The sequence below is a fragment of the Crinia signifera genome, chromosome 19 (assembly GCF_055691185.1).
Source record: "Crinia signifera chromosome 19, ASM5569118v1, whole genome shotgun sequence".
In the NCBI taxonomy this organism is placed as follows: Eukaryota; Metazoa; Chordata; class Amphibia; order Anura; family Myobatrachidae; genus Crinia; species Crinia signifera.
Window position 1 is genome coordinate 123,713,826 of NC_139226.1, and position 144,179 is coordinate 123,858,004.

General features: G+C 46.5%; 1 protein-coding gene and 1 long non-coding RNA gene across 6 annotated transcripts; both read left to right on the forward strand.

The window, feature by feature from the left end:
* Positions 1–20,006: 20,006 nt before the first annotated feature.
* Positions 20,007–106,486, forward strand: C19H1orf159 (chromosome 19 C1orf159 homolog). Of its 5 annotated transcripts, none has more exons than XM_083163258.1 (10): positions 20,007–20,151; positions 31,338–31,462; positions 32,286–32,358; positions 36,709–36,778; positions 43,456–43,557; positions 46,186–46,251; positions 47,668–47,802; positions 49,162–49,187; positions 49,752–49,782; positions 106,007–106,486. In XM_083163258.1, exons 3-10 carry the CDS (start codon positions 32,287–32,289, stop codon positions 106,024–106,026), a joined length of 522 nt encoding a protein of 173 aa, XP_083019384.1. In that variant the 5' UTR covers positions 20,007–20,151; positions 31,338–31,462; position 32,286; the 3' UTR covers positions 106,027–106,486. The 5 variants fall into 5 exon arrangements, with proteins under 5 accessions (XP_083019384.1, XP_083019385.1, XP_083019381.1 ...); XM_083163259.1 differs by lacking the exon at positions 106,007–106,486 and adding an exon at positions 52,303–52,435; XM_083163255.1 differs by lacking the exon at positions 106,007–106,486 and adding an exon at positions 52,331–52,939 and having other exon boundaries at positions 20,008–20,151.
* LOC146042129 (uncharacterized) lies at positions 80,971–82,546 on the forward strand. The gene is made up of 4 exons (XR_014463753.1): positions 80,971–81,333; positions 81,502–81,873; positions 81,972–82,036; positions 82,472–82,546. It is a non-coding gene; the product is annotated as an uncharacterized LOC146042129 (long non-coding RNA).
* Positions 106,487–144,179: the final 37,693 nt, after the last annotated feature.

Genomic DNA, 144,179 nt, shown 5'->3' on the forward strand with positions numbered 1-144,179 from the left:
GGCACAATTAATTATTATTAATTGTTTTAATGTAGTGGGCTGTGATGTTGTTGCTGGGGGGGGTATATTAGTGAATGAGTACAGGGCAACAAATTGCTTAGGGCTGGCTCTGTGCATCTTATTTAATAAAGTGGTGGTGCTGGGGGGCACAAACAAAAAGCTTGCCTCCGGGCGCCTGGGACAAACTTACGCCACTGCAGGGCTGCACATACTGACCAGCACCTAAGCGAAAATCATTGGTGACTCTGAGGACCTGAAAAAGTATCATTCCTTACCATCACATATATGCAATGCTAAGGAATGATTTTAGGGGCAATTTATGTAAATAAACTTTGCAGGGACATTGGTTCCAAACGTTCACAGTGAAGAGGCTGGCAGCAGAGTAATACTGTAGCTATTCTATCATTTCACTGTTGGCATTCACCTAAAAAATGCAAGGTGCCTGGATGTTGCCGGGGAAAGATCAGAAGATACGTCTTTGGAAATGATCTCCTCATAGACATGGAGGGACAGAATATCGCTGATGTCTGAGGGCAGCGTGGAAAACTCCCAGTAGATTGCTGGTCGGGCAACAGTACAAGGAGACACTGATGAAGCTGCAGATGGAACCGGCAACGTGGTTTATTTCCACGGCAACGGGAGACATATTCCGATATTGGTAGACTTCTTCTTCCGCCATTACCAATATTATTTGCAAGTACCCCCAACCGGTCTGCAGCATACCCCAGGGGTACAAGTACCTCAGGTTGGGAACCACTGTGTCTGCATGGTTTACCCTTGATAAATAAACCCCATTGTATGTTATTGAAGGGTATTTGTTGTTGATGAAAAAGACTGGTGGCAATTTAGTTTATGTATTAAGTGTGCGGAACGTGTTCATTTTAGTGGCCCAGTTTGTTATTTTAGGACATATTTTACACACACACACACACACACACACACACACACACACACATATATATATGTCTGCAAATGGTGATGGAAATGGGAAACGCTAAGCAATACAGATATATATCATATACTGTAGTAATGCGTTTTGCTCAGAACATTTCTGCTTAAGGCCACTTTGTTCCATTTCTGAAATAAATGCAGCAATTATTACAAGCACCAATTAATTCTAGATTTGCTTGGATCAATGACAGTACCTTGTATGACTTGGGCCATGTAATTATTGTCAAATATCTGATGCAGAGGATTATTTACTAGTCCTAAAATCATACGGTATGTGCACACTGTGGTTATGCAGAATGCAGGTATGCTTCATGTCATATTACTCAGATTAGGCTGTTATATAACTGGTACGGTGATGACAGAGCAGCCGCTTCTCCACATGTCATCAGGAAGACATTATATTTTATACAGCTCTTCATTCATTAAACAAGGGCCCTAGGGTTATCCAACTTGGTGATAATATTTTTACCCACTGTGGCACTGTTTAGGGAATGCCTATGCCCTATGGCCAATGTTGGATTAGACATTAACCTGTTGAGTGGTGTTTTTCTGGGGCAGGACATACTTACCAGGGCAGGTTTTTTCTGCCCCAGAAATATACCACACACATGGCAGATCACCCAAACCTCCCGATCTATCCTGTCTCCCCCCCCCCCCCCCCGACCCACCCCTCCGCTCCGGTGATTGTATGCCAGAGTTCCCCTGCCACCACCATTCACGGCAGTGACCAGGCTTGGGAATGTTTGGGACAGCTCTGGGGGACTCGGGTACCCGAGCAGAGCCTGCCACCAGTGCATGCTCAATGCAGCGAATAGCGGCAGGGGCAGTGGCAGGGGAGGTCCGGCGTACGATCGCCGGGGCAGAGGGGCGGAGAGGAGCAACAGGAGGGGAGAAGCGACAGGAGGGGAGGGGGGAGCAACCACTGGTGGGGGGGGGGGCCTAGAGGTGATACACCAGTGGTGCACAGCTGCAGGCACCACTAGCACACACCTACAAATCGGTAGTATGCCTGGAAATTTTCCGGGACAGCCCACTGCCTCAGCGCAGCTGAGCTTGGAAAAGTTCCAGGCATTCCACTCAAAAGGTTAAGGGAATGTAGTGGTAGGGCTCCATGTTTAGGGCTGTGGCCAGTCACCAGAGAGGGTGTGGCCATCGACAACAAAGATATGTCTGTTAAGGTCCCCATACATTGTTCGATGAACAAGTCAGACCTAATTTCCACGGCAGCTCCCCGGGAGGGCTCTGACATGATTTGGCACTTGATGTGCCAAGTTTTGGTTGCTCCACCCTCCCCTCCTGTTGCTCCTCCCCTCATGTTGCTCCCCTCCGCCCCTCCCAGGAGCCAGATGTCGGAGGGGAGCCGGGCAGGGGGACGCTGGGAGCCGGCAGGGGGATGAAGCGTGGCAGGCGGGGGACTCCCAGAAGCGGTCAGTGGACGAGGGCAGGGAGAGCCAGACAGTGGTGTTCTCAAAGAGCCAGGCAGGGGAGCCGGGAGATAAGCTGCAGAAAAAAAATACCCATACAAATGAATGGGAATTTGTAATTGTTCCGGGCTGCACATAAGATTTATCTCCGAACTCCCGACTCCGATCCAATGCGCAACGGACCTCGCATCGGATCGGACGGTATGTCAAAGCATGAGATTTGGTCTGATTTATCGGCCCAATTAATCGGAATTGGGTCAAATGGGACCAAATCTCACTAGTGTATGGGGGCCTTTAGAGAGTGCATGGTCTGTGCCCCTTGATAATTATACTGTTTATAGTAAATACTACTAGCACATGCAGGATAATGTACCATTAATAACAGAAATGCACTGTAGAATATTTACCAGAGTCCTGTGCAGTATAAGGTAAAATATGTATAATGTATAATTCATGTGCACTGTCTGGAACCTGATCCCTACAATAGGAAGTGGGCCGCCAGGTGGCTCCTGTACCCCTGTGGGCCAGTACAACCCTACATTCGTCAGGTAAATAGTCAATATGTAGACTTATGTTGACTGCACTTTCCCAGCACCGGTATGCTGACATGGTTTAAATGCTACTTCCTTCATTTTAATAATGTATTTGATAGTGTAATTATTGTACACATGCTTATACTTGTAACACTGTTAAAATGCAGAACGTGGCATTTAAACCTAGTCAGCGATCTCGTGCCCATAAAGTGCAACATAAGCAGTGTCATCATAATGACTGTGGACCGAAGGACTTCTTACCCTGTAACAGTGATTGGCACTACAAGAGGACAGGGCACGTTCCTTAATATCAGAATACAGTAGGTGGCCTATTTCATTGAGAACATAATTTGCAAACATATTGCCCAGCAGGGATCTTCCCACATGTGCAATATATATAACAGCAGGGATCTTCCCACATGTGTGAAATGTTCTGTAGCCAATTGGGTGGGAGTTTCTGTTTTTTTTACTCAGTGAATTCAATTCACACACTATAGCACTACACTGCCACTCACCCTGTACCCCCTCCTCACACACTATAGCACTACACTGCCACTCACCCTGTACCCCCTCCTCACACACTATAGCACTACACTGCCACTCACCCTGTACCCCCTCCTCACACACTATTGCACTACACTGCCACTCACCCTGTACCCCCTCCTCACACACTATAGCACTACACTGCCACTCACCCTGTACCCCCTCCTCACACACTATAGCACTACACTGCCACTCACCCTGTACCCCCTCCTCACACACTATAGCACTACACTGCCACTCACCCTGTACCCCCTCCTCGCACACTATAGCACTACACTGCCACTCACCCTGTACCCCCTCCTCACACACTATAGCACTACACTGCCACTCACCCTGTACCCCCTCCTCGCATTCTATAGCACTGCACTGCCACTCACCCTGTACCCCCTCCTTGCACTCTGTAGCACTACACTGCCACTCACCCTGTACCCCCTCCTCGCACACTATAGCACTACACTGCCACATACCCTGTACCCCTTCCTTGCACTCTGTAGCACTACACTGCCACTCACCCTGTAACCCCTCCTCACACACTATAGCACTACACTGCCACTCACCCTGTAACCCCTCCTCACACACTATAGCACTACACTGCACTCCCCCTGTACCCCCTCCCTGTGCACTATAGCACTACACTGCTGCTCACCCTGTACCCCCTCCTTGTGCACTATAGTACTACACTGCCAGTCACCCTATACCCCCTCCTCACACACTATAGCACTACACTGCCACTCCCCCTGTACCCCCTCCCTGTGCACTATAGCACTACACTGCCACTCACCCTGTACCCCCTCCTCACACACTATAGCACTACACTGCCACTCACCCTGGACCCCCTCCTCACACACTATAGCACTACACTGTCACTCACCCTGTACCCCCTCCTAACACACTATAACACTACACTGTCACTCACGCTGTAACCCCTCCTCACACACTATAGCACTACACTGCCACTCACCCTGTACCCCCTCCTCACACACTATAGCACTACACTGCCACTCACCCTGTTCCCACTCCCTGTGCACTATAGCACTACACTGGCGCTCACCATGTACCCCCTCCTTGTGCACTATAGCACTACACTGCCACTCACCCTGTACCTCCTCCTTGCACACTGTAGCACTACACTGCCACTCACCCTGTACCCCCTCCTCACACACTATAGCACTACACTGCCACTCACCCTGGACCCCCTCCTCACACACTATAGCACTACACTGCCACTCACCCTGTTCCCACTCCCTGTGCACTATAGCACTACACTGCTGCTCACCATGTACCCCCTCCTTGTGCACTATAGTACTACACTGCCACTCACCCTATACCCCCTCCTTGTGCACTACAGCACTACACTGCCACTCACCCTGTACCCCCTCCTCACACAATATATCCCTACACTGCCACTCACCCTGTACCCAGGGGCGGATTTAGGGATGAGGGCGCCCCTAGGCACAACAATAATGTTTACTAAGTAGGACAGTTTATAGGGGCAGTATCTGCATGTCCTATCCATTTACACTCTATTTAAGATGGAATATAGTACAGTACAGTGGATATTTTGCAGTTATTGGTACATTTTGGGCTGACAGTACTATCACAGGCATCCAAGTGCCGCCCCCAAACATGTGCCGCCCCTAGGCACGTGCCTCACGTGCCTAATGGGAAATTCGGCTCTGCTGTACCCCGTCCTTACACACTAAAGCACTACATTGTCACTCACCCTGTACCCCCTCCACACACACTATAGCACTACACTGCTGCTCACCATGTACCCCCTTCTCACACACTATAGCACTACACTGCCACTCACCCTGTAATCCCTCCTCACACACTATAGCACTACACTGCCACTCACCCTGTAACCCCTCCTCACACACTATAGCACTACACTGCCACTCACCCTGTACCCCCTCCTCACACACTATAGCACTACACTGCTGCTCACCCTGTACCCCCTCCTTGTGCACTATAGTACTACACTGCCAGTCACCCTATACCCCCTCCTCACACACTATAGCACTACACTGCCACTCCCCCTGTACCCCCTCCCTGTGCACTATAGCACTACACTGCCACTCACCCTGTACCCCCTCCTCACACACTATAGCACTACACTGCCACTCACCCTGGACCCCCTCCTCACACACTATAGCACTACACTGTCACTCACCCTGTACCCCCTCCTAACACACTATAACACTACACTGTCACTCACGCTGTAACCCCTCCTCACACACTATAGCACTACACTGCCACTCACCCTGTACCCCCTCCTCACACACTATAGCACTACACTGCCACTCACCCTGTTCCCACTCCCTGTGCACTATAGCACTACACTGGCGCTCACCATGTACCCCCTCCTTGTGCACTATAGCACTACACTGCCACTCACCCTGTACCTCCTCCTTGCACACTGTAGCACTACACTGCCACTCACCCTGTACCCCCTCCTCACACACTATAGCACTACACTGCCACTCACCCTGGACCCCCTCCTCACACACTATAGCACTACACTGCCACTCACCCTGTTCCCACTCCCTGTGCACTATAGCACTACACTGCTGCTCACCATGTACCCCCTCCTTGTGCACTATAGTACTACACTGCCACTCACCCTATACCCCCTCCTTGTGCACTATAGCACTACACTGCCACTCACCCTGTACCCCCTCCTCACACAATATATCCCTACACTGCCACTCACCCTGTACCCAGGGGCGGATTTAGGGATGAGGGCGCCCCTAGGCACAACAATAATGTTTACTAAGTAGGACAGTTTATAGGGGCAGTATCTGCATGTCCTATCCATTTACACTCTATTTAAGATGGAATATAGTACAGTACAGTGGATATTTTGCAGTTATTGGTACATTTTGGGCTGACAGTACTATCACAGGCATCCAAGTGCCGCCCCCAAACATGTGCCGCCCCTAGGCACGTGCCTCACGTGCCTAATGGGAAATTCGGCTCTGCTGTACCCCGTCCTTACACACTAAAGCACTACACTGTCACTCACCCTGTACCCCCTCCACACACACTATAGCACTACACTGCTGCTCACCATGTACCCCCTTCTCACACACTATAGCACTACACTGCCACTCACCCTGTAATCCCTCCTCACACACTATAGCACTACACTGCCACTCACCCTGTAACCCCTCCTCACACACTATAGCACTACACTGCCACTCACCCTGTACCCCCTCCTCACACACTATAGCACTACACTGCCACTCACCCTGTACCCCCTCCTCACACACTATAGCACTACACTGCCACTCACCCTGTACCCCCTCCCTGTGCACTATAGCACTACACTGCCACTCACCCTGTACCCCCTCCCTGTGCACTATAGCACTACACTGCCACTCACCCTGTACCCCCTCCTCACACACTATAGCACTACACTGCCACTCACCCTGGACCCCCTCCTCACACACTATAGCACTACACTGTCACTCACCCTGTACCCCCTCCTAACACACTATAACACTACACTGTCACTCACGCTGTAACCCCTCCTCACACACTATAGCACTACACTGCCACTCACCCTGTACCCCCTCCTTGCACACTGTAGCACTACTCTGCCACTCACCCTATACCCCCTCCTCACACACTATAGCACTACACTGCCACTCACCCTGGACCCCCTCCTCACACACTATAGCACTACACTGTCACTCACCCTGTACCCCCTCCTCACACACTATAGCACTACACTGCCACTCACCCTGTACCCCCTCCTCACACACTATAGCACTACACTGTCACTCACCCTGTACCCCCTCCTAACACACTATAACACTACACTGTCACTCACGCTGTAACCCCTCCTCACACACTATAGCACTACACTGCCACTCACCCTGTACCCCCTCCTTGCACACTGTAGCACTACTCTGCCACTCACCCTATACCCCCTCCTCACACACTATAGCACTACACTGCCACTCACCCTGGACCCCCTCCTCACACACTATAGCACTACACTGTCACTCACCCTGTACCCCCTCCTCACACACTATAGCACTACACTGCCACTCACCCTGTACCCCCTCCTCACACACTATAGCACTACACTGCCACTCACCCTGTACCCCCTCCTCACACACTATAGCACTACACTGCCACTCACCCTGTTCCCACTTCCTGTGCACTATAGCACTACACTGGCGCTCACCATGTACCCCCTCCTTCTGCACTATAGCACTACACTGCCACTCACCCTGTAACCCCTCCTCACACACTATAGCACTACACTGCCACTCACCCTGTACCTCCTCCTTGCACACTGTAGCACTACACTGCCACTCACCCTGTACCCCCTCCTCACACACTATAGCACTACACTGCCACTCACCCTGGACCCCCTCCTCACACACTATAGCACTACACTGCCACTCACCCTGTTCCCACTCCCTGTGCACTATAGCACTACACTGCTGCTCACCATGTACCCCCTCCTTGTGCACTATAGCACTACACTGCCACTCACCCTGTACCCCCTACTCACACACTATAGCCCTACACTGCCACTCACCCTGTACCCCCTCCTCGCATACTATAACACTACACTGTCACTCACCCTGTACCCCCTCCTCACACACTATAGCACTACACTGCCACTCACCCTGTACCCCCTCCTCACACACTATAGCACTACACTGCCACTCACCCTGTACCCCCTCCTCACACACTATAGCACTACACTGCCACTCACCCTGGACCCCCTCCTCACACACTATAGCACTACACTGCCACTCACCCTGTTCCCACTCCCTGTGCACTATAGCACTACACTGCTGCTCACCATGTACCCCCTCCTTGTGCACTATAGCACTACACTGCCACTCACCCTGTACCCCCTCCTCACACAATATATCCCTACACTGCCACTCACCCTGTACCCAGGGGCGGATTTAGGGATGAAGGCGCCCCTAGGCACAACAATAATGTTTACTAAGTAGGACAGTTTATAGGGGCAGTATCTGCATGTCCTATCCATTTACACTCTATTTAAGATGGAATATAGTACAGTACAGTGGATATTTTGCAGTTATTGGTACATTTTGGGCTGACAGTACTATCACAGGCATCCAAGTGCCGCCCCCAAACATGTGCCGCCCCTAGGCACGTGCCTCACGTGCCTAATGGGAAATTCGGCTCTGCTGTACCCCGTCCTTACACACTAAAGCACTACACTGTCACTCACCCTGTACCCCCTTCTCACACACTATAGCACTACACTGCCACTCACCCTGTAACCCCTCCTCACACACTATAGCACTACACTGCCACTCACCCTGTAACCCCTCCTCACACACTATAGCACTACACTGCCACTCACCCTGTACCCCCTCCTCGCACACTGTAGCACTACACTGCCACACACCCTGTACCCCCTCCTCGCATACTATAGCACTGCACTGCCACTCACCCTGTACCCCCTCCTCACACACTATAGCACTACACTGCCACTCACCCTGTACCCCCTCCTCACACACTATAGCACTACACTGCCACTCACCCTGTAATCCCTCCTCACACACTATAGCACTACACTGCCACTCACCCTGTACCCCCTCCTCACACACTATAGCACTACACTGCCACTCACCCTGTAATCCCTCCTCACACACTATAGCACTACACTGCCACTCACCCTGTATCCCCTCCTCACACACTATAGCACTACACTGCCACTCACCCTGTAATCCCTCCTCACACACTATAGCACTACACTGCCACTCACCCTGTAACCCCTCCTCACACACTATAGCACTACACTGCCACTCACCCTGTACCCCCTCCTCACACACTATAGCACTACACTGCCATTCACCCTGTACCCCCTCCTCACACACTATAGCACTACACTGCCACTCACCCTGTACCCCCTCCCTGTGCACTATAGCACTACACTGCCACTCACCCTGTACCCCCTCCCTGTGCACTATAGCACTACACTGCCACTCACCCTGTACCCCCTACTCACACACTATAGCACTGCACTGCCACTCACCCTGTACCCCCTCCCTGGTCACTATACCACTACACTGCCACTCACCCTGTACCCCCTCCCTGTGCACTATAGCACTACACTGCCACTCACCCTGTACCCCCTCCTCACACACTATAGCACTACACTGCCACTCACCCTGTACCCCCTCCTCACACACTATAGCACTACACTGCCACTCACCCTGTAACCCCTCCTCACACACTATAGCACTACACTGCCACTCACCCTGTACCCCCTCCTCACACACTATAGCACTACACTGCCATTCACCCTGTACCCCCTCCTCACACACTATAGCACTACACTGCCACTCACCCTGTACCCCCTCCCTGTGCACTATAGCACTACACTGCCACTCACCCTGTACCCCCTCCCTGTGCACTATAGCACTACACTGCCACTCACCCTGTACCCCCTACTCACACACTATAGCACTGCACTGCCACTCACCCTGTACCCCCTCCCTGGTCACTATACCACTACACTGCCACTCACCCTGTACCCCCTCCCTGTGCACTATAGCACTACACTGCCACTCACCCTGTACCCCCTCCTCACACACTATAGCACTACACTGCCACTCACCCTGTACCCCCTCCTCACACACTATAGCACTACACTGCCACTCACCCTGTACCCCCTCCTCGCATACTATAGCACTGCACTGCCACTCACCCTGTACCCCCTCCCTGTGCACTATAGCACTACACTGCCACTCACCCTGTTCCCCCTCCCTGTGCACTATAGCACTACACTGCTACTCATCCTGTACCCCCTCCCTGTGCACTATAGCACTACACTGCCACTCACCCTGTTCCCCCTCCCTGTGCACTATAGCACTACACTGCCACTCACCCTGTACCCCCTCCTCGCATACTATAGCACTACACTGCCACTCACCCTATACCCCCTCCTCGCATACTATAGCACTGCACTGCCACTCACCCTGTACCCCCTCCTCGCATACTATAGCACTGCACTGCCACTCACCCTGTACCCCCTCCTCGCATACTATAGCACTGCACTGCCACTCACCCTGTACCCCCTCCCTGTGCACTATAGCACTACACTGCCACTCACCCTGTTCCCCCTCCCTGTGCACTATAGCACTACACTGCCACCCACCCTGTACCCCCTCCTCACACACTATAGCACTACACTGCCACTCACCCTGTACCCCCTCCTCACACACTATAGCACTACACTGCCACTCACCCTGTACCCCGTCCTTACACACTATAGCACTACACTGCCACTCACCCTGTACCCCCTCCCTGTGCACTATAGCACTACACTGCCACTCACCCTGTTCCCCCTCCCTGTGCACTATAGCACTACACTGCCACCCACCCTGTACCCCCTCCTCACACACTATAGCACTACACTGCCACTCACCCTGTACCCCCTCCTCACACACTATAGCACTACACTGCCACTCACCCTGTACCCCGTCCTTACACACTATAGCACTACACTGCCACTCACCCTGTACCCCCTCCCTGTGCACTATAGCACTACACTGCCACTCACCCTGTTCCCCCTCCCTGTGCACTATAGCACTACACTGCCACCCACCCTGTACCCCCTCCCTGCTCACTCATGCGTGTGGATTTAATGCAGCCCGCATCTCGTACAGCCTCCCGCCGCCATTCGCTCACCGAATTTGCCCGCACAGCTGCGAATAGATGTCTTGCATAAACATTCATTCTCAGCCTTGGGTGCGGGGACCAAATGGTCCCTTGCATGGTTGCTGACCACTGAATGATATGGAGCGCATATGCAAACATAAGACACTATCAGTTGTTTTGCGTTTCCCTGTACGAGAACAGGGCGGGCAGCTGACAGCCAGTGATGTTAGCTGCCCGCCCCCGGCTGCTGCGTCCCTGCTTCATTTCCATGGGAACGTCCAGCGTTTTAATGGGAACACCATGAAATGCTGGGCGTTCCCATGGGCACGTCCACTCACCGCTGCCCCACACCCGCACTGTTGGGTGCGAATGGGATGGCGAACTCGCAGTTTGCCGTGCCCGTTCGCAGCTGGCATCTGCACATGCACAGAAATGCGCAGACGCCAAACATCGTTCACCAGTGCGAACGCGCAGGGGGACCAAGCGGACCAGAATAAGGTCCTTGGTGCAGCGAGTGAAGCTCAGCAAGGTATAAAATAGAGAATAAGTGCTGGAGGTGATGGACCACAAAGCAGAGTCATGGGACAGTGGGTCAAGAAGCAAGTAGGAGTTTGGGGCCGGAGTGAACTTTCTGAAGGTGGCAGAGGATCCACTTGTTACGCCTCTGCCCATCAGACGGTATGTAGCACCCATGGCAGTGCCACAATGAAATATTCCCAATTGAATGGATACGGCAAAGAATTTATGACAGAACTCCACAATCCAGACTTCATTGTATTTGTATATGGTTACAGATTTGTCATTTGCATTAACAGTTCATGCTGGGATGTGTAGTTCAACAACAGCTGGAGTGTCAAGGTTAGCCATCACTGATATAGACCATTATCTAATGGGAAAAATAGACAAAGACTTAGGGGCAGATTTATCAACTCGGTGAAGTGATAAAGTGTCTGGTTTTTATCACCGGCCAATCAGCAATTCACTGTGAAGTTACAGGCTTGGATTGCAGTATGACAGGTACTGTAGAAGCTGATTGGCCGGTGATAAAAACCAGGCACTTTATCACTTCTCCGAGCTTAATAAATCTACCCCTGAATTTTTGGAGGGTGTCCAAAGTTAACAGGTTACAGAGCCTTTTTGCCATTCCAGCTTCTTTTACACATACGAGGTGGTAATTGCAATTAGGTCATTAGGTTTAATGAGATGTCTTTTAATCCATCCAAATACGTTTCTCATGGAAAATCATTAATACACTCAAAGCACCTTAATTAAAATATAATCTAATGTGAAACTCACTTGAAGAACTGCCTCGTTGTCTTCTTACATTTACGCATTGTATCGGGGGAATGTCTTAAACCTTCTAAAGAGCATAGACGTTTATACCAGCCAATCAGATTTTAGCTATCATTTATCAAGTGCATTCTAGAAAATGATAGGCAGAAGCTGATATTTACAACTTCTCAACTATATAGAAGGTGTCATAGATTTCCCCAAATACAAGAATCAGCACCAGAAAATAAATGTTTTAGGAGTATGGTGCAAATTGGGTGGCCAAATGTTATAGCAGACAATACATTTAAATAGGTTTCCTGGAAAATAAACATTTCTGTGACAGATAATTAAAAATGGCTGAACCCAATGCCAATGTTGGACACAGTAGAACTATTCTTTCTAATCTGCATGTTTCTAATGCTGGGTAGACACTAGGCCCTTGATGGCTAACCTTGCCACTCCAGATGTTTTTAAACTACACATCCCAGCATGCTCTGCATCAGATTTAGCATGGCCAAAATAGCAAAACTGAAGCAGAGCATGCTGGGTAGTGTAGTTTTAAAACATCTGGAGTGTCAAAGTTAGCCATCAAGGTACTAGGCCGACGGATCTGTATATTGCCTCACTTCGCAACTGGGTGGGCATTTACATTTACACACCCAGCTGTTCACAGACATATCAGTTGTACAGGATTCAGTATTGAATCCCGGCGGTCGGGATCCCGGCGTTCAGAATCCCGACGCCGGAATCCCGACAAGGGGGGGACGTGGATCGCCCCCCCTTGCGGGCTCGCCACGCAGCGGGCCCGGTGCCTCGCTACGCTCGGCACACTAATTTATTCTCCCTCCAGGGGTGTCGTGGACACCCCAGGAGGGAGAATGTGTCGGCATTTCGGCGGTCGGGATTCCGGCGTCGGGATTCTGAACGCCGGGATCCCGACCGCTGGGATTTTAACTGCATCCCGTTGTACACACCTGCCGACAAACTCATAATACATTGGCCATTCAATTATGTCACCCAGTGTGTACCCAGCTTAAGTCGCACGGCACATACCTCCAGAGTCCATATGCCAGTGGTTCCCAAACTGTGCGCCGTGGCACCCTGGGGTGCCTCAGGACACATGCAGGGGTGCCTCAGGATGGTGGTCCAGAAACAATTCAAATTATTTATGGTCAATGTAAGAGACAAAGCCAGTGCTGGTGTCTGCCAATCATAAAATATGTGTATAAACAGAAACAAATCTCATCCATCACCATATAAGTTACTTATGCTGCTTTCCCACTGCAGACCAGTTTAAAGTACTGGTAATCTTAAATGGTATTTAAAACGGTATTAGCATTCCCACTGCAGCAGATTACCGTTTTAAATACCATTTTAGTACCATTCCCATTGCAGTGAACCGTGCAAAATGTAGAGTGCCTAACCACCCCCCCCCCCCCCAGTGTAAAGAGTGCCTAATCCCTCCCCCCCCCCCCCCCCAAGTGTAAAGAGTGCCTAACCCCCCGTACCTGCCCTGTGCCCCCACCTCCCCTCCCCTTGTACTTACCTGCAGGGATGCAGGGCAGTGGGGAGGCAGCGGGGGTCCATGCAGGGTCCATGCAGGGTCCAGGCACTCCCAGTGCCTGATGAGAACTAGTAGTTCGCACTTTGCGCATATGTAATGAGTGCACGTGCATACTAATGAGCCGTTCATTACATATGCGCATATGTAATGAGCGGCTCTTTATTATGCATGTGCACTCATTACACATGCACAAAGTGAGAACTACTAGGTCTCATCAGGCACTGGGACTGCCTGGAGGCTAAATAACATTTAAGAGGCATTCCCACTGCCTCTTAAACGTTATTTTATTGTGTAGGACTCTGCTTTAAAAACGGGTTGAAATACCATTTAGCTTTAAACGGTATTTCAACTCTGGCACTTTCCCACTGCAGCCTTAAAACGGTAAATTGCGCTGAAAATCGTCAATTTATCGTTTTTTTAGCTGCAGTGGGAAAGGGGCATTCATTTAATATTTGTTTCAGAATTTTTCTATAAGAAATGTTTGACTAGGGGTGCCTTGACAAAATTTTGATGCTCTAGGGCAGTGGCTCTCAACCTTCGTCCTCAAGGATCCCCAACAGTGCACGGTTTCCAGGTCACTCAGCAGGTGCGCAGGTGCCCTCATTAGTCACTGACACATTTTAAAAGATCACAGGTGGAGCTAATTACTTCACCTGTGAATCTGTGTGGAGACCTGGAAAAAGTGCACTGTTGGGGGTCCTTGAGAGTACCACTGCTCTAGGGTGCCGCGATTCAAATAAGATTGGGAACCACTGCCATATGCAAAGGGTCACAGCCAGTAGCAGCTATTACCTCTGTTGACGAGGGGGCTGCCGCAAAGCCGCGCCCTCCGCTGCTGGTCTGCGCCGGACCCCACTGCCGCAGCCACCTGCTGGTCCCCACTGCCTGTCCCGACCCCCATTGCGGGATCGCCGCATGCACAGTAGCTTCTTCAGTACTGCACATGTGCTGGCACCCACCCGTGGGCTGCTTCGGGAGCAGACCATAGAAGAATATTCACGGTTCTGGGTACGGCGCATGCGTAGAACCCATTTTTATGGGCTGCCCCCTCAACAGCCCAAAGGCATCCTGGAGGGAACACCTCCCAATGGGACTGCCTTGGGTGACAGGCAGGTAGGACTTCCAATAGGAAGTCACTGCCAGTCACAGTGAAGTCAGTGCAGTCTCACAAAGTGCATCTGGCTTCACACAGTGGCGGATTTTACCTGAGGGGTCTGCACCACTGGTCACAGCTGTAACTGACATTCACGGCACAGAAATGGCTTGACAAGAGTTTTGATAAGAACCACTTGGTCCAGGGGCCTGTTTCAGACCTGTTAGCAAGACTGCAATTTTTGCAGATGTACAATACCATGCTGCACCGCAGGAGGGGCAAAGGTAGTTACATGCAGTAGAGTTAGAGAGTTAGATTTGGGTGAGTTATTTTGTTTCTGTGCAGGGTAAATATTAATTGCTTTATTCTTATGCTGCAATTTAGAGTTCAGTTTGAACACACCTCATCATAATCTAACTTTCTATGCACGTTACACCTGCAGTGCAGCATGGTTTTGTCGATCTGTAAATCAGGACTCTAGATGAATTATTGTAAAGAAGAGTCAATTTACAGTACCCTAATAGTATACTTTTTGGATTGTGGGAGGAAACTCTAGTACTCGGAGGAAACCCACACAACCACGGGGAGAATATCCAAATTCCAAACTGGGTGTTATTCAGTCCTGATCGCTGATGGGCGATTTAGCAGAGCCCTGCGATAGGATAGGTTGCCGTTGCCAGTGTTTAAATTCCACAACAACGTCAATTTTCGCACCCTTACCCCACAAATAAATCCCTCCCCACATATTTGACCTTTTTTTTTTTAAACCCATCTTAATTGTAATATAGTTACTTTTTAGCAAATACATTTATGGGGAGCTGCACAACTTGCCTATATTATACAATACAATAATATACAATATTTAAAAATTGTTTTCTGCCCTTTGTATATTTACATACACTATCATAAAGGAGTGGTTCCTATTTCAAACATAAAATCAATATTTATATGAGCTAGTATGTGGATCTGATTGTGTATTACACTGTATGTATTTAAGATGCAAAACTGGCCAGGACAGATAGTGGAATTTTCCATGGCCAGCTCAGAGCACAGGATTTCTTCCCAAGATCAGCATAACATATATATATATACTAAAGGGTGTCCCTATATATATATATATATATATATATATATATATATATATATATATACACACATATAGCTTGTGTACTGTCTCGAAATGATGCATTATAACATGATAATACAGATGGAGCCGGCTCCATCCTTGCAGGAGATGGCGATTCTATCGCCATCCCCCGCCAGCGGCCGGCTACCGCCAGGGGCGCATGTGCCCCGTGGCAGCAGAGCTTGGCAGGGGTCCCCGCTGCCTCCCCCGTCGTCGCCACCGGTCTCCCTCGCCGCCCCGACCCCCCCGAACTGGGTAGCATCTCCCTGAAGCGGGGGCGGGCAGGGAGACACTGCCCAGCCGCCATGACACTGGGACGCGCGTGCGCGTGAGACGCGTGCTCGTCCCAGTGTCTATCACCGGCGCACGCCAGAGAGGAGTCTCTGGTGAGCGCCAGGCAAAGATAAAGCCGGCTCCATCTGTACCTCCGCAGCACTCCCACAGTGCAGTAATAAGCTTTATCATGTTGTGTTCCGAGTGCAGCAAGGCACAGTGCCCAAAGCATGGCAAGAGCAGCGAGCAACGAGCTATAGGAGGAGACGTGGCACACTTATACTACTGTGGGCACTATGTGTGTGAGTAGCACTACAATGGCACTATGTATAAGGGGCACTACCGCTGTAGGCATTAAGTATAAGGGGCGTTACTACTGTGGACATTATGTGTAAGTGACGCTGCTACTGTAGGAATTATGGGCCTATGTCACACCTGATCGCTGATCTGCAGATTTGCAGAGGACAGCGAGTAGATAGCCGCCACCCACACAGAGTGAAAACCCGCCCTATGTAAATCTGTGAGTGAATTACGAATAGATCGCTGATCTCATTCTATCTCTCAATCTAACTCACTCTCCATCACATTATGGGGCAGATGTATGAAGGGTCGTTATGGGGGAGAAGGGGTATCAGCGCACGTTCAGGGCCGGCGCCACCACTAGGCAGCTCTAGGCATTTGCCTAGGGCGCCGGCACCTGGAGGGTGGCAGTTCGCCCCTCACCCCCAGCAAACTGTGTAAAAAAATTGCTGCCCCGGCGTCCCTGCAGTGCTGGGGCGGTCAGGGGTGTCCGTGCCGTAGGGGTACCTGCGGCGCAGTCATGTGTATAAAGCTGGCTGCGGCCGGCGGGGTCCCTGTAGTAAATAGCAAATAACTAGCGCTATGCGCGCGTCGGCGCCGGAAACGCTAGTTATTTGCTATTCACTACAGGGACCCCGCCGGCCGCAGCCAGCTTTATACACATGACGGCGCCGCAGGTACCCCTACGGCACGGACACCCCTGACCGCCCCAGCACTGCAGGGACGCCGGGGCAGCAATTTTTTATACAGGTACCACCCCCCCCCCCGCCCCCTCCCTCCCCCCGGCACCGGGGCGCCCCCGACTCGCCTGGGGCGCTCCGGTGCCTTGCACCGGCCCTGCGCACGTTATGTGCACTGTTCATGGTGACGCCTATAAAATGCTGCTGCCCTCTCTCCCGGCAGCGGAGCAGTTTGCTGTCGGGGTTTGCATTGACCATTAGAAATGTTTACTATGCGCTCTATAGAGGTCAGCAATGTTAACTTTGAATGAGTTCCCAGCTTACCTCCCAACTTTTGGTATACGGCAGTCAGGACCCTCGTGCAAGCTGAAGGCTTGCAGACTAAATTTGCAAATCTAGCAGACAGGAGTGTGGCTTACAAATCACATCAATCCCATGAGATCACACCCCCATTTCCACCACTGTAAGTTGCTGGCCATGCCCCTAGCCCCTCTGTCTTCATCCCTTTATAGATGCTGTGCGCATGCAGAGCAGCACCGGGCACAGGAACTCCTAACTCTTCTCTCCCTCTCCCCCCGTCCCACACCACCCAACCACTGGCGTAATTATACCTCCACCGTCCCCGTGGTGGCTTGGAGGTGCTAGGCAAATTTGGGCACCACAGGGTCTGCAGAAACTTTTGTTATGGTCGCCGCCAAATCTGTTGATGCAGTCCCAGCACTCCACCTGTTAGAATGTCACATGCAAAATGGCCGCCCCCCTCACAGCAGACAGTTATTAAGGATGCTAGTGGAGGCGGCGACCTTCTCTTGCATCCTAAATAATGGTCTGCTGTAAGGCGGCGGCCATTTTGCAAGTGACATTCTAACAGGAGGAGCACCTGGATTGTGGACAGGAGGATCTGCTGGTCCTGGCAGGCCAGGAACAGAGGGAGCAGCAACGGCAGCAATGTACTGGGCGGCGGCTGCAAATACAGCAGTGAGCAGCAGATACAGCGACTAAAATACAAATTTTAGTGGCAGGGGGTGCACATAGTGTAGTTATGCCACACTGCCGCCACTGGGTGGTACGTGTTACCATCCTGAAAAAAAATTTGGTACAGGTAGGTATGTTTCCAGTTCTTCTTCACCAGCTCTTCTAAATCCTAAGGGCCCATACACCATATTCATAGGCGTGCGCAAGGGGGGTGCCGGGGGTGCACAGGCACCTCCTAATCATAGCTGAGGGCTGGGGCTTTCCAACGAGCCCAGCCCCGTGTCTCTAGCCCCCTGGGAACCGGAGATACTGCCAGGCAAAGCTGGAACGTTTTCCCTATAAGATAACATGGAACCCGCTAATTCCGACCCCCACCCAGTTCAATGGCTGCCAGTTCCCCCTTCGGCATCACTGAAGCTCGAGGTTGATTTCAGTCGAACCCAAATCGCTGGGCCTTCAATCTGATACCAGGCGGATCCATATGGATTATTTGATTCCAGGGATATTGAGGTTAAACCGTTTTTTTTTTTTTTTTTTGTATGTGTGTGTGTGTGTGTATACTATGTGTGCGGGCGGGCATTTGCCCCTGGGCACTTGGGGTACAAGTGTCCCGTGCCCGCCACAGCCTCCTTCCCTTTTGAGCGGCTGAACAGATGCTGCCTGCCGCTGACAGGTAAAGTAGCTTCAGTGTGCGGCGTGCAGCATCCGGCCAGCGGCTCAAAAGGGAAGGAGGCTGCGGCTCCGGTGGGCATCTTATAAGAAGAGTGCACAGCGCTACCCGGAAGTGCGGATTCACGGGAGCGCTGGTGTGCAATGCGCACCCCCAGCAATGAGCATGAAACTCCCCTTGTCAACGAGCATTTAACCACCCCCTTCCCAGGGAGCATGTGACTCCTGGCAAAGAACATTTCACATCCCCCCCCCATGGCATAATCTGTAATGGCCATCACAGTCTGCGTGTAATGGGCATTATGGAATGTGGTATACTATGTAATGGCTGTGTGATGTGTAATATGCATGTAAGTATGTGTTAATTTTTGGCGCGCGCCTTCGACGTGCACAGTCCCTATTGTCCCTGTTTTAATAATATTTTTTTAAGCCCTAACATAATGTGTAATGGGCATTACGGTGTGTGGCATGTGTGATGGGCATTATTGTGCGTGACATTATGTCTAGTGTGTTTCATTATGTGTAATAATAGGAGATGATGAACACGCCCAGTAGATAGTGATGGACACGCCCCCTCCAATGGTGCACCCCCTAATAAAACGTGCTGCGCACGCCTATGACCATATTCATGGAATAGATAGCTACATTAATGTAGTGAGCGAGCTTGTAGGCTAACAACACAATCTCTGATGTAAATGTTGTTTTATTTGTGCAGCTGCCATGCACAGACAGCAGCAGTGTCCTCATGCACCTGCTGCTGCAGCCCTGATAAAAAATCTAAGCAGCAGCAGCAGCAGCAGCACGTCTCTCTCTCCCTGCAGATAAAAGCGTCGCGGTATCCTAGTAACGGCAGCTGCGGGCGGCGACCACAGCGCGCAGTCAATTGTCTTTTCCTCTCCTCTGCGCGGTGCGCTCTGGGAGTGTGAGTTCTCCACTCACTCAGCAACCCGCCTCTATCTGGGCTGCCGACTACATTTCCCGTGAGCACTCCGGCTCCAGCATGTTCGACCGTTCTCTTTCAAGGCGGAGGGAGAAGGGATCGAAACGAAAGCGGCTTTGTTACCTGAGCGGTGACAGGCACAGGTAGGCGAGGGCGCCGCGGGTGATCATGGGAAGCGTAGTCTGAATGAAAGGCTTGTGGATTTGCAGGTGGACAAGGTCAGGGGCTGGGGAGACTACATGTCCCATGAGGGAGACGCTATAAATCTGGGAGTGAGCCTGCGGGGCTGAAAATGTGCGTTGTGTGTGCGGAGGTAAGGGGGTGAGCCCTCACACTGAGCTCTTATCGTCTCTTCAGGTTGAAGGAATGTGAGTTTATGTCATCATGCCATTGGTATATAGTGCTCATTAGTAATGCTGCTCATTGCCATGGAAGACAACTTTTTAGGTGGGGGTCCTGCTGTACTCCCTCAGTCCAGCTATGTGCCAGGCTGATGTCTACCTTTCAGATGCCCCAATGTATGCGGGACAGTCCTGATTTGGGGGTACTGCCCCATGGTACCCCTTGGTACTAGCTGGCCAGACAAGTGACAGATAGTTGCTAGTGCTTTAAAAGCACAGGACCTGCCCTTAGCATAGTCCCTCACCCTGCCCTGGGTCATGGATCCTGGATCCTTGCATCTTGGGAGCTGTACAGCCCCACCCCCACATGTGCCTCATGGGCCAACAGTAGTTTATAAGAATACATTTGAAAGGGTTGAATAATAGGATTTATAGATGTACTTAACATAATGAAGGGCAAAGTGTTAAAGAGGAAGGTGTTGGCAGAAACAGGAATGATTGTCGCCCTGTGGCATCCGGTTAGCAGATAAAAAATAGATGACAAACCATTTTAAATGGGGAATACCAGAATACTCATGCAGTCTGATGTCATACAGTCCGCTCCAGAATTCCTATTTGGTCCCAAGTCCTGTATGATCGCTCAGTATTGTTTGTCTGACCTCTTGAGAAGTCATCAGAAAAACATAGGTTTTGCTTAAGAAAAGATCGTTTGACCTTTGTGCCCTTACATGTATGTCCAAGCTATGGCCATGCATAGTTTGGACATGCTATATCCGTCAGCATTGGTGAAACCGAGATCACGTCCACCGACCAAACTCACTCGGTGTCATCATTGACTCCTCCCTCTTTCACCCCCCACATTCGTGCTCTCACAGTCTTGCCGCTTTCACCTCCGCAACATCTCGCGCATCAGACCATTCCTATCCACTGACGCGACCAAAATTCTCATTCACTCTCTTGTCATCTCCCGACTTGACTACTGCAACATCCTTCTCTCCGGGCTACCTCTCGCCCCTCTCCAATCCTTTCTTAACGCTGCTGCTAGGCTCATCTTCCTCTCCCGCCGCTCTACCTCCACCTCCCCCCTCTGTCTATCTCTTCACTGGCTCCCCATTCCTTTCCGGGTTCTCTTTAAACTCCTCAACACCTGCACCTACAAGGCTCTCTCCTCCTCCACCGCTCCTTACCTCTCTTCACTGATCTCTATCCACACTCCCTCCCATCCTCTTCGCTCCACCGACTGAGCTCTCACCTAATCACCTCCTCCCACTCCCGTGTCCAAGACTTCTCTCGCGCTGCCCCCCTGCACTGGAACAACCTCCCGCCACCCATCAGGCTTTCTGATTCCCTTTCCTCCTTCAAGCGCTCCCTCAAAACCCACTTCTTCCAACTAGCCTATCCCTCCTCCTCCTAACCTCTCACTCCTCCTATCCTGCCTACCCTACCCCTCCATCGGTTCCCATCCGTTCCTACTTATCCTATTGTTTTTCTTTTGTTCGTCCACCCACCTCCATTTAGTCTGTTAACTCTTATGAGTAGGGTCCTCCTTCCTCATGTACTCACCCTTCCTCTTTACCTCACCTGTGCTCCTATCCTGTTCTTCCCTTCCTCTACTTCATCTTCAGTCTCCTCGTCAATTTCGACATCTACTTCAGAACTGATGCTGATTTTAGTTCTACCGGCTATACCCCTATTTATGCTGTATTTTATCAACACACCCTGTACGTTACCTTGTAATTAGTTTTTGTTTGCTATGTACGGCTCTGTGGACACTTTGTGGCGCCTTATAAATAAACAAACTACTACTATGGCCCTCCAGCTGTTGTGAAACTACAAGTCCAATTGTGCATGCTGGGATGTGTAGTCTCATAACAGCTGGAGGGCCATAGTTTGGACATGACTGGTGTAAACTGTACAACGTGGCTGTATTGCCGCCCATACACGCTGCGATCCCGGCGGTGCGATGCATGCTTTGAGGTGTGCGCTCCCGCGGCATCTCATCGCACAGTACAAAAAGTATGTGCTGCACATACTTTTTGTACTTGCTTTTCATCACATCGCATTGCATGCACAAGGCATGCAATGCGATGTGATGGATGCTATTGTAGCCCAGAACGCACGCCGGGATCGCAGCGTGTATGGGCAGCTTAAGTGTGATGCATACTTCCCAACATGACCTTCTCCAGGAGGGACACAGGGCTTTATTCTAGTTCACTCTTTCTGACAAAATCCTTCTTAGATGGACAAAACCATGTGCACTGCAGGTGGTGCAGATGTAACATGTGCAGAGAGTTAGATTTGGGTGAGTTATTTTGTTTCTGTGCAGGGAAAATACTGACTGCATTATTTTTACACTGCAATATAGATCTAACTTTGAAGTAAAACCCCACTGTATCAGTGCGCCACATCCCCTCACATGGCTCACTGCACTCGCCATGCTTTCGGCACGGTGGGCTTGGCACAATATTCTATTCACCCTCCACACCCTAGTAGATAGTAGGGCAGGTTGACTGTCGACCTAGTTGTTGTAGACCTAATGACCGTATCCCCACTGGACTAGGCTCTGCCTAATGAGGGGGGTTGGTGGTTGGTGTTAGGGGAAAGGAGTCCACCACACCTCCAGGACCATTTTAAGCCCTGGCCAGATCTATTTGGCATTTACACAAGTGTTTACTCCAAGTATTAAATTCATATTATTGGTGATGATGCTGAATATTCCAGCAATAATTTATTTATTTATTTATTTATTAGCAGTTTCCTATATAGCGCACACATATTCCGCAGCGCTGTACAGAGAATATTTGAACATTCACATCAGTCCCTGTCCCAGTGGAGCTTACACTCTATATTCCCTACCACATGTTACACGCACACAGACATTCTAGGGTTAATTTTATTGGAAGCCAATTAACCTACTAGTTTGTTTTTGGATTGTGGGAGGAAACCGGAGTACCCAGAGGAAACCCACTCAAGCATGGGCAGAATATACAAACTCCACACAGTTAGAGCCATGGTGGGAATCGAACCCGTGACCTCAGTGCTGCCAATAATGAAAGCAGACAACGTTTTCACCTCCTATACAAAGGCATTTACACTGTGAGGCACAATGCAATTCTGCGGAAGTCTTCTATAATACACTATGCTGCTTTGAGAACATGGTACTAATCCTCAGTGAAATTGGAGTACTAAATACAAGGGTTTGTATATACTTCTCATTAAGCGAAACTGCAGTATATGAGCCCTTAATGTGTCACCACATCTGTTGATTACATAAGCCACTGGTTTTGGGTGTTTCCCGAAATATGCATGATCATTTTTCTGGTGAAATAGTGATAAACTCTGTCCAGTAGGAAGAAATCCTGAAACATACATATAAATATTATCTTTCCTTCTATACTCAAAGCATTCACAGGTAATCTGTTTTATATGTGATTGTACATATTTTATTCCTCTACTAGGAAGAGCTAAACAATCAGTTAAGGTTCTATAAAGCCATACTTGCCTACCTGACCCTCTCCATGAGGGAGAAAATGCTCTGCTGCTGGCCTTCCCTGGTAATGTATGATTGCCAGCACCTGTGGTGAAACACCTTTACCTAGCTCCCCACAGGTGATGGCAATCATACATTACCAGGGAAGTCCAGGAGCAGAGCATTTTCTCCCTCATGGAGAGGGTCAGGTAGGCAAGTATGTATAAAGCCATCATCCCATATTGATCAGAATACTGTGAAATAGCCCTAGCAGAGAGTGGATGAGAAGGCTGCTCATCAATTTGGGATGTTGTTTTCATCATCGGAGAGACTACTCTATTGTGTATTAAAAAAAAAAACATTGGGCGTACCCATTATTTTATATCGACCTCTATCCGATAGATCTTCTTAGACTATTTGAAATAACATACATCGCTAAGAGCATGTTCTGATGATTGGGAAATATATATGTAGGTGGGTGTATCGGGTTGGCACTCTTGGCTTAAGATAGGTAAAAGATCCGGTGCCAGGAACATAATAGAACTATAAGAGACACTTACCCCCTCTAGGAAAGGATGGAACCGGCACACGGCTGTTTAAGTGAAGAAAACGTGGTTTATTTAAGAGTGCAACATTGCACTAGGTGACAGCTGCTGACCTGACAGCCGTTTCAACTGCTGGGTGCAGTTTTCATCAGAGGTGAGGCACAGTAATGCAGAGCAGGTTAATATAGCCAAACATTGCGGCAAAAAAAAAAAAATATATATATATATATGTACGCCCAGTGTTTTCATGGGAACGCCCATGAAACGCGGGGTGTAAACATATGGTAATGAGCCCAAACAGCCCTTCACGCCCCTCTCCACCCCCTGTTCGTAGTGTACACATTTCATGCGGAATTTGGACGTGCGTCCCGTTCGCACATGCGCAGACACAAAACATCGGCGGACCGACCGCACGCGGGCATTACCGCACCAACCAGAATAAGGGCCAATATGTTAATATGCTTAAGGCCCCCAATACACTTATGCGATTTGGGCCGATGTCAACCAATTTCTATCGGACCAAATCGCATACGCCTTACATTCCATCTGATGCAACGCACGGTCCCATGGGCATCAATTTGGAGTTGGAGGTTGGACCTGCCTGCAAGCATGGGTATGAAGCATTGAATAGACAGCAACTAGGTTGACATGGGGAATGTCGGCAAGGGGTTTTTCAGTTGTTGGTTTTTGTTTTGTTTTTTGTGCCGACATGGACACTGAAACGTATCACCGCGGTTCCTCGCTACGCTCGGCACACTATTTTATTCTCCCACCATGCCCTAGTGGATGGTAGGGCATGTAATACCGCCTGTCGGCACATGTCAGCTCCGAAAAAAGGGAAAAGCCCCATGTCGACCTAATGCTTGTAGATTTAGTAACCGTATGATCCCCGAATCAGACCCCCCTCCCAGTGGCAGCAAATGGGGTTGCATGCAATACGACCACATGGAAAAGTCCCGGAGCTGCTCAAGGGATATCAGATGACCATACACTGTTACGACTTCTCGCAGTAGTGTATATAGCCACCTTTACAGATGCCCACTGCTGTCATCATTTTCATCCGATGTTGTACAAATGCAGAAACATCGATACCGTATTTGCATATCTGGTCCAGTAGTAAGCAGCATCACAACTGCTTATTTATGCATGCCCATGACACGCCTACATTTATTTGACCACTCCCCAGTACCACCCCAAAAGGCTGTCTACCAGTCACCTGCGTTGCGACCAATCCCTCATTACAATTCAGTTGCTGTGTGCTGCAGCTCAGACGCATGCGCAGTAAGAAAACATCAACCCAATGGCGCACAATGGCTACTTTTGTAATCGCATCTGAATTGGGCCCATTTTGTTTGACAGCATAGAAGTATTTCGGGGGAATTTTTTTCTTTTCTTGTAGAAAAGCATCCTGGTCTCATGCATTGTGTGGCCAGCAACCGCATGAAATGGTTCCAGACCTGGTCGCTACAGACAGCAGCACTGAGTTTGGAGCCGGGCCTATTTCATGGGTGGGTCTGATAGAAATGAAGACATGGTATGATGTCTTTAGGGAAATGATTTAGTATGAAAGCACGAGAGGCCTGCACATAGTCTCCTATCTGCTTGTAAGAGAGAAACGGAATATCTGTGATTCGAATTTCCAGTAAGTGGCTGCTATTCAGAAAAGAATGGTTGTGAGTTACAATGCTTTCACATATGTAAAGAAAGGCTAAACCCATTTGGGATAGCTGGAGCTTCATCTGTACAGGACATTATTTTAGATCTCTGATCTTATGGAACAGAGCATATGAACTATTGCTGTATGCATAGTCTGGGCCAGGGATGGGGAACCTTTTTTGTGCCAAGGGCCGTTTTGTATGGGGAAAAAATTCTTCGGGGGCCATATGTAAAAATTTCTCTTACAAATTGTCCTGCTGCAGCCGTCCCACGCTCCGGCGGCTGCCGCTGAATAGGACTGACCGTCTCTGGCTGCTGCTGACTAAGAGGAATCTCGCAAGAACTACCAACCTATCACGAGAATTCCCCTGTACTTGACTCCCGGCAAAGCCGCCAGGCGGTTGGGCCACTCAGACCGGCTACGGGGGACGCATACGGCCCCCGGGCCTGAGGTTCCCCACCCCTGGTCTAGGATCACACAGCTTCCTTTCCTCTGTATTTATGTAATCTGCAATTATGGAATTAAGTGTGTGTATATATATATATATATATATATATATATATATATATATATATATATATATATATATATATATATATATATATATATGTATATGTTCTTGTCTATACCATTTTGTGATTATGCCCTTTCCTGTATGTTTTACCACTACATATGGCACTGCTGAACATTTGGAGCACCATATACTCAAGGTCTCTTTTTCAGATCTGATCGCAGTACAAATTTCTTCTCAAAATGGGCAAAACCATGTGCACTGCAGGTGGGGCAGATGTAACATTTATAGAGAGAGTTAGATTTGTGTGAGTTATTTTGTTTCTGTGCATAGTAAATACTGGCTGCATTATTTTTACACTGCAATTTAGATTTCAGTTCCATAGTTAATTACATCAGGCAGTGTGTGCCTCCAATCTTGCATTGTCCAGGATGAGGGAGTTCGTCCCGACAATCGTCCAGTTTGCCAGTTGTGTACCTGGCATTAGTGAGGCGGTAGCGTTCATTTTGGATGAGGTGTACTGTAACTAAAGGCCTTATTCTAGTTCACTCTTTCTGAAAAAGTCCTTCTTAGATGGGCAAAACCATGTGCACTGCATGTGGGGCAGATGTTACTTGTGCAGAGAGTATTAGATTTAGGTGGGGTTTTACTTCAAAGTGAGATCTATATTGCAGTGTAAAAATACAGCAGTCAGTATTTACCCTGGACAGAAACAAAATAACTCACCCAAATCTAATTCTCTCTGCACCTGTTACATCTGCCCCACCTGCAGTGAACATGGTTTTGTCCATCTAAGAAGGAATTTGTCAGAGTGAACTTGAATAAGGCCCTAAGTGAGACTCTGCGACTTGCATGTCACATTTGTGGCAGAATAAAGAAGCCAGGAACTCTGGGATTGATTTCAGTTATTGTAGCAGACTTTAAGTGCAAACAAATGGAACATACACCCCCCCCCCCCCCCCCCCCCCAAAAAAAAATAACACCATAAAATTATAAACAAACCAGCGCTTGTTTTACATTAAAAAGGTGAATGGTATGTTTAAAGTATTTACATTTATTACAGAAAAATAAGTCCTGTATATCAATTTACTCCCAATCCTGGGCTCGGACCTCATTTCAAATCTCCATCTATATCTATATATGACTTTTACCAGAAGGTGATTTAAGGCTCTGCCAGTAAATGCCGGCAGATATGAACAGATAGCTGAAAAGGCGGCAGGCAGGATCCAATGGAATCAACCGTATGTTCCATAGAATCCAGGTAGTAGTAAGGCAGTCCCAGTGACCAAGTTCTACACAGCTTCCTCAGGAGAAAGATTGACATGTGGGAAATTTGAAGGCCAAAACAACACTCTGAACTCTTGGTCATGTTCCTCAAACCATTCCTGAACAAGATTTGCAGTGTGTCCGGGTGCATGATCCTGCTGACACACTGAATGCTTTCTAAAAATAGAGACAAAGATAAAGGAGTTTGCTTTACCACTTTTTTGAAAAATGTATCTTTATCGTTCATACGCTGAACAATGTTAATTATATCATTGTGCGTATCGTCTGCTATTATGTTCTAGCCCCAACATTGATTGTTGCATAGTAGACTACTCTTTTTCAAAAGTTACGGTCAGCCTATTAGACAATGTAGGGGTCCTATAATAATTAATTAATGGTCAGGAGCTGATTGGCCGGTGAAAAAGTACCAGGCACTTTATCACTTCTCCTCCCTTATCACTTCTTCATACATCTACTCCTTAGTTTTATGTGTATGGTGTCTATATTGACTTTAATAAACATCATGTGCTTGAAACTTAAGGGTGATCATGTGAAAAGTAGTTTAAAAAAAAAATGACATTCAATTGAAAAAGTGACGGCCCACATCCATAATGGAATGGATTCCTTTTATTTGATCTTGGACACCTGCCCGATCTGTGAATGAACAGGATTCGTTTCTGGCTTGTATGTTGACCTATTTAAGTCTGGCCTGGTAGTTGTACTTCGTCGTGTTGCCATCGCTGTTCTAATCAGGTTGGGCTTGAAATTGCTCAGCCACAGAGCTGCCTTCAACCTTTTATGAAAAGAAAATACTTCTGAGATGCGTTTAGATTGACTGACTGGTTTTCCACTTCCTGTTTATAAAAGTGCAGAAGAACATCACCTGGTGCTGCTACGGGAAGGAAGTACACTGTGCGCTGCTCCGTGCTCCTCCACAGATGCTTCACTACCTGATGTTTCTTACAGACTCCCCCCTGTAGAAAACTGTGGTAGCACAAAGAGTGGTGCCAGGAAAGAAGTTACGCTGTTTGAGTGCACACTATTTGATTTTGTTTTTTACTGTATTGTAATCATGAGTACAGGGTAAAATTTAACTTTTAATAAACTTACTTTTAAAAAGATTTCCTCTTTGTTTTTATTCCTTTATATTCATAGGAACAAAAGAGGATTGGATTTTCTAGGTGAAATATAGAATTAAAATCATATACATTTAGACATGGTGCTCATACAAGAAAATGAAATGAGAGGGTGTAGAAGAATAGAATACACCCTCTCATTTCATTTTCTTGTATGAGCACCATGTCTAAATGTATATGATTTTAATTCTATATTTCATCTAGAAAATCCAATCCTCTTTTGTTCCTATGAATATAAAGGAATAAAAACAAAGAGGAAATCTTGGTACTTATGTAGTATCTGGGCTGCCGATTTTTTGATTGTATGCCTTAAGTTAAGGCATACAATCAGATGCGATGCGATGCGATGACCCGATTTTTCCATAGGATTCAATGTTAAAATGGACTGAGTCCATTTTAACATGAAATTCAATGGGAAAAAGGGGTCCTTTTCATACCCCTACTATCCAAGTGGGCATGGAGTTGGATATAAACCTGTGGCGAGCGTAGCGAGCCACCGAGCCCGAAGCGTGGCGAGCGAAGCGAGCCCCGCGAGGGGACGGTATTCTGTGTCCCCTCGCGGGGCTCGCTACGCTCGCCACGCTTCGGGCTCGGTGGCTCGCTACGCTCGCCACAGGTTTATATCCAACTCCATGCCCACTTGGATAGTAGGGGTATGAAAAGGACCCCTTTTTCCCATTGAATTCCATGTTAAAATGGACTCAGTCCATTTTAACATTGAATCCTATGGAAAAATCGGGTCCATCGCATCGCATCGCATGCGATTTGGTCGGGTGCGATGCGATGCGATGGACCCGATTTCAAAATCGGCAGCCCAGTTACTACATAAGTACCGAAATCTTTTTAAAAGTAAGTTTATTAAAAGTTAAATTTTACCCTGTACTCATGATTACAATACAGTAAAAAACAAAATCAAATAGTGTGCACTCAAACAGCGTAACTTCTTTCCTGGCACCACTCTTTGTGCTACCACAGTTTTCTGTATACTCCAAGTTACCCTGAGTGGCACCCGCGCAAGTGAACTAAAAAATAGCGGGCAACACGGGTCTAAAAATAAAAAGATTGACGACCCATCAAGAGTGTGCAGACAAATTCCCTACCCGTCCTCTCCCCATCATTTACTAGACTCCCCCCTGTAACCTGTTCATTTTGCTATTGTACAGCACATTTGTGCAGTCTTAAATGTATTATGTAACCAAAGTAACTGTTTAAACATCTATAGAATATTTTCACGTTCGACATTGGCAAGGTTTTAGCATGTGAACAAAGGTTCAATCTGGGTTTTTTTTTTTTTTTTTTTAAATGTACTGTCTAGATGGGGGTTCCTTTACTATGATGGGAGTTCAATTGAATTTGGGACGTTGCCCATAGCAACCAATCAAATTCTATCTATTATCTTCTAGAAGGTGCAAAATAAACAAGTAGAATCTGTTTGCTAATGTGCAATATCCCACCTGAAATAGAATTCCCATCTTTGTAACTTTACCCCATATGGTGGTGGCCAGCGGCGTCAAGCTCCGTTGTAAGGGGATACGCGCGTGTCCCCTTCCTGCGGTTGGCGATCCGACCTCCAGACCCCCCCCCCCTGTAGATGGAGGGTGCACCATCTGTATATATATCGCTTGGTTAAAAATCTCCAGTGCATCTAGTCCAAAATTGCTTAGTCAAAAATGTAGCCAATATCTCACTGTGTACACGGCTTAAAGGTGCCCACACACAGCTAGATATTGGATCCGATGTCTATCCCATTTCCCTTGATAACAGAACTCCACTGATTATGCCCACATGCAGAACACTTGAGTAACGGCCCATCTAACCCTGCAAATCCTCGTTCTTATACGTACAGATGGAGCACCTCTCATGCAGCACCGGGAATCGGCATAATGCCCCCGCTGGCAATCGCCGGTGGGGAGGCGGCCCATTTATGCGGGGAGCGGAAACCCTACCCGTCTCCGCTTCAGGGAGGAAACCGGGTTGAGGAAGGTTTTGCATTTGTGATGAACTCTGAATAGACCCTTAGTCCTGCGTAGTAAGCATTCCTATATATGCAGAAACCTCGCGCTGATTTGCATTCACAGGCAAAGACCTGGGGTTTAGCTGCATGTGTGAAAGGGGTATAAGCGATACCAGACCATTCACCCTTCAATGGCGCTGCGATTTGCATACTTACACAGAATAGGAAGACAGGTGGTCCATTCTGTATTTCTGTCACCGGCTATGGTTTAGTCTGTGTATGATTGGTATGTGTGCCCTTTATGTCTGCCGGCACTCCTTACACGGCATAAGGGACTTGGCATCCCCTGACCCATCTCCCTGTCACTCGCAGACGGCATGCCCTGGAGATTCATACTCTTGTTACCAGATGTTCATCTGAACTTCATTGATTTTTTTCTTTTAATGGCAGCTCCTTGTGTGTGTGACCGTCACCCAGAAGCTTACTGATAACCTCCCTGACTACATAGCAACCAGTCCAGAAAAAACTAATTTGGCACTAAAATGCACGGGTAAAGATTCTGGCTGATCTCCCAGGTACGTGGTGTTTTAGCTCTTGTACTGTGATATTGTGCAAAAGTAAAATATACAATGGCCTGAAAGATCATGGGTATCCCTACTGCCCTGACCTCCTTCTTAAGGCCCCCATACACTAGCCGATTTTGGTCGGATCTGGCCGAAATCGGACCAAAATCGGCTAGTTTTGATGTCCCCTCAGATCCGATGCGCCGTCCCGTGCGCATCGGATCTGCGTCGGGTGGTCGGACCTGCTGCACGTCCGACCACCCGACTTGGGACCTAGTGGGGCGGCGCGGCGGTGGAGGGAGCAGGGGGGGCTGGGGACGCTGCGGGGGACACAGGCAGCATAGAGCCGGGCAGGGGGAGCCGGGAGCTGTCAGTACTGAATAAAAAAAAAAAGCCCATACAATGAATGAGCGGCCTGTGATTGGCTGAGCGCTCTCTCAGTCAGTCAGCAATTGGCTGTGAGAGCGCTCAGCCAATCACAGGCCGCCCATTCATTGTTTAGGCTTTTTTTTCTAGCACTGACAGCTCCCGGCTCTATGCCGCCTGTGTCCCCCGCAGCGTCCCCAGCCCCCCCTGCTCCCACCAGCAGCCCTGCTATGTAGCCCCCCCCCCCCCTGCTCCCCGGTTTTTTTTTACATGTGATAAATCGAGACGATTTATCACATGTAAAAAATGGCACATCAAGTGCCAATCTAATCAAGCTCCCCCGGGGAGCAGCCGGGGAAGCTCGGGGGGAAGTCGGGGGCGACTTGTCCTAAGGACAAGTCGCCCTAGTGTATGGGGGCCTTAATGTCTGATATCCATATCTGTGCTTGACACCGCTTTCCTTGTTTAGGATGGCTGTACCTTGTATCATCCTCGTGGGCAAGTTTATCACGGATGCCATGGGAGAACTGGTGAACTCCCTGGTACGTATAATTCCATTCCACATATTGGTGTATGTGCATTGAGCTTTACTTCTCATACTGTAGGAAGACAGGACAAACTGGTGTGTTGTGGCTGCGTTAGTGACCGTTCCTCCATCGCCCAACAGAAATGTATTCATTACTAGAGACAGGATAATATGCAACATTAAAAGCTTGAAATATGCATGAAAAGTGTTAAAATATGCTACATTAAATAATAAAATAAAAAAGTAATTTTTAACTTATTTACACATCAACATATAGTAAGCAGTAGAATAACCTTGATAATGAACAATTGTATAGCATTTTTTACTCTTGGAAACGTAAACAATCAGGTACTGTTCCAAATGTTCGGTAGTAAGATTGTGTCAACTTCACGGACCCTCATCTCCAGCGCCGATGTATCAAATGTCAGCATAGCATCTGAGGGTGGCACAGTGGAAGGCTTCCTCCCTGTGCCACATACTCACTGTGACCCGGCGTTTACTCCGCATGATGTCACAACCCTTCCGCCCACCTCCTCTGCTGCAGAAGTCTCTCTCTTGGCACAAAGTCCCAGGCCAGGGGCAGGCAAAGGCTCAGGAGCTTCGGGACGGCATCCGCCCAACTTTTATTTAGATGGATCTGCAGCCTAGAGCAGTGTCCGATGTAGCATACATCCAAGGTCCCCCACACTGCGCACATATTGGCCCAACCTGCACACTCTAATACTACCTGACCAGCAGCAGCAGGGCAAAGCAGTGCCGTGATTCATGGATGGAAAGGGGCCAGGGCCTAATACATGAATTGCCCCCCTTTGGAAAAATATGCACCATCACTAGATTTTAGGTAAAATATATTAGTCCATGCTGACGTCAGAATGTTGACGTTGGTGTTAGGCTGTGGGACAGGAGGGTTAGGTTTAGGCAGTAGAGGGAGGTTTAGAAAAGCATACGTACCAAAATGCCAGAGGTTCAGAGGTCTGAGCAGAAGTGACGGTCACAAGACCAATGTGACACGGAAGCTGCGGTATATGGTCGATCACGGGAAGATGGCAAATGCTAAGGTCAACACCACTTCACAGGCACGTATAAGGTCAACGCCTATTTTAGGTTGACATGACTAAGATTGACAATGTGTATAGGTAGACAGACGAATGATCAACAACAGCATCACATTGACCCACCAGTAGATCAACAGCAATTAGGTCGAATGTGGAAGGATCGGCCACTAATAGGTTGACCTCTCATTGAATTTTTTTTTTTTTTAAGGTCGACCATCAATAGATCGGGTGCTGGACAAGGTCCCGACAGTCATTTCACCGACAATTCTCTGGCGCCTGGCCTCGTACATGCACGCCATGTTCCATAAGTGTTCGCAGTGGTTAGATTATCGGGCGCCATGCAAATTCGCAGCCCAGCAATCTGTTTTGAATAACCCTTGAGATCCCTTCCTGACACGTTTCATTTAATAGTAATTTTTTTTTTTTTTTTTTAAAGCTAGAGTTGTTATATAAGCACATGATTAACTCAGCAGCTGCGTCTACATAATATGGCACTGCATCTATGCAGTGCAGTCGACTGCCCATGGCCTTGGCGGAGGAGGTGTAGCAGCTCCCTTTTTATAGTTGCTTCCACTGACTGCTGCAAACCAAGCGCAGCCAACCGTGCAGGAGGAGGCGTGTCCCTTCATGTTCTGCGGATTCCACAGCAGGGACCTCCTCACGGCATTGCTCTTTGTTGTGCTGTTGACCTAATGACTGTTCTAACCTAGACCTTGTCTGTGAGCTATAATACACCCATCCCAGGCAGACTTAATGATGAGATCAGGGCTCTCCGTACTCCTTAATCTTCTTTAAGATGAAAATTAGTTCTTAATGGCTGTATGTTTGAGGTTGTTCTGTTGCAAAATAATTTTGGAGCCAATCAGATGCCTCCCTGGTGGTATTATCAACGGTACTTGTGGAGTATCACGGCTCCCACGACCTTGATCGTATGAGAAAAAAATCGCATTGCATACGATCAAATCGCATGCGATGCGATCGCACCCGATTTTGCACTGAAATGCATCAAAATGCATTGAAATGTGTAGTAAACATGTGAAATGCCCCCAAATGCCATTTTTCATAGTGTACCACCCCCACTATCAACGTCAACCCGAAGCGTGGCGAGCGCAGTGGTACGCGTCCTACGACCTTTTCATACCCCCACTATCCACGTCGGCGTGGAGTTGAGCATAGAAAGTGTGGCGAGCCACCGAGCCCGAAGCATGGTGAGCGGACGCGGATACCTTCACAGCTATACGCGTCCCCTCGCGGGCTTCACAGGTATTCGCGTCCCCTCGCGGGGCTCGCTGCGCTCGCCACGCTTCGGGCTCGCTGCGCTCGCCACACTTTCTATTCTCAACTCCACGCCGACGTGGATAGTGGGGGTATGAAAAGGTCGTAGGACGCGTACCGCCGCCCCTCGCGGGCTCGCTGCGCTCATCACGCTTCGGGTTGGCGTTGATATTGGGAGTGGTACACAGTGAAAAATGACAGTTGGGGGGCCAATTAACATGTTTCATACTAATTTTAATGCATTTGGATGCATTTAAGATCAAAAACGTATGCCATCGCATGCCATCGTATGGCATCCGATGTGATCGCATACGATTTTTGACCAAAAATGCTGAAAAATCGGTAAAAATCGCATCGTATGCCATACGATGGGAGCCGTGATACTCCACAAGTACCTTATCAACACCATTAATCCTGACCAAATCCCCAACAGTTTGCTAAAATATAAACTCCAACTTGCAAGGAACCATCACCATGCTTCATTGTTGCTTGCAGGGACCCATTATTGTAACGCTCTCCTGTACTTCGGGGAGCAATCTGCCTTCTGTTACAGGCAAATATTTAACATTTTGACTCCTCGGTCCAGGGCACCTACTGCCATTTTTCTGCACCTCAGTTCCTATGTTTTCGTGCGTAGTCGAGTCATTTTTGGCCGCAATTCTCCCATGAAGCCCACTTCTGGCCAGACTTCTCCGATATATGATGGACAGCGTTTCTAAATGCATTTAGATTTCATGACCATTTACTAAATATATGTAATTCTAGCAATACTTTAGTCACATTTGTAGAGCATGTTCTGTCCGTTGTAACGGCACAATATAATATAAACAGTAGCAATTCGAATCGTATAACAAAATGGTGCAAAAGGCTGACAAAATGCAGGCTTTGCCAAAAGCTTGTCCAATTTTAAATTTCATATTAACCCCAAAATATCTACCCATATATCAATGTAGAACCTACTTAATATACCCAGGTAATACATAACACTTTACATGCGTTGAAGACTGCTATATCTCCCTCTAGCTGGAACATAGCATCTGGCTCTTGGACACATGAGAGGTATCTGTCACTCACCGACAGCCAGGCTCCACCACCCGAGCCTGCCGCTACCTGCGCCTGCCTATCAACTCTGACCGTCCACTAACATCGGTATTCCTGCACGGTTTAGTTTCACTTCAAGTGTGCCTGGCCTGGCTACAGGTCCTGCTCTTGCAGTTCAGGGCTGTCCGGCTTGGCAAAACAAGCTTCTGTTCTGTGCATTCTCATTGTGCTACTGTACTAAAAACTGGTTTCTATTTAATTTGTAAAGTTTATAATGTTATCTAGATAAACTGTTATATTTTCACATAACTGATTATTTTTTTTTTTATTTTTTTTTATACTGATTTTATTTTTACCTACAACAAATGTAAATTAACGAACAACTATAATTCTAATTTACAGTCCTCATCCTGTAGCGAAGCATGGGTATTCAGCTAGTATATCATACCTCCCAACATTAGATGAGTGGAAAGCGGGACACTCAAATTTTGGGGCGTGGCCTATACTCGCGAGGCCACACACCCTATTTTTGACACACTGGGGGCATGGCCAGCGGCTCTTAGCTGCCCTCAGCTCCTCTGGCTGCAGGAATAGACAGGTGCGCACAGCAGCTATTCACGGGTGACTGGGACTCCCAACTGCACCACCTCCCTGCCGCAGGACTTTATTTTAACTAATTAAATCTCCTGGGGTAGTTCTAATGGCCAGCTTGCCAAGACAGCAGTTCACCACAGCCCTATTAAGATAGTAATGGTCTTTTCTTTACTTTTTTTTATTTTCTTTCTCCATTTAACACGCTGGGGTTAAATACAATGGACATAAATTCCTGACCTCAAATGCCATTTCACTGCTTTTATAAAAAAAAGATATATATGATATTGTGTGTTTATGTGTATTTTAATAGCTGTGCATATGTATATATTATAGGCATTTTATAGAAGACATTCTTCTCTTTACCTTGTATTTTATATTAACAATTATTTTGTTTCTATTAGGTATCTGACTGCTGCAGTGCAAGGTTTGCCTTAAATGACTCCTGTCCCATAAGTGAAAGATGTAGCCCAGGTAATTATGAACAGGCTGGATTTTAATAAATGACACAAGCAACATGGTGACAGTTAATTACGGAAAGACTGTCATTGTGGTTTTTTTAATGAAAGACTGTTGCGTAAGTATACAAGCTGTGTAATGGCCATATTGATTATATAATGGCTAATAAATCTGCATGTCATTAAGAGTAGTTGTATAAATATGTATTTAATTAACCGAAAAGACGACTACTACAAATCATGCTGCATAAAGAGTTTCTAGGTATTTCGCTTGTGGGATAATTGCAGTATGGAAACCACTTCTGTCAGATTTTCTTAGTAAATTACATTCTTCTTGCATTCATGTAAAGGCTAGCTACACGTATCGGGTAATAGCCATTTTATATCTGTATGTTTGTATTTTTGAGTGGGTTTGATTAGAATGGGTCTTTAACTTCCTTGAACTTCAAATACATTGAGACATTCTATTTGATTGCCAGTACTTATCTATAAGGGGGTATTCAATGTGAGGGTCACGGCAGTTGAGCTTGCTCGATCGAGGACATGCAGGCAGGATTCAATGTCCCGCCTGCCGGGGAGCGAGAAGGGGGCGTGGCCACGAGTTGTGGCCAGGAAGAGGCCAGCTGCAACCGGCAGCTTGTGATGTCGGGCTCGTTCTGCTGAATGCTGTCGGGGCAGATGCTCGCCGGTGATTGAATATCCGCCTAAATGTGAACAGGAACCTCTTGCGTATGTGGGCCATACATCAGACCTGCACAGGGTTAAAGGGGAGGGGGGGGGGGGGGGTGATCAGTTTAACCTCCATTTTGGTCCATCACAAGAAAAACAGGAAGGGGGAGGGGCTGGTTCTGCCTGATGTGGGGGAGGCAGGGTAATTGGGTGGTAGAGGAAAACTATTTCCGCCACCTCTCCAAGATCACTTTAACCCCTGGCACTGCAGTTACGCCAAAAATCCAACACCAAACCGCAGGCCTGCATTTTTAATAATCAGTCGCATTTTATTACAGTGGTTTCTCTCAGTTGTGAAGTGTGGAGTACGATAGCTCTACGTAAATACAATTTAATCATGTTCACTATAGGGTTGTTCAGTAATAGAAACCCTCGTTTGTTGTGTTTTTAAGATCGTACAGACTTGTGATTACTTCTAACTCACAGATAGCAGAGCTCATACTTAATGTTGCACATAATGATTTCTTGCTTGACAGACAATAATGTCACTTAAATATATAATAATAATGAAATAACTCTACCCCCACAAGTATAAGGTGCTTAACCCTTTGAGTGCAAACAGCTCTGTGAGAGATGTGCAAAATATCGGCTAAAAATGCCGGCGTCCCTCACATTTGTTATATACATTTAAAAAAAAAATAAAAAAAAATGTTGTGTAAAAATGATATTTCATATATTAGGTAAACCTTACTGGTCATTATGATGAATACAAATGTTTGTTTGCCAATTTTATCACCAATTTTGACCAATTCACAAAGGGTCAGACAAATGTATCAACGTTTCAAGCTTAACTGCTCATCTTCAGTGTGAAGAGGAACCGTTGCTACATTTGTCTGACCCTTGTGTCCACTTCTTTCATGAACCAAGTCCCACGAGTGCCTCCTCATCCATGCTATATTACCTGGACCGCTGTCCCTGTTGTGCGGTGCACCTGGGCCACTACCTTTTACATCCTAGCATCGTGCCCGTCTATCTGCTGATAGATATCTCTATCTCCTGATGAAGAGATCCTAGAGACTTTGAAATGTTATGATTTTAATAAATCACATTTATAAATCTGGAGTGCCGCCAGTGTTTTTTTTTTTTTTTTTTTTTTTACGCCAGTGTATTCGGGGAGAGTCTAGGTACTGCTAATAAACTTTCCTCACAGTATTCAAGCAAAACGCAGGGATCAGAAGCTGCTTCAGTCACCTTGGGCTCCGGTTATGTGGAGCTTAGAATTTCAATAAACCAATCCTGAAATAAATTTCTCGATTTTTACATCAATTGAGTGAAAGCTGGTCGATGGAAATGGGTGGCTACATTGGTAGGCTCGGACAGTTGCCACTGATTTGTGCTGTGGATATTCCATCCCAAATGGAGTATGCTTTGGGGGTTATTAATTGTCAATGCGAATTTTCCTCATGGCAAAAAAGGGGGGTAAAATAGCTCTATAGTACAATCAGGTTATCCAGTTGTGCTCCGTTTTCACCATGCGGCAAATTACCCTTTTTTGGGCTATAAGGTAACCGTTCCATAACCCCTAAGTTTTCGCACCAAAATAGGTCTCTGAGTGATTCTGCGTAATTCCCCGATAAGTGCTGGCAGTCAGAGCCTAATTGGCTAGCACAGGCGGAATCCATTAACAGCTGTAAATTAACACCGTTCATTGCCTATCCCTTGCAAACTCCTTGAATCTTGACTGGGAGATTATATTCACTGTATGAGGTGAGCTGGCCTATTGCCATGGTCTCATTTGACAATTACTTTGGGTGATTGTGGATTGACATTCTTCAATATAACCGATTTATTTTTATTTTTTTATTTTTTTTTTTACATTCGGAAGCTTATTGGGGTAATTCTGTGTTCTGCTGATGCCTGGGTTAGAGATATAGTGAAATACTTTGATTTGCCAATTTCTGCCAGACAATTCGGGTTGGCAAGTCAAGTGCATACATACATCCTGTCTTTTAAAGTCATCGATGGTCTACATTTTTTGGATGATCAAATCTTTGTTGGCTGAACAGAGAATCTGCCTGTATGAGCCCCGTAAGCCTGCTCGTACAATACTACGCAACAATGTTGCAATAATTTGCAACTGGAGCAACAGTTACAGATTTATGTAGGTTTGGCAGTTTAATCCCAGTGCTCATACAGTACCTCCGATCTGGCTTCACAGCTCCCTCTCAATATTCAGCAAGTTTGAAACCGATCATTTTGTTTTCACTTTCTGTCGAGGAGTAATTTGGTACATCAGATCAATCTGCGAATTCAACTTTATGAATTGTTCTTCATTTGTGGAGCTTTATAGGAATTTATATATACAAGATCATAGCGCATCAATACATGTAACCCCTAGAATTAAGGGAATGGCCCCCTTTTAACTATTTTCCATATACATTTGTTCTAATAAGTAAAATAATGGTAAATATTAGTATGGAAGATAATCGAACTATCTTGAATGCATTAAATTGCATGACCGCTGAAGTGACTCGTAGCTTTTTCTTTTGATCACATGAAATTTGTTTCCTTCTCTGCTTGTCTATTGATTTTTTTTTTTTTTTTTTTTAAATATAAAAAAAAAAATTAATAGTTCTGTTTTTTTTTTTTTAAAGACCGCGCGCACCTTAAGACCTTCCTTTTTGTTTGTGTGAATAAGACCCAAGGGAAATTTTAATTCTGGGCAGAACTTATTTTTGCACCTTAGGAAAGTTGTATTCTTTTAATAGCATTTGTTCTGCCTGTTTGACTCACACCCATAATCCAAAATTAGTTCACAGATGATTAAATGAAACCATCTCTGGAACCTAGCTAAATAAAGCTGGCCATACACTTTAGGATTGGCTGTCCAACCATCCCACTAGTCAGCTGGTTGGAACAGATTTCTACAAATGTATGGGGGTAAAGGACAATTGCCTATTCTCTCCAAAACACCAGAGAGTATATTCACGCAAATTGATTTTTTTTTTTTTTTTCCGTCCCTGTGGAGGGGGCAGAGAGTCCGGGAGGTTGAAAACTAGCCCTGATCTTTACCTACGGAGCTTTTGAAATTGCTCCATCAACTTCCGATATTCACTCCACCGGAGCAGGCTGCGGCGCCTGTTGATGACGCCAGGGAAAACCTTACCGATCAATGTGCAGTTGTAACCACCGGGTCTTCTTGTGCTACACTCTAACTCATTTCAAATGAGTTTACCTTTTTCCCTCCCAACCCTCTCCCCTTGTTACCCTGTACACCACACACTTTCAGCGCTCAGAGATACCTGGGGCGAAATGTAATAGGGTGCGATTTTTAGACATGTGCGATTTTTGGTCAAAAAACGGCCGAAATCGCACATTTTCCGAAAATCGCACATTTAATAGGTTAAAAATCGCGGTAAAAAATCACACTTTTTACCGCGAAATCGCACTTTTAGAAGTGCGATTTTTAGTCAAATTTCAATTCGCATCCAGATGTTTTCCCATTATAAAGTATACAACTCGCAAATGTAATAGGGTGCGATTTTTGGTAAATGTTACCAAAAATCGCAAAAAAAATAGACCAGGTTCTGACAGGCGAATTTGACAGAACCATGCACAGATCATTGAGATCTGTGCATGGTTCTGTTAATAAAAATGTGTAAAAGTGTTTTTATAAAAAAAAAACGGCGTGGGGTCCCCCCTCCTAAGCATAACCAGCCCCGGGCTCATTGAGCCGGACCTGGTTCCAAAAATACGGGGGGACAAAAAGCATAGGGGTCCCCCGTATTTCTGAAACCAGCCCCGGACTCTTGGACCGGTCCTGGTTCCAAAAATACGGGGGACAAAAAATCTGGGGGTCCCCCGTATTTTGAAACCAGCACCGGGCTCCAACAGCCCGCGGTGTCATGCCACAGCCGGGGGACACTTTTTTATACAAGGTCCCCCGGCCGAAACATGAGCACCGTGGCTGGTCAGCCTTGGACGGGGTACCTGGAGGAGTGGGGACCCCCCCAATAAAGGGGTCCCCCCCCCCAGGCTTCACCCGTCCAGGGCTGAAGCCCGGGGCTGTCACCGGCGTCCGTGGCCAGTGGACGCCGGCCTGATAGGGTTAAATCCATCATACATATCATTACATTGCTTTTTACCGGCGAACTACAAGTGCCAGCAGACCTCCCCCGCATGCTGGGACTTGGAGAACCACAAGTCCCAGCATGCGGGGCATTAATGGGCCCGCTGGGACTTGTAGTCCACCTGTAAAAAGAATGTTTATAAAAAACACACACACAGAGAAGTAAAAGTTTATTACACACACACACCTCACTTTTACACCAGCGTTACTTACCATTCCTGGATCCAGCGCTGGTCTGGCTGCTTTACAGCCGGCTCCCCCCGAACTGACAGGCAGCGGGGAGAACCGGCTTTCTCCGTTGCTTCTAACAGCTTCTGTAGTGCTACAGAGGCTGAGAGCGTGATTGGCTGAGCTACAGTATGCCAATCAGGACTGAGCTATGCGTCTCCATGGAGACGCATACTGTAGCTCAGCCAATCGCGCTCTCAGCCTCTGTAGCACTCGGACAGCGCTACAGAAGCTGTTAGAAGCAACGGAGAAAGCCGGTTCTCCCCGCTGCCTGTCAGTTCGGGGGGAGCCGGCTGTAAAGCAGCCAGACCAGCGCTGGATCCAGGAATGGTAAGTAACGCTGGTGTAAAAGTGAGGTGTGTGTGTGTGTAATAAACTTTTACTTCTCTGTGTGTGTGTTTTTTATAAACATTCTTTTTACAGGTGGACTACAAGTCCCAGCGGGCCCATTAATGCCCCGCATGCTGGGACTTGTGGTTCTCCAAGTCCCAGCATGCGGGGGAGGTCTGCTGGCACTTGTAGTTCGCCGGTAAAAAGCAATGTAATGATATGTATGATGGATTTAACCCTATCAGGCCGGCGTCCACTGGCCACGGACGCCGGTGACAGCCCCGGGCTTCAGCCCTGGACGGGTGAAGCCTGGGGGGGACCCCTTTATTGGGGGGGTCCCCACTCCTCCAGGTACCCCGTCCAAGGCTGACCAGCCACGGTGCTCATGTTTCGGCCGGGGGACCTTGTATAAAAAGTGTCCCCCGGCTGTGGCATGACACCGCGGGCTGTTGGAGCCCGGTGCTGGTTTCAAAATACGGGGGACCCCCAGATTTTTTGTCCCCCGTATTTTTGGAACCAGGACCGGTCCAAGAGTCCGGGGCTGGTTTCAGAAATACGGGGGACCCCTATGCTTTTTGTCCCCCCGTATTTTTGGAACCAGGTCCGGCTCAATGAGCCCGGGGCTGGTTATGCTTAGGAGGGGGGACCCCACGCCGTTTTTTTTTAAACTTTTTTTTTTTTGCACAAAATCGCATTAATGAAAATGCGCACATTTTCATGACTGAAAATGCGCACATTTTCATGACTAAAAATCGCGGCAAATCGCATTTTTTGCCGCTAATTCGCATCTCATTACATATGCGAATTCGCGGCAAAAAACGCGATTTTTAAAGGTGCGATTTCTGGCGAGTTTGGAACTCGTCCAAAAATCGCACCCTATTACATTTCGCCCCTGGTCTTTACATGTAAACTCTTTCCCACTGAGCCGCTCAAATTTACAAGCACAGCAACAGATTCCCAAATTCTAATTGCCACTGGCTCCCATGCATTACCAGATTACACGAGTCCATCTGGGAAACCCTTTGAACCCTCCCTTGGTAGGGGGGGGGTGCTCTGTGAGGGTCTAGGAGTGTCTATTTTCTCTTGTCTGCACCCCTATCCTCCTGGGGTTTTGAGAACTTGAAATGGCTTTAAGAGGTGACACTTTATACTTTAAAATTTAAATTATTAAGACTCAATGTAGACATTAATTTGGAATATAGCAAGTTTTCATCAGTGCCTTTTTTTTAAAAAAAAAATTTCTTCCTTTTTTTTTTTTTTTTTTTTTTTTAGGTGTTTTTATCTAGCAATCTTTTATATATAACGAAATGACCTCCTGTAACTGTTCTTTCTACTAGGATGTTATCGGGTCTGGTCTAGTGACGGAAGTACTTCCTGCATTAAGTGTGCTAACGAGACCAGCATGGAAATCTCGCAGAATCTGACAGAGTGCAGAAATAGTAAGTTATTCTAAAGCCAGGTTACATTTCTTAGTGTATTACTTCTCCAACCCTGAAAACCAGTTGGAACTAGATGTTTGCGTTCTGTCCCCTCCCTATCCTTTCTCACTGTATTGCTCTCATCACTTGTGTACTTGTATTACATGTGCTGCTAAATCCAGTTTGACCAGAGCAGTGACGCCATACTGCTGCTACCTGCATAGGCAGACCTGTCAATCAACCTGACAGTGTATTGTACGCCTAGTTTGTTTGTGTGCAGAAATGGGTATATGTTCTGTCTATATGTCATTTATTTTCTGTACTTTATTGCTACCAGATCATACATTATAATTGTGTGATTTATTCTGTAGCAGTCCTGCCTGTCATTGCAGCATGCTGGGAACCACAGGATAGATGATACATAATAGATCATTACCAATATAAACAGATCAAATACTGTACAGCACTTTTATCCTATAAAATGACTCTGCAATAAGTTGACTTGTACCCATACATATTACAGAATATAGTAATATATCGCTTAGAAAGGTCCTTCTGAGCAATGTCTTCTACATTATCCTCTAGTGTGTACACTCAATATTGTTAACAATGCGCACTCCCGTGCATCGTTAAGGAACCCTGTTGTCTTCTGAACATGCAGGTCAATATAGCAAACCAGACGCACGCTCAGCGGGTCCCAGTGACGTCACTGAACGATATTGTTTACCGAGATAAATTCGGTTGTATGCCCAATATCGTTTGCCCGAGAGTTTAGAGAAAACACTGACTATATAAAACCTGTTCATATTGTCTAGTGTGTATGGGCCTTAAGCCATTGATAGATCTCCAATAATATTTAAAAGGGAAGGTGATGAGATGCTAAGATGTGCATATGTAGTAGATAGCTGTTGGCTTTAAACCCTATATAGACCATGCAGTAGAATATACACTTTATATCAGCCATGTCCAAACTATGGCCCTCCAGCTGTTGTGAAACTACAAGTCCCATCATGCCTTGCCACAGTTTTGCTATTGGGGAATGGTAAATCTTTGGCAAGGCATGCTGGGATGTGTAGTTTCAAAACAGCTGGAGGGCCAATGTTTGGGCATGCCTGCTGTATATGGTGTGTGCATCCATTGTAGCTAATGAGCATCGGCTTACTTAACTAAATCTAATTTGGTGTAATAGGTCACTACTGGATGGTAAACCAGTAAATTCTACAGTCCCGTGTTCCTGACCCATGTATTTAAGATCCCTGAGGATTATTCCCCCATTTTGAAGGATATCCTATCTGCAACGGTGCTTCAACGCTGCTAATAGCTTTTCCAGGGGCTATACTATTAACCCAAGATGCCGGCGTCCCTTAGCCCTGACACCTGCTGTTACTGGGTATTATGCTTTGTGTGTCTGAGGCATGCAAAGCCTAATCCCTGATGAGCAGCCACCAGGACTCGTGATAACACATGAGATCGAGGAATTGAAAACAATATCCAGCCATTTTTATAATCTGAAACCGCTTAAGGGCTAACAGTTTAGCGCCATGTGTCTTGATTTGAACCGGGAAGATCAGAAACAGACCCTAAGATGGCAGAATCCAGGAATGAACACAGTGACATAACTATAAATGTTGCTTCCCCCCCCCCCCCCTCCCCAGCCAAAGTATTTTGGCGCCCCCCGCACCTATCAGGAAGCGTTGGTGTCCCGGCGCGGCGACTTGTCTGTGTGCCGTGCGGTGTCTGCCACTCACCTGGTCCTGCAGCTGCTCCTGGGCAGCCCCATCCCCAGACATTCCCCTGCATTTCTGACATCTGGGGGGGGGGGGGGGATGGAAGCGCAGGTTGCACAAGTCCGGCATCTGGGGCGGAGAGGGCAGTGCACAGGGTGCGTATTTCCGGTGTCTTGGCAGGGGTGAGAGGGCAGCGCAGGGTGCGCATTTCTGGGGGGGGGGGGAATGAGAGGGCTGTCCAGGGCACACATTTACAGTGTTCTTCTTTGTGCTGCTGCGCCCCTGTAGCACCGGCTCCCCACCACCACCGCTAGGGCTGCGAAGCCCTAGTTACACCACTGTGAACACAGTGTAACCAAGAGTACACAGACCGCACACTAGAAACCACCTGGATGAACCTATACTCTGGAACAAGAAGAAGCCCAAAGACTTCCTTTTTATAGGGCAGAGTTCAAATAAGGTGCCAATGTGACCTCATGCCTGGCCTTTTAAATTCTATGGGAGCCTTGGACTCCTGACACAGAGGGTGGAATCAGTGGTAGGATGGGGGAAGGAAAGGGGAAGCCACGCAACCATAACCCCACAGCAGGTATCTGGAACTACTACTCCTAGACCTTCTGCAGTCCCAGAGGCTACTGACCCTAAATCTGGTAAGCCAATGCAGGACTCTGGCATGTTGTGACCTTTTGTTACATTACATGGATTTATTTACACAAAGTAGAGATGACCATTATGAACATAAAGCTGATCAATTTAATATTCAATTTTCAAAATGGTGACATGATGTATGTACAAGTTATGTATGTGCATGCAGCAATGCAATCAATGGTTCTAATAATAATAACAACTTATTTTTGATGCCGTCCATATGGAAATGTGAAGTGTGTGTTCTGGTGCATTCATTTTATATTTTAATTGTTAGTTACCGCTGATGCATTGGAAATCCACACGAATATCAGCATAACTCCATCTGTTCCTCATCACTTAAGTAAGTATAAACGTTCTATATTCTATTGGTTTTCTTGCTAAATTACCAGAGATAACATGGGCCCTGAGCGATGTGAGGACTGGCTCCCCCGGAGAGATGTGCTTTATGCACAGGATCAGTGCTGCCCATGTGCAGGTCCTCCTGCCTGATTCACCCAGTAGTGAGATCTGAGCATGCACAGCATCAGCACTGCCCATGTGCAGGTCACCCACTTGCAAAATGGCTTACAGATTTTCAAAACTGGTGCCAGTCACTCCTGTATTGAAAGAGTGGCAAGGCAAGGGTCTGCTTTTTCCAAATCCTACTTTTTAGCCCTGGCAGAGGAGTTTTTATTGGCCAGTCTGATTAAGCTAAGGCTTTCGCAGATGGTCCGCTGCTGCTCTCGGGTCTGCAGTGCTGGCAAGAGGTTTTCTTGTCTTACTGAGATACCTCCTGCAGGTTTTGCATTGCCGCAATAATGCTCACAGCATCAAACTTGCCATTACCCCCTTAGTATGTATTGGAGCCAGGGTTCTGCATATTACATTTTTCAACCTATAAAACAGGATCTGGCTTTGCATCTGGAATAAGGGTTTCTGTATTGTGGCTTCCTCTTAACAAATGATAAATCTGGGAAGCCATAAAGTCCTGTTCTCCGTTGTATCTTGTGGTCAGGTTGCTGGTGGCTGCTGCTGTGGCCTTAGCTTACCTGTGCAGCCCAATGCACTTTATCATAGTGATAAGCTAATCACACACATGAACAGTGAAAGTGTGTGGAGAAAGTAATGTGTGTTGTACACGTTGTGTACTTGTAAAGGTGAGAGCCCGGTGTATTATCACTGCTGTGTTGTATTTGGCTTCATTTGGAGATGTTAGATATTCTCTGAGCTTAACAAGACTTTAATGTGGTGGTTCTCCTGTCCTTGCACATATGAGCATACAACACTTTGGAAGCAAATCCTAGTTACATCTTCTAGACTGTTTTGTTCATGCCCATTTTGTGTGGTGCGTCTTAGTTCATTCAGTGGGACAGATGTATTAAGCTTTAACAATAGATAAATCCAAGGGTGATAAGGAGAGCTAAACGTCCAGCCAATCACCTGCTAACTGCCATGTTACAGGCTGTGTTTGAAAAAAGTCAGTAAGGAGCTGATTGGCTGGAGGTTTCTCTCCTCATCACCCTTGCATTTATCTCTTGTTAAGGCTTAATACATCTGCCCCAGTGGCAACAGTCAGTGTAGTTTGTAAGACTGGGAACACTACATTCTGAGGTCCACCATCTTCACCAGGTAGGAGTTTCTCATGTATGGAATGAGACCGATACACTGGAGCAGATTTTATAGTCTCTTGATCTCATCCAAAATGAGAATAACTAAATGTTTTTGGTTTATTGTGGGCTGTAGGTACCATTATGCAGTGTTAATGGCTATTTTACAGGCAATCCTGGGATAGCTGCATCACTCCTGCTCGGAACTCTATTCATTGGTCTGTTCCTCGTCCTTTCTGTGGCCTTGTTTTTTTACCTTAAGCGCTCGCACATGCTACCAGAAATCTTCTACCGGCGGAATGCAGGTACTCTTCATATATCATTACAGTGCTTGATATATGCTACTAGGCCGCACATGTGTTTTTTATATACAGTAGGTCAGAGCTCTTCGTGGTATCCTTTCAATGTACAGCATGGGAATGTTTAACGGCAGGATCCAGGTGCGGTTTTATTAAGATTGATGAAGTGATAAAGTTGTTGATACTTATTGCCGGCCAATCCGTTCCTGTAATTTTTCAAACCCAGCCTCTAACTTGACGATTAAGAGCCGATTGGTCGCTGATAGAGTACCAGCCACTTTATCACTTCAATCAGCTCTTAATCGTCAAGTTACAGGCTGCATTTGAAAAATTACAGGAACTGATTGTCCAGCGATAAGTATCAGCCACTTTATCACTTCACCGGGTTTGATAAAACTGCCCCCAGTTATAAGAATAAACCTTCCACTATGTGGGACTCTGGTATTTGGGAGTTGGTTCCGGTTGATAGGCCTACAGTGTCTAGATAGTCAGTGGGTGGACATGAGTTTTTCATGATTTATTTTTAAACTGGCATGTTTGTACTGTACTCACCATCCATGTCGGAATAGAGGGAGAATATAATACTGTGCCAAGCACAGCGAGGCACCGTGCCCGAGGCATGGCGAGCGCCTGCGTTACAGTAATTGGGGGTCATTGACACCCGAAAAAATATGAAAAACTCATGTCTACCTTTTTTTCATGTTGACATTTAGAGACCCTGTCGACCTTTTGGGGTACACCTAGACTCTCTCTATCTAATAATCTGCAACCTTTGGCAGTTGAGGTGCTCAGTCACTCGGTGTTCGGGCGCATTCAGATACTTGGATATTTGGGCACTTGGGTGTGTTTACACCAGGCATGTCCAAACTGTGGCCCTCCAGCTGTTGTGAAACTACACATCCCAACATGCCTTGCCATAGTTTTAGCATTCCCTAATAGCAAAACTGTGGCAAGGCATGATGGGACTTGTAGTTTCACTACAGCTGGACGGCCATAGTTTGGACATGCCTGGTTTACACAGTTGGGTATTTGGGAGTAGGTGCACTAGGGATGTTAAGGCGCTTTCATGCACACGGGTGTTTGGGTGGGTTCATGTTCTCCAGTTCTCCAGTTCTCTGGTGTAAATCTAAATGTACTCTTTGCACAAAATATGTTGTCCAGGACTGATGGGCAGATCAGGGGAAGTCTTAAGATGTCAGATCTTTCTAGTGTGTGGGCACCATTTATATATATATATATATATATATATATATATATATATATATATATTATATTATATTATATTATATTATATTAATTTGTAGACTATACATCAGTATTTACTAACCGGATCTATATAAATGTATTTATTTATATATCTTTCAGCATCAATCTTTGAGCCCAGTGAAATGGTGAGACTACCCGCTTATTTGTATCACCTGCTGCAGATTAACATAAGTCTGGTCTTAGTAAATCTAGCCCAAGTGGATATCCAAATTAGACGGTTGACAGTCAGCAGGTTGCCCCCATGGTTCTTTTCCCTTTTTAAAGTTGTTAATTCTTTACTGTCCACCTGGACTCTGATTGGGATCAGTAACCTGTGCTCAGTACAGCAGTGGCGAGATCGTCTCCTTGCCCAAAACACGGGAAGCGACTCAAGCCCATGAGGGTACATGTTAAATTTGGCTTTTAAATTGTTCAACATAAAAAAATGACACCCACAATAAAATAAAAAAATAAAAAACTGTTGACTTTCCACTATCTACCTTGTCGACCAATTGGCCATGTGCATGTCCACCATATGGGATCAACCAAGTGACTGGCGACCTAAATCAGCTAGTCTGTTACCTTCTGTCTTGTGCGTGTGTGAGAAAGAGATGTCGTTTCACTCTCTGCCAGCAGATGGCAGTGTTTCGGAGACTCACGGACGATAGACCTAGATTGATAAATCCTTTTTTTTTTTTTTTTTTTTCTAGGCATCAATGATTCCTGACCAGAGCTCCACAGGTAACTCCGCCTCCAGCTCGTGTAAATAAAGTTATCATTAATGTTCATAGCTCAGCAGAGAATCACAAGTTATTCCCCATCCCATAAGTTTACTCCCTGGATTCCACTATAGCCTAAAGTTGGTGTCTCCGTGCACCCGCTACTGTGCTGGCTCCTGCACAAACCCTCAGGTAGTAGTTCACAGGCGTGTCTTCACTCCTGTTAACCCAGTCTGTGCATCAGCATCTCAATTACTCCAAGAGCTAGGAGATTGGCATGAGTGTGCAGGACGTCTAACCTGTGGCTGGTCCTGAACTCCAGTCCCTTGTTACATTTCATCCAAAACGGTTTCACTTTCAGAGGCAGAAACCTTATGTTCTACTGTAGGTCAATGCAGCAGTGTTTAATACTAGCGGTGTATAGAGCATTTCTATAGTAGCACCAATTGCACATGTTTTGTGTGATAGCTTTAAATCAGCAGATTTCAAACTGTGGGTCCTGACCCCCCACAGTGGATCATGAACATCTGAGCATGGGACTGTGACTCAGTCAGTGATTGAAGCAACAGACAATTCAACTGACTTATTTCTGAGTCCTTGAATCATTGGCTTAGAGATCTGAGGAGTTACCAGGAAGCTCCGCCCCTCCGCAGTGCTCTGCCTCTCTTGTCCCACCCAGAACCAGCTGTTGCAACCAACAGGCTGTACTCCTGGATCCCTCCTTCTAAATGCAAATGTCCATAGGGGGGCTCACAGCTGGCATTAGCAGTCACTTCTGCTTTGTGCCTCTGTAATGCTGACCACACGTGTGGTGGCAGTTCTGGGGAAACTTGTTGAGGTCCTGTCATTTTTATTGTCTGATGGGGTTCCAGAGCAAAATAGTTTGAAAACCCCTACACGAGATCATTTGGCAGTTTCTCATGTGTTATAATTAAATTAGACGGTACTTGTTTTTTTTAGCAGGGTGCCCAGATTTCTTACGTACGCAAACGTAGTGGCATCGCATGGTACGTTTTTACCGTGCGATGCGATATTTCATTGTACAAGCACCCATGCCATGAGATGTGATGGGTGCTTACAATGAGATGTGATGCTATGTAATGTGATGTGTGCATAGAATGTGATGTGATGGGTGCTTACAATTGGAAGTACCTGCACCTACGCCATTGTTTAGCATCAACCACAGTATCCACACCACCCCGAAGCGTAGCGAGCCCCGCGAGGATTACTTTACATGTATTCCGTGTCTCCTCGCTGCGCCCGCCACACTATCTAATATCAACTCCACGCCGACATGGATAGTGGGGGTATGAAAAGGTCGGAGGATGCGTTCCGATGCCCCTCGCGGGACTCGCCACGCTTCAGGGTGGTGTGGATACTGGGGTTTATGCTAAACAATGGCGTAGGTGCAGGTACTTCCAATTGTAAGCACCCATCACATCACATTCTATGCACACATCACATAACATCACATCTCATTGTAAGCACCCATCATATCTCATGGCATGGGTGCTCGTACAATGAAGCATCGCATTTGGTGCCATGCAATCCTCTGCGATATTTCATTATATAAGCACTCCTGTGCAGTTAACATGTCATCGCATCGCACAGCACTATAGACGGTAAGCGATGCGATTTTCCTACGCAGAATAGCCCACTAAGCTATTTGCTTAGTGGGCGCCCTGCTAGGAAAGAAGTACCTATTAGACTACCACCAGGCAGACTGAAGATACATTGAGCTCCTGCAAGCTGCTCATTCCCATGGTCCCTAACAAACTTACCAATGACAGAACCACCATTTGTGCTGCTAGATCTGGTTGTAGAGCTTTGCAAAACGATCTCTTATCTGGGGATGCGGTCATCTATTAGAATGAACTTAGGTCTACAGTCATTAGGTCGACCCCACTAGGTCGACTGGCAGGAAGGTCGACCTGACTTAAGGTCGACATGGGCCAAGGTCGAATTTGCATAAAGGTCGACATGAGGAAGGTCGACTGGTCATAAGGTCGACATGTGTTTTTCACTGTTTTTTGAGCCGACATGTGCCGACAGGCGGTATTTCATGCCCTACCATCCACTAGGGCGTGGTGGGAGAATAAAATAGTGTGCCGAGCGCAGCGAGGCACCGTGCCCGAAGCATAGCGAGCGATGCGAGGGTCCGATTCTCATTGCCAACTGTGTCGACATTCGGATAAAAAAACAGTCAAAAACCCATGTCGACCTTATGACCAGTCGACCTTCCTCATGTCGACCTTTATGCAAATTCAACCTTAAGTCATGTCGACCTTGGCCCATGTCGACTTTAAGTCAGGTCGACCTTCCTGCCAGTCGACCTAGTGGGGTCGACCTAATGACTGTAGACCTAAGTTCATTCTGACAGATGTCCATGTCCCGTTTCCTCTTATCTGGTAGGCAAATCTGTTTTAGTTCAGGTATTTTTTTATTTATTTTTTTTACTTTGTAGCGGATGCATTAAGCAGCAGTCACGTCCCACAGTGTGGTTGCTCACTTTTGTTTTTGTTTCACCTGTATATTACATCAGCGCTTCTAGCCTAATCTTGTGCTTTCAGTCCGGAAGCAGAGGTATGTCAGACGCGAACGAACACACAAGGCACCTGCCCCAGTGCTGCCAGATGCATCATCAAATACCAAAGTGAGCAACATTTAATCCTCTAAGCAGCACAAAGTGAACTGATCTCATTGTGCTGTGACATCCAGAAGCTGGACACTGGACCAGGAAGGGGCACTTGAAGCATAGGTTGCTTTTCTAAAGGTTTGGATTGGCTGGCGGCGTCTCCCTCCAGGCATCAAGTGATTGGGGGCAGTTTAAGCCTCGGACTCCTTTTCAGTTTAACTGCAATTTTGTGAAGTGGTCTGGAATAAAGACCAGAATTCTTCTCTCTTCATTGACGAAGAATCTGAGAAATATGTATTTTTGGAAAATATTGCTGGGGAACCATTTTGGTTTTCAACGAATTTCTATGTAAAATAGGCAATTTTTAAAATGAAGGACTTTTTTTTTTTTTTCCTTTAGATTTCAATTGCTTTAATAAATTAAGGAAAGTATTTTTTAAAGAATAAACTGCAGGGTGCATGTGTGTACCGTTACTTACAGGTAAATATGTACAGGTGTGCTTGTGATATGGGTAATGATATTAGGATCCCTTTAGTTAAAAAAGTTGCTCTATTAATGGTTTGTGTGTGTGTGTGTGTGTGTGTGTGTGTGTGTGTGTGTGTGTGTGTGTGTGTTCAGCTTTTTATTGTACGTGATATTGGATATTTTCCTTGGCTGAACTTTTAAATGACTACATGCAGATTTTATTTACAGTTCTGAGGTTTTGTTTAATTTGCAGCCTTGTCTTGATCAATTGAAACTCAACCCAATCAGATTAGTAACGAGGGCCTCCCACTCTTCATAATGTAGACAAGCAATTATTTTTCTCTTTAGTATGTTGTGTTATAATGTTTGGAACATAGTTTATTGTTTACTGAAAACCACATTTTATTTTTATTTAGTTTTTTGTGTGGTGTGTTTTTTTTTATTATTATTATTATTATTATTATTATTATTATTATTATTATTTTTTAACTTATGGGGGAAGGTTACTTTTTGCAGCATTTGCTCTTGGCAAATCTAGCCTGACCTGAATTAGAATGCATGAGAAATGAACATGTCTCCAAAAAACGACCCCAACATCTCCACACCCATTTTGTAGCTTTATTGCCCTAATTAAATTGTTCAGTAGCTGTAGATATATATTTTGAGATTCTTTTATTTTTTTTTTTGTACTTCTGGATCACCAATTTCCAGGTAATTGATGTAACAAGACGTTCCCTGCTTCTCCTAATCATTCATCCCATATTACAGGATTTATTTTAGGATATTCTCCTTCTCTGTAATCCTTATCCACCACCAACTAATGTGGTTCCTAAGGTGCAACCTTGTAGTTCAATAGCCTCTAACTCTTGCAGTGATGGGACATCCATAAGGCTGGGAGGTATGCAAATAGGACTCCTCGGTGTGGCTTCACCGTGCACATCTTAAAAAGGGATGCGGCCTTTGAACGCGTCCTCCGACCTTTTCATACCCCCACTATCCTCGTCGGCGTGGATCTGATTATATAAAGTGTGGCGAGGGCACACTGAATACATGTAAAGTACTCCGCGTCCCCTCGCGGGGCTCGCCACGCTTCGGGCTTGGTGGCTTGCTGCGCTCGCCACACTATAAAGTCAACTCCACGCCGATGTGGATATTGGGGGTATGAAAAGGTTGGAGGACGCGTACCGCCGCACTCACCACGCTTCTGGTTGGCGTTGATAATGGGGGTGGCGTTAACAATGGGGGTACATTTAACATAGTAATCACCCATCAGGGTGCCTGTACAATTAAAAATTGGGTCGCATGCGATGCGATCGATACAATGGCATAAGATTAAAATCGTGGGCGCTGTGCTAGGAAACAAGTACCAAAATAAAACACAGCACTTTGCACAGAGTCATTAATTCTCTGCCCTAATGGATTCTGAAATCTATGGGGTCTACTTCATAAGCCATGGAGAGAACTAAAGGAGCAGATTTATCAATGAGCGAGATTATCACTCATGAACCAATAATGATCAGTTCCTGTCAGGATACAGACTGTCACATGGCAGGTTGGAGTGGAGTTGATTGGCTGGTAATTCATCTCTCTCCACTTTATCTCACTCTAAAGCATAGTAGTTCTGTGTTTAACTAGTGTAGCGTAATGAGACGCACGGACAGCAGCTGATGCGCTATGTAACAAAACTGTAAATAAATCGCTCCATAGATGTGGGCTCCCATGAAGCCCTGGCTGTGACCCGGTAGCCATCTTGCTAACCAGAGTTTGGCCTACAGTATTTGCCCATACTGTATACTCGCTCACTTATCCCAATAGCCCATTATGAATTGTGTAATGAGACGCACCTCTATGCAATAGTATTTTCTGAGTACGCTGTTTATGTAACATATTGTACAGTAAAGTAGTACTTGCGATATAGTGCATTTCAATGGAGACTTCGCATGTGCAATGCAAATTTTTTTGCTATAGCATTGCATTAGACATCTGAGGCATGCGCGGTGGTGATTTTAAAAAGCGACATCTGGTGGATGATCACTGGTATTGCACACACCGGTAACGCCATACGCCATGCTGTGAGACTTATTGCACCACCTTGCGATTAGGCGTGCTGTAATGAGTTGTCAGGACAAGCGCCATAGGCAGCATTGATGAAGTTGGCTCCAGATTTCGTTGTTGAAGAGTACCCCGTTGACTGGTCTGTTCTGGAGGGAGACATTCTAAGAACTATCTTTTCTAGGATGACCAAAATAATTACATTTTCTCAATAAGTTTTAATAAAATAGCATGTGGCATACTATGTTGAAAAGTGTCTGGTCACAATGCTATACTATACATTAAGGAGTTAATTACAGTAGGTGAGAGCTCTCCTCGTTGTGTATTTACAGTCGGTCTCCACACCTTATCCAAGAATAACACAAGCACAGGGCAGTGAAATTAATAATTAGGAAGTGAAGCCTGAGTTGACAAGTACTGTACTAGAACATCTGGCTCCACCCATAAACTGGCACAGGATTGGTTCATTCCAGAACATTAGCCATATTATCACACAATGTATGTCAAGGCTCGTGGTACATAAATGCTGATTTATAACATTACATTGCCACCAATGCTGCTTCCTCCATTACCTTTCTCTTCTCTTCCCATCAAAAATGACTGGGGCCTCCTACTGTGTCCAAGCTTTAGAGATTACAATGTAGGTAGACAATCAAAAGGTCGAAATTAGTTTTTCGTGATTTTTTTTCTTTTCTTTATTTTTAATGGCTTTATCATATATTAGGGCAGTGGTGCATATCTACAGTATATGCATGCCTGGTTGTGTCTGGGCAGTGCAACCATCTTTTACCTCCAGGAATTTCATTTCAATGCATATAGAACCTATATATAGATTCTGTATGCATACAGTACTGTAGTGTACAAGGACCTGATGCAGTGCAGTTCGTTAGGCCCTTGTATATAACACGCTTCCCTGCGCGATGCCCCGCCTCTAAGTCCGCCCGCTCCTTCAGTAGAGTCGAGTAGTTGCTGCACCATCTTGCAGTTTCTTTGCCTGGTTATAGGCTCCTGTTATGGTACACCCATCTCTAGTCTAGGGAAAAACATTTGCACAGACTGTCACTATATCATCTTGTAATACTGACACTAATAGTTGCCTGGACGTCACATTATCAATGACTATACCACACACAGCCTGGCAGCCATTGATGATGATGATTACCATGTATGGCTGTGTGTGGTACAAATTTTGTACCACACACAGCCATACATGGTAATCATCATCATCAATGGCTGCCAGGCTGTGTACCGTACTAGCAGGATGTATCCTCAATTTCTGGGGGTACAGTGTGTATTACAATGATATGAATTCCTTCATTTCAAATCAAGGGGGTAACGTCGGCTTATATAAATATATTTTGGGGTAAAAGGTAAAGTTCCCTGACCCCTGTATTAGGGCATAGAGTTAGATTAACTAATAGCATGCCAAGTGCAGCGAGGCACCGTGCCCGAAGCATGGCGAGCCATGCTACACTTATACGGTGTCCATGACAACCTATGTTGACAAGGACACAAAAAAAAAAAAACACTTCGACATTTTCAATGTCAACCTTTTGATTTGAAGACCTGAATACTGTACATTTAAAAGTCCAAAACCCCTCCTCTCCATATCAACAAAATAGTGGGGTAACGGAGGCTCTTTACAAGTGACCCAAAGCAAGAAGGAAAATAATGTCTTTAATTAAAGTTATCTGTTGTGTAATTTTGTTTTATTGGCCTGGTTATTCCAATTTTGGTTATACTCCGTTTAAAAAAAAAAAAAAACGTTTAAAATGCCACCTCATGTGTATCTCCAGTAATCTTAATAGTGCGGGAGTGTTGAAGACCTCAAATTCAGGTAAATAGTCTTTTATGACCTGATATAACTTTGCAGTCAGCCTGCTGAACATTTAAGTCTCTTTAAACAATGACAATTGTCTAGAGATAAGCTGTATGACTAGTGTATAATTTTACAACTAGCTGAAATTGAGAAATATTGATGTAAAACGAGGAAGCAGCATTCATAAATGATAAGCTTTGACTAAATACCAATCATATTTACTTTAGACTTAAAACAAAAGCCGTCGGTAAGAATACCTGACGAAGAGACGCAGACGTTTGCAAAACCGGTTCTAGACTGCGGCTGATGACATTCTCCTCTTTCTGCCTTTCTTTGTGCGGCAACCTTTGAAAACAGAAACTATAATGTCATAACACAGGTCTGCAATAGAACAATTTTTCTCATTTTTCCACAGACGTTTGGATGCGGATTTTATTAAATTTTCGGTACTTGTGTATTTTAGCGGCGCCCATCGCATCGCATACCATAACGCATACGATGGTATGTGATGCGATATCGTACGATAGTGTACGATGGCATACAATTTTCAAATTGTATGCCATTGTACATGGCATACAATGCCATACGATGCGATGCAATGCGATTTAACATTGTATAAGCACCCTAATGGGTGCTTATACAATGTTAAGCACCCTAATGGGTGCTTACAATGTTAAATGCACCCCCACGCCACCCCCCCACTATAAACGTGAACCCGAAGCGTGGCGAGCGGCGGCGGTACGCGTCCTACGACCTTTTCATACCCCCACTATCCACGTCGGCGTGGAGTTGAGAATAGAATAGTGTGGCGAGCGCACGCGGATACCTGTGAAGCCCGCGAAGGGACGCGTTTACCTGTGAAGGTATCCGCGTCCCCGCTGCGCTCACCACGCTTCGGCCTCGGTGGCTCGCTGCGCTCGCCACACTATTCTATTCTCAACTCCACGCCGACGTGGATAGTGGGGGTATGAAAAGGTCGTAGGACGCGTGCCGCTCGCCACGCTTCGGGTTCACGTTTATAGTGGGGGGGTGGCGTGGGGGTGCATTTAACATTGTAAGCACCTATTAGGGTGCTCAAAAGCACCCTTTAGGGTGCTTATACGATTTTTTATCGTATAGGGGGTCAAAATCGCGTCGCATCGCATGCCATGCGATCCTTTCATCGTACGATGGACATCGGGGGCGCCGCTATAATACACAAGTACCAAATTTTCAATAACAAAAAAAAAAATCTAGCCTTTACCATATTTCTACGTGAAAAACTTAACTTGCCTATTGCGTTTAAATTAATTCTATTCATTGGAATCCCATTTTTGTTTACAGGGTTTTCAGCAGGGGCAGATTGGTGATAGAAGACACAGAGAAGATCCCCAGTGCCTGAGAGGCTGGCTGGGAGAGGGTGACAGACTGGGGGTTTGGGTGTGTTGGGGCTTAGTGGGTGGCATGCTGTATTCAAGGGTAGGAGGTGGCAGGCTGGTCATGTGACTGTGTACAAGGGCCACTTTTTGGAAGGGTTTCTAAGACCTTTTTACATTCACAATCTGCACCTGACACCAGGGAAGGACATTGTAGTGGAATTAGTGTAAAGTTACAGACAAAACTTCAGAAAAAGACACCAAGTACGGATGCGACTGTGTCCAACTCAGAATACGTCGAGGAGTAATCCAGCCCCTTCAGCAGACCCCATCTCTATGAAGGCTGCTTCCAGAAATTTCATGGGCCGGTTTTTGATTCCAATCCACTTCTGGCTTTTAGTTACTAAACTGAAAGAAGGCAGAGAATAATCTTAACCAGTGGTTCCCAATCCCTGTCCTCAAGAAACCCTAACAGCTCAGGTTTTCCAAATCACCCAGCTGGTGCACTGTGTATCACCAACTGCCACATTTTAAAAATCCTGGAAAACATGGACTGTTGGGGGATACTTGAGGACTCAGGTTGGGAACCACTGGCAGGGTGGGGGGGGGGTAGTGCTGCGCTAAAAGTGTGCAGTGTGTTTTAGTAATAACAATTTATTACAGCATTAGAAAAGAAAAAAGGATATAAATAAAAATGACATTAAGGGGGGGTATTCAATCTAGGATCATGGCTGTCGATCCCTGCCAACAGCCGTGATCCTGACCCGTTTGCGGTCAGCCCGACAGTTGAACAACAGGCGGGATTCAATTTCTCTCCTGCAAATCGGCGCAAAGGGGTGTGGCCGCAAAAATGGCTGTGGATTGTCGATCTGCGGCCGGGATTGCGACAATCCATGCCCGTTATCGGCAGAATGGGCCCGACAGCTTCTAAAGTCGGGCCCATTCTGCCGTGATCCCACTTCAATGCAGTCGCTAAAGACCCCCGTCGGAAATAGCGGCGGCACATTGACTAGCCCCTAGAACTGCATTAATGTGTGCATAGGCCCTTGTATATAGTCACCCTTTAACCACAGCAGGTGGATGGAGGTAATGTCCATTCCAGAGTGACCCTATGCGTGATGGTGGGTTTTTAGCAGTTCCACTTGGAAAGATGGGGTATCTGAATTATTTTCTGGCTTTTAGAGCGGTGGCGTTCCTCCCAGAAAATGTCAGATTTATCCGGATAAGGTCCCTTGGATCAAAGGTGATTGAGTGGGATATTCTCCATCAATAAAGGAACATTTCCTGGTTTGGTCACCAAGTTGGTAACTTCCTAGTTAGGGACTGGTGCAACACTTGAAGTTACAGATGCGTTTCGCTGGTCCTCATCTTTATCAAGGTGATGTGTGTTAGTCAGCATTCAGGGTTTAAATAACCTCCGTGATTTAAAAAAAAACCACTGCACAGCTGTTCTAGAACTAATGGGGAACCACTGATCTAAACTATCAAAAACTCCTAAAAGAGTTTGGAATGAAACCACTTTCTGTGAATTTCAAAGATTCCCAACTCCAAGCAAATACTGGAAGACTTTTTGAAGCGTAAGGTTGTTAGATGGGATTGAACGCGCACTTTTTGAATGATCACGTAAAATGCTTTCCTGAAAACATTGGAGCTTTTAATGAGGAGCAAGGAAAATATTCCACCAAGACATTAAGGACATAGAACAATAAAAACTAGAGACTACTGTTGAATGCTACACAGAATAGTGTACAGATGTGTCCTCATCCACTTAGGCTCATTATGCCATGCTATGTGCTTTACTTGTATTCAGATACAACTTTATGACACTGCAGTGATTCTTTTGATTTGATATATATATATATATATATATATATATCTCAAGAGAGAGAGAGAGACCTGTGCTTTGGGGTTTTCTAGCGATTTTTGCCGAGTGGTCTCATTGGCAGTGGATGACAAACTGGTGCTCCATACACCTCACAGAAGGCATTTGGAAAAAATTACCTCCTGTCCGCCTGCCGAATTTTCTGGTCTTAAACTATTTTACCAAAACGGATGCTGTGCATCTGCACATATCATCAGGATCCATAGAAGATCCCATATTTGTCGCCATACATTGGACACTATTACACGCAATGCGTGCATCCAGTGTCTCAACTAAAGATTGAATTTGTTACCCCTGAGGAAGTCACTTCTTGACGAAACGCGTTGGGTGTTTTCTGTCTTGTAAAAGGACGATACTTTGGTTAAACGAAATCGACAAATCCCAAGAATGTTTTAAATTATTGTTTTTACATGTGATTTTGTATTAAATTGTCAAAACTGTACAACGAGTCTGTAATAATTACAGTAATCTTTGGTGGTGCTGATTTGTAATAGTGGCGCACTCTATTTCCATTCTTTCCATTTCCATTCCTTTCCTCCACTAACAGGGGGGACTAATTGAGTTGCTGCCTATAACTTAGTATTGTAGCACATTGAAGGGGTAAGCCATTGTTCTATATATATATATATATACATATATACAGATGGGGCAGATCCCATCCTGGCTGGCGGATCGCCAGAACATCTGCGCTGGCGACCCGCCAGCAGCCGCGCCAGCGAATACACTGAGACGCGCGTGCGTCTCACGCGCACGCGCGTCTCCGTCGCCAGCGCGACGGAATCCCTGTCCGTCTCCGCCTCAGGGAGACGGACAGGGTTAGGGGGGAATGCGGGCAGGCGGCGGGGACCCCGGGTTACCGCCGGCAAGCCGGCGGGGACCCGGGGGACCGGATGGAAGCGCCGTCGGAAGGGGACGCGCACGCCTCTCGTGTGCGCGCGTCCCCTTCTCACCATCGCCATGGCGCTGGCGGGGGATGGCGGCTGGCGACGCCAGCGCCATCCCCTGCCAAGATGGGACCTTCCCCATCTGTATATATATATATATATAACGGAATAAGAAGCAGGCGGCACTCGGAGGTCTTTTCAAATGGTGTATTTGGATAAGATAGCTTGACGTTTCGGAGCAGCGCTCCGTCTTCAAAAGCTAATGGTGTATATATATATATATATATAGCAAGAGAGAGAGTTCTGTGCTTTGGGCTTTTCTAGCGATTTTTGCCCAGTGGTCCCATTGGACAATCAAATTGTAGCCCTTTTTAGTTATCCAAAACACATAGGTCCGCAGGTCTTTTGCAGATGTATGTGTATTCGCAGCGGTGATTATAGAAAATATTCATACTTCTAAGGGATTTGGTTTTGCCTGCCTAGGATAGGAGAAGCGATATCCCCAATAAGTGCCTCCAAAAGGGCTTCTAGGATAGCCCCAGGCAAGTTTATTGGCTGCAGCAAATAAGATACTGCCCTCGGCCTCTGTCACAGACAGATATTCCAGTGTCGCATATCATAGTAATCAGTGCGGTTTTGTTACTTTTAGTGCAACTGATGCCGGGGTACACGCTAGACGAATGTGTACTCGGCCCACATCACGTGTGATGGGAACTTGCATCGGCAAGTGCATGCACACTTGCTGAAACGGGGGTGACTGGATACCATGAAGCATGGCATCACTAGTAATGTCTTCTGATTGACCTTTGCATGCAGGGCCCGACCAGAAAACCGTAGACATAATATTGTCCTTTACAATGGAACTACAGGTTCCAGCAAGCCTGCACCACTTGCATGTATGTAGAGAACCATAATTCCCCCCTCAAAAAGACTTCAATCCAGCGGACTAGCAAGTGGCTGTGTATGTATGTATGTATGTATGTATGTATACTGCACAAATAGTTGCTTGCTCGAGAGAATCCTATTCAGTTACTCCTGTCAGTTACTCCTGTCAGCGAGTCAGCACATAACATAGGTTATGTGCTGATTGGCTGACAGGAGTAACTGCATGTAGCCAATCAGCGCATTAGAGTTTGCTGTATCTTTGTTTATCAGTCCGAGCTTGATGAACAGAGAAGGGAAGACAAGTGAACTGTTCACATTTTTCCTGTTACCTAGATCACAACCTTTGTAAACGTGCAATAACCTTTAGATCCCCACAGACATTCCATATTGAAACTTTTCTAAAATGAACTTCATATTGTTGTAGGACTCTTTCATGTTTGCTGTATGTGCAAGTAGTACAGGAGACTTATTCCAAGACCGCTAGTAATCTGATTTGTTGAGGAGCCCAAGAACAAGGGCCATTACTCCACATCGTGCTAATGTCCATGACCCCGGAACTGAATTAACATCTTATCCTGACAGCATTATCAGTTCTGTTTAATATTAAAAACCAAACAATAAAAATAATCTTATCCCATGATTATTGTACATAACAATAAACATGGCACAACAAGATGACTAAGCCTGATAGGAAACCTCTAATAAAAGTATACTTGGTAACCCAACACTCACATCTACATTTATTTTAATAGGTATCAGGTCGGTTGTTGTTAATCCTATGAACCTTGCTAGGTCATGATGTATCAATGGGGTTTATTCTAGTTCATTCTTTCTGACAAAATCCTTCTTAGATGGACAAAACCATGTGCACTGTAGGGGGGCAGATGCAACATGTGCAGAGAGATTTAGATTTGGGTGAGTTTTTTTGTTTCTGTGCAGGGAAAATACTGACTGCATGATTTTACACTGCAATATAGATCTCACTTTGAAGAAAAACCCCACCCAAATCTAATTCTCTCGGCACAAGTTACATCTGCCCCAGTGCACATGGTTTTGTCCATCTAAGAAGGATTTTGTCAGAAAGAATGAACTAGAATAACCCCCAATGTGTGGAGATCTTCATTTAGCTCAAAAGCGGTCCTCAAGGTTTCTTGTTTTAGGTATAGTCATGTTTGACCACAGGTAACTTAATTAGTACCTCAGTGGTCAACAATCCACGCAAGCCATGGGTATGCTTAAGTTCTATTGAAGATGGAATGTTGCTGTGGACAACCAATCAGATGGTATATACTGTAGTCTTCTAGAAGGTGTTAAATTAATATGAAGTAGGTTCTGATTTTTTGCTTCTGTATGGTCATCGTCCCCTTTCAATAGAAGTTTGTATGTACATAAACTTGGTTATACTTCATGACATGACACTAGGGATGCCAATGCCGGGGCATTTTTTTTAAACCCAGGAATCAGGATTGAAAAATGCTCAATCCCGGGATTGGCATCCCTTAAAGAAAACTGTCCCTGTCCCCTTTACTTTAGTGGAGCCTTACTGCGGTGGAGCGGGGCAGGCGGCAGCGGAATGGAGGCAGGCGGTGGCTGTGATGGTGGATGGAGATGATTGCTGTGTGCGGCCGGGAGAGGTTGGCCCATAGGTCATGCTGTGCAGGCCGCAGTGCTGCACCTCTGGCGCTGGAACCCAATCGCCGCCCGACCTATCCAGTGTCACAAAAGTCACAGAGGCTGGAACAGTGAGTGACAGAGGCCGGCCGCACGCCCGGTCGGGAACAGCCAGGCAGCGTCTGAGCGGGTGCTCAGCTGCTGCCAGCAATAGACCACAATCCCAAAATCCCAGTATTGGATAGTCCAATCCTGGTACTGAAATCCTGGACATTTTGGGGCCAAATCCCAGGATCCCTACGATCCCGGGATTGGCCACCCTACATGACATGAAGGAGTCAGGTGCTTCAGATAAAAACACTAATGCTGTGTTGGTCTTTTTGGTTAAATCTGTTTGGGTTGGGGGTTTACTACCCTTATTTCCTTATTTATTTTAGTCATGAGATTTGCTGCTCATTTTTATTTCCGTGTAGGTCGAACATTGGGGATCGGCTTTACAGACCTGCTTTTATTGTTTAAAGATAACGCTATCATGATCGGGAAAATACTATTGTGATATTTCATTGGAACTTAGAAATAAATGCAGAATCATGGCTTAAATATTAGACATGGTTAGTGCCAGAAGTTGCCTCAATGACCAGATTTATTTACACAACTGGGGAATCTTACATGATTAGAAGGACTACAGTTTTACATGTCTCTTTTTTTTTTTTTTTTTTTTTATAGTTTTCAGATCAGATAAGTACAGTATCTTCTAGAACAGTTCTTCCAAACCCTGGTCCTCAAGTACTCCCAACAGTGCACGTTTTCCAGGTCTCCACACAGAATCACAAGTGACATAATTAGCTCCACTTGTGATCTTTTAAAATGTGTCTGAATAATGAGTGCACCTGCTGGGTGACCTGGAAAACGTGCACTGTTGGGGGTACTTGAGGATCAGGGTTGGGAACCAGTGTTCTAGAAGTATATAGGAATTAGAGATGTGCACCGGCCACTTTTCGGGTTTTGGGTTCTGATTACCTTGAGGTTTTGGGTTCTAATGGGTTTTGCCAAAACACCTCCTAAGTGTTTTGTGTTTGCATTTTTTTGGGTTTTGGGTTCTGATTTCTTTGTTAAAAAAGCATAAAAACTGCTCCTACGCTATATTATACCTCAATAACATTCATTGTCACTCATTTCCAGTCTATTCTGAACACCTCATACCTCACAATATTGTTTTTAGGGCAAAAGTTTGCACCGAGGTAGCTGGATAACTTTGCTAAGCCACACAAGTGTGCGGCACAAACACGTGGCTCATGTAAGAGTAGCACTGCAGCGGCAGTTTAAAAAATAGGCCCAAAAAAGATCCCTATCTGGCTTGATCATGCACGGTTTACCATGTGCAGCCAAGGAGCGGTGGGCATTTTGTGCAGCACAGAGTTTGTCTGCAAGTGTGTAACTGTTTTGATCACTTTAACATCCAACAAGACCCCTATATGGCTTGATTGTGTGATTATGATTAATTAATGTAATCTGATTGTTTAATTTTGTGATTATTATTCATTTATTACCAGTCGTCTCTTAAATCATTGCCTAATGGGTGTAGGGGAGGGGGCTAATCAATTTTAAGGTGGCAGATGGAAGATGTAATGTAATGTGTAAACCATCACTAGCATTGGTTGCAGCAGTGGCAGTAACTGATGGACCCGGCTGTGCAGATAAGGAATGCTGACAGCGATGATGTCACAAGGAGAGCCAGCGAACTGTTGCTCCATGCAGCGCTGGAAAACTTCGCTGCCCGTGGTGATGCCATAGGGCATGCGTAACCATCACTAGCATTGGTTGCAGCAGTGGCAGTAACTGATGGACCCGGCTGTGCAGATAAGGAATGCTGACAGCGATGATGTCACAGGGAGAGCCAGCGAACTGTTGCTCCATGCAGCGCTGGAAAACTTCGCTGCCCGTGGTGATGCCATCACTAGCATTGGTTGCAGCAGTGGCAGTAACTGATGGACCCGGCTGGGCATATAAGGAATGCTGACAGCGATTAAATCACAGGGAGAGCCAGCGAACTGTTGCTCCATGCAGCGCTGGAAAACTTTGCTGCCCGTGGTGATGCCATAGGGCATGCGTAGGAAGACGTAGCACCCAATAGGGGTCATGAAGGCAGTAAGCAAGGAAGAGGCTCTGTCCAGAGGGATCTGCCAAAACCCACACTTGGCATTCAGGGTGCTAAAGACCGTTGCACCTGGCATGTCAGCGATCACCTGCTCGATGGTGCAGAGTGTGTATCTGTTTTGGTCAGTTTAATATTTCATAAGACCCCTATCTGTCTTGATTGTGATTATGATTATTTATAATTAATTTCATCTGATTTTTAATTTGGTGATTAGTAATTATTAATTTATTATTTATTATTACCATTCGTCTCGTCAATCATTGCCTAATGGGTGGAGGGGAGGGGGCTAATCAATGACTAGGTGGCAGCTGGAAGAGTTCTATCTGGCTGTGACTTCTGTAACTCTATTGATCGCTAGGGTGGATTCAGGTGATCTGGCTCACTAGGCGGGTGTTCCCTTTGCTCACTGCGTCACTCGTGAAGCTGCGCACTCTGTCGAGGAGGATGTCCTTTGCCGGTAGAGAAGTACTGATCTTCTCTCAAGGTGTTACGACTCGTAGCTGCACTCCCCTGCTACAACCTCAAAACAAGCACCAAGACCCCTATCTGGCTTGATTGTGCACTGTTTACACAGTGCAGCCGAGGAGCAGTGGGTGATTGGTGCAGCAATCAGTGGAATGCAAACCATTGTATGCATTTCAAAGACAAGTCTCTCATACGAATGACATTAGTATATAGTCAGTGAATCTTAGTTTACATTTTAGTCTCAAAATAAAACTGTCACCAATGTTTCCTCTTAGTCAAAACTATTGTTGACAAAATAAAGTTTAGCCGCCCAAAAAGAAGTGTAATTGCAGCCGCCCCCAAAGAAGTGTAATTGCAGCCGCCCAAAAAGAAGTGTAATTGCAGCGGCCCCTAAAGAAGTGTAATTGCAGCCTTCCTGCCCCAGCCCTGACTCCCCCAGGTCAGGGAGATCACATTCTCACCCATGAAGGTGCAGCAATCAAGTGGAATGCAAACAGTTGTATGCATTGAAAAGACAAGTCCCACATATGAATGACTCTCAGCAGTAGGAATAATGAATGGTGATGCAAGATGGAATTGTCTTTGGGCCCTCCCACCCACCCTTATGTTGCGAAAATAGGACATGCACACTTTAACAAACCAAACATTTCAGCGACAGGGCCTACAAAACTGTGGCTAAAATGATTGGTTTGTTTGGGCCCCCACACCAAAAAAACAATTCATAATATCTCCCTGTATAAACTGGCTCTACAGCAACAAGATGTCATTGTCACTCATCATCATCATCCTCCTCCTCCTCCTTGATTCCTCGCCCCCTTCAGTGTGTACTTCCTCATTCTCAGAGATTATCAATTCGTCCCCGCTGGACTCCACAATTACAGGTCCAGTTATAATCTCTGGAGGCAATTCCTGGTCTTCATTGAATAAGTGATAATTCATTTTTATAAACATCATTTTCTCAACATTTTTCGGAAGCAGCCTCCTTTGCCGCTCACTGACCAGGTTCCCCGCTGCACTGAATACTCTTTCGGAGTACACACTGGAGGGGGGACAACTCAGGTAAAATAGAGCCAGTTTGTACAGGGGTTTCCAAACTGCCTTTTATTCCTGCCAGTACAGGTAAGGACTGTCTGACTTGTCTACTTGGTTGCTGTCACCAAAGTAATCATCCACTATTTTTTTCAATGTTGACAGCATCCAATGCACCGACAGTAGACATGTCAGCAATCGTTGGCAGGTCCTTGAGTCCGGACCAAATGTCCAAACTCCCTCCTGCCTGCCCTGCATCCCCGCCAGCGGGTTGTGTGGGAAATCGCAGCTGTTTCCTCACAGGCACAGGTGTGGGAGAAAATGAAGGAGGAGCTGGGGCCGTGTCACGGTCCCCTTCAGATGTCAATCTTCTGACCAGCAGGTCTTTGCACCTTTGTAGACTTGTGTCTGCCGGAAACAGAGACACAACATACGCCAAAATGTGGCCAAAATGTATTCCTCTGACTTTAACAGACTGACCACCCTCGTATCCTGGCAAAGCGTATGGAGGGCTTCATCCACAATAGCGACATGCTTTGTGGAATCGCTCCGCTTTAGCTCCTCCTTCACTTTCTCCAGCTGCTTTTGTAACAGCCTGATCAGGGGAATCACCTGACTAATGCAGGCAGTGTCGGAACTGACATCACGTGTGGCTACTTCAAACGGCTGGAGAACCTTGCACAACACGGAAATCAGCCTCCACTGCGCTTGAGTCAGGTGCAGCCCCGCTCCTCTGCCTATGTCGTAGGTGGCCGTGTAGGCTTGAATGGCCTTTTGCTGCTCCTCCATCCTCTGCAGCATATAGAGGGTGGAGTTCCAGCGCGTCACCACCTCTTGTTTCAGCTGATGGCAGGGCAGGTTGCGGAGTTTTTGCTCCTGCTCCAGCCTTCGGCAGGCAGTGGCAGAATGCCGAAAGTGTCCGCAAATTTTGCGTGCCACCGCAAGCATCTCCTGCACACTCCTGTCATTTTTTATGAAATGCTGCACCACCAAATTTATTGTGTGGGCAAAACATGGCACGTGCTGGAAATTGCCCATGTTTAATGCCCGCACAATGTTACTGGCGTTGTCCGATACCACAAATCCCCAGGAGAGTCTAAGGGGGGTAAGCCACAGGGAGATGATTTCCCTCAGTTTCTCTAAGAGGTTGTCGGCGTTGTGCCTCTTCTTGAAACCGGTGATACACAGCGTAGCCTGCATAAGAAGGAGCTGGCATGCAGGAGATGCTGCTGCGGAAGGCGATGCATCTACCCAGTGGGCTGTCACAGTCATATAGTCCTTAGTTTGCCCTGATCCACTTGTCCACATGTCTGTAGTTAAGTGTACAGTGGGTACAGACGCATTTTTCAGGGCACTGAGGACACTTTTTCTGACCTCCCTGTACATCGCGGGTATCGCCTGCCTAGTGAAGTGGAATCTAGACAGGATTTGGTACCGGGGATACAATACCTGCATCAACCGTTTAAATCCCACTCCATTGATGGTGGACACCGGACGCACGTCTAACACCAACATAGCTGTCAAGGTCGCAGTTATCCGCTTTGCTATAGAATGACTGCTGTCGTATTTGATCCTCATGGAAAACGACTGTTGGACGGTCAATTGCTTAGTGAAAGACGTAGCGGTCTTACGACTTCCCCTCTGGGATGATGACTGACTTCCCCTCTGGGATGATGACTGACTTCCAGGAGCAGCAGCGGCAGTAGTAGTAGGCGTAGCGCTGCAGGATCCTCCGGAGGAATCTATGGAGTCATTCATGCAGGTGAGATGGACTGCAGGACTGCCCCCTATCCGGATCGAGGAGGAATTTGTCGAGGAGGGAGTTGGTGGTGTGCTTTTTAGGCACTTGGCTCCAAAAGGAGGACCAAGTGATTTAGGTGTCACTGGACTGCTAGCCGCACTTTCTGGACTAAACACTGAACCATGATGCGTCTTTAGGTGACGTTGAAGGGAGGTTGTCCCTAGGTGGGCAAGATCCTTACCCCTGCTTATTGGAGTTTTACTTAAGCTACAAATGGCAATACTTTTGTTGTCCGGATGCGGATAAAAAAAATTCCAGACCACAGAGGTGGATTTATTGGTCCTTTGTCCAGGCATGACGATGGGCTATTTCGTCCCATGGACAACAACTTTTTCCCCCACAGGTGCCTCATTCCCCCCTGGTGCGTCATTTAAGCAAACCAACTCTCCATCCTCCTTGACAACTTCCTCCTCAGTGCCAGCTACATCAATATCCTCCTCCTGGTGTACAACATCACCTTCACTAATAAAATCTGGAACTAGACTGTGGGTGATCCTTCCAGCATATGCAGAGGGCGTACTGCAAATGGTGGAAGGAGCCACCTCTTCACGTACAGTGATGGGAAGGTCCGGCATCACAACCACCGCCACCCTAGGACTCTCCGTGGGGATTTGGGATATGTCTTTAGAAGGCTGATTTTTTTTTCTGATTTATTTTCCGAATTTTTATCGGGGTTTTTTTCTGACATTTTTTCAGACTTTTTTGAGTCGGTGTCAGCCTAACTCTCTTTAATTTCCTATTGGGCGGGGAGAGAGGAGGAGGAGGACTTTCCTCATCATCTGAAGCTGCACCACTAGTCATGAAGTTAGGCCATGGCCTTAGCCGTTCCTTGCCACTCCGTGTCGTAAATGGCATATTGCCAAGTTTACGGTTCTCTTCCAACGATTTACATTTCATATTTTTATTCCTTTTACGGAAGTTTGGTTTCGATTGTACATGCCCTCTGCTTTCACACTGGGCATCGGCCGTGGCAGACGACGTTGTTGGCATTTCATCGTCTATGTCATGACTAGTGGCAGCAGCTTCAGAACTATGAGGAAGTGGATCTTCATCTTTCCTTTGTTTGTTAACCTCCATATTTTGGATCTCCATTATTTTTGTGGAGTTATGTAACAGGACAGCGCCACTGGAGTGCAATTAATATATGTCAGTGAGTATACTATGCACCAGCAGGCAGTTATACAGATACAACAGTATTAGGCAGTGAGCACCAGACCAGACGGTAGATACGGCAGTATTAGGCAAAGAGCCCCAGACCACAAAGGTAGATATATACGGCAGTATTTATTAGGCAGTGAGCCCCAGACCACACAGGTAGATATAAGGCAGTATTTATTAGGCAGTGAGCCCCAGACCAGACAGGTACAGCAGTATTAGGCAGAGAGCCCCAGACCACACAGGTAGATATACGTCAGTATTTATTAGGCAGTGAGCCCAAGACCACACAGGTAGATATACGGCAGTATTTATTAGGCAGTGAGCCCCAGACCACACAGGTATATATACGGCAGTATTTATTAGGCAGTGAGCCCCAGACCACAAAGGTAGATATATATGTCAGTATTTATTAGATAGTGAGCCCCAGACCAGACGGTAGATACGGCAGTATTAGGCAGTGAGCACCAGACAGGTACGGCAGTATTAGGCAGAGAGCCCCAGACCACAAAGGTAGATATACGGCAGTATTTATTAGGCAGTGAGCCCCAGACCACACAGGTAGATATACGGCAGTATTTATTAGGCAGTGAGTCCCAGACCAGATAGGTACGGCAGTATTAGGCAGAGAGCCCCAGACCACAAAGGTAGATATACGTCAGTATTTATTAGGCAGTGAGCCCCAGACCACAAAGGTAGATATACGTCAATATTTATTAGGCAGTGAGCCCCAGACCACACAGGTAGATATACGGCAGTATTTATTAGGCAGTGAGCCACAGACCAGACAGGTACGGCAGTATTAGGCAAAGAGCCCCAGACCACAAAGGTAGATATACGGCAGTATTTATTAGGCAGTGAGCCCCAGACCACACAGGTAGATTTACGGCAGTATTTATTAGGCAGTGAGCCCCAGACCACACAGGTAGATATACGGCAGTATTTATTAGGCAGTGAGCCCCAGACCACACAGGTAGATATATGGCAGTATTTATTAGGCAGTGAGCCCGAGACCAGACGGTAGATACGGCAGTATTAGGCAGTGAGCCACAGACCAGACAGGTACGGCAGTATTAGGCAGAGAGCCCCAGACCACAAAGGTAGATATACGGCAGTATTTATTAGGCAGTGAGCCCCAGACCACACAGGTAGATATACGTCAGTATTTATTAGGCAGTGAGCCCCAGACCACATAGGTAGATATACGGCAGTATTTATTAGGCAGTGAGCCACAGACCAGACAGGTACGGCAGTATTAGGCAAAGAGCCCCAGACCACAAAGGTAGATATACGGCAGTATTTATTAGGCAGTGAGCCCCAGACCACACCGGTACGGCAGTGTTAGGCAGAGAGCCCCAGACCACAAAGGTAGATATACGGCAGTATTTATTAGGCAGTGAGCCCCAGACCACACAGGTAGATATACGTCAGTATTTATTAGGCAGTGAGCCCCAGACCACATAGGTAGATATACGGCAGTATTTGTTAGGCAGTGAGCCACAGACCAGACAGGTACGGCAGTATTAGGCAAAGAGCCCCAGACCACAAAGGTAGATATACGGCAGTATTTATTAGGCAGTGAGCCCCAGACCACACAGGTAGATATACGGCAGTATTATTTATTAGGCAGTGAGCCCCAGACCACACAGGTAGATATAGGGCAGTATTTATTAGGCAGTGAGCCCCAGACCAGATGGTAGATACGGCAGTATTAGGCAGTGAGCCACAGGCCAGAAAGGTACGGCAGTATTAGGCAGAGAGCCCCAGACCACAAAGGTAGATATACGGCAGTATTTATTAGGCAGTGAGCCCCAGACCACACAGGTAGATATATGGCAGTATTTATTAGGCAGTGAGCCCGAGACCAGACGGTAGATACGGCAGTATTAGGCAGTGAGCCACAGACCAGACAGGTACGGCAGTATTAGGCAGAGAGCCCCAGACCACAAAGGTAGATATACAGCAGTATTTATTAGGCAGTGAGCCCCAGACCACAGGTAGATATACGGCAGTATTTATTAGGCAGTGAGCCACAGACCAGACAGGTACAGCAGTATTAGGCAAAGAGCCCCAGACCACAAAGGTAGATATACGGCAGTATTTATTAGGCAGTGAGCCCCAGACCACACAGGTAGATATACGTCAGTATTTATTAGGCAGTGAGCCCCAGACCACATAGGTAGATATACGGCAGTATTTATTAGGCAGTGAACCACAGACCAGACAGGTACGGCAGTATTAGGCAAAGAGCCCCAGACCACAAAGGTAGATATACGGCAGTATTTATTAGGCAGTGAGCCCCAGACCACACCGGTACGGCAGTGTTAGGCAGAGAGCCCCAGACCACAAAGGTAGATATACGGCAGTATTTATTAGGCAGTGAGCCCCAGACCACACAGGTAGATATACGTCAGTATTTATTAGGCAGTGAGCCCCAGACCACATAGGTAGATATACGGCAGTATTTGTTAGGCAGTGAGCCACAGACCAGACAGGTACGGCAGTATTAGGCAAAGAGCCCCAGACCACAAAGGTAGATATACGGCAGTATTTATTAGGCAGTGAGCCCCAGACCACACAGGTAGATATACGGCAGTATTATTTATTAGGCAGTGAGCCCCAGACCACACAGGTAGATATACGGCAGTATTTATTAGGTAGTGAGCCCCAGACCAGACGGTAGATACGGCAGTATTAGGCAGAGAGCCCCAGACCACAAAGGTAGATATACGGCAGTATTTATTAGGCAGTGAGCCACAGACCACACAGGTACAGCAGTATTAGGCAAAGAGCCCCAGACCACAAAGGTAGATATACGGCAGTATTTATTAGCCAGTGAGCCCCAGACCACACAGGTAGATATACGTCAGTATTTATTAGGCAGTGAGCCCCGACCACATAGGTAGATATACGGCAGTATTTATTAGGCAGTGAGCCACAGACCAGACAGGTACGGCAGTAGTAGGCAAAGAGCCCCAGACCACACAGGTAGATATACGGCAGTATTATTTATTAGGCAGTGAGCCCCAGACCACACAGGTAGATATACGGCAGTATTTATTAGGTAGTGAGCCCCAGACCAGACGGTAGATATGGCAGTATTAGGCAGAGAGCCCCAGACCACAAAGGTAGATATACGGCAGTATTTATTAGGCAGTGAGCCACAGACCAGACAGGTACGGCAGTATTAGGCAGTGAGCCCCAGACCAGACAGGTATGGCAGTATTAGGCAGAGAGCCCCAGACCACAAAGGTAGATATACGGCAGTATTTATTAGGCAGTGAGCCCCAGACCACAAAGGTAGATATACGGCAGTATTTATTAGGCAGTGAGCCCCAGACCAGACAGGTACGGCAGTATTAGGCAGAGAGCCCCAGACCACAAAGGTAGATATACGGCAGTATTTATTAGGCAGTGAGCCACAGACCAGACAGGTACAGCAGTATTAGGCAAAGAGCCCCAGACCACAAAGGTAGATATACGGCAGTATTTATTAGGCAGTGAGCCCCAGACCACACAGGTAGATATACGTCAATATTTATTAGGCAGTGAGCCCCAGACCACATAGGTAGATATACGGCAGTATTTATTAGGCAGTGAGCCACAGACCAGACAGGTACGGCAGTATTAGGCAAAGAGCCCCAGACCACAAAGGTAGATATACGGCAGTATTTATTAGGCAGTGAGCCCCAGACCACACAGTTAGATATACGGCAGTATTATTTATTAGGCAGTGAGCCCCAGACCACACAGGTAGATATACTGCAGTATTTATTAGGTAGTGAGCCCCAGACCAGACGGTAGATACGGCAGTATTAGGCAGAGAGCTTCAGACCACAAAGGTAGATATACGGCAGTATTTATTAGGCAGTGAGCCACAGACCAGACAGGTACGGCAGTATTAGGCAGTGAGCCCCAGACCAGACAGGTACGGCAGTATTAGGCAGAGAGCCCCAGACCACAAAGGTAGAATTACGGCAGTATTTATTAGGCAGTGAGCCCCAGACCACAAAGGTAGATATACGGCAGTATTTATTAGGCAGTGAGCCACAGACCAGACAGGTACGGCAGTATTAAGCAAAGAGCCCCAGACCACAAAGGTAGATATACGGCAGTATTTATTAGGCAGTGAGCCACAGACCAGACAGGTACGGCAGTATTAGGCAGTGAGCCCCAGACCAGACAGGTACGGCAGTATTAGGCAGAGAGCCCCAGACCACAAAGGTAGATGTACGGCAGTATTTATTAGGCAGTGAGCCCCAGACCACAAAGGTAGATATACGTCAGTATTTATTAGGCAGTGAGCCCCAGACCACACAGGTAGATATACGGCAGTATTTATTAGGCAGTGAGCCACAGACCAGACAGGTACGGCAGTATTAGGCAGTGAGCCCCAGACCACACAGGTAGATATACGGCAGTATTTATTAGGCAGTGAGCCCCAGACCACACAGGTAGATATACGGCAGTATTATTTATTAGGCAGTGAGCCCCAGACCACACAGGTAGATATACGGCAGTATTTATTAGGCAGTGAGCCCCAGACCAGATTGTAGATACGGCAGTATTAGGCAGTGAGCCACAGGCCAGAAAGGTACGGCAGTATTAGGCAGAGAGCCCCAGACCACAAAGGTAGATATACGGCAATATTTATTAGGCAGTGAGCCACAGACCAGACAGGTACAGCAGTATTAGGCAAAGAGCTCCAGACCACAAAGGTAGATATACGGCAGTATTTATTAGGCAGTGAGCCCCAGACCACACAGGTAGATATACGTCAGTATTTATTAGGCAGTGAGCCCCAGACCACACAGGTAGATATACGGCAGTATTTATTAGGCAGTGAGCCCCAGACCACACAGGTAGATATACGGCAGTATTTATTAGGCAGTGAGCCCGAGACCAGACGGTAGATACAGCAGTATTAGGCAGTGAGCCACAGACCAGACAGGTACGGCAGTATTAGGCAGAGAGCCCCAGACCACAAAGGTAGATATACGGCAGTATTTATTAGGCAGTGAGCCCCAGACCACAGGTAGATATACGGCAGTATTTATTAGGCAGTGAGCCACAGACCAGACAGGTACAGCAGTATTAGGCAAAGAGCCCCAGACCACAAAGTTAGATATACGGCAGTATTTATTAGGCAGTGAGCCCCAGACCACACAGGTAGATATACGTCAGTATTTATTAGGCAGTGAGCCCCAGACCACACAGGTAGATATACGGCAGTATTTATTAGGCAGTGAGCCCCAGACCACACAGGTAGATATACGGCAGTATTTATCTGGCAGTGAGCCAGAGACCAGACGGTAGATACGGCAGTATTAGGCAGTGAGCCACAGACCAGACAGGTACGGCAGTATTAGGCAGAGAGCCCCAGACCACAAAGGTAGATATACGGCAATATTTATTAGACAGAGAGCCCCAGACCAGACGGTAGATGCAGCAGTATTAAGCAGTGAGCCACCGACCACACAGGTAGATATACGGCAGTATTTATTAGGCAGTGAGCCCCAGACCAGACGTTAGATACGGCAGTATTAGGCAGTGAGCCCCAGACCACACAGGTAGATATACGGCAGTATTAGGCAGTGAGCCCCAGACCAGACAGGCATGGCAGTATTAGGCAGAGAGCCCCAGACCACAAAGGTAGATATACGGCAGTATTTATTAGGCAGTGAGCCCCAGACCACAAAGGTAGATATACGTCAGTATTTATTAGGCAGTGAGCCCCAGACCAGACAGGTACGGCAGTATTAGGCAGAGAGCCCCAGACCACAAAGGTAGATATACGGCAGTATTTATTAGGCAGTGAGCCACAGACCAGACAGGTACAGCAGTATTAGGCAAAGAGCCCCAGACCACAAAGGTAGATATACGGCAGTATTTATTAGGCAGTGAGCCCCAGACCACACAGGTAGATATACGTCAATATTTATTAGGCAGTGAGCCCCAGACCACATAGGTAGATATACGGCAGTATTTATTAGGCAGTGAGCCACAGACCAGACAGGTACGGCAGTATTAGGCAAAGAGACCCAGACCACAAAGGTAGATATACGGCAGTATTTATTAGGCAGTGAGCCCCAGACCACACAGTTAGATATACGGCAGTATTATTTATTAGGCAGTGAGCCCCAGACCACACAGGTAGATATACTGCAGTATTTATTAGGTAGTGAGCCCCAGACCAGACGGTAGATACGGCAGTATTAGGCAGAGAGCTTCAGACCACAATGGTAGATATACGGCAGTATTTATTAGGCAGTGAGCCACAGACCAGACAGGTACGGCAGTATTAGGCAGTGAGCCCCAGACCAGACAGGTACGGCAGTATTAGGCAGAGAGCCCCAGACCACAAAGGTAGATGTACAGCAGTATTTATTAGGCAGTGAGCCCCAGACCACAAAGGTAGATATACGGCAGTATTTATTAGGCAGTGAGCCACAGACCAGACAGGTACGGCAGTATTAAGCAAAGAGCCCCAGACCACAAAGGTAGATATACGGCAGTATTTATTAGGCAGTGAGCCACAGACCAGACAGGTACGGCAGTATTAGGCAGTGAGCCCCAGACCAGACAGGTACGGCAGTATTAGGCAGAGAGCCCCAGACCACAAAGGTAGATGTACGGCAGTATTTATTAGGCAGTGAGCCCCAGACCACAAAGGTAGATATACGTCAGTATTTATTAGGCAGTGAGCCCCAGACCACACAGGTAGATATACGGCAGTATTTATTAGGCAGTGAGCCACAGACCAGACAGGTACGGCAGTATTAGGCAGTGAGCCCCAGACCACACAGGTAGATATACGGCAGTATTTATTAGGCAGTGAGCCCCAGACCACACAGGTAGATATACGGCAGTATTATTTATTAGGCAGTGAGCCCCAGACCACACAGGTAGATATACGGCAGTATTTATTAGGCAGTGAGCCCCAGACCAGATTGTAGATACGGCAGTATTAGGCAGTGAGCCACAGGCCACAAAGGTACGGCAGTATTAGGCAGAGAGCCCCAGACCACAAAGGTAGATATACGGCAGTATTTATTAGGCAGTGAGCCACAGACCAGACAGGTACAGCAGTATTAGGCAAAGAGCTCCAGACCACAAAGGTAGATATACGGCAGTATTTATTAGGCAGTGAGCCCCAGACCACACAGGTAGATATACGTCAGTATTTATTAGGCAGTGAGCCCCAGACCACACAGGTAGATATACGGCAGTATTTATTAGGCAGTGAGCCCCAGACCACACAGGTAGATATACGGCAGTATTTATTAGGCAGTGAGCCCGAGACCAGACGGTAGATACAGCAGTATTAGGCAGTGAGCCACAGACCAGACAGGTACGGCAGTATTAGGCAGAGAGCCCCAGACCACAAAGGTAGATATACGGCAGTATTTATTAGGCAGTGAGCCCCAGACCACAGGTAGATATACGGCAGTATTTATTAGGCAGTGAGCCACAGACCAGACAGGTACAGCAGTATTAGGCAAAGAGCCCCAGACCACAAAGTTAGAAATACGGCAGTATTTATTAGGCAGTGAGCCCCAGACCACACAGGTAGATATACGTCAGTATTTATTAGGCAGTGAGCCCCAGACCACACAGGTAGATATACGGCAGTATTTATTAGGCAGTGAGCCCCAGACCACACAGGTAGATATACGGCAGTATTTATCTGGCAGTGAGCCAGAGACCAGACGGTAGATACGGCAGTATTAGGCAGTGAGCCACAGACCAGACAGGTACGGCAGTATTAGGCAGAGAGCCCCAGACCACAAAGGTAGATATACGGCAGTATTTATTAGGCAGTGAGCCCCAGACCACAGGTAGATATACGGCAGTATTTATTAGGCAGTGAGCCACAGACCAGACAGGTACGGCAGTATTAGGCAGTGAGCCCCAGACCAGACAGGTACGGCAGTATTAGGCAGAGAGCCCCAGACCACAAAGGTAGATATACGTCAATATTTATTAAGCAGCAAGCCCCAGACCACACAGGTAGATAAGATATACGTCAGTATTTATTAGGCAATGAGCCCCAGACCAGACGGTAGATGAAACAGCAGTATTAAGCAGTGAGCCATCGACCACACAGGTAGATATACGGCAGTATTTATTAGGCAGTGAGCCCCAGACCACACAGGTAGATATACGGCAGTATTTATAAGGCAGTGAGCCCCAGACCACATAGGTAGATATACGGCAGTATTTATTAGGCAGTGAGCCCGAGACCAGACGGTAGATACAGCAGTATTAGGCAGTGAGCCACAGACCAGACAGGTACGGCAGTATTAGGCAGAGAGCCCCAGACCACAAAGGTAGATATACGGCAGTATTTATTAGGCAGTGAGCCCCAGACCACAGGTAGAGATACGGCAGTATTTATTAGGCAGTGAGCCACAGACCACACAGGTAGATATACGGCAGTATTTATTAGGCAGTGAGCCACAGACCAGACAGGTACAGCAGTATTAGGCAAAGAGCCCCAGACCACAAAGGTAGATATATGGCAGTATTTATTAGGCAGTGAGCCCCAGACCACACAGGTAGATATACGTCAGTATTTATTAGGCAGTGAGCCCCAGACCACACAGGTAGATATACGGCAGTATTTATTAGGCAGTGAGCCCCAGACCACACAGGTAGATATACGGCAGTATTTATTAGGCAGTGAGCCAGAGACCAGACGGTAGATACGGCAGTATTAGGCAGTGAGCCACAGACCAGACAGGTACGGCAGTATTAGGCAGAGAGCCCCAGACCACAAAGGTAGATATACGGCAGTTTTTATTAGGCAGTGAGCCCCAGACCACAGGTAGATATACGGCAGTATTTATTAGGCAGTGAGCCACAGACCAGACAGGTACGGCAGTATTAGGCAGTGAGCCCCAGACCAGACAGGTACGGCAGTATTAGGCAGAGAGCCCCAGACCACAAAGGTAGATATACGGCAGTATTTATTAGGCAGCAAGCCCCAGACCACACAGGTAGATAAGATATACTTCAGTATTTATTAGGCAATGAGCCCCAGACCAGACGGTAGATGAAACAGCAGTATTAAGCAGTGAGCCATCGACCACACAGGTAGATATATGGCAGTATTTATTAGGCAGTGAGCCCCCAGACCAGATGGTAGATACGGCAGTATTAGGCAGTGAGCCCCAGACCACACAGGTAGATATACGGCAGTATTTATTAGGCAGTGAGCCCCAGACCACACAGGTAGATATATGGCAGTATTTATAAGGCAGTGAGCCCCAGACCACATAGGTAGATATACGGCAGTATTTATTAGGCAGTGAGCCTGAGACCAGACGGTAGATACGGCAGTATTAGGCAGTGAGCCACAGACCAGACAGGTACGGCAGTATTAGGCGGAGAGCCCCAGACCACAAAGGTAGATATACGGCAATATTTATTAGACAGAGAGCCCCAGACCAGACGGTAGATGCAGCAGTATTAAGCAGTGAGCCACCGACCACACAGGTAGATATACGGCAGTATTTATTAGGCAGTGAGCCCCAGACCAGACGTTAGATACGGCAGTATTAGGCAGTGAGCCCCAGACCACACAGGTAGATATACGGCAGTATTAGGCAGTGAGCCCCAGACCACACAGGTAGATATACGGCAGTATTTATTAGGCAGTGAGCCCCAGACCACACAGGTAGATATACGGCAGTATTTATTAGGCAGTGAGCCCCAGACCAGATGGTAGATACGGCAGTATTAGGCAGTGAGCCACAGACCAGACAGGTACAGCAGTATTAGGCAGTGAGCCCCAGACCACACAGGTACGGCAGTGTTAGGCAGAGAGCCCCAGACCACAAAGGTAGATATACGGCAGTATTTATTAGGCAGTGAGCCCCAGACCACACAGGTAGATATACGTCAGTGTTTATTAGGCAGTGAGCCCCAGACCACACAGGTACGCCAGTATTAGGCAGTGAGCCCCAGACCAGACGGTAGATATGGCAGTACTAGGCACCAGACAGGTAGTTAAGACAGTACTATTAGGCACAAGACAGGTAGATACGTCAGCAATACTACTATTGTGCACCAGCAGAATTTATAATAATTATTTATTAGGTACTGATTGGCAGTGGCACACGTCAGTGCACCAGCAGCATGTAATTATTTTTTACAGTCCCACACAGCACAAGTATTATTTTTGAATTGAATTAGATATACCTGTAGCAGCCTAGTATGTACTAGGTAGGTACACTAGGTAGGCAGTAGCACTGTCAGTGGCAACAGTGGACTGAGTGACTAAATAATACTGGCAGATTCAGTGCAGGCAGCACCAGTGGACTATATATATATATATATATATATATATATATATATATATTTATTTAATATAAATTCGCACTTTTATCGCATCCAGATGTTTTCCAATAGAAAAGTATACAATTTGCTTATTTAATGGAATGGGATTTCGCAAATCGCACTTTTAAGGTGTCTAATAATCGCCATTTTTTTCAGACCAGGTTCTGTTGGGCGATTTGGCCCAGAACTCAATTTGGTCAAGTGCACACATGGTTAATGTCATCACAGGTGTCCTTAATTTTACTCACAATCACTCCCACATCATTAAGGACACCTGTGAGGGTTTGAGACATGGAGATTGTGCAGAGTGGATTTGAGTTGCTCATTTTGGATTTGGCCCATTTGGAGGAGCTGGGCAGGAGGGAGGAAGCTGCGCACCAGAACCAGGTACCACCCCAAATAGTGCGTACCCCACGTATGTATCGTGCTAGGCTGTACCTGGACTCTCTCTCGGATCAACAGGTTGTGGGGATGTTTAGGCTAAACCGCAATAACTTGTTGAACTTATATGAGCAGGTGAGAGATGATTTGGACCCTGTTGGGGGGGGGGGGGGCAACTATGCAGTGTCTGGGCTGCAGAAATTAATGTGTACCCTCTACTATTTAGCCACTGGCTCCACTCAGTCCGTGACCTCGTGGTCCTTGGGGGTATCACAAGCCACTTTCTCAAAGCATTTTACTCAAGTGTTACTTGCTTTTAAGAAGTTGTGGCGGACATACATCAGATTCCCCAGTTCAGAGTCAGAGTGGCAGGACCACAAGGTTGCTTTCTATAGACTCTCAGCATTCCCTCACGTGCTGGGAGCTATAGACTGCACACACATTGGGATTAGGGCACCGCACGTGCGGGGCCACGTCTATGTCAATAGGCGTGGGTGGCACTCCCTGAACGTGCAGGTTGTATGTGATGTTCATCTCAAAATCCTAAGTGTGGTTGCAGGCTTCCCTGGGAACTGCCATGACGCCTATATTCTGAGACACTCCGGCCTCTGGAACCGATTTACCAAACAACAAATGCCAGAGGGCTGGCTACTTGGTAAGTACATTTTTACATATTACCCTCTCTATTCGTGTTTGTACCTGCTGAAATGTGTGTGTGTGTGTTTCAATTTTCACCAGCCTACTACTCTTGTCCAAGTAAATACTATTTGCCCACTGCACATACCTTACCATAAAAGGCAATAACTTCCTTTCTTTGGTTTAGGTGACTCAGGATATGGGTGTCTTTCCTGGCTCATGACACCTTTGCGCACCCCCGATGGCCCTGCACAACACCGGTATAATGAAGCCCATATTGCAACCCGCAATGTGGTGGAGCGTACGTTTGGAGTGTTGAAAAGTAGATTCCGGTGTTTGGACCGGTCATCTGGTTTGCTGCTTTACCACCCTGCAAAAGTAGTGATGATCGTCCAGGCTTGCTGCATGTTACACAACATAGCCCTATACCAACCAGCCTATGTGGAGGAGGATCATGCAGCAGTCGTGCAGAAAGCCCAACCTACCACACCTCGGGTAGTGAGGGGTACGCAGAGGGGGAATCTGGTGCGTACAGACATCATCAGGCACTACTTTTCTGGTAAGCACATGTGCCCTCTATTCCTACATGTACCTTTGCTGGAAGTGAACTCACCTACATTACATTTATCACTAACATCTTTTTGCCCCCACATTTAGCCCAATAGACACAGTCCAAGGGTACAGTTGGTGGTGCAGACCTATCCCTTGCTGTAAAAAACCTTGTAAGTATATTCACAACATGTATGTGATTTTTGTGCAATCAACTATCGCTCACCTGTTGTTGTGGAACTACATGGCCCAGCATGCCCTGACACACTGTAAGCATGAGTGCTCAAAACATGACTGCCACAGCTTGCTGAAATATGTAGTTCCACAACCTCGGACGGGCCAGATTTGAGACAACAGCATCTTCCACCAATACCTTGCCCATATATCATTACATTATGGAACAGATCACACAACAAATGTTTGAAGAATAACACACAGACAAAATGGTATGCGTTGTGACATTTTTACTACAGTATATTATGTCATACATAACCTGCATTTGGCAGTCGCAAACAATAGAAATTTGTAATAATGTCACAAAAATGCAAGCATAGTACATGCATTATCAATTTATTTTATGTAAAATAATTATTTTTTCCCTCCATCAGGCCGCGCACTACCACCTCTTGACCCTGCGCACACGCCACCCCGGGTCCTAATACTCCGACGGGGTGGGGAAGTTGGTGAACCACTTACTGGTGTGCTAGATACACTACTAATTGTAGATGTAGTTGCACCTATGACACCTGACACCTCCATTTGATGGATTTGTGCCTGCATAGCGATCAACGCATTGGTCTGCGCAGTACACGATTGACTAATTGAATAAATACTTTGTGCAAGGCTGCCAATATGGATATTCTGCTCCCTTACAGCAGAACTAAGTTCAGCAAGACGGGTGTCTATGCTATTTGCCATACGCACCTGAGTTCCTACACCAACCCGTACACTCCTAGACAATTTTTCCAACTGTAGAAAGGTGTCACGCATGTACCCCTTTATGTTGCCCATTTCCAGACTTTGGGAGGCCATAAATTCTAGTTGTTTGACCTTGAAATGTACCAAGGAGGTAGCTACTTGGGCAGCAGAAGCAGCTGTAGGGAGAGTATTTCTGGGTGGGGGTGGGTTTGGAGTCACCCCACTTGGTGGCAGATCACTCTGTGATGATGTGTTTATTTCCTTCTCAGCCGCAAACATGTCCACTGGTTCCAGAATTATCTCTCAGTCATCCTCCGGCATATCAGAGGATTCTGTGGATTGTTGTCCTAGTTGTACAGTACCTGTGGATACAGAGGAAGAGGTAAGTACAGATGCATATATTGTCCTTTCTGTCGTCAGTACTGTTTTGGAAAGGGTCTGAGATGGTAGACGCCCATACCTAGGGGTACTATGTACTTACAAATGGACCCCGATCCTGCATGAAACATTGACAATAATCTTCATTGACATGGCTAGGCCACATTACATTCATGTCCGTTGCAATGTAGCAGCTGGAGATGACTGTAATGTGATTTATTATTTGATGTGACATGGGTGTGTGTACTGTATGTGTAACGGCCTGTGGTTTGAATATTTACCTGCTTCCACAGATGCGGCACCATGGGAGCTTCTTCTCTTGGATGCCTGATCACTTCGGGATGGACAATCTGTGAAAGGAAAGATCGGCAGACTTTATGTACCGAGCAATGGAGATGCTTTTGTGCAAAATCATCAAATACATTACAATAATGGACAAATTTACCTTTGGTTTAGGGCTATATTAATTTCTATTCATATATTTACATTGAAGTTTTGCAACTGTAGTCAGGAAAAAAAATTAAAACACTGCTTGACACATTACAACTGTTGGCAAATCTGTGGTATGTAGGCGTGACTGCTAAACCACCAGTACACCAATGTTTTTGGGCCACATACATATGAAGCTGGTAGAAAAAATGTTACAGTGTGGAACAATAGATGTGCAGTTGTGGAACTACAAGGCCCAGCATTCTGATCATTTTTAAAGTAGGTGTAAACTATTGCCATTGACAGACCTTGCTGGGCTATGTAGTTCCACAGCACCACATTAATTAGTATAACAATACAAAATAACATTGCAGTTTAAATACATTGGCATGTATGTTTCATATTGCATGTGGTGACACTTACCAGCTCGGGGTGGGCTTGCCGGCCTATCGGTATCTGCAATGTGCATCCCAGGCAGGACCTCAGGGGGATAATTCTTTGGAGCTTCACCTCATATGATGTGTAGGATATTGTGGTGGGGCTTCCTCCGCCAGTCTTGGTGGCCTCCTCCATCTCCATGGCCATTTTCTTTTTCAGCTGCCGCTTGATGTCGTTAAACCGCTTTTTAACGTTTTTGCGTAGCCTCTTGCGGTGACTGACAGCGTTGACCGCCTTTGTGATGTCCTTCCACATACCACGTTTACGATGTGAGGTGGTCTTGTGCTGGTTTTTCCCCAGTAAGCGGTCATACAGGGGTATGATGGCCCGGACAAGCGCCACATTCTCCTCATAGCTGAATCTGACCTTTCTCCCACTATTGGTGTGGCCAGCTTCACCCTCCTCCTCATCCCTTTATATCTTCCACATGCATGTCAAAATCCTCCTCCATGCCAGTGTCTTCCTCCTCCTTCTCCACCTCCTCATCTCCATCTTCCTCCATATCGGACATGTGGCCCTCCTGCAGCTGCTGTGGGGTATGGGCAAGGTCCTGGCTGGGGATGCCAGCGGATCCTCCACCTCCTCCTGCTGGGCCTGGTCCGCCAGGGCCGGGTCTGGGGCTGCCCTTGCAGTGGCCATGGTGGCTGCCACACTGCTGCCACTCCCTGTAATGGAGGTCGACCTCACCAGTCCTCTGCTGCCTCTCCTACTGGCTCCTCTTGCCTGGCTGCTGCCACTGCTCCCTCTGCCACTGGCCCCTCTTCCTCTGGTCACACTGCCACTGCTCCCTCTGCCACTGGCCCCTCTGCCACTCCTCACTCTGCCACCAACACCTCTTCCTCTTCTCGCACTGCCACTGCTCCTCTCCATGCTCCTTACTTCCTATCAAAGAGTGAAATGGCGCCAATGCCCCTTTATATAGGGGGTGTGATGCAGAATGGAGGGGACCTAGGTGGCCCAATAGGTTAGGGGGTTATTTGTCATGTGGAGACAGTCTTGTAAATCGCACTCCGGTTGGTCTAAAATGCGCACATGACCAGCGGAAGAAATCGCACTTTTTAGTGACATAATTTCGCATCAATTCACCGCAAATTGCACTACATCGCACTTTTTATCCTCTAATGCGCATCCCATTAAATATGCGAATTATGACAAAAAAATGCGATTTCAGAAAGTGCGAAGAGCGGCGATGTGGAGTGCGAAAAATATATGCGCTTTTCTCTCAGCCTATAGAATGTCACCCATGGTCTTTACTTTATTGTACTTTTTTAACCCCTTCCTGACACAGCCAGTTTTTGCCTTCCTGACAGAGCCCTTTTTTTCAAATCTGACATGTATCACTTAAGTGGGGATAACTTTTTTTTGCTTTTACTTATCCCAGTGATTTTTAGATTGTTTTCTCGTGACACATTGTACTTCAAATTAGTGGTAAATTTGGGTCGATACAGTCTGTGTTTTTTTGTGAAAAATACCAAAATGTCGTAAAAAAATGGAAAATTTAGCAATTTGCAAAATGTTAAATTTTCTGCTTGTGAGACAAATAATCATACCACTCAAAATAGTTAATAACTAACATAGACCATATGTCTACTTTATGTTTCCATCATTATTTCAACTTCCTTTTAATTTTTTTGGACACTAGGAGGCTTACAATATGAATAGCAAATTCTCAAATTTTCAAGAAAATTTCAAACACTGATTTTTTTAGGGACCAGTTCAGTTCTGATGTGACTTTGAGGGACTTGTATGTGAGACACCCCCATAAATGATGCCATTTCAAAAACTGCACCCCTCACAGTATTCAAAACAGCATTTTGGAAGTTTGTTAACCCTTTAGGTGTTTCACAGGAATTAAAACAAAGTGTAGGTGAAATTTCAAAATTTCATTTTTTTTGCAGATTTGCAATTTTAATACATTTTTCTAAGGAACACAGTAGATTTTACTAGAGAAATGTGACTAAAAATTGATTCCCCCAATTCTTTTGTTTTCATAAATATCCTATATGTGGCCCTAGTGTGCACGTTGACCAAACCACAGGTTTCATAATAGAAGGAGCACCTACTTGATTTTGGAGCCTCCTTTTTATGAGATTATTTTTTAGGCACCATGTAGGTTTCTAGGCACCATAAGATGCAAAAATTTAGGAACCCCCCCCCCCCACAAGTGACCCCATTTTGCAAACTACACCCCTCAGGGAATTCATCTAGGGGTATAGTGTACATTTCAAACCCCCAGGGGTTTCACCAATTGTGGTACAACTGGGCAGTGAAAATGAAAAATTTAATTTTTTACACAAAAATGCAGTTCTGGCTCAAAATTTTTCATTTTCAGAAGGTATGAAGGAGAAAAAGCACCCCAAAATCTGTGCCCCAATTTCTCCCGAGTACGGCAATGCCTCACATGTGACCAAATAATACCATTTGGGTGCATGGCAGGACTCAGAAGGGAAGGAGTGATTTTTGGATTTTGCAGCTCAGATTCTGGTGGAATGTTGGTGGGTGCTATGTCGCATTAGCAAGACCCCCCAAGCACCAATACAGTGGAACCCCCCCACAAGTGACCCCATTTTGCATACTACACCCCTCAGGGAATTCATCTAGGGGTATAGTGTACATTTCAAACCCCCAGGGGTTTCACCAATTTTGATACAACTGGGCAGTGAAAATGAAAAATTACATTTTTTTACACAAAAATGCAGTTCTGGCTCAAAATTTTTCATTTTCAGAAGGTATGAAGGAGAAAAAGCACCCCAAAATCTGTGCCCCAATTTCTCCCGAGTACGGCAATGCCTCACATGTGACCAAAAAATACCATTTGGGTGCATGGCAGGACTCAGAAGGGAAGGAGTGATTTTTGGATTTTGCAGCACAGATTCTGGTGGAATGTTGGTGGGTGCTATGTCGCATTAGCAAGACCCCCCAAGCACCAATACAGTGGAACCCCCCCACAAGTGACCCCATTTTGCAAACTACACCCCTCAGGGAATTCATCTAGGGGTATAGTGTACATTTCAAACCCCCAGGGGTTTCACCAATTTTGATACAACTGGGCAGTGAAAATGAAAAATTTAATTTTTTTACACAAAAATGCAGTTCTGGCTCAAAATTTTTCATTTTCAGAAGGTATGAAGGAGAAAAAGCACCCCAAAATCTGTGCCCCAATTTCTCCCGAGTACGGCAATGCCTCACATGTGACCAAAAAATACCAGTTGGGTGCATGGCAGGACTCAGAAGGGAAGGAGTGATTTTTGGATTTTGCGGCTCAGATTCTGGTGGAATGAATGGTGGGTGCTATGTGGCATTAGCAAGACCCCCGAAGCACGGTGAAATTATGAACCTAATAATCCATAGATGTGTGGTATATTTTAAAACACTCCTTTATACATAGGCCGGGTTTGTCGGGGCAAGTGTCACACTGGAAAATAGTTTGCTTTCTTATTCCCTTTTTATAGCAAACTTTGCACCTTTTTTGTGTCCTGCCCTTTTTTCCAGTGGAGGGGATTTCATCAGGAAAATGCTGCCCTGGTACAATACGGGGGCCAGTACTAGAAGTACTGGGGCCCTCTGCCTGCTGGTTCCCAAATATTAGGCCCTTTATGACTTCCTCTTGAAAGTGCATAAATGTCCCCCTCTGGCTGGTAGAACGGAATAGCAGGTAAGCGTTATACAGTGCCATCTGGATGATATACACGGCCAGCTTCTTGTACCAGATTTTTGTTTTCCGCAGGGCACTGTACGGCTTCAGTACCTGATCTGAAAGATCCACTCCGCCCATGTACCTATTGTAATCCAGGATACAATTAGGTTTGGAGGTGTGGGTACTGGTACCTCGTACAGGGACGGAGGTGGTACTGTCTCCGTGAATTGTTGTCAGTATAAGGACATCCCTCTTGTCCTTATATTTGACCAACAACATATTTTCGGTGCATATTCCCCTGCTTTCACCCCTTCTCATTACTTGGGCAATGTGCGTTTTTGGGAGGCCTCTTTGGTTCTTGCGCACAGTACCGCAAGCTGCTGTACCTCTTGAACCAAGGGCCTTAAACAGGGGGATGCTAGTGTAAAAGTTATCCACATAGAGGTGATAACCTTTATCCAGGAAGGGGTGCACTAAATCCCAGACAATTTTTCCACTAACACCTACGAGGGAGGGGGGGCATTCTGGCGGTTCAATTCTTGAATCCTTCCCTTCATATACCCTAAACCTGTGAGTGTACCCTGAGGTGCTTTCACACAGCTTATACATTTTTATGCCATACCTTGCCCTCTTACTGGGAAGGTACTGGCGGAATTTAACCCTTCCTTTAAAATGTATAAGGGACTCGTCTATGCAAATGAATTTATCTGGGATGTACATCTCTTCAAATTTGGCACTGAAATGATCAATGACCGGTCTGACTTTGAATAGCCGGTCAAAGGTGGGATCATCTCTGGGTGGGCACTGTGCATTATCGTTGTAATGCAAAAATTTAAGGATTAACTCAAAACGAGTCCGGGTCATGGCCATACGGTAAAGTGGGGTGCTGTACAGAACATCTGTACTCCAATATTGCCTAATTTCTGGCTTTTTTACTATGCCCATATGAAACACCAGACCCCAAAACGTCATCATCTCTACTGCATCTACAGGGGTCCACCTAGCAAATGATGACGTGGGGTTTTGAGCAATAAACTGCTGGGCATATAAATTAGTTTGGTCCACCATTAAATTTATAAAATCATCAGAGAAAAATAATTTGAAAAAGTCAATTTCTCTGAGACCTGTGGAATCAAATTGGATTCCTGGGATGGCCAAAAACTCAGGAACCTGGGGCTCAAAATTGTCTGGTGGTGGGGTCCATACGAGATCAATTATTGGGGGGGGGGTCTCAGCTGCTCTACGGGGGCGTCTTTGAGGGGGTCCCTCATCACTAGAGGAGGAAGAGGAGCTTAAGATGAATCCTTCAAATTCCCCGCTTGCCTCACTGGCTGTGTCAGAGTCAGAGGCAAGCATGGCATATGCCTCCTCCGCTGAATACATTCTTCTGGATGACTGGGATGACATTTGGGATGACATTTGGGATGCCATTTTTATTTTTGTGTTTCTGGTAGTGAAATGTTTCAACACGTGTATAGTGTAGGGGTGGTACAAACTTTATTTCAATGTAGTATGTAGTGTGTAGTGTGTATGTAGTGCAGAAAAAAAAAAAAGGTCCTGCGCCAAAAATTGAGCACAGATGTTGGTCAGTAACGTCCGTCACTGAACAGCGCTCAAAGGCAACAGGAATTTGATCAAAAAAAAATAATAATTAAAAAAAGACCCCACAGCACCCTCAAAAAAAAAAAAAAAAAGGTGATCAGTGATGCGACACTGATTACCAGTGAGGGGCAGCAGGTGCACAACCTTTGGTGCAACTGACAGTGCAACTGGCAACAACTGACAGGTATATATAAAAAAAAAAACCTCTGCACCCCCAAAAAGTTGCTGATCACCTCAGATATAGTGATCAGCACAAAAGGGGGGGGGGGGGCAGCAGACACAAAATATAGCACTCTCTATCACTCTCTGTCACTATCTCTCTCTATCTCTATCTCTCTCTATCTCTCTCTATCTCTCACTATCTATCACTATCTATCACTCTATGACACTGCAGCAGCAGCACTGACAGTTATATATATAAAAAATAACCCCTGCACCCCCAAAAAGTTGCTGGGGGTGCACAAAAGGGGGGCAGCAGACACAAAATATAGCACTCTCTATCACTCTCTGTCACTATCTCTCTCTATCTCTCTCTATCTATCACTCTATGACACTGCAGCAGCAGCACCGACAGTTATATATATAAAAAATAACCCCTGCACCCCCAAAAAGTTGCTGGGGGTGCACAAAAGGGGGGCAGCAGACACAAAATATAGCACTTTCTATCACTATCTCTCTATCTCTCACTATCTATCACTCTATGACACTGCAGCAGCAGCACTGACAGGTATATATATAAAAAAAAAAAAAAAAAAACCTGAGGCAGAAAAACTATTCTGCAAAGCTGGATTGATCCCACTCCCCCACAGTTCAACTTATTCTTAACTAAACTACACTTCTTATTTAGGATGGACTGGGTGGAAGCGATTGTGGACAAGGACAAACGTGTAGAAAAGTTCTTTTTATTGTGGGACTCCTACATACCTACACTTCCTCTTAGAACACGACAAACGATACACGACAGCTTGAAATCAACAACATGGTACATGACTAGAATTGCTGTTCAAGATCCTCCTGTTCCTCTGACCTAATGCCTCTGTGACTTTGATTATTAAGACCTTTGTGTAAATCCTTATTTTTGATTTGTACGGTGATTGGACATACAATACTTACGGACCCTGTCTTAAATGTTATGCACTTGTAACCTGTATACATAAACACAGATGTACAATGTTGTATTATTACGCAAAGCAATGTCTTAATAAAAAAGTTTATTAAAAAAAAAAAACCTGCGCCCCCAAAAAGTTGCTGATCAGTTAATTTATACTGATCAGCACAAAAGGGGGGGGCAGCAGTCAGTTGCACACGCAGTACAGCTGTATATATATATAAAAAATATATAGCACAATCTGTCACTATCTCTCTATCTCTCTCTATCTCTCTCTATATAACTCTATCACACTGCAGCAGCACAAAATATAGCACTCTCTGTCACTATCTCTCTCTATCTCTCTCTATCTCTCTCTATCTCTCTCTAAATCTATCACACTGCAGCAGCACAACACAGCACAGCACAACACAGGAAGTCACAAGAAGTAACAAGATCCAGGAACGCTACAAGCAGTGATCAGGTAAGTATTTGCAAGGATCAGGTCAGTATATCGCGGCAGATAGGCACGGTGACTGCACTGCACGCAATTCCAGACCGGAATGGCATCTGCAGTGCAGTCACCGTTAGTTTAAATCACCCTCCATGGCTGTGATTGGTTCGTCGGTCCGGCGAACCAATCACGGCCTTTGGGGGCGGGTGGGGTGACACCAGTGTCACCCTTACACCCCGTGGTGATTGGTGCTGTACTTTACAGCACCAATCACCACCGATCCCTGTGTCACCGGCGAACGTTAGGTACACAGGAAAACGCTGTGATTGGCTGTTCACACTGAACAGCCAATCACAGCGATCGCCGACGGGGGGGCGGCATCGCAGCCCCCCCTGGGCATGCAGGGACATGTCTGCTGTCAGGGACAGCAGACATGTTTAAACTGTCACCGCGTCTATAGACGCGGTGACAGTTAAATGGCATGACGTACATTTATGCCATGTGTCGGGAAGTACATCCCGGCCATGACGTAAATGTACGTCAAATGTCGGGAAGGGGTTAAACTTACTGTAGTATTTTTTTTGTCTTTTTTCTCTCTTTTGATCCACCTTGTCCCTCTCACCGGGGTATATTCAATGCCGCGGCGAGCGGCCAGCGAGGGGCTTAAACAGCGAGGATTGCAGAAAACCAGCGATCCTTGCTGATTAACCCCCGCGCCGGCCGCTCGCTCTATTCAACGTTCTGGGGAAATCCTCGCCGTCACAGGACGGCGAGAATTCCCCAAAACAGCGAGACCCGCGAACTTGCTGTATTTAGCCGCGAGTCTTGCTGGTTCAGGAGCCGCATACGCCAATTCCCCCTCGTTCAAAAAATGGAGCGAGGGGGAATTGGCGTATGAGGGGGCTGCGTTGAATACTGTCAGGGTGAGTGGTGACAGCGAGCAGGAAGCTCTGCTCGCTGTCACCACTCGCCCACAGCATTGAATACCTGCCACCATGTCTCTCTCTCCCCCCCCCATATCTCTCTCTCTCTCCATATCTCTTTCCATTTATCTCTATTTGGGCCAGATTCTCTAAGCTTCAAAAGTGATAAAATGGAGAGTGATAACAGCAGCCAATCAGCTCCTGTCGGACATTTTTCAAAACAGTCTGTGACATGGCAGGTAGGAGCTGATTGGCTGGTTGTTTATCACTCTCCATTTTATCACTTTTGAAGCTTAGAGAATCTGGCCCTTAGTCTCTCTCTCCATGTCTTTATCTGCCCTATGCCTCGCTCTCTACTATGTGTCTCTCTCTCCAGACATTCCTCTCTCCACCACAACTGTTCGGCGCACGTCCATTTATGAGTTAAGGTGGGGAGGGCGCAAAATTATAGTTTGCAGGAGGGCGCCGAACACCCTAGCACCAGCCCTGGACAGCTGCCCCTTTAATACTAATTCAGGTGCTGTGTTCATACCTCCCAACATGACCCTCTCCAGGAGGGACACATTGCTCCGTTTCTGGACTTCCCTAATAATGCATGATTGCCATCAGCTGTTTCACACAGGTTAATTGATAAGAAATGCGCTTCAACACAGATTATAGCAATCATTAATTAAGAGAGCAGTCCAGAAACACAGCAATGTGTCCCTCCTGGAGAGGGTCATGTTGGGAGGTATGTGTGTTGGGGATTGTCTCACCTTAAAAAAGCCATAAGGTACTTGGCAGGTGAGCTCTAAACCAAGAAAAAAACACATGTTAATTTTAACTATGATGTGTCAGCAGCTGTCAGGCTCTTATTAGACCAATTGTTAGTGTAGGACTTGCAGTGAAATGGGGTGCCTTGGCGATGGGCTGCAAGCTTAAATGCATTGATCAATTCATAAACTAAAACCCCATTATTTATTTAATTATGGTGAGTGTTGGGCCCCTGTGTGTGTGTGTGTGTGTGTGTGTGTGTGTGTATATATATATATATATATATATTGGCTGGAGGGTCCTGGCACTCGCTACACAAGGCTTACTTAGCCTGTTGCCATCCGCACTTAGGAACCAAGGCAGTCCCACAATATCGCAATATTCCGGCGGCACTCAGGAATCAAATGAACAAGAAGCACAGCCTCACACGGGTATTAGCCTAATACCCGTGTGAGGCTGTGCTTCTTGTTCATTTGATTCCTGAGTGCCGCTGGAATATTGCGATATATATATATATATATATATATATATATACACACACACACACACACAAGTACCTTTTGCAATCAGCAAAGAAAAGACGGCACTCCACGGTAGTTACAAATGAAAACTTTGTTAAAGAATTTCAGTGATAAATTACAAATGACTAATGTATCACTGAAATTCTTTAACAAAGTTATCATTTGTAACTACTGTGGAGTGCCGTCTTTTCTTTGTTGATTGCAAAAGGTTCTTGTATACGATGTTGTGGACAGGACACCCCGGGTGCTGACTATTAATTTATCCAGAGTGCCAAATTTTCGCCAGACTTATATATATGCTCTAGGTAGGCACGTACAACAAATGAACTTCTTTCATGAATTATTTATGAGCTGCACTTACATATGCAGATGAGAGCATAGATCAGGTTATCAGTGTTCCTATGTGCTGGAACGTTCCATTAAACAGGAAATGCTGGACACAATGTTCCACTATACAGTGATGATTAACCCTAATCTATGTAATGTCACTACTAAAAGCAACAATGCAGCACATCTATGTAATGTATATGTGAATGTATATAATATATATTTTCCTGGAGATGTGGAGGAATGGTTACTAAAGCATGTATGTTTATTCTTCAGTATGTCCCATTGTAAGAACTTACACAAACACTGGCCTGTTGTCCCTAATTGGTTGCAGCACTAGAACTGTCCTGCTGAGGCCGTGACCCAGTTTCTATCACATTTCTTGGAACTTTCTTTCCACAACTTGAATAAAATTTGATTTGTGTAAAGACTACAAGGAACAGACGTTCTTAAAGGAAAATCAAAGCAACATGGGTGAGGATCTTGATTCTTTAATGTGGACTGAGTTTTTGAGGCATAGCTGCCTACCCTCCTGCATTCTGCAGGAGACTCCCTGAAATAGCAGCAATCTTCCTCTCTCCCTCATTAGTCTAGCAATCTCCCTCATGTCACCTAGCCCACATTACACTGTTACACCATAGTTACCTCCCCTCCTGCATTCTGCAGGAGACTCCATGACATAGCAGCAATCTCCCTCTCTCCCTCATTAGTCTAGCAATCTCCCTCATGTCACCTAGCCCACATTACACTGTTACAGTACATTGAACCATCAGCAGCATTTCCCAGCACTTTACCAAGTATAGTAGCTCTTACTAACTGCTTTGATGCTCATCTACATTTGGATCTAAGTCATTTTAAAGCATTCCTCTCAGGTGTAGCAGTACACACCCACGCTTCTAGGTGCCACGTTCATAATCTCTCCATATTTGGAACTAGACACGCCCTTTGGAAGGAGCATGACAAGCCCCCTCAATGGGGCGCTTTGCAAAATTCTACCATATATTGTAGAAATGTCCTGAATGAGACTTTTTTGGCTGCTGTCATCGGTGGCTGGCACATAAACATCAACTCCCCCCCCCCTCCCCCCGATCCCAAGCACGGTCCTCAAGACACCCTAACAAAGTTTTAAGGATATCCATTGCTGAGCACAGATGGTTAAATCAAATTGACTGAGGCACTAATTAAGTCACCTGTGCCCAAGCTTGGTTATCCTCTAAAATCTGGACAATTAAAGTTTAAGCACCGCGTTTGGAAACCTCTGGTATAGACTACTACTTTGCATATCTCTTCTACATTATGTTGTAAGGTGGTAGAATGCTGGGTTATGTATCAAGTTTCCTCCTTCACCACATGTGTGAAGGATATTTACGGTTGGTCTACTCTCTATCTGCAGTGGTGCATCCCTTCCTCTCTGGGCCCCATGCAGTGGTGGAACTTCCCTTCCTATCTGGGCCCCATGCATTGGTGGAACATTGCATCCCTTCCTCTCTGGGCCTCGTGCAATGGTGCATCCCTTCCTCTCTGGTTCCCTTTGGATTGTGCTGTATACTGAAAGCTTGTATGACTGTTCCACCATTCCTCTCCTATTTTTCCTTCTCTCTTTGCCTATTCCCTTGTCTATGCAATCATATTATTAGATTATCAATACCGATAATAAATATAACCAGATGAACAATAAGTGAAGTGCGCAGTGTATGTACTATGTCCGTAAACTAATACCTTTTACTCCTAGCTACGTGCGGACAAAACGTAACGTACCGTAGCGAACCTTTGTCGTGTATTATACACACTAGACCGATACTTATACTTTAGTATCGGTTCGCAGTACTTAGTACCCAAACTGTGTACACCTTTAAGGACAATGTCCGTATTACACCTTTGTCGCTAAATGCGAATAAGAGTCAAGGCAAGAATATAACTCAAAGTAAGGAGATATATTCTCCAAATAATGTATTTATTCCCTATCGGACAACAGGGGGGTACAGATAGAAGAAACACAGTATAACATGTGATACAGTTGGTTTAACAATACTAAATACGTTTTACACTACTAAGGGAAAAAGAAACAGATACAGAACACAATCAGCCTTAACAATATAAGTAAGCACAAGGAATGCAACCGTTTATCGTCTCATCAATATGCGCAGCGCAGTCCGGTCGAGGTCGCTAGGTTCAAATAGAACTTAGCCCGGTCAGGATGAAGGGGGAGATGCAGTGCCGAAGTGACCGAGCCAGTTCAGGGATTGTTATCTTTATAGTGTCCAAACAAAGGGGGGTCAAAGGCCGTTTCCATTGGTTAAGGGTTCAAAAGTCAAGTCCTCAGGGATTGGAGCAAAGTACTGCACTAAATGTTGGATTGGTGCAGGGGGAGTGTACTTCGGTGTCCTTTGTCTGTTGGCATCGTCTTAGGGGTCGTAAATCAACAACATGAACCGGTTATAACTCGATCCTTTGTCTTACACAGTTCATACAGAAAAAGTACATGGATTATGGATTATGTCCGTAATTATTGGACATTAGGATTTGCAAAGTTTTTGCTACGACCGGAGTGCTGCGCATGAGACACTGAATACAACGATACTAAACATGTACAGGAAATAGTTGATTAACCGATGTGTAGTGCACCTAACCTGTAATTAACTATATTTTATTTTGTGTAAGTGTGAGATATGAATTTATGTGTATTAGTATGGCTGCGCTTAAGGTCCACTTCACTACACAGACTCGGGCTCGGGTATTATACTTTATTTGCGCAACTCTGCGAACCAAAATGGCGGCCATACCATTCTAAAATGGCGTGTATGCGATTAGACTTTAACAAGATATATTCAGGATTAGACAAACACTAATTGAGCAACAAAAGAGATTTGGGTGGGTCTGTCAATGCGCCAGGCAGCCCACTGGTGGGTACACTCAACAGTGATAACCCCTGTATCACTTAAACATGAAATACAAAAACAATGGATGTGAGTGTTCCCTCCACAGGCGCCAGTAATACAATTATGAACAGGAGAGAGAGGAAAATACACCCCTTGACTGTGGGTAACGGTCCTCTTCTCCCAATACTGGACAAAACTAGTAGTGTCGAGCCACAATACCGTACGTCCCTCCTGGTTGGTCTCCAAGGGGTTCACTCCAGGGAATACCATCTGTTCCCTCATTTTTGGGTATTCCCTGGAGTGAACCCCTTGGAGACCAACCATCTGACCCTTTGGCATTCTCCACGGTTATTGGTAGTAGCATTGGCTATTGTGTTCTAAATTTGGGAGAAGAGGAGACGCCACCTACCAGGAGGGACGTACGGTATTGTGGCTCGACACTACTAGTTTTGTCCAGTATTGGGAGAAGAGGACCGTTACCCACAGTCAAGGGGTGTATTTTCCTCTCTCTCCTGTTCATAATTGTATTACTGGCGCCTGTGGAGGGAACAAACACTAATTGAGCACTTGCACTCACTGTTAGGAGTAAGTAACATGGTATGTAGAATGAATGTGCGGAAGTTTGATGGCAGCAATGCTTCAGTGCTATGTGTAATCTGATGAAAATGCGCATAACATTGTAGCATGAAGACATGGAGGTGTCACCTCATCGTGGTAAAATAACATTTTACTCCTTTCTGGATAATCTGAGAGATGGGATTTTGGTTCTTGATGGGTTCTCCAGCAGCAGTTAGCCCAGGGCTGGGCAACACCGGCCCTCCAGATGTTGATGAACTACACATCCCAGGATGCTTTACATTAGTTTTGCTATGTGGCCATGCTGAAACTGATGCAAGGCATGCTGGGATGTGTAGTTCATCAACATCTGGAGGGCCGGTGTTGCCCAGCCCTGAGTTAGCCCCATCTCCATCAGAAGAATCTCATGGATTGGTAAACATATTGTACCCGAAGGAGTGTAATGATGGGGCCTTTACCGATTAATTGGTAGAAGACACATGAGGCCAATCAGTCAAGATCAGTACGTCACGGGGTCCTAGTGGCCAGGATACAGAGAGCAGCTTCCTGAGAAGCATGAAGTCGCTCATCAGCATCTCTCTCATGCCTGCAGGTGGCCAGTGTCTGTCTGAATACTGCTGCAATGCCTGCATGTGTCTCCCAGTAATTACATCATCTCACTGTGCCCCACAATCTCCAACCAGTGTCTCTCAGTGCTCCTCAGGTCACAAAACTGGGGCAACGCCAGTTTCCGCTGCACCCTCAGTTTACTTCAGGGTCTGGCCCTGATAGCTACTCTGGTAGTATTCTCTTGTCAATCAACCCAGGTTTTATTTTTTTTTTATTTTTTGGGGGGGGGGGGTTTTGAGGGAGCCGCTTGCATGGTTGGGGTTGGGGTGCGCCTCTGTGCAAAAACCCAAGTTTTTCAAGATAGTGAAAAAGGTTTATCAGTAGGTACATGTTAAGGAGCCTACCTTACAATGGTACTTCCCCAGTCCAGGTGAGTAAACATGACTGTAAGTGATCATTCAGAGTGTGACTAATACTATGGTCATATCCATGGATATTGTATTGGGTTGGGAAAAGCATTTCAATGGTCAAAATGCTGGCAGTGGGATCCTGATGTTGACAACTTTGTCAAGATTTGTTACGTATTCTACGTATATCCCTAATGACAACCCTAAGTCTAACCAACCCCTGCTACAGCCTAAACCTAACCATCCCCCCTCGCAGCATAAACCTAACCATCCCCCCTCGCAGCATAAACCTAATCTCCCCCTAAATTGGTGGCTTTTTGAACCACAGGAGTCCCACTGCCAGTTATCTGGCAGACTAGAAACCACTAAGCAAAGCCACCTAGACTATTAAGGTACTTCAAATGGAAAAAATAATGGAAATTTATCATCTTCGTTTTGCTTTGTTAACAACACTTGTTATTTCAACACTAACAAGAATTTGTTTTATTTATGATAACGTAGCTGGTAGTCACGTTTGAGACACATGACTCTTTCATATCTTCTCACTAATGTAGGGAGGAGGCGTAGCAATGCACTTCTGAGCATGCTGGGACATCCTCAGACCATAGCCATGCCTCCATCCAGCATACAGAGAGGATCAATGAAGAGGACTGAGTGATGCAGTTACCACACTCTGGGTGACATTCTATGATATGCGATTAGCGCTATTTTGCGGTAATTAGACCACAAAATGGCGCCATCGCATTTTCCCATTAAATCGCCGATTTAATGGGATGTGCACAGGGGCTGAAATCGCATATTTTGTGCGTAAATGTCTGGTGAATAAAATTCGAGATTAATTCGCATTTTTATCGCATCCAGATATTTGCGCACAGAAAAGTATACAAGTCGCTTATTTAATGCTATGCGCATTTGCACATCGCATTATTTAAGTGACTAATTTTCGCACTTATTTCAGACCTGGGTCTGTTAGGCGAATTAGGCAGAACCCTGCACAGATCGCAATGTTCCGTGCAGGGTTCTGCTGTAAAAAATAAAATAAATGGTTAAATAAAAAAAAAAAACGAGCGCGGGGTCCCCCGCCCGAGTGTAACCAGCCCCGGACTCACTGAGCCGGTGCTGGTAACATAAAATCAGGGTCCCCGACAAATAGGGGTCCCCTTGATTTTATGAAACCAGCACCAGACTCAAGGTCCGGCGCTGGTTCACAAAATACGGGGGACAAAGTGACTAGGGGTCCCCCGTATTTTAAGAACCAGCACCGGACACAACCAGCCAGCAGGCTAATGCCACAGCCGGGGGGAGACTTTTTATACAAGTCCCCCCGGCCAAAGCATTAACCCCCTGGCTGGTCAGCATGGGCAGGGGTCCTGGGGAAGTGGGGACCCCCCCAATGAAGGGGTCCCCCCCCTCCAGGACTTACCAGCCCATGCTGATAGTCCGGGGCTGTCCTCCATGCCCCTGGGCTGTGGGCATGGAGCTGATGCTTTGTGTAAAAAAAAGAATGTCAACTATTGTTTTACACTGGCGAACTATCAGTCCCAGCAAGCCTACCCCGCATGCTGGGACTTGGGGAACCAGAAGTCCCAGCATGCGGGGCATTAAAGTGCCCGCTGGCACTTGTAGTTCTGCAGTGTAAAAAATAGTGCACAAAATCACACTGACACCCTGAGAAATAAAACTTTAATACACACAAAACACACTGATACTTACCTACCTTGAGCCCGTAGGTCGGTCCCTGGATCCTGGATTAGTCCTCCGGGGCTCCAGGGCAGAAGAGTCCGGTTCCGGGGCCTTGGTCCTGGTTCCGGGGCTGGTCCTGGGGTTCCGGGGCTCCTGGCGTGAAGAATCTGGGGTCCGGGATCCGTGGTAGTCCAGAGGGGTACCTAAGGAGGGAAATCCAACTCACCTGCTCCCCGGCGGCGACCTCCGGTGACAGCGCTGCTCCCGACTGGTACCCGGCTTCAAGGAGTTGGTCCGGCGCTGAGATGTTGCTCCCTCGACGTCTCTGAACAGAATGATTTCTCGGCCAATCAGGAGCCGAGAAAGTCGGCTCCTGATTGGCCAGAAATCATTCTGAATATAGACGCCGACGGAGTAACATCTCTGCTCTGGATGCGCTGAGATGTTACTCCGTCGGCGTCTATATTCAGAATGATTTCTGGCCAATCAGGAGCCGACTTTCTCGGCTCCTGATTGGCCGAGAAATCATTCTGTTCACAGACGTCGAGGAGGCAACATCTCAGCGCCGGACCAACTCCTTGAAGCCGGGTACCAGTCGGGAGCAGCGCTGTCACCGGAGGTCGCCGCCGGGGAGCAGGTGAGTTGGATTTCCCTCCTTAGGTACCCCTCTGGACTACCACGGATCCCGGACCCCGGATTCTTCACGCCAGGAGCCCCGGAACCCCAGGACCAGCCCCGGAACCAGGACCAAGGCCCCGGAACCTGACTCTTCTGCCCTGGAGCCCCGGAGGACGAATCCAGGATCCAGGGACCGACCTACGGGCTCAAGGTAGGTAAGTATCAGTGTGTTTTGTGTGTATTAAAGTTTTATTTCACAGGGTGTCAGTGTGATTTTGTGCACTATTTTTTACACTGCAGAACTACAAGTGCCAGCGGGCACTTTAATGCCCCGCATGCTGGGACTTGTGGTTCCCCAAGTCCCAGCATGCGGGGTAGGCTTGCTGGGACTGATAGTTCGCCAGTGTAAAACAATAGTTGACATTCTTTTTTTTACACAAAGCATCAGCTCCATGCCCACAGCCCAGGGGCATGGAGGACAGCCCCGGACTATCAGCATGGGCTGGTAAGTCCTGGAGGGGGGGGACCCCTTCATTGGGGGGGTCCCCACTTCCCCAGGACCCCTGCCCATGCTGACCAGCCAGGGGGTTAATGCTTTGGCCGGGGGGACTTGTATAAAAAGTCTCCCCCCGGCTGTGGCATTAGCCTGCTGGCTGGTTGTGTCCGGTGCTGGTTCTTAAAATACGGGGGACCCCTAGTCACTTTGTCCCCCGTATTTTGGGAACCAGCGCCGGACCATGAGTCTGGTGCTGGTTTCATAAAATCAAGGGGACCCCTATTTGTCGGGGACCCTGATTTTATGTCACCAGCACCGGCTCAGTGAGCCCGGGGCTGGTTACACTCGGGCGGGGGACCCCGCGCTCGGTTCTTTTTTTTACACCTTGCGCTGTCCTGCAAATGTGCGATTTTCACACATGAAAATCGCACATTTTCAGGACTAAAACCAGCGCACCACATCGCCGCAAATCGCCCCTATTCGCACTTTTCAGCCTCCAATGCGCATCACATTAAATATGCGCATTTAGGCTGAAAAATGCGATTTCTAAATAGGCGATTTGCGGCGATACAGGGTGCGAATTAAACATGCGCATTTAACGCATATCATAGAATGTCACCCTCTATGTTCCTTTGTTCAGCCCTCTCTCTGTCCCACCACAACCAGTTTTACACTGTTTGGGCATGTTTTGTTTAGCACTTCCTAAGCTGGAAGTTAGCATTGAATATGTGAAACAAAATTGGTGCTTCACTATTTTTTTGTAAAACCTGTGGATCACTCCATAATTGTTCTAAAGGTGATCGGAAAATACTTAATTTCGGCATACTATGACGTGGGGTGAGCCAAAAGATCACTTGAGTGACTGGTATTTTTACACTATAAATGTGAAGGATATGAATCAATTTAAGAAATTCAGATGGGAATACCCAAGTATAAATTCTGCAAAACAACCAATACCACAAAGCAAGGCTTTACCATTGTTCGAAGTTGAATGGGATGATGTAAAATATTAATGTCATCTAGTGCAAGTGACAACACAGATGAAAGTGAGATTGAACAAAGTTCCTTGCACAGCTATCAAGATCCCTTCTTATCCAATCTTAGAGATTTAAGTGAAGAAAAGGGTGAACAGTTCCACCAGGATATTCAGGCTTGGAAGAAAGATATCAAGGAATGTGGGATTGTCATATGATGTCCGGTTACTGTTAAAGTCTGCAGAGGGACTGCCTACAACAAGAACACAAAAGAAAATCCAACAATAAACAGTTATCATAGCTTCCTAAAGGTGCATACACACTATAAAATTATCTTTCCAATCTGGCTGGTTGGAATGAAAATCTTGACATTTTTTGGGAGCAAATGACATTTGACCATTTGCTCCTATTTGGCTAAATCAATTTATGCAGATGACTGCTTTTGCCCATTTTTCAGATTTTGAGATCAAATGGTTGATTTTAATTTGTTCCCAGCAAATTTCAGATTTATATTCCAACCAGCCATATTGGAAATATAATCTTATAGTGTGTATGGGCGTTAACACTTATGTATGTAATTATCCTGTGTCTTCTTAGAACATTTTATGAATCAAATCTAATAAAAATATATTTTAACTGTTTTAACTTTGTTTAATTTCATTTGAATCTTAAATCGAAATCGTTTACCAGTGTTATCCTTTATTAATAAAATGAAAAACTAGTGATGTACTGTGTATACACTATATAGTAATCAACGTGGCACGTTGAAGAGATAGCCTATATCATATAATGGGGGGGGGGGTACAGTATATATATTACATAGCTGTCAGAAAAATATGTGTTTTTCGAGGTGCTCATACATTAAAAACAATGACATTGTTATATCTTAGTCTTTGACCAACATTACTTTATTACTTATATGGAAACTGTTTTCTATTTTATAGTTCCTATGGCCAATAAAATGTGCCACCTATCCTGACCAGGAGTGGTGCTTATTTCAACACCTTATTGATTTGTTGTTGTTCTTGTCGCCATGGATACTTTACCCGCCTTTTACCTTTTACTCGTGAATCAGCCAGCCAAAATGATACCGTGGGAATGGCAATCTGTATGGGTTTATTGGATATGAGGTCAGAAGATCATTAGATGAGCATAAAGCTGGCCATACATCTACAGAATTATTGTCAGATCTGGCTGGTTGGAACAAACACCTGGTAATGTTTGAGTGACAGTTTGTCCGTTTTCCAGCATTTCAAAGCAAATGGTCAACTGTCATTTACATTTACATTATATTGTAATCCGTTTACAGGTTTTTGTTCCAACCGGCCAGATCGGACAATAAATCTGCAGATGTTTTGTGAGTTTAACACAAGGCATGTTTATGTTAGAGATAATGGCCTCTATGTTGTAGAATAAACGGAGAGGCATGAGTGATATATTTATTAACACATAAATAATTACTGGGAGAACAAATAATTCATCTTTTTATAAGTCCTCTAATACCCCTTTCACACCAGAAAATGCAGGGACATTCCCAGGAATATTGTCCCTGGATGATGCAGGGACATTCCCGGGTTGGCCCTTTTCACATCGGGCTAGTCCCTGCATTTTCTGTTGTGTGGAGAGGGCGGGCAGGGCAGGAGGAGGCTGTCAGGAGGCGGAGAGGGGAGGAGGCAAGCAGAGGGCGGGAGGGTGGCGATTACTCACCCCGGTTGCTGGTCCTCGATACGGGCCGGGGATCCACACAGGCAGCAGGCGCAGATGACAGTAGGTCAGACAGCGGGTGCAGATGACGCAGCTCTCCGGGGCAGTGAGGGCGTCGGAGAGCTGCGTCATCTTCATCCGCCGCTGTCCTGTCATTTGCGCCCGCCACCTGTGTGGATCCCTGGCCTGACAGCACACTGAGGACCGGCAAGTACCCCCTAGCCCTTTCACACCGGCCAGGTCCCCGGGTTGAACTCGGGAACAACCCTGCTCCATATCAGGGTTGAATTTTGGCCCGGGAAATTTGGCTGGTGTAAAAGAGGTATAAGTGATCAAACCACCAAACTTGTACAACAAGGATGTCTGTATGTAGATACTGTTTGTGTAAGGGAGTCGGTGACTGATTGTATAGCCCCACGTCCCTGTGTAGCTTGTATGATATTCATAAGCAGGCAGCTCTCGTCTTCACTGCGGCATTTCTCTGCCCTGGCCATCTTATCCTGGCCAGCTTATGGGCGGTTACTGACTATGGGGCACTGGCTCGTGCAGACTTAACAGCAAAGTGTTCTGTGTATGGACATAGTAGAAGTGCTGTGCCCACCAAACCATCACTATTTGACACTATGGGCCTGGTTCAGACATGCTCGCTAGGCTGCATATAGTCGCTGACTAGTGAGCAGGTAAGCGCCGCCCCACCGAACGCCAGATTCACACCTAATCGCACGGCTGGGAATTTTTCACAGTGGCTGATTATCGATGAACTGTGCATGCATATTGGCCGCAGTGCGCTACGCCCCGCTGCGATCAAGTCCTGCTGTTCACTGGCCCCTACACATCCATTCCTACACCAAGCACATTCATTCGCAAGGTGGGATTTCAATGGAGCGGGGTGGTGGCTTAACTGGACGTTGGCAGCTTTGAATTTGCAGCCATGTGACCAGGGCTGAATCGGGCCCAGTCTGTAGCTGCTGGAGTAGGGAGTAGCATCAGGCAGTGTTGCAGAGGCTATGCTGTAGCGACTACTGGAAGGAATGAAAGGCAGTGTCCGGTCAGTCGGGATAGTGCTGAGCATCATGGAAGACATTTCAGAGGCAGGAATAAGGTGGCCATCAGATTACAGTCCAGGTTTTAAGGTTATTCAGATGTTTAAATCAAATTGACTGAGGTTCTAATGAAGTCATCTGAGTGCAATCCTTAAAACCTGGACTGGGGGAGTTTGTCAAACTCTGTATTAAGGGAAGGCTTTTAAATCAGCAGCTGGAATGACATTGTATAGGTGATGAGGATTTGGCTCAGTTTATTGGTTGCTATTTGTTCCTGTATTATACTTTTGCACTCTAACTGTAGCACGCAGTAACGTTTAGATAAGGTGCGCAGCTATTCGTACTGCTGTCACCTGGACACACGTCCCAGGTAACCTACACAGCAACTGCTGAACAATTGACAGTTGAGTGAAGCAGCATTGATAGGTCCATTAATGCTGGTAGCATGGGCGGTTATCCATGCACACTGAGTCACAGGACATCGCTCAGATGGTGACAGGAGCAGGAAACAAGCCGCTGGTTGTTCTTGCTCTACTGCTACTTGTCAAGTACTCCAAGCTGACATGACCACCAGAGCGCCAATGGCCTAACCTAGAATGAGGAGGGAAGGACGCTCAGCTGACATGGATGGCGGAGGAAAGTTATGGTTCCCAGCAGCTGATTGGTTCCCATTTCACATCTCCGCCTTCTGCTGTCTCTCCTCTTACCATCCCTACTACAGCATTGGTAGCTGCATAGAAATGCCACCCGCCTATTCATTATTGTCTACAGCAAATGCAGCTGCTGTCCAGCATTTTCCCAACAGTTATTCTTCCTTTTTCCTTATTTATCAGTTGGATTCCAATTCCATACTTCTTATACTGTGAGCACATATAGGCAATGGCCATCTTTGGCTTGTTTGTAAACTGTGCCATGATGGATATGGGTCATTAGGTCAACCAAGTTAAGTTAACATACATTAGGTCGACACCTATTTTTTGTCGACATGGTTATGGTCAAAGGGTCGACACAAGCATTAGGCCGGCTGTGTCCAAATCCATGGTGCGACCCAGCATTTGAGATGTGAAAGAGGTATGCTGTGAAGGGGATACGGTCATTGGGTCACCAGCATAATGGTTGACGGGCAGTAGGTCGACACCATTAGGTCGACATGACTTAAGGTCGACACGCAGGAAGGTCTACATGAATTAAGGTTGACATGGGTTAGGATGACAGGGTCATTAGGTCGACATTGTTTTTTTACGAGCCATGCAAGGGGAGGTGGCACACTTTGACAGTGTCCATGTCGACCTGTGTCGACAGACACCCTAAAAATATTAAAAACTCATGTAGACCTTTTCCCATGTTGACCTTTTGGATGTCAACTTTTTGACCATGTCGACATTTATGATGTTGACATTTTAACCATGTCGACATTTTGACCTTGTCAACCTTTTCAAAGTCGACCTTTAGACCATTTGACCCTGTCGACCTTGTGACTGTCAACCATTAGTGGACGACCATATGATTGTAGACCTAGACACTGTAGATGTTTTATACCATAACCAGTGTGCAGGTGGGAGAAGGCCACACACGCACGCACGCTACCACCGATATGTTTGTACGTGTGTGGTATAAATGACCGACAGTCGGGATTCCGACAGTCATTTCTCCGACGTCGGAATCCCGACACCCATTTGCATATGCTCACTGCTGATTGTAATGTGTTCTTTTGTTTCTCCCCTTTGCGTTGTACAATGTTCTGCAGAGAAAGAAGAAACCAAATAAATCCGAGCAAGCGGTTAGAGCGATGGTGTCTGTAATCGTGGAGCATCTCTGTGAAATGGCCTCTGAGATGCAGGCCCAGGAGGACACATGTCTGAGAGACTTGAAGTTCCAGCAGTCATTCATGTAACAGCTAATGACCATGCACCATAGACAATTGGCATTCTTGCAACGTATGTTTGTTTGTGCTCTAGGGAACCACACATAACCACCACAGCAGGCCCCAGCCTACCCAGAGGAGTATAGCCACTACAGAAAGGGACAATGACTATGTCCCGGAGTATCCTGTATACAGGCAATTGCCTAAAGCACACCTCGTTGTTCAAACAAATAGTGTTTGTTTGTAAACCTGCACGTTTCCTGTTCCTGTTATAAAAAGTGGGTTTTACATGATAAACCTTGTATTTTTTTCATCAAGGCAGCCTACCAGACCAGGTTTGCGATTGCGCACGAGCTGGTCCCGGTGCCTGTCATTTGTATTGTACAGGCGCCGGGACCATGATTACTTCTATGGGCTGTTGCCGAAGCAGTCCATAGAAGCTTGCCTCATGCGCAGTACAGCGGTTTGTACTGCACATGCGCCAGTCCCGGCGCCTGTCATCAGAGCACAGGCGCCGGGAACTCTGTTTGAAGGGACCGGCGGTGGCAGCGGCGGCGACAGGGAGGGGGGACCTTTCACCACATTGTTTTATCTATATTTGAATTTTATGTTTTTTTTTTTTAACAAATGTATGTGTTCATATTTAATGTGACCATTAATTACTGTTAATGAATATATCGGTCTTCTTTCATCAAACAAGCGCCACTTTTTTTTGGGACGGACAATCTCGTGACCAAGTGGCTGCTATTGACAAAGCACCTCTGGTGGTGCCTCTCGTAGCGCCTGCCCACGCTACCCAGGTAGTACACCCTCCTTGATTCTGTGAGGAGAGCTGCAAAGTGTGGGGTTCCGAGGAGAACCTGTGGTCTAATGAATCTGCTATAGAACCACATGCTGGCTCCTCTTCTGCTCTGCATAAATATAGGTCAGCGATGAGTACAAATGCATGTCTACAAGGCACAATATTCTTTTATTTCACACGTCCACTAAATAAACAAATGGCCCTGTATATAGTTCCAATGCCCTAGATCAGCGGTGTCAAACTCAAATTCATCGGGGGCCGCATCAGCAGTTTGGTCACCCTCAAAGGGCCGGTTGTATCTGTAGGTCCCCCTGTATAATTATAATGCCATGACACCACAGGCTGCTCCCCCTGTATAATATAAAATGAATGCCATGACACCACAGGCTACTCCCCCTGTATAATAATAATGCCATGACACCACAGACTGCTCCCCCTGTATAATATAATAAAAGTAATGCCATGACACATAAATGATTATACAGGAGGAGCAGCCTGTGGTGTCATGGCATTATTATTATTATACACGGGAACACCTCAGGAAACAGCAGATACAGTATATATATATATTTATTATTGTGAGTGTGATCCTCATCCTCACTTACTGTTTCTCCGTCTGTCCTGCAGCTGCTGCGGCTTCCAGCTTTTCTTCACTGCTTGCTGCGGCCACACTGTCCCCGACTCCCGGTCCAGCTTCCCTGCCTGCTCCTACTTCTCTACAGACGCATGGGCGGGCGGCGTCATCGTCATGACGTCCCCACCCAGTGTCTGTCACTGCCAGGCATCAGAGGGAACAGGCGGCCGGGCCCTCCTCCACGTAGCCGTGGAGGCCGGCGGCCATGTTTCTGTAGCCGCATACATATGTGCCTACAGGAACATGGCCGCCGACAGTGGAGGAACAGGTAAGGCGGACGTGGACGCGGCCCGCAGCACTCCTGTTTTAGACACACTGCCCCTGCATGCTATCTCCTCGTGCGGGCCACATGACGAGGTCTGGCGGGCCGGATTTGGCCCGCGGGCCTTGTGTTTGACACCCGTGCCCTAGATGAAGTTATGAAAGATGCTGTAAAAACCTGAGGGTGAATTTTACAAGAAACATTGACGTAAGCTGTGACATAGACATAGAACCAACTGCAATGTCTCACCAATCAGATCTCAAGTCCTCTGGCACAGACTCGTTGGTTATACTTTTATTGTTCTACGTTTATGCCCGTATGGTACCAAAAGACAACAACAACAAAATAATGAAATCACATTGCTTTATTCTTCCGCCTTCCATAGAAGATATGGCCAAGGCTTCGCTATCATGTATGCGCTGGATATTTCTTTGTGTGGCCTTTGGACATGAAGTTCTGCTCTGTGCAAAAAATACAGTTGTGCTTGTAGAACTGTTTTGTATGATATACAAAGGCAAAACATGTTTATAACCCCTGCTGGAGGCGTTTCTATGATGGGTGCAGCATATCGCCCAACTTAGTCACCGGGAAGAGGGACATATGCGAACGCCAAAGGCACACGACCATAATCAGGGGGTGTGGCCTACCAGAAAGGGGCGTGCACTATAATTTGCGTAAATTTTTGCGGCCACGCCCTTTGATGCTGTGGGGGCATGGCCCAGAGGCTCTGTGAGCTTCTAGCCATGCCCCCATACCCTCTGGCTACGGGAATAGACGCTGTGTATTTAGCTGCTCAGTAAATGACAGGGGGGACCCCCAACTGCCCCCCCCGCCATGGGACACTGCAGGCCCTGGGTGGGAAGCGGGAACGTCCCTGAAAATCAGGACGTTCCCGTGATAAATGGGACAGTTGGGAGGTATGGTGCAGTGTACATGGAGAACCCATGTGGGGGCCCACACAGCACACACTGCATCCATATATTATACTTACCCCTACGGATTCCTGCGGTGGCATTTCTCAGCACCAGAGACAGAAATGACTTCAAAAACAAATGATTTGTGCATGCACATTGGATATGTCACCACCATGTTCCCAGAGACTTTGCATTATGCCAGAGTCAACTGAGCATGTCCGAGACTACTTCCCAGAAAAGCAGGGGGCCCGGAGCAAAGGCTGCACGTGGGTCCTCTCCTCTCTTAAAATGCCCTGCCTATATAATATAGAGGGGGGTACCCAATTACTCTCGAGCACTGATCAAAGGTAATTGGCTCAATGGAGATATCAAACTTTCTATTGGTAGATGTGTGTTGTGTGACATCATTGCATAATAATCTTAACACTAATTAACTATTATAACTAGAAATAACCACACGGACAACTGAAGTGCCTTTTAAAATTGGTCAACCAGAATTTATTTAAATCTTTAAATAAGAAAGAACGGCCAGACCCACAGTGACCTTACGACTTAACGCCGACACTCATGTCAACGACATGGTATTCTTTAATGTATTGGCAACGCCAACAAATGTCGGGTCTCCAACTCTCTCCCCAATACACCATAATAGAGCCGGCCAGACAGCCAAACCCCAATAGGACCCCCAGTAGGAAAGCCACTTTATGCAATGTATTGGGGAAAGAGCGCAGCCTAAAAACAGCAGCGCAATAGCCACTGTTACTGCCGTTCTTTCCCGCCACAAATATAGGTTGATAAACCCCAACCGGCAAAGAAAAAGAAAAAACGGGTGGGGACAAAAAGGTGACTTGGGGAGGGGATTGTGGGAAAAATTCCAGAGAAAGAGATGGAATAATCTAGTGCATCTCCCAAAATGTCTGATTAACCCCTCCCTGACACTCCCTTTATTTAAATTACCTACAGTCTAACCTGTTAACTGTTTCACTACCTAACTGAACTATACAAGGCTCGCACAACCCCTCAACCTAGAAGTTTATAATCACTTGTGCTATTGGCACTCGCTCTTCATTAGCTCCAATAGGCCAGTGCTCGCGCTAGATTAGCGGGCAAATAATGTCCCTGAACGTAGCCCTGTTTTTCTATTGAATACAGGCCTGTGGCAGTCCGAAAGCACACTGGTTTCACCTGAACGTGCGTTTTGGAAGAAAATGTGGGTACTTGTGGATTATCACGGCTCCCACGATGGCCATCGTATGCGAAAAAATCGCATCGCATCGCATGCATGGCGAGCGTGGCGAAGCATGGCGTGCGTGGCGAAGCGTGGCGAGCGCAGTGAGCCCCGCGAGGGGACGCAGATACCTTCACAGGTATCCGCGTCCCCTCACGGGCTTCACAGGTGTCCGCGTCCGCTCGCCACGCTTCGGGCTCGGTGGCTCGCTGCGCTCGCCACACTTTCTATTCTCAACTCCACGCCGACGTGGATAGTGGGGGTATGAAAAGGTCGTAGGACGCGTACCGCCGCCCCTCGCGGGCTCGCTGCGCTCGCCACGCTTCGGGTTCGCATTGATAGTGGGGGTGGTACAGCCTCAAAAATGCCATTTGGGGGCCATTGAAAATGTTTCATACTAATTCCAATGCATTTGGATGCTTTTCAGTGAAAAATCGTATGCGATCAAATCGTATGCGATCGCATGCGATGCGATTGCATGCGATTTTGACAAAAACCTGCAAAAATCGGTAAAAATCGCATCGCATCGCATGCCACTATATATGGCATGCGATGGCATGTGATGGGAGCCGTGATAATCCACAAGTACCAAAATGTGTTTTTTATCGGTGTGATCTAAAAGGATAGCCCAATAAAAACATTGCCGAAACATACGGAAAAATAGCTAAACATAGACGTTTTCCACTACCGTTGTTTTATTGAAATATTGGATACTAGCTGACCTGCCCGGCGTTGCCCGGGAAAACCTTGGGGTTTTTTTATTTCCAAAATTGCTGAAAAATGTCATCTTACAATATGCTGTGCCAAAGACCTAAGATTGTAATTTGTTATAGATTCCACCATAATGTTAGAATGTGTTTGCATTGATACTCAATGACGGCAATGAAATCAGGTGTGGTGGTGTTGTTTGAAACACAACGCTCCTGAGTTGATAACTTGTATGTGTTGATGAATTCCACATCCACTCCTGAGATTTAGCACCTATGACATACCTTCCAACATCTGAGGGTCAGAAATCGGTACAAAATCAGAAAGGGATGTGGCCACACCTCCATTTCTATACTTTCAATGGTACAGTTTCTAGGGTGTGTAATTACAGGCGCTGAGTGCGTGGAGACCGGGGTGGGAATTACTTACCGTGCCATAATTAATTAAAAATTCACCGCTCCCTGCCAGTGCCGCTCCCCTCACCGATCCTGCCTGCAACAGTCTCTGAGGTCTGGAGATCTGTAAAGCACATGCACCGGGCATCTCTACCAAACAGTGGGATAGCCACTGAGTGTGGGAGCAGGTCCGCAGGCCTGGCAACACGACATCATGACGCGATGCACGCTAACCGCACCACTGCAATGCACCACTGGGAACGGGTGCAATGGGCCAAATTCTTCCCTACACCCACCGGGCCAATACACCAATCCAGCCATCGCAATCATAAATGGGTGCATTGATAAGGTTTGGAGTGTAATAAGTTGAAGAATAAGACTGAGATAAAGATTTGCCATGTTAAAGTGTACAATTTACTCGATAAATTGTGAAAAAATGTAGACGTGTACATGGAAGTACAATAAAAAAATGACAGTAGGATTATAAAATAAGTTCTGATTCAAACTGATAATTGTTTGGATGGGGGTGGGTTTCGAAACAAATCTATAGGTGGGGGTATGGATATTGTGGGCATAATTGGTGTTTGGTACACCTACAGGGGGTCCTCAATTGATGGGATTTTCAGTACAGTGTCACGGTCACAGTGTCACCATAGCGGGATTCCCAATTGGGGTCCAGGTGGTCTCTTAGGGACCCTTTACAATCCCGTAGGTCTCTCCTCCTTGAGCCTACGGTCTCCCTTAATGATAGTCAATCACTGAGGGAGACCGTAGGCTCCAGGAGAAGAGACCAACGGGATTGTAAAGGGACCCCTAAAAGACCACCTGAACCCCAATTGGAAATACCCCTATGGTGACACTGAAGTGAAAATTTCTCATCAACTGGGGACCCCCTGTGGGTGTATAAAACACTAATTATGCCCACAATATCCATACCCCCTCCACCTATAGATTTGTTTCGCAACCCACCCCATCCAAACAATTATCAGTTTGAATCAGAATTTATTTTTTAATTCTACTTTCATTTCTTGATTGTACTTCTATATACACATATTTATTTCACGATTTATTGAGTAAATTGTACACTATAACGTGACAAATCTTCATCTAAGTCTTATTCTTCAACTTCTTACACTCATAACTTCAAACAAATACATGCAGCGCTCATGCCCATCGACCAAACATTATCTATGAACCAAAAGAGTCTGGGAAACCCTTAAGGCAGAGCAGTGCCTAACATCCAACTGACTAACAGGGTGAGTGCAGTGTACCCACTTTGTATTGATCAACGGGTGCATTGGCCAGGACAAAGATTTCTCAGTGCAACTGTCCGGGGTGCGCAGAGATGGATATGGGGAAAAAAGAAAAGCTGGTACATCAGGTACAGTTTTTATTAGCCGGTACACACCGTTAAATAAATGGCAAATTATTTTTTTATGTGTTTGGGTGTGTTACTGTTTTTTTGTGTGTGTTGTGGTGTATGTGGTTGTGTGTGTTGTGTTGTATGTATCTGTCCAATGCGTAAGTGTGTGAGGTGTGCTATGTATATACAGTATGTGTATGTGTGTGTTGTGCATTTGTGTATCTGTGCAGTGTTTAAGTATGTGTTTTGTGTGTTGTACTGTTTTTTGGGTGTGTGTGTGGTGAATGTGGGTGTGTGTTGTGTTGTTAGAGGTATGTTATGTGTGTTGTGTGTATCTGCCCAATGTGTAAGTGCGTAAGATGTGCTACGTATAAATGTGTGTGTGTGTGTAGTGTGCTGTGTGTATCTGTGCAATGTTTGTGTGTGTTCTTTGTATTGTACTGTTTTAGGGTGCGTGTTGTAGTGAATGTGGGTGTGTGTTGTACCATGAGTGGTGTGTTATGTGTGTGTGTTGTGTTATGTGTATCTGCTGAATGTGAGGTGCGCTACATATATATGTGCGTGTAGTGTGCTGTGCGTATCCTGACAATGCTTAAGTGTGTGTGTTCTGTGTGTTTCTGTATCTGCACAATGTTTAAGTGTGTGTGTTCTGTGTGTTTGTTGTACTGTTTTTGGGTGTGTGTTGTAGTGTATATGGTTTTGTGTTGTCCTGCATGTGGTGTGTTATGTGTGTGTTTTGTTGTGTGTATCTGTCCAATGTGTAAGTGTGTGAGGTGCGCTACCTATGTATATGTGTGTTGTGTGCATATGTGGTGTACTGTGTGTGTGTACAATATGTACGTGTGTGTGTGATGTGTGGTCTATGTATATCCTCAGTTATTCCTAATTGTTTAACCCCTTCCCGACATATGACGTACATTTACGTCATATGTCGGTTGCGGGGGAATCAAGCCAGCTCACGGAGTGAGCTGGCTTGAAAGAGAGCAGGTAATGGCTGTATATTACAGCCAGGTCCCTGCTCTCACGGCCATGAGCGGCGAGTTCGCCGATCGTGGCCGTTTAACCCTTAAAGCACCGCGGGCAAAGCGACCGCAGTGCTTAAATAGCTGATCGGAGGGGGGGGGGCCCCCTCCGGCGCCGATCGGGGCCCCCCGCAGCGAGATCGGAGGGTGCCGATCGGTTGCCATGGTAGCCAGGGGTCTAATGTAGACCCCTGTGCTGGCCGTGTCTGCATACCTATCATATCCTGCCTGAGGCAGGATGTAATAGGAAGTGCATAAAATCACTACGTTCAGCCATAGAGCTCTATGGCTGAACCTAGTACAGGCGATCGCGCCCCCTAGTGGTCAAGTACACTAGGGGGCCGTGTAGTAAAAGTAAAAAAAAAAAAAAAAAAAAGTTTAAAAATAAAAAAAAAATAAAAAAATATTAAAAGTTCAAATCACCCCCCTTTCCCCATTTCCCAAATAAAAATAAATAAAAAATAAAAAAATAAAAATATTTGGTATCGCCGCGTTCCTAAAAGTCCGATCTATTAAAATATAACATTAGTTATCCCACACGGTTAAAGGCGTAAACGGAAAATAATCCCCAACGCCAAAACTACGTTTTTTGGTCGCATCGCCTACCCAAAAAAAAATAGCTAAAAGAGATCAGAAAGTCGCCCATATCCCATAATGGTATTAATTAAAAAGTACACTTCAGCCCGCAAAAAATGAGTCCGTAGGTGGAAAAATAAAAAAGTTATAAGCCGCAGAACATTGCGACGCGACGCAAATTCGAAAAACCGTAACATTTTCTATTTTTTTTTTAGTGGTAAAATGTAACGAAAACTATATAAGTTTGGTATCACCGGAATCGTAACGACCCATAGAATAAAGATAACCCATCATTTTAAACGAACTATGAACTCCAAAAAAAACGTAACCAGCGCAAAATTGTGGAATTGCGTTTTTTTTTCTTTTTACCCCACATTGAATTATTTCCTGATTCCCCAGAATATTATACGGTATAGTAAATGGTACCATTAAAAAGTACAACTTGTCCCGCAAAAAAAAAGCCCTCATGTGTCTATATAGCCGGAAAATTAAAAAAGTTACGCTTATTTGAACGCAAGGAGGAAAAAAAAAAAAAATTACCATAAAAGGCAATGTCGGGAAGGGGTTAAACCCTTCACCATAATGTTAGACTGTGTCAATTATGCTCAATGACAGCAATGATATCAGGTGTGGAGTTGTTCCTTCGACAACGGTTTCCCCATTCGTCAATCTTTTTCCCCAGATCATCAATGAAGGCAAATTTAAACTTGTTTTTTAAATTTCTAAGTGAAATTTCCCAAAAACGGCTTCGAGGTGCACACCACCAGGTCCAGAGGTACCTTGTTGCCAAATTTGGCAGCTCTGAGTGCCACGGTGTGCCCGCAATGCAACGGACACGCACACACGCACACAGACTCTTCAACTTATTATATAGATAATTTTTTCTTTTTTCCAGAGAACATTAATTTACTTTTGTTGTCTTTAGACGTTTTTAGGTGCAATACAGGCAAACCACTCGTTAGATATCGACCTTTATATTATTTAGGCAGGGGTTATTAACATGTTTCACCTTTTGGATACCGTACAAAACAGCTCTACCAGCAGGAGCAGCCCTGATCTGCATCATATCCAAAGGCCACACAAAGAAATAGCCTGCGCATAGATGATAGTACAGCCTTGGCCATAACTTCTATGGAAGGCGGAAGAATAAAGTAAAGTGGTTTCACATTTTCTATTGTTGTCTTTTGGTACGATACGGGCAAACCACTCATAAACATAGAACAATAAAAGTATAACCGACGAGTCTGTGCCAGAGGACGTGAGATCTGATTGGTGAGACATTGCAGTTGGTTCTGTTTCTATGTAATGGCTTACGTCAATGTTTCTTGTAAAATTTACCCTCTGGTTTTTACAGCATCTTTCATAACTTCATCTAGGGCATTGGAACTATATACAGGGCCATTTGTTTATTTAGTGAACGTGTGAAATAAAAGAGTATTGTGCCTTGTAGATATACAGGGCCAGATGCACTAAGCTTCAAAAGTGATAACATGGAGAGTGATACAGCCAATCAGCTCCTACCTGCCATGTCACAGACTGTGTTTACAAAATATCAGGCAGGAGCTGATTGGTTGGGTGTTTATCACTCTCCATGGCCCTTATTCTGATTGACGCGGACTTTACCGCATACTTTCGGATCGCGTCTTTACGGCGTCTGCGCATGCGTGGCGAACGCAACGCGCATGTGCCACGCCTTGACTCCGTACCAGTTCGGCCAAATCCCGTACAAAACTGTTCCCCGCAATCATTCGGGAAATATGGGCGTATTATGGGCGTCATGCGGAATGTCACATGGGCGTAGTTTCAAAGTGGGCAAAACGGGGCGGAAACATGGGCGGACACGGGGGAGTACACTTATGTTGGGGGGCGTACATTCGGATAGCACTCCGAATGCACGCGATCAAAAAGGGAAGAAATGTGCGGTGTCCACAAGTGTACTATTGCTTTGCGGACACCACTCGTTCATGCGGTAGGCGAACGTACCGCCTAATGACTACAAGCATTAACACCTGAACCCAATAGAATCGACTCCTTTACTCATTACTCACTAATAGGACGCTTGTCAGTGCTTTAATTGAAACCATTGCACTTCAATTGCTGTAAGGGTTAATGTGTGCAATGCATGTGTTAGGCATGCTTGTAAGGATATATTGGCATCCAATCCAATTCCAAATAAGCAGTTTTTTATGAGGATAGGTAATTGAATAAGTGGGTCATGTGATGTATTGCAGAAGATACTTAATAGTGGGTTGTTTGGCGTAAATACTCCGCTTACGGGCGGTAGCACCGCTTGGCTCCCGGTCGGATGCGGTATTTCCGAGCATACTCTGTAATACTCTGTAATACCGTGCAGAATCGGAGTGTTTCTCCCGCACACGCATGGTTTGTATGTCGTCCGTAAACACGCCCTGTTCTTAAAGAGTGAGTCCGTCCGAATGCGGAGGACACGCGGGCGTTTCTACGGACGATGGCCGCATGCGGCAAAACACCGTAGCGTGCGGACCGCTCCGTAAGAATGCGGGAATATCCGCACCAACCAGTATAAGGGCCCATGTTATCACTTTTGAAGCTTAGTACTCCTGGCCCGTAATCATACTCCTTACTGATGAGTGGTGGCCATATTTGAGGTGATACCCGATACAGATGGTAAAAATCTGAAGAGGGCAGTCCACAGCGCACTCGTGATCTTGGCTGCAATAGAATTATTTCACAAGTGGGATCTGTGGGCCCTACATACAGTGGGCCCTACATCCTCCGCATCTATGGTCGCCGTGAACTCGGTCGCCATGTGCACGCTTCCAACCTTGCGATCCCGTTAAAATGCTGAGCGTACATATGCTAATGCAGTTGTGACACGTGCAGGGGGCGGAGAGCTGACATAACCAGATATCAGCTGCCCGCCCCAATTCCCTGCATTACTATTGTAATGCGCAACGGAATCTGCTGCGCTATATAAGAAACTGTAAATAAATTAAATACATTTCTTCGCTCATATGTACGAGAGGCCTGTGCCACCCTTACATGTGCAGGTGCATTCGCCATCATTCGATGGTCGGCGACCATCGAAAGATGGGGGGAGTTTCGATCTGGCATGCGAATGGATGTTCATGTAAAACATCCTTTACAAGCCTTGCAAATGAATTTGGCGTGCGAACGGGTGGTGCGGGCTAACCATGCGCAAGGCAGGGTTTGGGCCATTCGTAAGGGTGCGTGCAGGCGTTTTAATCATATTAGCCACAGAGATCAGAGATCATGATATTTAAAAAGACAAGCAGCATGTGATGTTTTATTGGCAAAATAAATAATAATAAAGTTCCTGCCATCAATATAAAGAGAATGTTATTAGGCTGCAGGTTTTTCAATTGAATTTTGTGCTTTAAATGACCTTCTAGAGATAATGTCATGGGCAGAATTAATGATGTTGTTTCACATAGCAACAATTAGCAACAGAACTAAAAGTAAAGCAACAATGAGGTAAAAGGTTACCTGTGCAAAGCCAGTAGTTACGTAATCCCGTCAGGTATCATGCGGGAGTGGCACAACCTATTTGCAGCATCCTCTCACAGGAAAGATCTGCAAGTACCGTACACAAATAGCAATTCCACGAATGCAGCACAATTAAATAATCTTTCCAATTAATCATAAACTCTGCCCTCATTTATCGTTACCGAAAGGATTTGGCATTTATATCTAATGTCCTATCCAACCATTAAAATAACCTACAGATGAGCAATTCGGTTTTACTTGGCACCAAACTAGAGCAAGTTCAGATTTATCTTATTTCTAATTCGAAACATGAGAGCCAACAGCCAATCAGAAGACGTTTTGGGATCCAAACATAACGAAGTAAAACGTAACTGCTGAACTCTAAAAATAACCCTAAGCAGTTATGGGGGGGATGCTCTAACATCTGCGCCCCCTTACCGCCGCCCCTCGCCGGCTGCCGCATACATAATTATAGCATATGCTGTAACATATGATATGTGATAATAATGGCAAAGGACAGCTCTTGCGTTAAGAGCTGTCCTTTGCGGTGGGAGCCAGCGGGACCCGCCGGGACCCGGCGGCTCCCCCCTCCCTCCTTTACCTGGCGCTGCTGAGCCGGGCTCTCCTCCTCCCTGCATCCAGAAGAGGATCATAGTGCAGGGAGGAGCAGGTCACAGGTCCGGGCAGCACAGCACTGTGCTGCCCGGACAGAGGTGAGGGGGGGGTCGGTGTGCGGCGGCGGGAGTCGATGCGGTGGGTCGGTGCAGGGCGGCGGGGTCGCGTTAGAAGCCCATAGGCTTCTATGGGGATTCGCCAGATTTTTTGCGATAACCCGGCGGGGGATGCTTAGAGCATCCCAAAATGAGGTAAAAACCCCGATAACGGGTTTTTTACCATATTTTTAGTTTAGAGAATCTCCCCCATGGTATTATAAAAAATGTTGAATTGATTTTTTAAACAGTAGAAATATTGATACTTGGGGCCAAATGTAATAGGGTGAGAGTTTCAGAAAGTGAGAGATTTTGGGAGAGTTTTCCCATGTTTTTTTAAAGCAGCAATCATTTACATGGCAAAATCAACCTGGTTTTGCAGTGTAATTGATTGCTTCTTTAAAAAAAAGGGTAAAACTCTCCCAAAATCTCTCACTTTCTGAAACTCTCACCCTATTACATTTGGCCCTTGGTATTTAATCCCAGCCGGGACTCACCGCCTGCTACAGATCCGTCACCCTATGGAGGCAAGTCTATATTATCGGAAACTGACATGGATTGTGGAATCAGCAGCTGTTTGTTTGACAAAACTGCGCCTTTTTCACGACCCACAGATTTTCCGACACTCCACAGTTGGAACACTGATGACCGACTGGAAAGTTGATGTCAGAAGACGGTGAAAAAAGACGTGATTCCAACTGTTGGGACATTCCGACAGTTGGAATCCCAGATTGAACACCCCCTAAGTATTTCTTACTGACGGATCTCATTCAGCTAATCTACCAGTATATGCTTCAATATCAACACACCCTACTTATTTTATCTGAAAAACATCATCTTAGTAGTCAGTAAATCATTATTTTGTGTTGCGGTCTTTTTTCTTAGCATCTTTCGTTGAATGATAAAAATGATATAAGATACATTAAACAGATCACAAACAAGAGGAATCTTGGGCCTTAAACAACTACATTTCCAACTGAAGGTCGACATAAATTAGGCCGGCACCTGAAATAGGTCTACATGCAATGTTCCTTCTAATTTTACGAAGGCTGTGTGCGGCAAAAGATTTTGGCTGTGCAACTTTGGAAGGAAATTTAAATTTTTGTGCGTCACTTATATATAACTGGAAAATGACGTTCAGCATTTGTGTTAACTTCACTTCAAAATGATATTAAACATTTAATCATTCAAAACACAGCACACAATGTAGTTAATGGGTGAAACACACATTAATTGAGTCCACAACTGCAAAAAGGGACCACTGCTGCTTTGTGCGCTCTGTTGTAATGTCTGTGCGCACGCTCGTCGAGTTGTGTGTGCGCGCACGTGCGCACAGCTTAGAGGGAACACTGTCTACATGCCTATGATCAACATGGATGGAAGGTCGACACAAGCATTAGGTGGACATGGGCTAGGTCGACAGTCAATAGGACGACATGGGTTCATCATCTTTTTTTTGAGCGGACATGTGCGGACAGGGGGTATTTCATGCCCTACCGTCCAAAAGGGCACGGAGGGAGAATAGATGCTAACCACTGTGTCGACATTTGTGACAAAAAAGTGAAAAACCCATGTCAACCTTTAGGCTGTCAACCTAATGCTTGGATCTACCTTCTATCCAAGTCGACCTAACTCAGGTGTCAATCTAAGCCATGTTGACCTTCATTGGTCGATTCAATGCATGTCGAACCTAAGTGGTTTGATACGATGACCCATATCCGCGGTACAAATACAAAAACACAACAGTTTTTTCCCACATTTATAATTTAGTGCATCCTGTCCTAAGAATGTTAGGGACCTACCTGATGAGAGTCACTTTAATGTAATAGGAGTTCATGCATTTTTGACCAAATGTACTAAGAACCTTAGATATCCAGTACACGCCATGTTTACATGCTGGAGCTTGCTATTGTTGTGCTTATCAGCATTCTCAGTACTTAGAGTGTGCGTTTTATCTTTTTTACATTATATTACTAGGAACCAGTCAACTCCGGACCACATTCCAGTACAGTCGGTGGCTCCAACATTTTCCATAACTGCTGCTATGACTAGGGAACGAAAGAAAAGGTGTGTTTGTGTATCTAAGGGGGAAGGGGGAACATACTAGTGTGACATACCTCCCAACTTTCATATTTCCCAAATCGGAAACTTCCAGATCGGAAACTTCCAGATCGGAGGCATGGTCGGCCTTAAAAGGGGGTGGGGCTATAATGTGGGTGGAAGTGGCCTTGCAAAAGGAGGCATGGCCTAGCGCCGCAACCCCCATTTTTAGCATTTTTCGGGGTGTGCCCATGATCCCCTAGCGACTGAACAGCCTCCAGCTCCCTCCCTGCATTGAAGAGATGCCGTGTGCTTGCACACAGCATCTCTTTAGTGACCACCGCCGCTGTGCAGCTCCCCCCTACTGCCCCCTCCCGCGGGACATTGCCAGTCACAGGAGGGACAGTGGGACAGTCTGCAAATAGCGGAACTGATTCACTTCATAAGATCGACAATGACAAAAGATCAACACACACAAAATGTCAACACATAAAATGGTCGACATGAGATGTCAAGACCTGAACACATGTACCCCCAATTAGTGTAGCACATACCCTCGCACGGCTTGCTTACGACCATTTGCCTTGCTTCGCTGCAACTGCCCTCGGCACACTTTACCATTCCAAATCAGATGCTAAAGCAGTGGTTCCCAAACTGTGTGCCGTGGCTCCCTGGGGTGCCTCGGGACACATGCAGGGGTGCCGCGGCTTGGTGGTCCAGGACCAACTCAAATTATTAATGGTTAATTATTTAGGAGCAAAACCAGTGCTGGTGGCTGGCAATCATAGAATGTGTACAAACAGAAGCAAATCCTGCCCTTTACCACATAACTGCCGCTAAGAATCGCATATAAACCCAATCTAATTAATTTTTCTTGACCTAGGGGTGCCGTGAAAAAAATTCTGATTCTCTAGGGTGCCGTGAATCAAAAAAGATTGGGAACCTCTGTGCTAAAGTATGAAAAAGTCACACAAAAAAAGAGAAAAATCATGAAAAACTTGTGTCAACCTTTCCATCTGTTGATCACTACCTCAACGACATTTTGCTTATGTCGACATTTTGTCAATGTTGACTTAGACACTGTTGACCTATCAAACAGATCCCCTGGTGAGAAATTCTTCCTGTTAAAAGTGCAGGACAAGATCCAGTCTCCTGCACTCCGTTTTGTAGCGAGTAAGAGCCTCTGGGTCATTCCTCTCCACTGACGCGACCAAAATTCTCATTCACTCTCTTGTCATCTCCCGCCTTGACTACTGCAACATCCTTCTCTCTGTGCTACCTCTCACCCGCCTCGCACCTCTCCAATCCATTCTTAACGCTGCTGCTAGGCTCATCTTCCTCTCCCGCCGCTCTACCTCCGCCTCCCCCTCTGTCTATCTCTTCACTGGCTCCCCATTCCCTTCCGAGTTCTCTTTAAACTCCTCACCACCACCTACAAGGCTCTCTCCTCCTCCACCGCTCCTTACCTCTCTTCACTGATCTCTATCCACACTCCCTCCCGTCCTCTTCGCTCCATCGCTGACCGCCGCCTGACCTCTCACCTAATCACCTCCTCCCACTCCCGTGTCTAAGACTTCTCTCGCGCTGCCCCCCTGCACTGGAACAACCTCCCGCCACCCATCAGGCTTTCTGATTCCCTTACCTCCTTCAAGCGCTCCCTCAAAATCCACTTTTTTCGACTAGCCTATCCCTCCTCCTAACCTCTTTTGATCCTCCTATCCTGCCTCCGTTCCCCTCCGTTCCTACTTATCCTATTGTTTTTCTTTCGTTCGTCCACCCACCTCCTTTTAGTATGTTAACTCTTATGAGTAGGGTCCTCCTTCCTCACATACTCACCCTACCTCTTTACCTCACCTGTGCTCTTGTCCTGTTCTTTCCTTCCTCTACTTCATCCTCAGTCTCCTCAACAATTTTGACACCTACTTCTGAACTGATGCTGATTTTAGTTCTACCAGCTATACCCAGGGGCGAATTTAGGGGTCAGGCCGCCCCTAGGCACAACATTTTTGCCCCCCCCCCCCCATTTTAATGTAATCATTATTAAGTTTAGTCCCAACTTGCCAGTATACTGTAACAATAAAATTAGCCTAGAGATAAAACATTTCGCAGCAGGAAGTCGGCGTCTGCACAGGGTGACTTGCACACTATATAGCCTACGAGTGCCGCCCACCCACCAGTATTATCCTATCTCCCTGAGCTTTGGAAGGCACCGGGCGTCAGTTATATATTTTATGCACTAGAGTGCCATCCACCAAACACATAATATATATATATATATATATATATATATATTTCATACAAAGTTAACTGTAGCCCACCTCAAAAAATGTTAAAGCAGTCTGGACTGCTTTAACATATTTTGAGGTGGGCTATAGTCTGCTAACTGTATGGAAGACCCAGAGGGAAGGTGGCCGGAGTCAGAGTATTAACTTTATTTGCAGTCTCTCTCTGTCTCTCTCACACTGACTCACTGCTCAGCTGCTTTCCCTTCCCTTTGGATGCACAGCAGCCAATAGGCTGTGTGAATATAGCAGCCAATGGGCGCCGGCGGCAGTGAGCCTCAGCAATCCAGCGGCGGAGCCGGACGCACAGGGGGACCATAGGATGATAAGCCGGTGAGATGATGATTTACTGTGTACACTGCATGGCAGAGCGGGTGGGCAGCGGTGGGTGACGAGCGGCGCTGCCGCCGACATATGATGAATCATGTCGGCGGTGGCGCTTGTCACTTGCCACTGTCCACCTGCTCTGCCATGCTGCTATTTAAAAGAATGACAGCCTGCCGTGCCGCCCTCGATTGGTGCCGCCCTGAGGCCCGTGCCTCACGGGCCTAGGCACAAATCCGGCCCTGGCTATACCCCTATTTATACTGTATATTTCAACACACCCTGTACGTTACCTTGTAATTTGTTTTTTGTTTGCTATGTACGGCGCTCAGGACACTTTGTGGCGCCTTATAAATAAACGTTCTACTACTACTACTTGGTCACGCATTTGAATTTTCTCTATTAAATAAAACCTATTCTACCATGTTGGAGAATAAGTAGACGCACTCATTCACCTAATCTACACTCAGATTGTACCCCTACAGACCTGGTGCATGTGCGTATTTACACACGTAGCGTATGTGCGGTGCACAGTTGTCATCCTGATACGTCCTATAACTCGCCTGCTCCTCGCTGTGCCCGGACAGTTAAAACCCTCACTGCGCATGGGCCAGTTTGGGATGCCGGAGGCAGGGCGCCGCATCCGTGCCTCCGGGGTCCCAAACCGGCGCATGCACGATGTGAGAGCACTCACCGGGTTTTAACTTTCCCCACTGACTGATGCCGGGCACAGCGGGCATCAACATCATGGCGCCGCATCCGTGGCACAGGAGACCCTATCCAGGGGTCAAGGGGTGAGCGCTGTGGGGTCCTATTATTATTAATATACAGGGGAGCAGCCTTATTATTATACAGGGGGAGCAATCTGTGGAGTCCTGTTATTATTATTATTATTATTATACAGGGGGAGCAATCTGTGGAGTCCTGTTATTATTATTATTATTATTATTATTATTATTATAATACAGGTGGAGCAGCCTGTGGTGTCCTTTTATTATACAGGGGGAGCATCCTGTGGTGTCCTTTTATTATACAGGGGGAGCAGCCTGTGGGGTCATGTTGTGATTATACAGGGGGAGCAGTCTGTGGGGTCCTGTTATTATTATTAACGAGCAAGGTCAGTCCCCCTTGGCAACGAGCAAGGTCAGTCCCCCTTGGCAACGAGCAAGGTCAGTCCCCCTTGGCAACGAGCAAGGTCAGTCCCCCTTTTCGCCGCGCAAGGGGGGTGCAAAACATGCTCTTGCTCCGGGCACCACAAGCTTCACCACTGCGCCCACCAGCTGCAATATTGGGTGCGTACACCCGGTAAACAATCTTTTTGACATGGGCGCATGCACCTGTCACATGCGCAGCAATGCGCATGCGCAGTTCAAAAACATTGCGCTCGCATGCGAGCGTATGGACTTGAATAAGTTCCATTGTCTGACCATGGGATTACACAAATACTGTTCATCTATGCAACAATAATCTAATGACATAATCATATACTATTGTGGCTAAATATAGCTCTTGTTTCCTTGTTAGTGCATTCAGATTGGTTTCTCCCCAGAGGTGGTAACACGAGTGTAATATCTAGAAGCGAAATACTCCTCACTGGCAAAGATTGCTTCAGGCAAACTAAAGAAATGTTGCCATGAAGACCGATAAATGTTAACTTCCTTCTACCGTGAATAATGACTTTCCGAAAGTTCTCACATTCCAGTCATGGGACAGTGTTGGCAAGCTCGGTGCTGCTTTTTAATAAGACCATCAATCGGCGCGGGTGGGGGGCAGTGCATGTTTAGGGGTGTGGCCAGCCACCACATTGGTTTGAGTAAAGAGGAGATAGGGCCCCAGGTAGTAGCGCCCATGGGGGCTTCCGCAGCACTTCTGTGGGCCAGTATAACACTGCCAACAATGCTTTTGTATCGTTTTTTTGTTTTGTACTCTTAAAAAAAGATGTTAGCACTTACAGGGGAAGATGTATTAAGCTTTAACAAGAGATAAATGCAAGGGTGATAAAGAGAGATAAACGTCAATCACCTGCTAACTGCCATGTTACAGGCTGTGTTTGAAACAAGTCAGTAAGGAGCTGATTGGCTGGGCATTTATCTCTCCTTACCACACTTACATTCATCTCTTGTTAAGGCTTAATACATCTGCCCCAGTGGTTGATATGTATTAAGCTGTAGAGGGAGTGATAAACGGCCAGCCAATGAGATCCTGTCATTTTTCAAACACAGCCTATAACATAAGAGTTAGGAGCTGATTCGCTGGACATTTATCACTCTTTATCACCCTCGAGTTTATGTATTCTCTTAAGACATCTGCACCTCTGTTTGAAAAATGACAGTTTAGAGCTGTCTCTTTCCAAGGCTTACTCCATCTGCCTCACAGAGAGTTAAATAGTAAACATAATACCTCCAAACTGCAACGGTCTAGTTAAGTTGACAATAACAGCAGCGTCATATAGAGCAGGCCATAAACAGCATTGTGGCGGAGACATCCTCTGTGGCAGGATGGAACCGGTATGTTATCAGGAAAGTAACATAGTAAGTGTAAAGGTGATGGAGTTAGTGATGTCAGTAAGAAGCACAGTAAACCAAGAACAGATATAAAAATAACAATAAAGTGATAGATCAACATGTTTAATTGAAAGCAAAGAAATTTAAGGATGGTATTATAATTAGGTTCATAAAACGGGCATCCCCAGAATATACAGAAGGCTGGTGCTACTGCTGCCGGAATTTGCTAGGAGTAAAGTACAACACCTGCCAAGACCTTCCTTCATGCCAATGAGCTACAAACAAGACAGGTCTGACTCCGGACGGAGTCAGACGGTACCTGGGCCAGGCAGTGGGGATCTGTGCAGCGCTGGGTAGGCAATGGGGTCCCTGCAGCTGATGGGCAGTCAGCGGCGAGGTCCCTGCGGTGGATGGGAACTAGTACTAGTAGTAGCACTACTAGTTCCCATCCACCGTAGGGACCCCGCTGCTGACTGTACAGCTGCCGTAGGGACCCCCTGCCTGCCATGCATTGCCCGACTACGCTGTTTGCCGCCCGTGTCGCCCTGTGGTTTCTTGTTTCAGTATCACCTCTTTGATGGTGACACCAGAAATGTAATTATTACCTCACTAAACAGTTTATGCAAAACTTACATCTAGGGGCAGATTCAATTACCTACGAGTGTGAACTCCCACCATACCTTAGTGCCGTGCACTTCAATTAGAAATGGTATTAACCTAATTTTGCCTGTTATTGTTATGATCCAGAGCATGAACCCAGCAGTCGTAATTGCTGTTTAGAACGGCCACAGCGAAACCCTACTCTACCTCTATTGCATCTCCCTAGGGGCAACCAGATCCTGCGGTGCTAGGCTTCACCTTAAACAACCACGTTTGAAGGGGTGAATTAGGTCCGCCCCAACTCCGGTGCAACCAGATCTTATGTGGTACAAGGATCTGAAAGTCCCTAGAAGGAGAACTAACTAAAGGGCTACCTACAAAAGGAAGGAACACTAAATACAAGTGACCTCGTTGCATACAACAGAATAAACTGCGACCTCATTGCACACAACTGATGAGCCTGCAACCTTGTCACCAACACAAGATTGTGTGCTGCACAACCTCAGGGGATATAGACCCAGCAATACACAAGATGGATACACCACACCAAACTACAATAGCAAAATTCTCCACACAAAAAACATGAATAACACTACACAATAAAACAGTGGCAAATGGGGAACTCACGGACCAATGGCAAAGGGGATGAACCACAAGACGGTGTGAAGATGGCGAATGACGGAGGCCTGCAGAGACAGCTGACAAGCAGCTATGGGCTGTAGCAGACGCTATCACTGGCGTCTGTAGCCATGCCTGACTTTCTAAAAAGGAAGTAACTGGCCAATCACCATGGCTGATTTTTGTAACTTTTGTAAAATAAAGTAAAATGATAACCAGCAAATGCAATTATGCAAATAAGTGTCCAGAGATTTGGGGGTTATTTATGTTCTCTATAGTGATTATTAAGTATATATATATATATATATATATATATATATATATATATATATATTTAAATTTTTCAAAACATTGAGGCAAAATATCTCGTAACTCCCATTTGCAAGTTAAATAAAAAACTTTCCCAACAATACAACACTTCATTTTTTCTGGGGGTTTTTTTGTGAAAATCCCCCCAAAACAATGGTATCTTCATTGGTCATATTTTAAAACTAAGAAACCTGCAAATACATTGGTATTTATTGGGAGAGAAGTTCCCCTACTACTCACCTACTCTAAAGGTGTGAGATAAAGTGGCCGTTCGCTCCGTTTGAGACCCACATTAACCTAGTGAAGTTGTTTAACTGAATTGAAAAATAAATTTTATTTTATAAATAATTGAATCTGCTCCTTACTATTTCTATACTCCAATAGCATGCCAACATTAGAGATGAGCGCGTTCGGATTTGGGTAATCCGGATCCCCCAGAACACCCCCCTATCCCAATGCGTTTACGAGCCTGTTTGGGTTTTCCCACCCAGACTCGGAGCACGCCTTTCCGCTGTTGGATCTCGCAAGATCCGGACAACGTCACTATATGTATATAAAGACGGCCGGGCAGGCGCCATGTTCACTCCAGTCTAGGAGATTGTACAGTGTGCACGTCTGGCTGTCTTCCATGGCACCTGCCCGCTTGCTCACTCTCCTGCCCTGCTGTGCAACCTGCATGGTGTAGTAGTTTTAACTACTACACTGCTGATAGTGACAACCTGCTGAGTCTGATTGTGTTAGTGTTAGTGTAGTGTGGTGGTACACTGATAGAGTCTGTGATGTGCTGTATATTAAATATTTATCCCTGTCTGTGCCTGTGCCTCATAATAGATTGATTTACCTGTCCTCCAGTCCCTACAACCAACTAGTAACTTTGTACAACTAGTATAACAGTCTGTGCCTGTGACATTTTGTAGTACATGTAACCTGTAATCTGTGTCTGCTGCTCTGCTGCTGTGTGACTGTAAGCTGGGACAGGGTACCAGGCTCGGACTGGCCTGGGGGGGAACCGGGGGATTCCCCGGTGGGCCCCTGTCATCTAAGACCCCGCCCACTTTTACAGTGGGGCGGGGCCTAACGCTTCCTATGCCGCCGGGTAGTCAATAGCTAGCGGATGACTTACCCGGCGGCGGGGCAGGCAGCTGGAGGCGGAGGGTGGGGGGCGTGCAGCTGGAGGCGGAGGGTGGGGGGCGTGCAGCTGGAGGCGGTGGGGCGGGCAGCTGGAGGCGGAGGGTGCGGGCAGTGAGACGTGCTGCTGCCATGTAAAATTCACGTCTCACGCTGGACCGCTAGCCAATGGGCGTTTGCGGTCCAGCAGCCAATCAACTGGTGGCTGCTGGACCGCGAGCGCCTATTGGCTAGCGGTCCAGCGGGAGATGTGAATTTTACATAGCAGCAGCACGTCTCACTGAGTCTCTCCCAGACACAGCGGGGAGCGGGGGACTCAGGGGCCGGGCCCAGCACGCAGCATGCAACACAGGCAGGGGGAGAGGTGAAGTGAGCAGCTAACCGGCGGCTGGCTCACCCACCCACCCTGCTGCAAGCTGCACCCACCCACCCTGCTGCAAGCTGCACCCACCCACCCTGCTCCAAGCTGCACCCACCCACCTATTCACCCTGCACCCATCCACCTACCCACCTTGCTGCACCTACCCACCCTCCACCCACCTATCCACCCTGCACCCATCCACCTACCCACCCTGCACCTACCCACCCTGCTGCACCTACCCACCCTGCACACATCCACCTACCCACCCTGCACCCACCAACTACCCACCCTGCACCCACCCACCTACCCACCCTGCACCCACCCACCCTGCATCAAGCTGCACCCACCCACCCTGCACCCACCCACCCTGCACCCACCCACCCTGCTCCAAGCTGCACCCACCTACCCACCCTGCTCCAAGCTGCACCCACCCAGCCTGCACCAAGCTGCACCCACCCAGCACCCACCCACCCTGCTGCAACCCACCCTGCTGCACCCACCATGCTGCACATGACTGCAACCCACCCTCCCTGCTGCACCCTACCGCTCCCTCCATGCTGGACACTACCGCTCCCACCCTCCCTCCCTGTTGCACACCACCACCGCTACCACCCTCCCTCTCTGTTGCACACCACCACCGCTCCCACCCTCCCTCCCTGTTGCACATCACCACCGCTCCCACCCTCCCTCCCTGCTGCACACACCACCGCTCCCTCCCTGCTGCACACACCACCGCTCCCTCCCTGCTGCACACCACCGGCGGGGCGCTGAATTGAAAATACCGGCCGGGAGCAGGCCGCTGCACAGTTCTGTCCACCTTGGCAACAAGCAAATTCAGACCCCCTTGGCATCGAGCATGAAGCCCCTGGCATTGAGCATGTAGGTAAGTGGCACTTATGTGTCAAATGTGTAATGGGCGTTGCGGTGTGTTATATAGTATGTCATGCGCATTGCAGTGTGTTATATAGTATGTCATGGGCATTGCAGTGTGTTATATAGTATGTCATGGGCATTGCAGTGTGTTATATAGTATGTCATGGGCATTGCGGAGTGTTATATATAATGTCATGGGCATTGCGGAGTGTTATATAGTAAAAAGCGCAACGGAATCTGCTGCGCTATATAAGAAACTGCAAATAAATAAATAAATAATAAATAAATGTCATGGGCATTGCGGTGTGTTATTTAGTATGTCATGGGCATTGTGGTGTGTTATTTAGTATGTCATGGGCATTGCGGAGTGTTATATAGTATGTCATGGGCATTGCGGAGTGTTATATAGTATGTCATGGGCATCATGTGTGCGACATATTGTGCAATTGTCATCACAGTGTGCGGCGTAATATGTAATTGACATCATAGTGAGTGGCGTAATGTGTAATTGTCATCACAGTGTGCGGCGTAATGTGTAATTGGTATCAGGGATAAACAGTGTATAATGATTTAAGTAGCATGTCATTGTTTGGTCTTTATCTGTCAAGGCGTACTAAGTCACTGTGTGGCCTTCAGCCCGCCAACTTAAGTGCAGGAATTACGGCAAACCCCCTATTTTGGCGCGCCTGCGGCGCGCGCAATTTCTTCGCTACCGTGTCATGTATTTGGGGGGGGGGGGGGCGGCATTTTTATTTCTTCGCCCTGGGAGCTGAATTGTCTAGAAACGGCACTGGACCTATGTGCTGTATTATATGTGGGGGGACCTACGTGCTCTACTATCATCTGTGTGTGGAGGACCTACGTGCTTTAATATCTGGGGGGCTATTTGCTGTATTATTATCTGTGGGACCTATGTGCTTTATTATCAGGGTGGGGGATTTACGGATCAGATGTTACACACCTGCGATTTTGGCCCGATTTTGCCTGATTATCGGCCCAAAGTGCCGAAATCGGATGAAATTGGCCCAAAATCGCATAGTGTATAGCCACTCCTCTCTGGTCAGGTGGCCACACCCCTTCAAAAAAGCCACACCCCTTGGTGGGCCCCTGTGAGTGCATTTCCCTGGTGGGCCCTTCATGCCCCAGTCCGACACTGCAGGGTACTACAAGTCTCACCTCACCTGTGTGCACGCCGGTGCTGCAAAATATTTTAAAAAATTTGGACAATAAGGGTTAATGACTTAAATTTCTTAAAATCCTTTTCAATTTTTCTGTGTCTGCTGCTCTGTGACTGTTAGCTGGGACAGGGTACTACAAGTCTCACCTCACCTGGGTGCACACCAGTGCTGCAAAATAATCGGTGCTGCAAAATAACCAATCTAATCTTTTGGGACAATAAGGGTTACTGACTTAAATTCCTTAATAATAATCTTTTACTGTTATTTTTCTGTGTCTGCTGCAGTGTGACTAAACTGGGACAGGCCAGGGCCAGGTCTCAACTCACCTGTGTGCACACCACACATCAGTGCTGCAAAGTATAAATCAATCTTTTTTTTTTTACAATAAGGGTTACTGACGTAAATAATAATCCTTTTTCTGTGTCTCTGCTGCTGTGTGGCTGTACTCCAGAAAGATAATGGAAAACCAAAATATGGAGGCTCCAATAGTACAAGAACCACTTCCTCCAAGTGCTGAAGCTGCTGCCACTAGTCAAGACATAGAACATGAAATGCCATCAACGTCTTCTGCCAATGCCGATGCCCAATGACATCGTTGACGGCTTTTGAGATCCAAAGAGGCAAAGTTAAATACGTTTAAGAAAAAAATAATATATAAATCCTTGGAGGAGAAACGTAAGCTTGCCAATATGCCATTTACCACACGGAGTGGCAAGGAACGGCTAAGGGCCTGGCCTATGTTCTTGACTAGTGGTTCAGCTTTACATGACGATCCCAGTCCTCCTCCTCCTCAGTTAAGCTGTTAACAAAAAGACAGAAAACAACTCAGCCTACTAAAGACACGGTATCACAAATCCCCAAGGAGAGTCCAAGGGTGGTTGCAATGCCGAACCTTCCCATCACTGTACGGGAAGAGGTGGCTACTTCCACCATTTGCAGCACCTCTGTATATGCTGGAAGGATCACCCACAGTCCAGTTCCTGATTTTGAAGTTGTCAATGTTGTACACCAGGAGGATATTGATGTAGCTGGCGCTGAGGAGAAAGTTGATGAGGAGGAGGATGCTGCTGGTGGTGATGTGGTTTTCTTAAATGAGGCATCGGGCAAGACAGTTGTTGTCCATGGGATGCAAAAGATCATCACCATGCCTTTGGTCTGGAATTATTTTTATCCAGATCTGAACAACAACTGCCTCGCTACATGTAGCTTATGTAAAGCTGAAATAAGCAGGGGTAGGGACGTTGGCCAACTAGGAACATCCTCGCTTAATCCTTACAATCTGGAATATTCTGATGTTGTTTTTAACTATTTTATTTCTGTATTTCATTGGGCCTATTATTATTTGTTAAAATTCTATTTTAATTGAATCACCTATTCTTGCCATTTAAGCGCTGCTATTCATTTTTGTCTTGTCTATTGTTATTAGGGGACTGACCATCTCCTACTTAGCAGCTGCTTTTAAGACAATTCAGGATTTAAGCGTTCTTTACCCAGTATTAAGGAATCGTTGTTTCCAGGTTTTATCATCAGTTTCAGTAAGAGGCACAGCGCCGACAAAGAAAGATAGATAGATAGATAGATAGATAGATAGATAGATAGATATTATGCTCCCATACATAATAAGATTTTAAAACCAACCAACCACTAGGCAGTATGGACGGTGTAATGGTTATCGTTCCCACCATGGCCCTAACTGTGCGGAGTTTGTATATTCTCCATGTGCTTGCGTGGGTTTCCTCCGGGTACTCCGGTTTCTTCCCACAATCCAAAAATATACAGGCAGGCTAATTGCCACCCAACAAAATTAACCCTAGAATGTCTGTTTGTGTACATGTGGTAGGGAATATAGATTGTAAGCTCCACTGGGGCAGGGACTGATGTGAATGTTCAAATATTCTCTGTACAGCGCTGTGGAATATGTTTGCGCTATATAGGAAACTGTTCATAAATAAACAAAATAAACCACTACTTGGTTGGTTAGAAAGACAGACTTTAGACATGTGGCGGCTTCAGAAGTCGAACTGCAGCACAGTTCAAAATTCAGATAGATGAGCCACAGCAACTACCATTCTAAACTGACTCACTAGCACTCCCCTATTTGAATTTGATCTGTGCTGCAGCCTCATCCCTGGAGCCACCATTTCCTGTGCCCATTTCTAGTGCCCTTCAATGTGGAACAATCTGTAATCAAAGAGTAGTTTTGAGGCTTCTCAGTTCAAACGGCAATAAAACATTGTAAATGTAGAATTCGCATTGGAGTACGTCAGCAGTGTTTACTAGCATGAAATATAGCTGTTCATAAATCCAGCACAATGCTACTTGTTATATAAAAAACTGAAGTGCCGAGACAGCTCTGCATCATGTTATCTGTAATTGTACAGAGATATGTTAGTCCAACTTCCAGCGCCTGGTTGTGTGGTGTAAAGAAATTACTTTCAAGTTCTAGCGGATTAAAAGGATGCCTCCAATATAGAATTAGAAGCCTTACGCTCTTTGTTGTACAAATCAGCTTCATAAGGAGATAAAGACTAAAATAACCTGCCCTTATTATAAAGTTATACGGTTTTCACTTTTTTTTTTTTTGTTTTTTTAGCCGACATGTGCCGACGGGCGGTATTTCATGCCCTAACATCCACTAGGGCGTGGAGGGAGGATATAAAAGTGTGTCGAGTGCAGCGAGTCATGTGAGGGGACGCAGCGCACTGATACAGTGCCTATGTCAACATTTTTACTGTTGACCTAATGTTTGTGTCGACCCAATGACCCATACCCGTATAGAGGATAGTCAATAAACCAGTCTCAGCTGCACAGAAATGATTTCAGTCCCAGAAATATATTAACATTTAATAATAAAGCATCATAAGAAATGCAGCTGACAAGGAGACCATCACATAAACACGAAATGTATTGTTCTTTTTATAAATGAGTGTGTCCATATTATTTAACTACAGTATACCTGCAATCTAAAGGCTGAGGAGATTATTCTGGTTGACTCGCAAGGATGTGAATTCGTACCCTTGCGAGTCCACCAGAGGCCCCACCCATTTGCATGCCCATCATATTCGGACGCCCGGCGAATGGATGTTCTGCATAAACATACGTTCGCAGGTCAGGGGAGAAACTCCCACATCGTTCGATGGTTGCCGGCCATCGAAAGAAGTGGTGCGTGCACGCATGTATAATATATATATATGCGTGTACATTCGGGAGGAACTGGTCGGGCAGCTGACATCCGGCGCCCACATCACTGCTCTTGGTAGTACCATACCCTTCAACATCTGAAGGGCAGAAATCGGTACACATTCGGGAAGGGGGTGTGACCATGTGTGAAGTGGGCGTGGCCACAGGTGAAGTGGGTGTGGTCACACCCCCTTTCCGAATGTGTACTGTGCATTTTTTTTTATTCCATGCTGCTTGCCCGTATCCCCTGCTCAGCATGATTTTATACTCTCACCATGCCGCCCTAACCCCGGGGAGGACTCACCTGCGCTCCACTCCCCAGCACCCAGACCCGGTCACCGCACATCAGGTGTGGGGCGGCCCTCACACCCCACCAGGAAGCCGCTAGTACGCCAAGGTATAAGAAGAAGCTGGCGCAGGGCACGGGCATCTCATCCAGCGGAGCTGCAGCCATGTCCCGTATCAGCCTGCACAGACCGCGACACCCGGAAGAGCGTGCGCACAGTCACAATGTGCAAGAGGCTACTGTCACCAAGTCTCCGCGCCCACACAGCCTACAACTAGCCGCTTCATTGGCCGCAGCTCACATCACTCTTCCCAACACAGCCCTCATTGGTCAAGTCGATCGCATTTTCAGTGGCTCACTGTAGCATCAATCACATAGCTCTGCTTGTAACTTGCTTCAATCTCACTCTGATTGGATGTCGATGACAGTTTCCAAAACTGCAACTCCCAGAGGCGCTGGCCACAAAAAAAAAAAAAAATCGGTACATTCGGTACAGTTAGATTTAGCCGGTACAGACCATTAAAAAACGGTACTGTACCGGCTAAATCGGTACAGTTGGAGGGTATGTAGTACTTACCAAAATTTGTCAGGCTTCTGACAGTCGGGATGCTGATGGATGTTGTCAGTATCCTGACTGTTGGGATCTAGTACCCAGCATGCTTTGCACAATGCCTGGACATGCTAGACTGCACTGTTAGCTTGGAGAAGATCACTGCAGACTATCTATTCTTTTATTCATCCATATCTAATACCACACATCAGTGTGTGCCAGGAGCTCCGTTATACCTCCTCATATATCGCTCTAGTACAGTCCCCTCTCCCCTATATAATAATGGTTCTGCACAGCGCTGAGGTCATGGGTTCTATCCTCACCATGTGTTATATATGCAGGGCAGTACGGATGGTGTAATGGTTAGCATTACTGCCTCACAGCGCTGAGGTCATGGGTTCTATCCCCACCATGTGTTATATATATATATATACGGGGCAGTACGGATGGTGTGATGGTTACATTACTGCCACACAGCACTGAGGTCATGGGTTCTATCCCCACCATGTGTTATATATACGGGGCAGTACGGATGGTGTAATGGTTACATTACTGCCTCACAGCACTGAGGTCATGAGTTCTATCCCCACCATGTGTTATATATACGGGGCAGTACGGATGGTGTAATGGTTACATTACTGCCTCACAGTGCTGAGGTCACGGGTTCTATCCCCACCATGTATATATATACAGGGCAGTACGGATGGTGTAATGGTTACATTACTGCCTCACAGCGCTGAGGTCATGGGTTCTATCCCCACCATGTGTTATATATACGGGCCAGTACGGATGTTGTAATGGTTACATTACTGCCTCAGCACTGAGGTCACGGGTTCTATCCCCACCATTTATATATATATATACAGGGCAGTACATATGGTGTAATGGTTACATTACTGCCTCACAGCGCTGAGGTCATGGGTTCTATCCCCACCATGTGTTATATATACGGGCAGTACGGACGGTGTAATGGTTAGCATTACTGCCTCACAGCGCTGACGTCATGGGTTCTATCCCCACCATGTGTTATATATACGGGGCAGTACGGACGGTGTAATGGTTAGCATTACTGCCTCACAGCACTGAGGTCCATGGGTTCTATTCCCACCATGTGTTATATATACGGAGCAGTACGGATGGTGTAATGGTTACATTACTGCCTCACAGCGCTGAGGTCATGGGTTCTATCCCCACCATGTGTTATATATACGGGGCAGTGCGGATGGTGTAATGGTTAGCATTACTGCCTCACAGAACTGAGGTCCATGGGTTCTATCCCCACCATGTGTTATATATATACGGGGCAGTATGGATGGTGTAATGGTTAGCATTACTGCCTCACAGCACTGAGGTCATGGGTTCTATCCTCACCATGTGTTATATATACCGACAGTACGGATGGTGTAATGGTTACATTACTGCCTCACAGCACTGAGGTCATGGGTTCTATCTCCACCATGTGTTATATAAACGGGGCAGTACGGATGGAGTAATGGTTAGCATTACTGCCTCACAGCACTGAGGTCATGGGTTCTATCCCCACCATGTGTTATATATACGGGGCAGTACGGACGGTGTAATGGTTAGCATTACTGCCTCATAGCACTGAGGTCATGGGTTCTATCCCCACCATGTATTATATATACAGGGCAGTACGGACGGTGTAATGGTTAGCATTACTGCCTCACAGTGCTGAGGTCATGGGTTCTATTCCCACCATGTGTTATATATACGGGTCAGTACGGACAGTGTAATGGTTAGCATTACTGCCTCACAGCACTGAGGTCATGGGTTCTATCCTCACCATGCGTTATATATACAGGGCAGTACGGATGGTGTAATGGTTACATTACTGCCTCACAGCGCTGAGGTCATGGGTTCTATCCCCACCATGTGTTATATATACGGGGCAGTATGGATGGTGTAATGGTTACATTACTGCCTCAGCACTGAGGTCACGGGTTCTATCCCCACCATGTGTTATATATACGGGCCAGTACGGATGTTGTAATGGTTACATTACTGCCTCAGCACTGAGGTCACGGGTTCTATCCCCACCATTTATATATATATACAGGGCAGTACGGATGGTGTAATGGTTACATTACTGCCTCACAGCGCTGAGGTCATGGGTTCTATCCCCACCATGTGTTATATATACGGGCAGTACGGACGGTGTAATGGTTAGCATTACTGCCTCACAGCGCTGACGTCATGGGTTCTATCCCCACCATGTGTTATATATACGGGGCAGTACGGACGGTGTAATGGTTACATTACTGCCTCACAGCGCTGAGGTCATGGGTTCTATCCCCACCATGTGTTATATATACGGGGCAGTGCGGATGGTGTAATGGTTAGCATTACTGCCTCACAGCACTGAGGTCCATGGGTTCTATTCCCACCATGTGTTATATATACGGAGCAGTACGGATGGTGTAATGGTTACATTACTGCCTCACAGCGCTGAGGTCATGGGTTCTATCCCCACCATGTGTTATATATATGGGGCAGTGCGGATGGTGTAATAGTTAGCATTACTGCCTCACAGAACTGAGGTCCATGGGTTCTATCCCCACCATGTGTTATATATATACGGGGCAGTATGGATGGTGTAATGGTTAGCATTACTGCCTCACAGCACTAAGGTCACGGGTTCCATTCCCACCATGGCCCTAACTGTGCGGAGTTTGTATATTCTCCCTGTGCTTGCGTGGGTTTCCTGCGGGTACTCCGGTTTCCTCCCACAATCCAAAAATATACTGGTAGGCTAATTGCCTCCCAACAAATTAACCCTAGAATGTCTGTGTGTGTGTACATGTGGTAGGGAATATAGATTGTAAGCTCCACTGGGGCAGGGACTGATGTGAATGTTCAAATATTCTCTGTACAGCGCTGCGGAATATGTGTGAGCTATAGAAGAAACTGGTAATAAATAAATCTTGGAATAGAGGGAGAATATAATCGTGTGCTGAGTATAGTTCAGCACAGAACCCAAAGCATGGCGTGCGATAGACATAGACACCAAAAACCCTGCATAACTTTTGTCAACCTTTTTTCCTGTGTAATCCATTTTCATGTCAACCTTTTGCTTATGTCAACCTATTGCAGATCAACCTTTATCATGTGTGGACACTTTGCCTGTAGACCAATAATAGTGGTCTACCTATTGACTGTTGACAGTGGTGGTACTTGTAAGTCGTGGGCCCAGGTGCAAAAGTATAATGTGGGCCCAGAACCAGTGTGTGACAGCTACTGGTGTGCAGCAGTGGGCCCCAAGGCAAAGCACCTGATGCACCAATGGGAGTTCTTCCTAGACCAGGCTATGACCCTCTAGATGTTGTAAAACTACAAGTCCCATCATGCCTTGCCACAGTTTTACTATTAGGGAATGCTAAAACGATTGCAAGGCATGCTGGGATGTGTAGTTTCACAACAGCTGGAGGGCCATAGTTTGGACATGCCTGGCCTAGACCTAAACACTGTCGACGTGATCATCCAAACCCATATAATAATACTACCATGTATAGGTTTGTGCCAGGAGCTTTGTCACTGCAGACTCATATGTGCCCCCTCCGACCCTCTGTGTTACTCCAGCCACATGCCCCATGTACCCTCTAGGCCTGTCTCACTCCAGAAACATGCACATGGTAGCCCTGTGACACTCAAGCCTCATGTCACTTCAACCATGAACCATGGAGGAGGAACACTCGCTAAGCAGAGCAGCGGGTAGCAGGGGGGACTCCTAAATGCCCCCCACTGCAGGACACTGCTGGCCCAGGTGGGATGCAGGACCGTCCCCATGAGAATCGGGACAGTTGGGAAGTATGCTTCAACCACATGTCCCGTGTTCCCTCTATAACTTCCTCCTGCTCCTTGTGTCCCTTCAGCACCCTGCGTCACTTTCCTCTGTGCCCATCTTCTGCCCACAATCAGCTCATCAGAGACACACTCCAGGAAGTCCAGCAGATGCAGCTGTCACCCAACTTGCACAGTTTGCCCATTTCAGTGGAGTGTAATTTAGAGAATCAGGAGCCGAAGGTAGCTGTGGCCTGGCGCAGGTAAGTTTCCAGGCTGGTGCTGAGCGCTGGGATACCTGGTAGAGCATATACACATCCCTCTGCACAGCCTGCTGTCATGGCTAACCTAAGCTGGCAGCTGCTGCTCCCATTTGGCTTATATCACCCAGAAATGCCAGCTAGCCAGCGCAGGTGTCAACTCCCGCAAGTGCGGTTACCAACCAGGTATGAATCAGCCTGGTAGACAAGGTGGGTATGCCGGCCGTGCAGAGGGGAGAATATTACCGGCCCAGGGAAAACTTACCCGGTATCCCACTGTACCAATCCACCCCTGCTGGGGCTGATTCAGTGGGTGCTAAAGGCACAGCCATTGCATCATTGGACGCAGCAACTGTGCAAAATGATACTAAAGCCCCAGCAGTGTTTTAAGTAAATGCACACCTGCTGCCAGCATCTCTGATCCGCTGCTGCTCCTGAGGATGCAGCATCGGATCAAATGCATGACCATTGGGCATCTTGGCAACTTTGGGTTAAGTGGTTCTAATTCGCACACCCTCAGTAATGAAAGGTGCCATCTGCGGAGAATAAAATGGTTTACAGAGAGAGAGAGGGTGCAAATGCACTATGTAATCATTACATTATATAATAAGAGGTTGTTGGTATATCATTGGCCAGTGATATTCACCTGCCCACCAATCGTCCAGGTCACCTCTTGTCGAGCAGGTCCCAAACACTATAGGGTCACCACCTGGGATGCAGGGAACCCCGAAACACGATCCAGCTAAGGACCCCCCCAGGGCATCACAATAAAGAATAGTGATAGTAAAGTGGTGAAATTATAAGTATAGAGGTCCCTACTATATGTTTGGAGGTAGAGAGTGTGTGAAATAAGGGATGCGGTCATCTATTAGAATGAACTTAGGGTACTTATGAGTTATCCGGGCGCCCGATTTTTTGATTGTATGCCTTAAGTTAAGGCATACAATCAGATGCGATGCGATGCGATATCGCATCGCATCGCATCGCATGCGACCATCGGATGCGATGACCCGATTTTTCCATAGGAATCAATGTTAAAATGGACTGAGTCCATTTTAACATGGAATTCAATGGGAAAAAGGGGTCCTTTTCATACCCCTACTATCCAAGTGGGCATGGAGTTGGATATAAACCTGTGGCGAGCGTAGCGAGCCACCGAGCCCGAAGCGTGGCGAGCGAAGCGAGCCCCGCGAGGGGACGGTATTCTATGTCCCCTCGCGGGGCTCGCTACGCTCGCCACGCTTCGGGCTCGGTGGCTCGCTACGCTCGCCACAGGTTTATATCCAACTCCATGCCCACTTGGATATTAGGGGTATGAAAAGGACCCCTTTTTCCCATTGAATTCCATGTTAAAATGGACTCAGTCCATTTTAACATTGATTCCTATGGAAAAATCGGGTCATCGCATCGCATCGCATCCGATGGTCGCATGCGATGCGATGCGATGTGCCCGATACGACCCGATTTAGAAATCGGGCGCCCAGATAACTCATATGTACCGAACTTAGGTCTACAGTCATTAGGTCGACTGGCAGGAAGGTCGACCTGACTTAAGGTCGACATGGGCCAAGGTCGACATGACTTAAGGTCGAATTTGCATAAAGGTCGACATGAGGAAAGTCGAATGGTCGTAAGGTCGACATGGGTTTTTCACTGTTTTTTGAGCCGACATGTGCCGACAGGCGGTATTTCATGCCCTACCATCCACTAGGGCGTGGTGGGAGAATAAAGTAGTGTGCCGAGCGCTGCGAGGCACCGTGCCCGAAGCATTGCGAGCGAAGCGAGGGTCCGATTCTCATTGCCAACTGTGTCCATGTCGACTGTGTCAACATTCGGATAAAAAACCAGTGAAAAACCCATGTCGACCTTATGACCAGTCGACCTTCCTCATGTCGACCTTTATGCAAATTCGACCTTAAGTCATGTCGACCTTGACCCATGTCGACCTTAAGTTAGGTCGACCTTCCTGCCAGTCGACCTAATGGGGTCGACCTAATGACTGTAGACCTAAGTTCATTCTGACAGATGTCCCGATTCCGTGAAATAAAGAGTGCATACATAAATAATAGACAAACATGATATAAAAAGTGACTGTGTATTTAAGTTGTGATGCCCTGAGACAGTCCATCCAGAGCAGCCCAGGGCCCCCACGCCCAGATGCCAACCCCAAATTTCCTGACACTGTATACAAATAAATAGGACTTACTTGGAATTATGCCTCTGTCTCAGTGCAGTCCATGCTGGTTCCCTGCTTAAAACATAGAGGGTGGTGGGGCCCGGGGAGGGGTGCCAATCTAGGTGAGGCATTCTCAAACCTCAGGTGTGTATTTCTACACAGATACATAGGCATAATTCCAAGTAAGTCCTATTTATTTGTATACAGTGTCAGAAAATTTGGGGTTGGCATCTGGGCGTGGGGCCCCCGGGCTGCTCTGGCTGGACTGTCTCAGGGCATCACAACTTAAATACACAGTCACTTTTTACATCATGTTTGTTTATTATTTATGTATGCACTCTTTATTTCACATACTCTCTACCTCCAAACATATAGTAGGGACCTCTGTACTTATAATTTTACCACTTTACTATCACTATTCTTTATTGTGATGCCCTGGCGGGGTCCTTGGCTGGATCATGTTTCGGGGTTCCCTGCGTCGTAGGTGGTGACCCCATAGTGTTAGGGACCTGCTCGACAAGAGGTGACCTGGACGATTGGTGGGCAGGTGAATATCACTGGCCAATGATATACCAACAGTAGACACAGCCCCATTTTCTGGAACACTGCCCATGGCTGCCACAAAATACCATGTCAATCCTGCTGTGGCTTTTGGGGTGCTGAGAGCAATATTAAATCTCCAGTTCTACACAGAAACACAGAGGGCTGATTAAGCCTGAAGGGGCATAAACCACTGAGGGTTCTTCACAGGTTACACAGTGCTGTTGGTCACATGTATGTTAATGAGGATGGGCACAAGGCCTATCAGAGCAGGGGGAGGGTTCTAGACAGGATAGGATCACAAGTTATAGTGACAAACCCTCTGTCTGAAGAAGCCCCACCCACCCTGCCCTCCTTTTTCTCTTCTTCTCCGGCGGCGTTAAAGAACGGTCATTCTTTAAGAACTCTGTGTGTGTGTGTAGGTAGTGGGGTGCACTCTCCCTCGACATCGATTGTCATGGGCCATGCTTCTGTCCGGGGGATGGCCATCACCACCAGGCCGGGTGGCTGACCAGGGAGAGTGATCACCAGCGATGTATGTATGCATAGTGATCTTTAACCCCACATTTCCTATAGTGACCGTTCTTTAGTGCCGCCACCATTTATAGTCATAGTTTTAGTTGTGAAAATAAATTTGACATTCTTTTGAAACGCCAGCACTTTGTGTCCGTGTCTTATTTTAGGTTAAGTTATTTAAGTTTAGAGTTAAGGTTGTGTTTACAGGGCCGGCGCCACCACTAGGCAGGACTAGGCATTTGCCTAGGGCGCCGGCCGCTGGAGGGCGGTACTGAGCCGCAGAGGTACCATAGAGAGGTACCTGAAAGCAGGGAGCGGGGAGCAGGTAAGTCTGTGATTCTTCCTTCCTCCTCCTTCACCCCTCTCCTATCCCGTCCGTGGCATGAAACAACGCTGCTCCTCCCGTGCCGCCCGCTCCCCCCTCCTATCCCGCCCGTGGCATGAAACAACGCTGCTCCCCCCGCGCCGCCCGCTCCCCGCTGGGGGGATTTCTGCGCGGCACCACCTGCGCTCTGGGGGGGATCGCCACCGCAGTATCGCCCGCCACCCCCCCCCCCGTGCCGCAGTATCGTCCGCAGCCGGTGGGCGGGCGGCGCGGGGTTGGTTTGCCTGGGGCGGGCGGGGGGCTTGCAAACCGGGAGGATACCCGATGGTGAGTTTAATGTGCAGATAAGAAAAACATGAACGTTGAACACTGAATTGAGCTATGCAGATATTGGGGCTGATGTACTAACGTTTCCCTATTCTCTCCTGCATTGAGCTGCCATGCAGGAGGCAGATGTTACTATTATGTGCCTAGATGAACAGCAACTCACCCTGGGCCAGATGTATCAAACTCCAGTGATAAAATGTAGAGTGATAAACAACCCGGCCAATCACCTTCTACCTGTTAGTTTTCAAACGCGGCCTTTAGCAAGGAGAGTGATAAACAACGGCTGATTGGCCGGTTGTTTATCACTCTCCATTTTATCACTTTTTGAAGCTGGATACATCTGGCCCCCTGTCGGCTATGAGACCTGGCTGCAGCATCAGTGAAGCACCGTGACACACAGTAGCGATGGCCTATTTGCCAATTTGTACATTTCAGTACATGGACCACAATTAGTGTACTGCGTCCCCTAGCGCTGCTTTACCAGTCCCATTTGGAGTCCATATTGATGGTAAAGTATGAAAATAGTAAAAAAATAAAATAAAAAGAAAACAAAAAGAAATGTAGTACACCCTGAAGTCGACCTCTTCATGCGTCAACCTTTTGATCATGTTGACCATATATTATAACCTTCTGACTTTCTACCTAGACCAGAGTTGCCTACCCTTCCGGAATGGCCGGGAGGGTCCCGGAAATCGGGTTCCCCTCCCGGCCCCCCCGGAAAGGGGGGGCAACCCTCCCACATTGCTGTCCACACCCTCCCGCAAACCACCTCTCGGCGGGGGATCCATGTTAAATGAGGTGATCGCGGCATTTTAGCCCCGCCCCTGCCGTGCAATGCCTGAAATATCGGCTTTGCACGGCGGGGGGGCGGGGCTAATATAAGTGATCACTCTAGACATGCCCCCAATAGAGCATTGATTCAGTGGCTCCGCCCCCAAACCGCCCTTTTGCCACCCATAGATGGCCCAGCCCCCTACTTTACAGAGCTGGCTGCCCTCTCCCAGAGAGGGCAGCCTAAAAGTCGGCAACTATGACCTAGACACTGTCCATCTATCCTCCAGGTACCATCACATTTTAGTACTTCTGCCCCATCGCCACTTCCAGCACTGAGGCCCAGAGTCAGGCAGTGACACATCCCCAGTATGTCTATGGCTCAGTCACCAGAGCATATTGCCACGGAGACTGATTATGAAATTCTATATCCTGTCTTACAGTCCCACACACAGGAATCATTAACCTGCCAACAAGATACAGTCACGCTCATATTGATCGCATATAGCAAGTGGGAAGCAGCTTTATTACTTCATAAAAAGGGTGAGAGATAAAGTGGAGATCGATAAGTCACCAGCCAATCAGCTATACTTGCTGAATTTTGAAAAAACACATCAGGGAGATTGTGAAAGTGGCACCTAGAAGCGCGGGCGTGCATTGCTACATCGGAGAGGTGTGTCATGCAATGACTTAGGAAGCATACGAACGATGCAAATTTGTTCCCAGTCGAATCGCAAGGAGCCATGTTCACATTCAAATTAGACTATATAGTACTGATCGGTAGTATACTTGCCTGTCTATTTTACTATTCAATTTCGATGCGGCGGCACCGCGCAACAGGATCGATTTGAAAGCATTCGATTTCCGTTCGATTTGATTTTGCTTATGTAAGCAAAATCGAATAGAAAAACAGACTACATCGAACGATGTGCACGCTCTATTACATCCAAATGCAGAGGAGTGCCAAAGCAGTTAAGGTCCATATGTGAGAGGGGTGTAGGGGCGGTGCT

Excerpts from the sequence above, each read along its gene's own strand:
- C19H1orf159 (XM_083163255.1), top strand. The coding sequence starts at position 32,287 with ATGGCTGTACCTTGTATCATCCTCGTGGGCAAGTTTATCACGGATGCC. Across the intron at positions 47,803-49,161 it reads CTTCTACCGGCGGAATGCAG|CATCAATCTTTGAGCCCAGT; the intron begins GTACTCTTCATA and ends TATATCTTTCAG. Across the intron at positions 49,783-52,330 it reads TCCTGACCAGAGCTCCACAG|TCCGGAAGCAGAGGTATGTC; the intron begins GTAACTCCGCCT and ends TTGTGCTTTCAG.